The 116,475-nt window shown below is 37.0% G+C and overlaps 1 protein-coding gene across 2 annotated transcripts; it reads left to right on the forward strand.

Annotated features, from left to right (window-relative positions):
- The first annotated feature begins 3,892 nt into the window (after positions 1-3,892).
- On the forward strand, positions 3,893-115,163 carry LOC131694612 (bumetanide-sensitive sodium-(potassium)-chloride cotransporter-like). Of its 2 annotated transcripts, XM_058983089.1 has the most exons (9): positions 3,893-4,413; positions 12,591-12,705; positions 67,204-67,828; positions 67,885-68,579; positions 68,640-69,444; positions 87,465-87,515; positions 97,781-97,875; positions 112,801-113,218; positions 113,287-115,163. In XM_058983089.1, the coding sequence occupies exons 1-9, from the start codon at positions 4,055-4,057 to the stop codon at positions 113,529-113,531; spliced, it is 3,408 nt and encodes a 1,135-aa protein (XP_058839072.1). In that variant the 5' UTR covers positions 3,893-4,054; the 3' UTR covers positions 113,532-115,163. The 2 variants fall into 2 exon arrangements, with proteins under 2 accessions (XP_058839072.1, XP_058839073.1); XM_058983090.1 differs by lacking the exon at positions 87,465-87,515.
- The last annotated feature ends 1,312 nt before the right edge of the window (positions 115,164-116,475 follow it).

Here is a 116,475-nt window from a genome sequence, read left to right on the forward strand (position 1 = left end):
ACTGTATGGCCAGTTGAGTAGGCTAGATCCACCGCCGGGGACTAGTTCGAGTAGATCGGGACGACGCGGAGAGCTAAATGGCTCATAAAAACGAACATCGGAATCAGTAGAAATCAACCGCTCGGTTGCAGGAGAACAGGCTAGATCCATTGTTGGGAACTAGACCGAGTAGTTCGCGAACCGGTGAGGGCGGGAGCTGAATGGCTCATCGGAAAAGTAGAGCGAAACGGAACGAGAGGAAGCCAAAGGGCTCAAGAAATTGTGGTGCTGGGACCAAAGAAGAATTGGTATCGGGAGAGCTTCCTTTGCCGGGGAACTCTCCGTCGGCGTAAGCTAGATTCACCGTCGGGGACTAGACTGAGTAGACCGCGACGAGATACCACCAGTCGCAGGTCGTCGGGGCATAAGCGAACCGGACGCCCTGCTCCACCGAAATCGCCGAACTGACCTCGACACCTGGTTGGTTGGCTCGGTTTCGGGAGAACTTCTCTCGCCGGGGAATTCTCCGTCAGAGTAGGCTAGGTCCATCGTCGGGGACTAGACCGAGTAGTTCGCGAACAAGTCTGGTGCTCAGCGAGCATACGGCGCTGAATGGTGCGAGAAGGGAGATGCGGTGCTAACTGGTACAAGGGAGCCGAAGGGCTCGGTGAATTAGACAGTCTGAAGTTTGCCGCCCAGATTGTCTTCGTAAGGGAGGAGCACTAAGTCTCGACTCACAGCCAGCTTTCCGACTGCCATGCAGGAATTGCCAGTCTGTGTGAATGGTGGAGAATTAGTGGTGTGTCGAGGAGTGGGGCTGTAACCCTGCGGAAGAAACGAACTAGTAAGTAGTTGAATTTGAGTGTGTGCTATGCACATAAAAACCCCTCCCCGAAGTAATGCCGTAAGGTAGTGCCGGGGAGGAATCAGGTTCTTGGCAAGAGCAGTGGTTTTTTAGCGGGTCGGGTGATGGCAGCCCAAACCCGTTCCCTGAGACATTGGGGTTTTTGTACATTTTTCCTCGCTCAGGGTTTTCCTGAAAATTTTTTTACTGCTCTCCAAAAACACACATACACACACACACACATACAGACTTTTTCCGATCTCGACGAACTGAGTCGAATGGGATATGAAACTCGGCCCTCCGGGCCGGGATTAGGTTGACGATTTTCAGAGTGATTGCATAACCTTTCTATATGAGAAAGGTAACTTGAGCCTTAAATGACGCTATTCGATTCTCTGTGCCATAAACGAAACGATACGAACAAGTAAACAACTTATGTTAGCATGGTTCAATTGTGTTTACCCTTGTTTGTTGTCGAAAATAAAAAACCCTTACAGCAGGTGGTTCGTAGAATCCTCACATGTTTTTGTATGCTCCTATCTATTCCATCTAGCTTGACTCAACTATTTCCGCGAATGTAGAAAGTCAAGTGCAACAAGCTCCACCCTGCCCCCCGCCCCCACCGCTCATCCTGTGTTCGTTTGATGTGTTTGGTTTTCCTATCATACAATATTAGGTTGTGCAACAAATAAAAGGATGTGGGAGAGAAAAAAATAGATATTGTCAGCTGTTTGGTATAAACATATCACCATATCTGTGACAAATCTATCTAGTATACTGCCCATGAAAACATAATTGCCCATATGGATTTTTGTCGAAAATGAGTTATCTGTTGGATTGTATTCTGCATCACCACTTAATCACAACATTAAACAGCACACATTCTGATAACAAAACATTGGCCTTATATTCGCCTAGAACTAGTCATGGAGAATTAATTATTTTAGGGGCGGGAATAGCGTAATTGATAAATCGATTGACTTACACGCAGCTCACCTGGGTACAATTCCCAACCCCGCACATAAGGTTAGAGATTTTTGTAAAGAGATTTCTCTAACCCGAAAAAGAGGCGAAAGACTCTAAGGTTAAAACCTCTATAATCAAAATTTTTAAAAAATTTACGCAAATTTAGTTCGAGACTAAATCGACACAGATTTTTCATTAGGGCCTAAGTCGCAATGTACTCAAATGGAGAGAAATCAGTTTCAATATTCGGCGATGCTTTTCTAAATGTAGTTTTTATTATAGGTATAAATTACTTTATGGCCATGTTTTTCCTAAAGCATCTTTGGTTGAACCTTATGACAATATAACAAAGAATTTAATTCCTATGTGCTTTTAGTGGGTAGAAACTAAAAAAAAATGCTTACGCCCAATTTGCATTCCAGTCGTGATTTCGCCCTTCAGCAACCACCATTTGCGAAAGGGCTAAACCGCAAACTTAATTTTCAGAAGGGCGCGGTAAATGGGCTAAACTGACTCTGTCTTGCTGGGTAGGGCTGGATAAATGGGCGAGCTTGACAGTATACTTTTTAATAGGGCTCAGCAAATGGGCGTATAGAAACCCAATGTAAATGAAAGGGCGCGTGCATCTTTTCTTCAAATTTCATGAAAATATCGAAATATTCGAATGTTTATGTGCAACAACTATCGAGTAGACATGATCATAGTAGATATTGCTTATCATCTATATAATAGAACAGCCGTTTCAAGAATCATTTTGAGAATAATAACCGTACGCCCCGGTTCTGTCTAAAAATGTAAGTTTAGCCTTTATATTCCATATGAGAAGAAGGGCCTAAGTCGAAATCTCGAAGAAAATGCATGTTTCGCCGTTTTGTTTTCTTTAATTATAAATCGAACTAAACACCATTTTAACTAATTTTCACCTCAATCTTGTAGTATTATTGTCGCATAATGTCATAATAGCGAAAATGCAGTTTGTTTACATTTGCGATTTTAGCCCTAATGAAAGATCTATGTCGAAATGTCTTCAGTTAAGTTTTCGAGAGTGTTCTTCTGATATTACTGTATACGATAAATCTCTTCTGTCGATTATAAACAATATTATTCACATTGTGTTGAAGGCACGAGTTCATGAATTTAAAATACAATTTTGAAGAAGGAAATTTTGTAAATATCGTTTTATAACTCAAATGACATTCTCAACAACTTTTCTAAACATATATTGTCTCTTACTTTTTTTCCTCCATAATAATTTCTAGGTGAATGCATTACCAAAATTTATGTATCAGAACACGCGATGTTTTATGTTAGACTCCATGGAGTTTTTAAACATTTTGTGATAACCGTTTCGAAATTATGTCATTTTTACTGTAGGAAAATTTTTCGAATATAATTTTAAGTTAAAATTGCATTTTCTTTAACTTTCATAACTTATTTAAAAAGAATGTTAGCTATGGAGGTTTGAAAGCTGTTCTATATTGATTCTTCTTTTTTGTAAATTATTTTATCAAAGTTATATAAGTTCTAGCATTTTCAAAAAAATCGATTTTCGTCAAAAACCCCACCAAACCGAATTTCTGGCTAAGCCACTGGTACTGAAGAAGGCTGTAGAAGAAGGCGATACGAAAAGCTAAACACAATTAATGTCAGTAACTAATACCAATTCAAGTAAATGAAACCAGATTCTATCTAGTATCTGTATGCTAGTATGCAAGAGGAATGCAAAATAAAGTCGTAAATAATTTCCGTTGCCTCTGCTATGATCCTATGTTAGTAACAAATTTCTTTCAAACTCAATCATCTCCGACACCTACAAGTAATTTGAGCGAGATTGCTATGAGGCTCATTCCACTAATAAGATTTCGTGCCAACTCAGTTCGGAGACTGCTACATAGATTTGATTTGGGACAACGTAAAACTACCTGGGCGTGATTTAGAATTGATAGTTTACCTGATAGTTTACTACTGACAAGAAATGCTTCCCCATAAGCCACAAGCAAAACCATGCGACACATTGAATGCAGTCTGGTAATGACTTCTGTAATCAACGTATCAATTTACGTACCAATTTGAAACGCTTATCTTCTCTCGTTTCAGCTTTCCCGATGCTCGTGTCATCCTAACAATCACGAACCCCAGACGTGAGCAATCCCAACCAGCAAAGCCGACAAATAAATCACCTCGTCTCCCATTCACCTGCTTTTGAAGCTGTTTTTCCAAGGGTAGTCTCCAAACATTGGCACAACCCCACCACGTGCTTGAATTATGGCCAAATCGAATCCCAAGGAGGTGGAAATGAACACGATGCACCGATCCGGGTCGGCCAACCGATTCCAGGTTAATCTGGTCAACCATGACGAGCGAACTGGGGGAGGAGGAGGAGGAGAAACGGGAGGCGGACTAAACGGGAACGCCGACGTTCCCACCGACGAGGATACCTTCCCGGAAGTGCCGGTCCAGCGGCGAACCTCGAGGCTGCAATCGCTCAGGCCCAGTTTTCGGGATAAGGAGAGGAAAAACTCGCAAACCACACGCTTCAAGATGGACGAAAACAACGGGTCTGATTCGAATGACGATGAGGAAGATAATTTGATTGACGACAACAAATATGCCAGGAGTTTCAGGTGAGTTGAATCGTAGGCTGATTCCGTCAGGGATCGGGACTGGAGTAAGGGGCAATTAGCACGTTAATTAGAGCCTTTTTAGTCGATTTTTGAAATGGGATACCCGATGTTGGGTGCATTTTTGGGGTTCCGAATCAATCAATTATGTCAAGAAGACAAAGGATTCCAATTAAGAGACATAATGTCGTTAATTACCCGGCCTACTACCAATCAAATAATCACGCTTTAATTAATTTTCGTCAACCATACTAGGAATCGGTGCAAAGACACGCTCTTGGCTCGCTGGCATAATGAGAAAAAAAGTTCAACCTTAATGAACGATCACTTCGTTAATCTCCTGGGAACTCTATTAAATATATAAGTTGAAGGAGCCGTCAAAATTGGACAAATAGCTAGATAGACAAATACTGATTTCTTCAGAGTACATTATTTGCCCGTCTATCACTCTTTAGAGTGTCTCTATGAGGGTTTTAGATTGTAAGATTTATTGGCCTTTAACCGGAAAACTTTTGCTACGCCGCTTTACCTTGACTTTGCCCTCTGCAGGAGTTGACTTTTACATTCTAATATAGAGGGTGTTACGCTCAAAAATTTGTCAAATAAGAATGTGTAAAAAACCGGGCAAGCTTTATAATAAAAATCAAATTATATTTCTTTTACAAGTTCAGTCTATACAGAATAAAGAAAGAAAAGTAATCACTTAAGCTTGCTATCTAGCGAACACGAATTGTCGGGCATTTCATTTAACTCCTTTCACCAAATTTGACGCCGCCTCCTTGGTCACTTTTCTCACCGCAGAACGCCAGTTTGTCTTGAACTGTATCTCGCTCACAATTATTTTTTACGTCTTTTTGAGGTGCCAAATATTTTTTACCCATCAGTTATAAAAAAACCTGTTTTAATCCACCTAGCGGTGCAAGTGCGCCTTTCTCATTTCTCTAAACTATTGCTCGGCGGCTGGTTATGTTCAACATAATTCTGGAAATGTTCATTACATTCTTAGTACATTTTGCAGTTATACACAATGGCTTGCCAGCCACGAACTTGATGAGCTACGTGTCGACGGTGAAACACTTGAAACAAAAAAATATCATACTTAATTAGCCTAATCAGCATTTGTTCAATGTTATCTGCTTGCTAACTCATTCTGTCATGCGGGGGTGGGTGTGTGAGGAGGGCGAAAATCCCACGAACAAACTACTCCCCAACTTAATTTGGTATGCTTTGTGATATAGTGGTGCTATAAAGATGATGAGGTTGAGAGGGGGGGGGGAGAGATATGAGGGCTGGATGGGGTGGTGGTCTGAGGGGTGATTTAAAGGGGATTTTAAAGGGAGGGTAGTGATCAGAAGAGGGGGAGGGAGGGGGTAACCCATCTCCGTATACCCTCAACTACGCCCCTGTTAAAATCTAGAAACCTTTTGCCAGCCGGGATTGGGTTGACGGTTTTCAGAGTGATTGCATAACCTTTCTATATGAGAAAGGCAAAAAGTTGTAAATTTATATCAGTGCATTCCAGTACTATTTATACACAGATATAAAAATTCATGTAAAATTATGCTAACTATACTGCACATAAAGGGAACGCGGTAAATAGTGTAAAAATATGCGCCTGATTAATTTTACATTGGCCACAAATCGTTCTATAAGTAAGTTACGTATGTGTTGGTGACCATACCGACATTAAAAAAAATTCCCATTAAATAATATACCAAGGCTTGAACTGACAATCATTGACTCACCAAAAACACCACCTTACTGGCTGAGCTGAAGCAACACATAACAAACGTGACTGCAGTGGCCATATAAGTTGCGCTTGAGCGTGAACGATCCAAAAGCATTGAGTTGTGGCTCGTGCATGTAGGTATGTGTATAAAGCAGTTAGTTTTACTCTCTGCACAACACCGTTTCGCATGAAATCATGTAAAAATTAGATATTTTGGCTGAAAGTTTAATGAATAACGAGCAAATCTCGAACAGACTAATGAAAATTTGCATAGAAACATACAGATTTGCATGGTTTTAAGGGTTCCTTTTATGTGCATGATGTAAAGCGTAAATTTATTCGTGAAACATAATTACACGAATGGTTTTTCTGCAATATTATGAATTACGCTTAAGTTAATTTTCATATTTTTTGCTGCGTACCGTAGCTCATTATTCTGTCGCACTATATATGAAAAATCTACTAAATAGTTAACTTTTTGCTAAATTTATATCTCTGCTCCATCGGGGGTAAAATGCTCTCTTCTTTGATTTTGCTGATTTTTTAATAGAAAAAAGAAAAATAGTTCTGAAAACCATTTAATTGCATAACCTAAGGCTATTTAATGGCATACTTTTGTGAAATCCCGTCAGAAAACAAAACTATTTACTTGTTCACCGAGCATTCTGCCCCGTTTGTTGCGGTGCATCCGTTGTTGTGGTGCATTTTACCCCGCACAGGTGCATTTTACCCCGCGTATTTTTCAAAAGGTAATTTTGAATGATTTTAAAGAATTGATTATTTTTCATGTTTTTGAATATTTTGCAAGGTGTTATGATTGTGATTACTGAGGAAAATGTTGGCTAAACGATATCATTAATCATTAATTCCACCCTAGAACGTTGCACTGGGGTACAAATGTACCCCACGCGTTTGATCGCTATTTTCACAGGTAAAAAGCCAACAAAAGAAATGTATACTATATAATTTTCTTCGTTTTTTAATTGCAAAAACAGCTGTGTGGGTGAAAGTACGAAAATCAATGATGCATAAATTGGATTGAACAAAAAATTGCAAAAAATGGTGGTTTTGACTTGTTTCACAAAATTTACTATAACTTTGCGAATTTGCAACCGATTTGAAAAAAACAAATGATTCTAAAAGTTGAAAAAATGGTCTAGAACCGATGTAAAATGGACTTTCGAATTTTTTGAAAAAGTGCAATTATTTGGAAGCGTGAAAGTTTAAAAATCGAGTTTTGGAAAATCCCACGAAATGGGGTGGAAATTGAAATGAAAAAAATATTTCTGATCAGTAATACAATGGTAACACGCAACGATACTGTTACTGTGCGCAAATTACACTTGCGAGTCAATATTTTGAAAAACTATCAAAAATAAATAATAAAACAATAAAAATCAGCAAAACAGAAAACGATTTTTTTCTACTTCAAAATTAAATTAAATTAATGGAATAAATGATTAAAAACGATTATATAAAACTAATTGTTACTTACGTAGTAAAACAACCAGTATTTAAACTGCTATTGTCACAAATCACATTTCCACTGACAGCACAAAACCTGACGAAACACTAACAGCAGAAACACTGGGGTATGAATGTACCTCACGCCAACTTTGACACCTGCTTCCATGAAGGCTATAAGCAAACTGGTTATACACTGAAACCTCCATTTACGAACCAAACCGGGGGTTCGTAAACTGAATTAGTTCGTAAAAAAAGTGTTCGTTATTTGGGATTTAGTTCGTAAAAAAAGTTTGCTTCATATTCTTATTAATATTCGTTGGTTGAGCAATATTCTAGATAACCCTAACAATATGGGTATTTTTGGAACTGGCTCGACAAGTAGATGCTGAAAATGGACAATTGAAACCGTTTTGAAATCCAAGATGGCGACTTCCGGTTGAGCAATATTTTTGATAACGCTAACAATATGGGTATTTTTGGAACTGGCTTGACAAGTAGATGCTGAAAATAGACAATTGAAACCGTTTTGAAATCCAAGATGGCGACTTCCGGTTGAGCAATAATCTCGATATCCCGTTAACCGTTTTGAAATCCAAGATGGCGACTTCCGGTTGAGCAATATTCTAGATAACCCTAACAATATGGGTATTTTTGGTACGGGCTTGACAAGTAGATGCTGAAAATGGACAATTGAAACCGTTTTGAAATCCAAGATAACGACTTCCGGTTGAGCAATATTCTTGATAACGCTAACAATATGGGTATTTTTGGAACTGGCTTGACAAGTAGATGCTGAAAATGGACAATTGAAACCGTTTTGAAATCCAAGATGGCGACTTCCGGTTGAGCAATATTCTTGATAACGCTAACAATATGGGTATTTTTGGAACTGGCTTGACAAGTAGATGCTGAAAATGGACAATTGAAACCGTTTTGAAATCCAAGATGGCGACTTCCGGTTGAGCAATATTCTTGATAACGCTAACAATATGGGTATTTTTGGAACTGGCTTGACAAGTAGATGCTGAAAATGGACAATTGAAACCGCTTTGAAATCCAAGATGGCGACTTCCGGTTGAGCAATATTCTTGATAACGAACAATATGGGTTCTATTTAGACCATGTACTCGTCAACCTTATCCCGAAAATACCCATATTGTTGGTGTTATAGAAAAATTATCTAAACCCGAAGTCGCCATTTTGGATTCCAAAATGGCTCAAGACATCGATTTCCGTCATGCACTCGTCAACCCCATTCCGAAAATATCCATATTGTTGAGGTTATAGAAAATTTATCTAAACCGGAAGTCGCCATCTTGGATTACAAAATGGCTCAAGACATCGATTTCCGTCATGCACTCGTCAACCCCATTCCGAAAATACCCATATTGTTGTAGTTATAGAGAATTTATCTAAACCGGAAATCGCCATCTTGAATTCCAAAATGGCTCAAGACATCGATTTCCGTCATGCACTCGTCAACCCCATTCCGAAAATACCCATATTGTTGTAGTTATAGAGAATTTATCTAAACCGGAAATCGCCATCTTGGATTCCAAAATGGCTCAAGACATCGATTTCCGTCATGCACTAAGCAACTCCATTCCGAAAATACCCATATTGTTGAGGTTATAGAAAATTTATATAAACCGGAAGTCGCCATATTGGACTCCAAAACGGCTCAAGACATCGATTTACGTCATGCACTCGTCAACCCCATTCCGAAAATACCCAACTTATATTAGTAACATTAACATACATAAGTATATAACTTCATGCTGTAATGTACGAACTCAAACTTTCCAAAAAGAGTTCGTTATTTCGAATTTAGTTCGTAAAAAAAGTTACGTAAATTAAATATTACGTAAAAAAAGAGTTCGTAAATGGAGGTTTCAGTGTATCACATTTTCCAACCCTTACAAGTCTAAATTGAATTATGATTAGGGTCCCAGGTCAGTAAATGCTGAATTCTCGTCTTCACACGGCTCCAATGAAGACGTGGGGTACATTTGTACTCCAGTGCAACGTTCTAGGGTTAATGTTCTATAGCTGAGTTATGATCATATTTCCTTAGGAGGTGCGTTTTACCCCATCTTCCCCTATTTTGGGCGGAGCTTTGACGTGTTGATAGGGTTTATGTCCTTGGGCATCATCTGGATGGATTTTTTCATAATCATCTGAATGGTTTCAATTCATAATGTATAGAAAACGACTATATAGAGGTAAGACTACATGATCTATCGCCGCGTACTCCTCCTGAGCTAATAGCAAATTGCATGTTGCAATACAAAGAACTACAATCCGTCACTGATGCTTTGAGAAGCTTTTTCTCGGGTTTTCCAATCGATGTTCTTGTGGTGAGGATGTGAGTCGAAAGACCTATTTCCTCCTACTTGACTATAAAACTCAAAACTCACGGAACTACTATTAATCAAACTACGCTATGCACACACGAGGGGCAACTCCTATGTGCAAGTCTTGTAATCAGACTTCGCACCAGTCTAAAATAGAGTTTTCAATACCAATATCTGAACCACAAATGGCGACCAAGCATACGAGAAACAAAACCCTAATGTACAATCACGAAATCTTGCATGTGCAATTTTTTTTCTTGCTGGTAATCCGCGAACATGTTTCCAGTTCATAAAGAAAATAACTGAGACAACAGTAACTATCATGGAATAACTTAATTGAGCACTGTCTCGAGTTGGTTATTATAGTACCACTTCAGAGACTGACCTGCCATGTCAAACATTCTACATAATAGTACTATGGAGCGTCGCGCTCAAACTGATATTGCTTATACCCACCTATCTGCCGCTTTTGATACAGTGAACCACGATATGACAATTACTAATATGGAGAAGTTTGGAAATACACCGAAGACCCGTTTTTATCAGCCCCTTTGGTTTATTTTTGGTTGATAAAATGGGGGCAACGACCACACATATTTATTTATTTTCTTTAATAAACCGAAGCTGATGAAATATTCAACATTATTCCCTAGTCTTATAACCTTGGCTGGCTGATAAAATCGGGTCGAAAAGCTGAGAAAATTGAGGGCTGACGGGTTTTCACTGTAATGGTAGTTTTTGTTTCGATTTTAGCTCACAGATTAAGAGGTAATGGTTTTCATTGGAAACTACCAGGTATTTACTTTTATGCTCAGGGAGGCTACTTGGAACCGTTGATGTCTCTTCTTTACTTCAAAGACGAGTATTTAGTGCTAAAGACGGTAAATAATTTAAAAATGTTTCATTTCATCCGCTCGCTCAATTGAGAATTGCAAATTTCTCCAACATTAGCTTGAAATCTTCGCTGATTGTGGTGTAGCGAAAATCACGTGTGCTTAAATCCGAAGAAGTGATCGGGTTGCGAATTCTCACGAAAGACCATTCTGGCAGAGTATCGCCAAACACGTTCGAGCAGGAAGTAATGGAGTGGAGTCAGGAGGTTAGATTGTCCTGGGTTTTTACACGCCTGATATGATCACCCTACTTTTATTGAACTTTTCCAGGAAAGTAGTCGAATTTAAATAGCTAACAACAAAACACTCTGATTTTGTTTTTTAAAATATTGGACAAATATATTTACGGTTTCTAAAGAACTGATCGGTACATTTGAAGGTGATTGATTTCATAAATATGCATGGGATTGTTGGACCACATTGAAACGACGCAGAAGAGTTGTGTCATTTTCAATTTAAATTTGTGTTCATAAAAGATCCGTTAAATGACGAAACAATCGTTGTCGATGGATGCTGAACATGTTTTGAATATGGTTTGATTTCACGTTTTGATGATTTTGTTAGAGGGAATCATCTTTTACAAGGTTACTGAACAAAGTCTTATTAGATCAAAGATAACTGAAAACTAGATTTCATTAGCAAATGATAAGCAACAAAACCATCACCTCTAAAAAAGAAAATGAAATATGCAAGACAACCCTGGAAAATTTTGAGAGTGTATTTTGTTAGTAGGACGAGATATGTTCAAATCATGGCCGCATCTGGTGATGGTGTTTTGCTGAGAATTCTTTCTGCCCAGTTTCGTGTGCAATACAAACCGCTGGAAATATCACTGTAAGGGAGAAATAAATAAGTTAAATTTTCCTCACATGTCACCGGTCACGTTCCGGTTGGAGTGGTGAAGCTAAAGTTCATACATCGTCGCTGTTGTGCTATCTTATGACAAACGCCATTTTGGGGTAAACTGAGTTAGATATGCCACATTACTTGTTTGAAAAATCTCTACAAAGTGGCGTTTTCAGAATTTTGAAATTCTACTTGGTTACTTAGATATAGCTAGAAACATGATAAGAAATTGTGAGTTTTTTGCTTCAAATCACTATATCTAGGGATTGGCTCAAGTTATATTGAAGTTTTAGACGGTTTTATGTGTGAAAATGTCTGAGGAACACAATGGCATAAACATTTTCGAAAGAAAATTATACGAGTTGTGAGAAAAACACAGTTTTAGTTTTGAACTGGAAATAAAATATATTTGGCAACACTGTAATCAAGAATAACTATTTTTTCTAGATTCCCTGACTCATTTCCTTTAAAATGCATTTCACCGAATGTTTATAGACCATATGAACCCAAAGATATGAATAAAAGTTAAAAAGTGATGATTTTTTTCTATGGAAAATTTTCCATGCACGATTATGACACGTCATACAAATTTTGTCATCAATACACGCCTATGACACGTGTGAGTGCGACTTTTGTTTACATTCATAGTAAAAACTCGCAACATAGTCAACCGATCTTCGTAATATTTGAGAGATTAATGCAGAACAGATAGAAGCATCAATTGTCTTCTTTGGATTGTTTATACCATTTATAAGTTTCAAGATATTCAATCTCAAACTTTAAAAATCGTTTTTCTCGAAATGTGCTAAATGGCGCTTGTCATAAGATAGCACAACAGCGACGACATGGTAACCATACTTAACAGATTTATTTTTTTATATTCCCTTACAGACATTTCACAAGGGAAGCACTGCCACGTGTGGATAACTACCGGAACATCCTCTCCTTCCAGGCCAACAATCGGCCAACGCTGGATGAGCTGCATCATGCATCCATCACCAACAAGGTAGGTTTTTTATCCCGTTGTGAACAGCCAGTTGCATGGTTACGAGAAACGGCAAGTCCACGAGCGCGGAACCTTTACGCTTCTTTTTTTTGTCCAGAAAAAAAAGTTTTCATGTTGCAAGAGATGTGTTAATATTACTGAGAATCATTTGGGGGTAAAATTAAAGGTATTTTTATTTATTTTAACATATTCTGTGTCGAAAATACTATAGCGAACATCGTATGCAGCTTTCTAAATTAAGACTGCTACATATATTTTTGCCAAACATGTATAATTTAAGGTGTATGATTAAAGCTGGATTAATAATCCGATCAGTGATATATTAAGAGATTTGGCTTAGCTAAGGTTTTAATTACAATTTTAAATTTAAAAAGCTTCAAATTTATATTCAAGGAAATGGTTTCAAAGGCAGACAAAATATCTATTCTAGATTAATTCTTCGGGTTAGCGAAGTGTTTCAGACCTATTAAGGGGTTACATATCTTTTTGCGAGAAAAAATTAACGGAAGTTTGATTTTTTTAAAAGTATGTGGCAATGATTTTATTACAACAAACCCAAGTAACCAATAAGCATTATAACGTAGCCTAATATCTGCTTTAGATCCACATATAAAGCTGTCTTAAAGAGCCGTGAAGCCCTAAATACTGATATAATGCTGATATTATGCCAGAAGAGGCGAAATATAGTGCTATTACTGTGCAGAGATTGACAGCTCGTTTCTGCAGTACTAATGCTATTATATAGCACCAGCGCACAAATGTCAATTTTGAAAGCCTTATATTGGCAATACTAATGCTATTAAAAAGTTTTAGTTGTCTGTCATTGTCCGCCATGGTTTTGAAACCATTTCTTATGTTTTATTTCGGTATGATGAGCAAAAAGGCAAAATTTTAAAATAAGATGTTCTGTTTGAAACTGTGATTGTCTCTCTTCTAATGCATTGTAATGAATATCCTTAATGGGTTTTCGTTCTCACATAATATAAATGTTTTACGAAAATTACCTTTGGTCAGTCTCAAACTGAGGTAGCTTGCCTCGTCCTTCACGGTAAGTGCGCTGCGTTTGCTCCCTAGACTATATAGCACATGTTTGATTGAAATGAAATATGCCGAATATAATCTTCAAGAAGAGTTGCATAACAAGTAAACCCACAGCATTACAATAGCATTATATTGGCTTTTTATTTGCTCTATAATGGCACTAAATGCACTTGTAAAGCTTACATGCTTTAAAGATCCTTGAAGCATGTACGCGTTATATCAGCTTTATATACGCATATAGAGCAAGCGATAATGCTATATGTCGGCTGTGTAGTTATGCATTATTGATGCTAATATAAGCGATAATGCTATATGTCGGCTGTGTAGTTATGCATTATTGATGCTAATATAGACCTTCATTGCATTATTAATGCTGTAATGGAGTTTCAATGCAACATTAGTTCAAATATTTAGCCAATATAGTGCAATGGCTTAATGCTTATGGTTACTTGGGAAGTTATTGTTTTCACTTTTCAGTGAAAAAACAAGTAACGAGTTTTTGAAAAAATATTGGAAATTAGTGGAGTTATGGTCTTTTTCTCGAGACCCTTTTTTATTTAAGAGGTTTGCAGCGATCACGATGTAAGTCCGGCAGATCAACTAACATCCTAAATGCCCAAAAATAACTATTAGTATAGGAGTATACCTCGTACCATCACACCAAAAAATAATGAAATTTAAACGACATGTAAATCAATACGAATGTAAACATACAACGATTGAATCAAAAAGTTGATTGAAAATTGCGTTTAAATCAATTGGAGCATCAAACAACATAAAATTTTACAATTTAATTCGTGTCATTTATTTTACAGCAGTAATCGAGTAAAAATACATTGAAGTGCAGTGGTTTTCCGTTTAAAGAAACTGTAATTTTCAATCCACGTGTAAAATTATAATAAAAATCGTTGAAGAAAGCACGACAAATCATGTGTTTTTGTGGTGGGACGTAATTTTACATTTATGTTCATGCTCCAAATATGTGCATGAAAATAAACTTAAAATTACAAAATATTTTTTTCTGTGCATAACGAATAGTTAGATAACTAATAATTTTTTCCAACATTCGGGAACGTTTTTCCCCAAAAAATGATGTTTTGAGCACTAGAAATTGCATTAAAAAATCATCTTATCTCCAAAATAAAAATGTATGCATAGATAACGAATCGTTAAACTACGAGAAAAATTTATTACGAGTAATTGAAATAAATTGAAGAAGATCGGTTGAGTAGTTTTTTGGCAACCTTGATAGCGGAAGTCATTTTTAGTAAAACAACATTTCGAGATAATCGAGCTTAAAGTTTCACGTTACCTCTGCTCTTGGTAGACGAGGTACGCTTCGAAGCGCTGCAACCTTCGATTTATTGTTCGGATCTCTATGAAAATTTTAAAAAATATTCTTTAAAACCTGTACTTGAGCAAACGATTTTTTTAAAATAAAAACGAGTTTAATCCATCCACACAGTGTGATGAGACATTTCTTATAACTTTTATCACTCTCTTCGGATATTTAATCGATTGAGAACATTTACAACATGATTTTTGCTACCGCATTTGGGCTTAAAAAAACATATGCAAGAGAAAAAATATTATGTTTTGCGATGTTGGTAATAACACATACTACAAGGGACAGTGTTAGGCCTCATAGAAACGCTCAAATCAAAATTTTGGGAGCATGGAACAACATCGTTACGAAAAATTTCGAAAGTCAAATCATATCAAAGGCAAAACGAGGAAAATGTCTTAAAATTGGCGGACAAACCACTTAATACTAATGCTTTGTGAATAAAATATTTAAGTTATTCATTCAATGCATTTAGTATGGAAAAACTGAATTTCCTTTTAGGGACCTCTCTATGTGCTGGCCCAAAAAAAATGAAATAAAATTCATTGCGTATATTTGAAGTATATCGACTTTTCTGAAATTGACCTCATAGTGAGCAACCTATGTCGACTCACAATAGAGTTGAACAAAGGATTTTAATTCGAACCATTATTACTAATCCTAGTGCCCAAAAATAAATTAGGACTCTCAATACTTGAACTGCCAATTAAAGCATAAAATATAGATTTTTGTCGAAAATGAGTTACCTGTTGAATTGTAATTTGTTTTCTGTATCACCACTGAATCACAATGCACAAATAAGATTACCAGGTTTGTTTAGATATAGAAAAAAAATATCAAAACATAGTTGTCCCATACACAAGGCTCAATGAAAATGTAAATCTTGAATAACGTTTTCCTCAGCTTGCTGTTTATCAATATGGGACTCTTATGCTTTATTGGGCAGTGAAATCCGTCGATATTATTGAACCATTTTTAAGAAATCCTTCATTAAACACTAATGAATGTTTAAAACAAACATTTGGTTTAGCTCCAAATTCACCAGTTGAGCGATTCACAAGACATAATTCTGTTCATTAATTTTTTTCATAAGTCTTTGATATTATTCAAACAAGTACTTTGTAATATTCACACTAGACCGGCAACAATTTTGACTTTTTTTCGGAACACTGTTAAATCAAACGGTAATTGTCTTCACATACCATTTGTGAAATATGAGCTTTTTCCGAAAACTCTAGTTCACTCACAAGAGTTTTCAAGTTTGTATGACAAAAACATGAAAAATAGGCTAACGAAACAATAAATTCAGTACAAAAAGTCAGTATAATCTTGTGCATTCCGTAATCTACAGATATATAGCTTTTTTCCATATTGTCCAGATCCTCAGGTAACAGTAAAAAATATAAAAGGGTTGCGTTTCATAAATTTCGATTTTTAAATGTATTTCCTTTTAAGGATTATCTGTACTGCTTACATTGCATGTTCACACGTTACGAAATTATCCATATTACTGCTAAATTTGACTACTAATACTAAAATATATAGACTGGTATTTTAGGTGGGATTAACATTAACAGTAGATACCACAGCATAGTAAATATCAGAAATTTGGTATCCTTCTTCAGATTATTGTCACTTGGTCAAGTCGCCCCAGCATTGGTTCTTACGTTCGATGTCGTGTAAATTTTAGTAATAATAATTCCAATGTTCCGATTAATGTAAAATCGTTTCACTATAAGGAATAAGATGTGATATAAGTACTTTGAATGTAATTATTAGTCGAGTGGATACTTATATACAAAATTTGAAAAAAAAAATTACATAATTTAACTTTAATTTATTTATTACGGAATATTTTCTATAAGGAAAGGATTTTTTATTCCAAACTTTTAAAATTGCCTTTTAAAATTACAAAGCATAGAATTTTTTTTTGAAAATTTTTTGGAACCTAATAGAATTCGTCATAGTTAATAATGGAATTCTGCGCTTGGTAAGTCTCCCATGTTCCCCTACCCACTTAACTCAGCTAGGAAATTTCCGGAACGAGTAAACAATTGATTTCGAAACGGCAAAGTAAATTTTGGTTGCTGAATTTCAGCGAAATAGTTTCAGCAACCATTGAGAACTCAATAAAAATACATTAAGTGTTGATTATTTTCGACCGTGTTCCTCATCAGCTTGCTGTGGAAAAGCTAAGGCGGACTAGACTACCGGACTGGCTGACTGATTGGATCTTCTCGTACCTTGCAAACCGTAGCGCCTTGGTGCAACTTGGAACTATACTCTCGGACCCTTTTCACATTTCATCTGGCGTTCCTCAAGGGAGTCATCTCGGACCTCTTCTGTTTGTGCTCATTGTGAACAACCTCTGCAGTGAATTATCGTCTTCTAAAGTCATGTATGCTGACGATCTGAAAATTTACCGTGTCATAACAACTATGATAGACTGTTGTGCATTGCAAATGGACGTCGATAGGATCATTGACTGTAGTGACAGAAACGAAATGAGTGGGAATATTCAAAAATGCAGCACAATCACTTTTACACAAGTTGAACTCATCAAACGCAACACTGTGCATTACACTGGTACGCAGTATTCTAGAATATGGCGTTATTGTTTGGGCTCCTTATCACACCATACATATTAATCGTATCGAACGGTTACAGAAGAACTTTATCAGGTTTGCACTTCGTCGGTTACCCTGGCAAAATCGTTTCCAGCTTCCTCCATATGAAGATCGCTGTACCCTCATCAATCTCCCTACGTTGCGAAACAGACGGATCTTTCTGCAACGACTTTTCATTTTCGACCTTCTGACAGACAACGTAGACTCTCCTGCGCTTCAAGTAAAACTTGACCTCAACGTTCCTGGAAGATCTTTCCGAAGAATTGATTTTTTCCTACGCTCCACACAATGCACGCAGTACGGCCAGAATAATCCTTTGGATGTTTGCTGTCAACTCTTCAACAGTGTCTATCATTTGTTTGATTTTAATATTAGTAAAGAATCGTTCAAATTAAAAATAGGTTTAAGTTAGTGTGCGATGTAACTTTTTTTTTTAATCGACGACAATACAATACAAGTGTTGAAGTTCGACAAAAAATACTATAAACTGAGATTGTTTCTTCGATTCCGCTTTTCTCGTTGTTTCAACTATTCGCTAAGTATTACTTTAAATTTTTAAGCATTAAAATTCAAAAACGCAAAAATTTTAAAACTTTGCAGATTTAAAAGTCTATAATTTTGAAAGTATAATGCTTTAAAATCAAATTTATGAATATTTAATTTTTTTGTTTTGAATTTATGAATATTTTTCTTATTGATTTTCGATTTATTAAATTTCAAAACTCTTGGATTCTCAAATTTTTATATTTCTGATTTTTAAATTTTGAGAAGAAATGGAACTTTAAAATCTTTGAATTTTAATATTTTTATTGTTTAATCCTTTAAACATTATGTTTTTAAACTTTTTGATTCCCAAATTTTGATATAATCTTTATATCACAAAATTTTCAATTAACAAATCTTCAAATTTTAAAATATATAAATTTTTAAATGTTTCACTTCTTGAATTCTCAAATATATTTACTTTTCAATTTAAATTTTTTCAACAATTATATTTTTGAATTTTTATGCATTTCAATTTTTAAAATCAAAAATTTCAAATTAAATGATTAGGCCTGTAAATTTTTAAATTTCCAGTTGAACCTGCAAAAAAATTAATATCTTAATTTTTTATTAGATTTTTGAATCTTCAATTTTTTAAATTTCTGGATTTCAAATTTTTAAATTTTTGAATCCTCAGATTTTAATATTTTTTTTTAAATTTTTATATCTTTCAATTTTCAATTTTTGATACCTTTAAACTTTTAAACTTTTGAATTTTGAAATGATTTTCTTTTTGAAGTTTTAAATAACTTTTTGTTAATTTCATAGTTTTTGGATTTTTAAAATATTTAATTTCTAAAATTTTAAATTATTAAGCTTGAAATTTTGAAGCGTTTTGATTTTTAAATTCGTGAGTTCCTGAGTTAGATTGTTTTTATTTCGATTATAGACGTTTTAGCCTTAGGGTCATTTGCCTCCTTTTTCAGGATAGAAAAATCTCTTTAGAAAACTCTCTAACTCTATGTGCGAGATTGATAATTGAATCCAAGTGAGCTGCGAACGAGGCAAACGATTTATTATCTACGCTATGCCCGCCCCTTTGAATTTGATTGACGCATCCTTAAATTGTTTTTTTTGCTTTTTGGTCATTTTTCAGTTAAGATTTTTTTTAATTTTTCGATGCTTTTATTTTTTAATCTTCATTGTTTTTTATTTTTGAAATTTATTAGGTTTTAATTGTGATTTTTCGATCATTTAATTTTCAATTTTTATATCCATGTTTTTTTTAAATGTTCCTTTTTGAAAATTTCTGGTGCGCAGAACTAAATATGCGTCTGGTCGAATGTCCGCAGCTCCTTTAGTTCATTGAGAAAGTAGATTTTCTCCCACATTCAGCGGCGAGTGTGGAAAAAGTTTTCAGTCAAACATTTGAAAATTGAAAAATAAAAGTTATTCATGCAAAACGATAATAAATTTGTAAAAAAGTTTAAAAAGCCCTTAATAGTGGGAAAAATTGGGCTTTTATTGCTTGCGGATTTTTGCGGATTTTTACGTCAGCCAGTGATATCAAATTTGCGGATTTTCCAAAATAAATAATGGCAACGCTGCTCTTATCCCATACGAGGAACATCGTCTCCGGGCGATGCAATAAGCGCTATCGATTTTCGGTAACGTTGGCATTTGCACACACTCGCACCTAAGTGACTAAACCATATACGGTTAGTTTATAAATAGAGGTGACGCGTACCCGTTTGAATCAGTTTTTGTTCTTATGTCGAACGGGTAAGATCATGGCTGCAGCGTCTGGGCACTACAATAAGCGGTAGACGCTATGCATTTTCGGCAGCGGTGGCCGTGTGCGGATTTTTCGGGTACCAGCACGGTGTCACAGAATGATTTGCAAAGTGGGTGGGCGGGGTGGTTTGGATTTAATTCAATACGGTGTGTGCTGCTTAAGAGTGTTGCGTTTGAAAAAAATATATTTATTTTTATGCATGCGTGTGCGTTGTAACTTGTTAATCCATGTTTACGGCGCTTTGTAGCTGCGTAGGGTAAAGAGTCTATTGGTTTTCATGTTTCATATTTCGGTTATATGTTTTTTATCAGTAAGGCATCTGACAACGTGCTTCTGTAGTTATTGCACTGTTCAGCAGCGTAGTATTTTATATAGGGGAGTACACTCAGGTTTTTTTACGCGGATTTTGAAATTTACGCGGTTTTCATTAACGCGTTTTTTTTTTAAATTTACGCGATTTTCATTTACACGGCCTGTATCCCCTGCGTGAAAGATCTGACTGTAATTGCATCGGAAACGATCACATTCCCAGCAGAACTTTTTATTTTCTAATTTCAAACACTTTTGTTTCGTACTGCACACAACGAAAAATTTTAAAACAGACCTTACCGTCCCAGCAGCAGTTTAAGCGGCTGTTCTTTTTCGATTCAAATTCAAGCCATGTCTTAAGCGTTACTGGACTTAAAATTGTTTTCCCAGTTTATCCAGTCAGAACATCTGTCCTACTCTATGTATTTAAAACACAGTTCTAATTGCGTTTTAAAGTATACAACAAATAGAACGGTTGGGTATACTAATTTAAATTTTAAAATAAATCTGTTTTAAATTATGAAACAAACCGCTGTACTGAAGATATAATTATGTCAGTCCTATTACCACATAAAACACCTATATAACATAAAACGCTGCAGAATTGGTTTAATAATACAATGTTTACACTACAGAGTTATAACACGTTTTAATAATTAGCAACAAGAAAAATGTCACCAAGATAGCATAAAAACCCGTTTTAACTGGTAGTGCGAACGTTGCATAACAATGTAATTTATCAAATAATTTCATTTTTTCCACCACTAATCGATCAAGAAATACTTAAACTTAAGATTGTTTAATTAAGTTCATTAGTACATTATTGAAAATTTAAATGGAAAATGAAATTTCATATTTCATGGAGAATCTGTATATTTCCGTTGGCGGGCGTGGGCTTCCTCATCACAGCTCTCAATATGGAACTTTTCTTTTGAATATATTTTCTGGACAGACCAGCCTATTTTTACTAGATGGATCAGCCAAATAATGCCAATCACCTAGTGAGATACTTGATTAATTAATAGATTACCGTTAAAAGACCTTCAATAAATTATGTTTTGATGGGGAGGGTATACAGCAAATTGTAACATATGAACACAGGCGAGTGAACAAGAACGTGAGTCGATATGTGTGATAGATAAAATTCATTTGCACGCTCTTGAAAAAAGCTACATTTTTAATGTCACCGTGGTCGTGTCCTGTACACAACCCTTTAATTTTTAGGATTCTAACAAACATTTTAACCATTTCTGTGGAGCTTTAGTATCAAAAATTCATGCCAGAAGTGCATAATTTCTAAAAGACCGCGAAAAAAGGGTACGGAAAATAAAACAGAAGGTAATTCTTTGATATTTGATTGATTTAAACCAGAACCACCATTTCCAGTAACGAATATTCCTTAACTCCGCCATTTCGTGAAGTTTTTCAAGGAAAATTTTTATTTTATATTTTCAAATGTGTGTACGAGTATATATAAATTTTCAAAAAGTTTCGTTCCCTTTCAAAAAATTACTTATTAGCAACTTGTTTGTCTCCTAATGCAACCCAGCCCCTTAGGTGTACCTATTAAGTTAGGACGCTTTTTTAACATAAATTACCCAAACAAATGAACGAATGGAAGAAGGTTCGCCATATTTTGAAAGAAACCGTTCAATTATTCTTTTGGCAAACTACCAAAAATGGTGTAGTTGGCGTAGCACAGTGGGACCAATCTAAAAAAGGTGGAACAAAGCCTATTTGAGGCCTTGGATGTCATTTCAGAGCCAACATTTCTTCGTAGGATATGTTCACAATATTATTCTGCAACTTTTTAAATAGAATATTTTATTGTTGGACTAAAGTAGAGTACCCGAGCAAAAATCAAAAAATTGTTTTAGATGGTCGATGTCTTGGACAAAGTTGTACAATATTATGTTTTGAATAACTTCTTCTAAGATACCACAGATATCAGACCTCAAATTTGAGGCAAAATTGTTGTTTTTTGAAAATATGATAAAAAATCAGTTTTTCGATATTTCCATGCTAAAAACCTTAATTGATTAATTCAATATGTTCTACAAACTTGCAGTTAACACTAAAATACAACTTTTTGTTGAAGAAACTAATAACCTAAAATCAATATTTTGGCTTCTAAAACTATTTTTCATATTTCATATTTTTACTCTATTTTCCTCAAAGATTTCTGTTTTTAGGTGCACTTTTGTGCAGCCAAACTTTGGCTATTCCGATACTATATTATTCGAAGAATAAAATTAATACTACATAGAAACAGGATATAGTTGGACACGTTGTTTGGGTGACCATTCATGTACGACGGTTTATAACATAAAATGTGTCTATATTATTTTTAATTCATATACATTATTAGCTATTAACAAAATCTTATATTTTGTACGCGCTTACAAGCATATAGAACATCTTGAGTTGATCAATTACGGTTGCAATACGAAAAACCGATTTAATCCACCTAGCAGTGAGATGGACATTTCTTACACATATCACTGTTGGATCATTCATTAGTTTGTAGAACTCATGCGAAGTAGGCACTCAACTAGAGGTTGGATTAAAACAGTTCCTAGTCCTGCACGAAAAAAATCTCGAATAAACTGAATAAATTATAGAAAATCAATAAAACGAACGAAATAAAAAATAAACTAAAAAATGAAAGAAAAGGTGTTCAAGTTCATAAAATTATAAAATACACGAATCAAATTAGATTAGCTCATTAAATGAAAATTTAAACTACATTTAGAAATAGTTATAAGAGGGTGTACCACATTAAGCATAAGTACGTTAAGCATACGGACGTTTGGCATACGTACGTTAGACATAATGGACGATTGGCATAAATTACCTTATTGAAGTATCACTCAACATAATTTAACAGAAGCTGATCAAACTCGATAATAATTTTTTTCTACTGTATACACTTGAAGAAATCATTGCTCAAATTAACGAAGCAAACCGAATGCTTGACATACTGATATACAGCCTGTGTATATTACTCGACGCACAACCGATAAATTGCACCTAACTAAAAAAGATTCAATCTGTTTGTTTAAATAAGGGGGTTTTATGCCTGTTGGAAAGAGATTTTGAATGAAACCTAACTCCAGGAGGCTTTTACCTGCTCCAAATAAATATATAAAACAAAATAATAAAATCAATCTCATTTGTGTTAAGGTATGATTAACGCACATTAACTTTGATTAATTCTTACATACATGCATGGTGCAATTGTCCAAGAAGAAAATTTATATCTTGAAGAACAGTTCATGAAAGAAAGAATGATGAATTTGTTGCTTCTATATTGATTATCTCCCATATTATTCAGTCCATTGATTATATTCTTGAGGCCGTCAAGGATAAAACTACGGAAACTGTCAGATACGAAGCAGAGTTTTTCCATGTACTGTGAAGAGATACCGAAACAATAAAGGTTTCGGTACAAATGTAACATCCGTACGCTAATGCTGATGCTGACCATAACACTGCAAGTATTCATAACATCATGGCTGTTCATTAATACTCTTTATTGTTCAATATTTGGATATAATAGTATTGATAATACATCGAACAAATTTGAAATGGGCTTGAATCAAAACTGGTCACTCAAATGTAGAAAGCATTCAGCTCATCCATGGACAAAATATTAAAACAAATTCTACACTTGTAAGCAATAAATATCTCGCTTCGTGTTTTTCATTTTGCAGTCTCTCGAAGGTATGCAATTTTATACATCAAAGCTTCTAACCCGCAAAATGAGCATATGGTTGAAATCTCTACAATAAAGAAAAACTTGCGATTATTTTTATATTTTTTGGGAATTATTCCAATCGTCCATTATACCTAACGTCCATTGTGCGTATCGTACTTATACCTAACGTATTTATGCCTAACGTCGCGCACCCGTTATAAGACTAATAGAATAAGTTGACTCAAACTAACAAATTGAATGAAATAAAAAAAGAATGTCTGAACATGAAATGAATAAAATTAAAGATAAAAACAAAATGAATTAAAAGAATCAAATGAATCAATTTGATTAAGTCCTATACAAACCAATGAATAATTTAATGAATCCAGTGAATATAATGAATCAAATAAATGACATGGATCAAATGAACAAGATGAATAAAATAAAAAATAAATTAAATGAATAAATAAAACAAACGAATCAAATAAACAAACTGAACTGAATTGATAAAATGAATAAAAAGAAGAAAATGAGCAGAATAAATTGCATTGATTAAAATGAAAAATTAAAGATGTTAAAAGGTTATACATTAATAGAAAAAAAAGTTGTGTCGAATAAATTATTTGGCCGAAATTAATAAAACTGAAAAAATAGTCAGATTATTAACATGAAGAAACTGAACAAAATGTATGAACTGGAAAAAAATGAATAGAATGCATAGAATGAAAACAGTGAATAAAATAATTTAAATGAATTATATGAGTAAAATGAACGAAAAGAATATACTGATCAGAGTGAATCCAAAGAATGAAACGAATAAAATAGATAAAATGAACGCAGATGAACAAAATGAATAAAAAATGCTAAATGAAATAATTATTTAAAATTCTATGATCATATATTTAAAGTTAAAAATTTGAGAACCATTGCATCAGAACGTTATGAAATGTTTTTGAAAATCCCAGCTTCTGTGAAAAGACTAATTAATACACAATGGACTTTCTATGGCTTTCAAGCCCCTTGAACAGAGAGTGACAGAGGGAGAATGCGATGAAAAAGACAGGTAGATATTTCAAAGTTTTCATTTACATTAAAATAAATAGTGTGAAGTGTCTAGGCTATGTCGATAGCATAAAGGCGTGCATTCAGTTGATTATTATGCAGTCTCTTTCCAGTAGGGGAGACTGAGGAGACTTGATCCCCTTTTTTATTTTTCAATCCTACTCCGTGGAATGATACAAAAACTATGTATTTTTTGTAGTTTTATATTGTTTCTAGGGTTGACTGATAATCATAAAAAAATTACATGGAAATATTATACTGAACATGAGCTATGAGCATTTTTGGAAAACAACAAAAAACTGGAAAATTCTTTTATTAGTGGAGACTCGATCCCTAATTTGGGGACACTTGATAATTTTTTGAAAACGTGTTTAAAAGAGCATATAGGGTAATAATCCTATTTTTACCCTTTTTCTATTATCATTCTACCCATCTTACGCCTTTGGTTAGAGCAGCGTCTGCCATATTTGCTCAACGCATTGGCTCAAATGGTGTTGCGATAAATGGGGTACTCGATTAGAGTATTTGCTGCGCTCAAACAGAAGATTTTCACCATTCTCAAGACAATGTTGTTATTATATTGGTTCTTAATAAGAGGCGAACGACCTTAAGGCTAAAACCTCTATAATCGAAATAAAAAATGGCTCCTAATAACAAAGCAAAGAAGCTGAAATAATAAAATTAATAATGAAATAATGTGGTACCCTCCCTAATAGGACAAAAATAGGTACCTAACCCTATTCAATGTTATAAATGTATTGTGGTATTGATTAAATTGTTGTTACTACATATTACGCATCTCTCACAAGATTTTTTTACGAATTCCCCAAATCTTTGGGCAATTATTTGAAAGCTGTCGTCATTATGGTTGAGGAACGTCAAATGTGGGATGCATGGTTGCTACGTATACTGTAGTAAACAATTACAGTTAAGTTTCTGTACGATGAAGCGTTCATTTTTGACAGTATTTTTTTTGTTATTTTATGGCAACAATCGTTTCAATTGTTCTGGTGTGAATTTGGTTATTTTCAGTGGTGTGTATGAAGCATGGCGAAGGGGATCAAATCTCCACGAATTTGAAGGGATCAAGTGAACCCATAGCATCTATTTCAGCAAACTTTAGTACAAGTATAGTTGAACAAAAAAAATCAGCTCAATCATAACGTATTCATATAATTGACATTCTCCTGTAATTCTGTATGCAAAAGTATAGTATGTAGTGGGTGATTTTATCAATTGTATAAAAGTTTGAAAATTTAGAAAATAAATCTTCTTCAGTTCTTCTGAGATGTTTTTCTTTGAATCGGTAAAAATTCGGAAATACATGTCCAATTTATTTTTTTGTGTTAAAGAAACTTATGTTTAGATAAAGCTGCGCAACTTTCTAGTATATTCGATTAATGTATTCTGATCCGCCTTTGAGTTACAATGATGGGATCAAGTCTCCCCGGGGATCAAGTCTCCTCAGTCTCCCCTAATCCTTATAGCTTGCATATTGTTTCGTTTGGAATTTTCGTTCAGGAAATAGATATAGGTAAGTCCTATACAAACACATACCATGAAAAAGAAATGGTTCAAACTATCAGGATGACAAAAAGAGCTAAATTTTCGCTAGAGTTTTGGGATTCAAAAATACGGTTGTTTTCGGTGATGCTACGAGTATAACTATATGAGAAATCTTTTATCTCACTACTAGGTGAATTACTTCATGATCTGTGTATTTATATGCCATCCGACATTTGTCTCACGATTGAACGCAACGCGTAATTCAAGGGATAAATACAAGAACTCTAGAAAAAATTTCAATATGAACACATTATTTTGTCTTTCAAGTGAGCATATTGATTTTTGAGAAATAGTTCATTCATTATAGAGGTAATTCACAAAATATTTTCAAAATCGAATTCCTCGAAGCACGTAGACGTATTTTCATACCCTGATATTCAAAATCGGTTTAGTTTTGCCCCTAAAATACCAGTAAAGCAATACTCTGTATGAAACGGTCTCCTTTTCAATTAATGAAAATTGCTAAGCGGGAAATAAAACTACAAAATGTTTAATATCTCCGTCGCTCGTGAACGGATTTTGGCAATCTATAGCTTGTTTGAAAGGTAGCTTTCCATTTATGTGCATGTTGCATGTTCGACATTGCTTTGTTCGAAAATTATTTACTAAAAACTTGCAGTATTTTGACGAAATCACCCATATCTCAAAAAGTAAACAACATATCGAAAATCAAAAATAATAGCACAGAGAACAGACGTCCACGATGGAACAAAAATATTTAAAAAACGTGTGTAAACATTTGAATTAATATACGATAAACACTAGCGCCGCCACACCAATCTAGCCCAACTATCCGTCAAATCCATTCCGGAACCGGTTCGAAATCCTGAATGGATTCAGTATGGAATCTTGCTCAAAGAAAACAACCGATTCCAACTCTATCGGTTGATGCATTTGAGCTGGCATTCATGCTGGAAGTCTGAACCGGTTCCGGACTAGTTTGACTGGGTAGAGGAATAACCGCTGTCAATTCTGTCGAACTCAGCCACAAAAAAATATGACAACAGTAGCGTACCTGGTTTGGATATCCCAACTACCTCCGAAACCGTTAGAGATTTTACACAAGTTGAATGCTGAAAATGGACGTCTGTTCTCTGTGATAATAGTGTCAAATGGCAATGTTAGGCCTTTCATTTGAAACTAGTTTCATTAAGATCAGTTCAGCCATTGCTGAGATAATTACATGATATTTTGTACATACATACATACACACATACACACACACATACAGACATTGTCTGAATTTGTCGAGCTGAGTCGATTGGTATATGAGACTCGGCCCTCCGGGCCTCGGAAAAATTTTTCAAAGTTTGAGTGAATCCTATACATTTCTTTTGTAAGAAATGTAAAAATGAAAAAATAATATAAATTTTGAATTTAAACTGCCAAAGAACAACGATTTCGGATCAAAAAATAAATAAATGGTCTTTTCAACAAAATTGTTCCAAATACAATATTTGACAACGTTGCTGAAGACCTCAACCATTTAAACAAAATTTGATTTTTTTAGTTCGGGATTTCTACTTTAGTTTAACCAATAAGATTAGTTCTACAAATTCATAAAAGTAGAACAATACCTATTTGAGGCCTTAGATATTATAGAACCTAAGTGTGTGGAAAAATATTCATAATATAATTGAATCATTTCTATTTTTTAGATGGTTGAGGACTTCAGCAAAGTTGTATAATATTCAATTTCGAAATTTTTTGTTAAAAATATCTTATACATACTGTAGATATATTTTATAATCCGAAATAGTTGTTCTTTGGCAGTTTAAATTCAAAATTTATATTATTTTTTCACTTTTCCATATTGTAACCGTAATTGATCAACTAATTATGCTCTACATGCTTGTAAGTGCGTGAAAAATATAAGATTTTGTTAATAGCTAATAATGTATATAAATTAAAAATAATATAAACACATTTTATGTTATAAACCGTCGTACATGAATGGTCACCCAAACAACGTGTCCAACTATATCCTGTTTCTATGTAGTATTAATTTTATTCTTCGAATAATAGAGTATCGGAATAGCTAAAGTTTGGCTGCACAAAAGTGCACCTAAAAACAGAAATCTTTGAGGAAAATAGAGTAAAAATATGAAATATGAAAAATAGTTTTAGAAGCCAAAATATTGATTTTAGGTTATTAGTTTCTTCAACAAAAAGTTGTATTTAAGTGTTACCTGCAAGTTTGTAGAACATATTGAATTAATCAATTAAGGTTTTTAGCATGGAAATATCGAAAAACTGATTTTTTATCACATTTTCAAAAAACAACAATTTTGCCTCAAATTTGAGGTCTGATATCTGTGATATCTTAGAAGAAGTTATTCAAAACATAATATTCTACAACTTTGTCCAAGACATCAACCATCTAAAACAATTTTTTGATTTTTGCTCGGGTACTCTACTTTAGTCCAACAATAAAATATTCTATTTAAAAAGTTGCAGAATAATATTGTGAACATATCCTACGAAGAAATGCTGGCTCTAAAATGACATCCAAGGCCTCAAATAGGTTTTGTCCCACCTTTTTTAGATTGGTCCCACTGTGCGTAGCTCGATGCAATAGAAAAAAGATATCTGCAAAAATCATCCTCAAGTAAACAGTATTCGAAGAAGTTTCTTGTGGACGAGTTTATAATGACCTCGTTTCCACTTACTTGAAGTTATTTATTTCGCTTCTCGTTTTCCGAGATATGTTCTAGATCGATCAAAGGGTCATAAGTTAGAAAATTAGCTGTCGGGCGCTACTGACAAATGAAAGATTGCACACAGTAAAATGATCGAGACACCATTAGACAACTTGAAGTTTTTTGGTGTTTATTTCTAGCGGTGGTAGAAAGAAAAAGAAGTACAAAATATGTCCTCATAACATCCTTTTCCGTTTTATCGCAATACACTTCGGCTGGTATATTAGAACTGATCATTACTATATTGAACAATATATAACATGCTATAACTTTTAAAGCATACAAGATGGACACTTGGTGTCTTCAGCAAAGTTGTTCGCAAGAGAAATAGCTATAAATTTTCAGAAGACATCATCTCAATATAATCACTTAAAATAAAATCAATGGTAATATCTCACTTATGGGGGGATTAATCTGTGAAAACACAATGTCAAAAGAAAGAGCATAGTAAATCCAATAAATCCTCCGAATATGCGTTTGACCTCAACTCAGCCGTTTTGGCGTTAATAGTCATTTTCATATTTTTGGTCTTATTTCTAGATACTGAGAAACGGTAATAATCCGTCACCAGTATTTAATGTAAAATATCTTTTTTGATAATAGTCTGATTTCAACAAACTATAGCTTGTTCGAAAGGTATTTGTATGAGCTATCTGAAGATATATGAAGCGTTTTTCTATGTTGTCAATTTCGACAGTATTGTTAAAAAAACTGCAAAAAGTGCCATTCAAACATCCATATCTTAGAAACTAAACATCAGAATCAAAAACAAAACGTTCAGTCTGGGTGGTAGGCCTTTCATTTGAAATTGGTTTGGACAAGATCGGTTCAGTCATTGCTGAGAAACACGCATGAGAGTTTGTCCGTTACATGCACACACACGCAGACACACACAGACATGGTCTCAAATCGTCGAGCTGATTCGATTGGTATACAAGACTCTGCCCTCCGAGCCTCGGGAAAATTGTGGAAAGTTTGAGCGAATTCTATACATTTCTTTTATAAGAAATGTAAAAGGTATGTACATATGTTTAACGGCTCAGCCGGCTCAAAAATAATAAAGCCGCTGAGGTTGACCAAATACCAAGCGAGCTACTAAAACACGGTGGCGAGCCACTGGCTAAAGCGCTGCACTGGGTGATTACCAAGATTTGGGAGGAGGAGATTCTACCGGAGGAGTGGATGGAAGGTGTCGTGTGTCCTATCTATAAAAAGGGCGACAAGCTGGATTGCTGTAATTACCGAGCAATCACCCTGCTGAACGCCGCCTACAAGGTACTCTCCCAAATACTATGCCGTCGACTATCACCAATTGCAAGAGAGTTCGTGGGGCAGTACCAGGCGGGTTTCATTAGCGAACGATCTACCACGGACCAGGTGTTCGCTCTTCGTCAAGTACTGCAGAAATGCCGCGAGTACAATGTGCCCACACATCATTTGTTCATCGACTTCAAAGCCGCATACGACACTATCGATCGAGATCAGCTATGGCAGATTATGCACGAGTACGGATTCCCGGACAAACTGACGCGATTAGTGAAGGCGACGATGGATCGGGTGATGTGCGTAGTACGTGTCTCAGGGACGCTCTCGTGTCCCTTCGAATCTCGCAGAGGGTTACGGCAAGGTGATGGTCTCTCGTGTCTGTTATTCAACATCGCGCTGGAAGGTGTAATAAGAAGAGCAGGGATCGACACGAGTGGTACGATTTTCACAAAGTCCGTTCAGCTACTTGGCTTCGCCGATGACGTTGATATTATTGCACGAAACTTTGAGAAGATGGAGGAAGCCTACATCAGACTGAAAAGAGAAGCCAAGCGCGTCGGACTTGCCATCAACACGTCGAAGACAAAGTACATGATAGGAAGAGGTTCACGAGAAGAGAATGAGAACCGCCCGCTTCGAGTTTGCATCGGTGGCGACGAAATCGAGGTGGTTGAAGAGTTCGTGTACTTGGGCTCACTGGTGACCGCCGACAATGATACCAGCAGAGAGATTCGTAGACGCATCGTGGCAGGAAATCGTGCTTACTTTGGCCTCCGCAAGACACTTCGGTCGAACAGAGTCCGCCGTCGTACGAAGTTGACCATCTACAAGACGCTGATTAGACCGGTAGTTCTCTACGGGCACGAGACCTGGACCATGCTCGTGGAGGACCAACGCGCACTTGGTGTCTTCGAACGGAAAGTGCTGCGTACCATCTACGGTGGAGTGCAGATGGAAGACGGCACATGGAGACGGCGAATGAACCATGAGTTGCATCAGCTGTTGGGGGAGCCGCCCATCTGTCATACCGCGAAAATCGGACGACTACGGTGGGCCGGGCACGTAGCCAGAATGTCGGACAATAGCCCGGTGAAAACGGTTCTCAATTGCAATCCGACTGGTACAAGAAGACGTGGCGCGCAGCGAGCACGATGGATCGACCAGGTGGAAGACGATTTGCGGACCCTTCGCAGACTGCGTGGCTGGCGACGCGCGGCCATGGACCGAGTGGAATGGAGGAATCTTTTGTTAACGGCTGTGGGTATTAGGGCACCGCAAATTTTTTTTTTTAATTCTTCAACATTTGAAGCTGGTGGATCCGAAATTATGTGACCTAACAATATTTGTCGAACAAAGTTATCGTTATCTATGAGGTTATGAAAAGTTTTCTTTATTATTTTTTTCTCATTTGTATAATGGAATGGTAACTGCTGAACTGTTTGTTTCTGAACTTTCAATATTTTATAAAATTTACATTATATTGAAGCATTTTCGAAAAATCAACAATTTTTGTCAAAACGTCTCGACGTTTCATGCATTTTAAAGACATTTGGCATCAAAAATGCAAATTCGATTTTGAAATTTTGCTTTACTCCCCTTTGAGGTTTTTTTCAGTTCCTGCTTATATGAAATCAAGAACCGTCGTAGGTGGCCAATTCTTTCGAAAATTTGACTAATAATGTAAAATAAATGTGATTGAAACCCGAGACCAATACCTCATCTTTTAATCTATAAATGAATACTTTCAAGTGACTTTCAACTTGGAATACTGTTTCATGTGGGATTCACCCGGCTCTGCGTCATGTCCTTACTCCTAACTCATTTTGATAGTGTCTTTCCATTGGATAGGTTTCGCTATTTTTGCATCAAACAGCTTTCCGTGGTAAACAGCAATGTATAAAATTTCAAATGCCTCGTATCCTTCTGACATCTCCCCAACACCAAATGCCAGCTATGCTACCACCAGTACAATCGAAATCGGCAGAAATATTACGTTTGTAATATTTTCATTCAAAAAAGTCATATATCAATTTAATCAGAGGCTCCAGCTAAAAAATAAATAAATCTATATGTCAATCTGAATTCGACATGTATACCAGTGTCATGGTTCCATTACTATAGGGATCGTTGGTTTGTTCATTACTTGAAGCTACATACATTTGTTTAATTGGGGAAAATTCCACAAACAAGCGTGAAATTCGGAGAGCATTCCATCATCACGTGTGGAATAAAATGTAGACAAAAGCAGTAGCTCTTTCGCATCGATTGAACTTAATTACGCAATGGTCGCCGATTTTGTCGAATTCCATTGAAAACGAAATTTAATTATCCAGTTGATTTACAATTGCTGTTTCAAAACTGAAAATATTGTAATTTGGATTTTATTTAATAAAGTTTGCTAATTTAGCACCAATTGCGGCGTTATTTATAACCAAACGAGAAAAAAAGCAATATATGAATAACGATTGCGTATATATGCACATCGCGTTCAAACATAACTCGAATCGAGACTGCACTCTAAATCGTTGTGTTGAATGAACAGAATCATCGTTCCGTGTACTGCCCAGCAACAAATGAAACTTTAAACTATCAAATAATACAGCTCCCAACTGCAAAGGCAGATAGTGCATTGAAGCCGGTTGCGTCATTTCAAAATAAACAAAAACTGCTGGCATCCGAAAACAAGATAAAATTCACCTATTAGTCACCTCTACTTCAAACAAGAAATGGAATCCCCCCAACATACCAATGTTATGAATGGACCAGCTTCACAGTTACAAGGGTGCACCTCATTTCACTTCAGAGGGAAAGAGAGAATGCACTATCCATCTTTAACACATTATTGACTTATTGGTAGGGTGTGCAACTGTGCCAATCATAAATAGGACACAGAAATTATTCCAGTTTGACACCATCCCATCAGCTAATGGCAATTAACCTCTCACATTGGCGAATTACTTCAATCACCAGCCCGGTGTCGACAGCGCTGTGGTATGGCGGAGGAATTCATTCAGCGCTGCTGCTAAGCCACCGTGAATGAAACACGTGTCGGGCGCGTGTGAGTTTGGATGAATGAGCCACGGCAATGAATGGTCGTGGTGAGGATCGTGGAGAAGCCGTTTAACACCAATTAACGAACAGAGCTCGAGGTCGACAGAAGGGTCAATAGCGGTCGGTGTGGGCGTAAAAATTAATTGATTTTGTAAGAGTTTTGCCGGACACATTTACAATAGGGTGTCCCAAAATGAAGTCGTGTTAAAAAAGTCATCGGGCTCACTTCTTAAATAAAAGGTTAGGGTATCAGGACCACTTTCTTCTTCGGAGTGAATTTGCTAAAACGTTCCCTACTGGTGGCGAATTTCGATTTTTCGAAAAATGGGCCGATTTTGGGTAAAATTTCAAATTCATGCTTGTTGAAGTGCTTCTGAACTGTCTTAGATTTGTTTCAGCTTTTTTTTATTTTTCTGGAGATCAAAATGGAGAAGTTTGGTTAGTTAGTTTGTACAAATTTTGAAGTATAAGAGCGGCTGAGCCATTAAATCTTAGTAAAAAGTGTAATTTTTGGTGTTTTTCATTAATTTTTCTTCAAAACTGGGTATCTACAAATTTTTTAAAGTATAGAGAACACTTCAAATATTTGAACCGAATAAAGGGGCGTAATTTTGTTGAAGAAAATGTATAGGCACGGTAAAAGGGGTATGAGTTATATAAGTTTTTGTTATGTAACCTTCGACATTTTTAGCAATTCATCAAAAATAATAATGTTCCAAAAAATAAAACAATTCAAATGTGCTTAGACCACATATTGTTTTTTGGAAAATAGAAGGAAAATCATTAAAACGGGGTTTTCTGTTTGTCTTTAGTTCGTCAGGATCGGGTTTAGTGAGAATTTGATGATTTTTTGTTCCATCAATTATACAAATAATGATAACTTTACTATTGCCATGCTAAGTCTCAAATTATTTTTAGAAAAGTTAATTCTCCATAACTACTTCTGGGAGGTTTATTCACCAAAATTATTGTACTAGAAGATGCGCTGCATTCTGTTGTAAAACTTTTTCGAAAATACAAAGCCTTCAAAATTGACTAGGGACCATTCATAAATTACGTAACGCAAAAATTGCCCAAAATTGACTCCCTCCTCCCCCCATGTAACAAATTGTCACAAATTTCTTCATCCCCCCCTCCCCTGTTACGTAACAAATTCCTAGTGTTTTCGCACATCAACGTCTGTAGAGCTGTCGGATTTTATGACGAGGGAAAACTGTTCGGTTCACGGTGCAGTAAGAACTCGCGGTCACTTAGATAAATTCCGTGGGTTTATTCAGTAGAACTAGGCACTTATTATAAGCCCAAACTGTTCAGTATAAAACGTGGCACTATTCTGTATGTAATTCATTTTCTTCTATATTGTGACCTTGTAGTATGATAAGGTTTGTTACAAGTTATTAGGAGTAACTATTGATACTGATTAACTATGAATAATGACTGACTGTTCTGATTGCAATTTTTACTATATATAGGTTGCTACAATTATTAGATGAACACAACTGTTCTGTTCAGGAAGTGAGAATCTTCTAGAAAACTGACTGCAGTATGAGTGTTGAACGCAACAAACTCTTCCGTAACGCCTATAGTAGTTGGTTCATTATGCGATACCTAACTGTCCTGTACTACAGTGAAGTCTCACTTCCTCGAACTTATGCAACCCTAAAGCTGGCGCAAACATACCGCCCGCCTTGAAAGATGGATCTTTCAATAGATCCTGAGATGTACTATTCTATCCTACACTAAGATATGATATGCTGCTAATGAATTCATTTCTTATATGCTAATATTGTTGATTATGTTAGGTCTGCTGCTGTTTACTATCTTCGCCCTTCAATGTTGCTGCTTAATCAATTGCTGTGCTGTTATCATTTGACCAATGCGTTGCGTATTGTAGTGGTCCGTATGCTTTTGCGTTGCTTGATGATCAGTGGTGTACCATGGGCGTCGAGGACGGGAGACTTGAGTTCGACTCCGTCAACTGCTATGCAGCCGGCGTCGATAAAACAAGACCCGAACGACTCCGCTGGTCCCACCACTCACGAATTGTTGCTGTTGTTGTCGCCACCATGTTGTTGATGTTGGTTATGCCACTTGCCTTGCGATATGGTGCTTGTTGGTAATTTAGTCGATAGGAGTGTCCACCCCTAGCTGATTCCTTCTGTTGACCACCTCTACCCCCGTAGTATCGATCCAAGTACTGAAGCAGTCGCGATGACGTAACTATGCCCTTTTGCCGTGGGTTGCGTATTTGTTGCCTTCTGTATCAGTGCCTGCATTGGAAAACGGATAAATTTCTGTTGCAATGGTAACTATTAAAATACTTAACTTTGGGTTAAGTTGGGATGGCAGTTCCAGTAACTTCAACCAGAACCGCGCCATCCCCACTTGCTTTGCTGCTGGCACCTCGAAGTCACTTCTAGTATGTGACTGTCTGCTGACGACTATGGTGTAGAAGATATGCTGATAAACAGCCTATGATCATCGATCGTGTATGGTGGAGGGGTAGGGTGGTGTTGCTTCGTTGCAGTTGATCTACCTTACGTGAAATATTAGTTGCTGATGTTGAGTTGATTCTACTCCTTGAGAATGCCTTTGGTAAAACTTCCGACGAATGGTCTGCGTAACCACATGAACTGCTACTTTCGGATTGCAATTTCGTCCATCTGAATGACTTGTAGATTGAACATTAGGTGAGTATCCTTGAAATTTCAGCGGTGTGCACCGCCGACTGGTTGTACTATGATGATTGCCTTGCGTTTTCGGTGGGATTCAGCAGGCCTTTGCTGCTGACTGGAGTGTATCTGCTGAATGTTGTTAGCTGCTGCGAGCCAACAGACTGCTAGCTTCATGACGAGAGTGTGCGCTGATTTGTTCCCGCTGTTGCGAAGAATTGTCTCCCAAAGATGGGCAGACAGACGAGCAATCTCTCCCGTGATCGTCCGGAAAGAGACTGTGCTTGCTACGTTACAAGCTCGAATGACCTACTGACGCGCACCGCAGTGAAGTCATTGCCATTCGGTTGAATGGACCTTAATGATGCCCCCGATTACCGCAGGGGTGCCTGACTGATTGTGAGCAGGCCTGGTTGTTGTCATGAAGCATTAACGAACGAAGACCGAATTCGTTTCTGAAGTTAAAGGGTCGCAACCCTTTTCCGGGTCACTCCAAAATCTGCTATCGACGTGACCTACAGTAGATCTGCAAGCAGCTCAAACCATCATAGTAATGTTGACTCAGACAGATGTGGAGAGCGGTAACGAAATCAAAACGAAGTTCGAAGAGGGTTTGATTACAGGTGCAGTGATCTATATCCAACTTCGGCTGAACATATACCCGTGCAACTCACCTGGCCGGAGTAAAAACTGGTTACTTCTTTCCTCGCTTCCAATGAGTGGGTGGATAGTAAACAGGGCTCAGTTGCAGAATATGAAATTATTCAAACAGAATTCATTGATTTATTAAAAAGGGCAAAAACTCAAAGAAAAAACAAATGACCTCAAGCCAATATAAGATAATTAAACCATTGTTTGTATGCAATTCGCTTTTGCACTAAGCCTTGTAGGCTGTGTGCAGTAGTGTGTGATATTTCTCTGCGCACCGAAGGCATCGGGAATCCTGCTGGCAGCTTTGAGTCCGGTGATCGGACCCATAACAGTTGACACACAGGCAGCTGTGTCGCACAAACTCAAGCTTCTTCATAGGTGTTAACTTCTTAAATTCGGTGCAACGAAAAAGAAAATGACGTTCTTCGCAGTAGTAACATCTCGGAAAAACTATTTTTGCAGCTTGTTGAGTTGAGGCATCCACCTTGGGTGCTGCCACTATCTTGAGAACGGTTTCCTCTGCTTGGCGTGTGTGATGTAATAGCTGTAGTAATATTTCCTCAAGTACCTCGTCGTGTACTGCACCGGGCCCACCCGAAACGCCAGTCACAGCTACACTTTGTGCCCACCACTTCCTTACCAACGATGATGTTGCCTTTAGCCAAGCCATCTCCTGATTGTTGACCGGACTGCACATTTGGCGAGCCATAGCCAACAATTGTTTCGCCATTGTCCTTTGTGAAGCAACTTTGTCTTTGTTTACGTTGCACTTGTCCATTGCGCACGAATAATGGAACCGGTTTAGCTGTTGTAAGGTCTTCCAAATGATTTTTACCCGCGCACTAGTAGTTAATCCGCGAATGAATCGGTTTTAATATAATCAACATTTTGTGTGAACTTGCGGGAAACAGACGAGCGCGAAAGTAGTTTGATGAGTGAACCACAACCATGACGTTTAGTTTCGCTCGTGTCATATTGACATTACTAAGCGCGGAGGAGATGGATTCTGGATAACGTTCTGATACCAAGACGGTTGTCGGTATTCGAAAGGTGGGCGCGTTTTATTTTACGCTGATTTCGGTGTGAACAATTATTGAAGTAAATTCATTCAGGTACGTACTGCACAGTTATTTAGCATATCTGACACTTGAACGATATAATAATGCGCAAAATGACGATGATTTCTAACTGTTGCGCACGGGCGGAACTGTGTTGGCACATGTTTTCTGGTAGCTACATTGTCGAATTCACTGTGCAGTACTGTTATGCACAAGAGAAGCTCTTTCGCCCGTTCTGTATAAGTAGTTTGGCACACACATATTGTGACACGAATCGTCACACTACCTGGCTTCTTTTCACCAGCCGATTATGATTTGTCATGGGTCTGTTTCGTTTTTATTGGTGCAAATACACTTTACCACTAGCACATGGTGACGCGCATCGTCACATAACCTGGTTTCTTTTCGCCAGCCGGTTGTTTGTTAGTACGGCATTTTTTCTGTTCTGTTTAGGACTGTGTAACTCACTTCACCGCGATACGACATTGTTCGATATTGTTCACTTTCGCGACCGAAAGAAACGGCTTGAAATCCGACAGTGGATAAATCCGGCTCGAAGGACCAAAATGTTTTCGCACATCAACGTCTGTAGAGCTGTCGGATTTTATGACGAGGGAAAACTGTTCGGTTCACGGTGCAGTAAGAACTCGCGGTCACTTAGATAAATTCCGTGGGTTTATTCAGTAGAACTAGGCACTTATTATAAGCCCAAACTGTTCAGTATAAAACGTGGCACTATTCTGTATGTAATTCATTTTCTTCTATATTGTGACCTTGTAGTATGATAAGGTTTGTTACAAGTTATTAGGAGTAACAATTGATACTGATTAACTATGAATAATGACTGACTGTTCTGATTGCAATTTTTACTATATATAGGTTGCTACAATTATTAGATGAACACAACTGTTCTGTTCAGGAAGTGAGAATCTTCTAGAAAACTGACTGCAGTATGAGTGTTGAATGCAACAAACTCTTCCGTAACGCCTATAGTAGTTGGTTCATTATGCGATACCTAACTGTCCTGTACTACAGTGAAGTCTCACTTCCTCGAACTTATGCAACCCTAAAGCTGGCGCAAACACCTAGAAAATGTTTTTTTTCTTCGGTGAAAACATGTTACGTAACGATCTAGCGGACTCCCCCTCCTCCCTATGTCACAACATGTCACAACTTGTTGTACCCCCTCCCCCTCCCTAAAAGCGTTACGTAATTTATGAATGGTCCCCTATTTCGGAATTGTGTGATCTAAAACGTAAAGATCAGTTTTTCAACATTCTCCCCACTCTGCTGCATTTTTCTTCTCTCTAAAGTACCTAACATGGGAATGGGACTTTATATACAAAATCTGAATACGTTTGTCGATTCGGCATACAAATATACGCCATAACTTTTCACTAACTCGACATATTTGTTTAATTTTCATGATTTTCAACCCCACTAGATGGTTATTAATACACTAAATAAGTTAAAAAAAATCGTCAAATGCTCATAAAAACCGATTCTGATGTAGTAGAGACAAGAAGAAAACACCATTTTTCATCATTTTCCTCCTATTTTACGAAAAACAAAATGCGGACTAAGCACACTGAAATTGTTTTATTTTGTAGAACAGTGTTATTTTTTATGAATAGCATAAAATGTCAAAAGGTTATCTAGCAAAAACTTAAATAACTCTTACTACACTAGCCGTAGATATACACTTTCTTCAGCAAAAATACGCCCCAATATTTGGCTCAACTACTCGAAGTGTTTCCTATGTTCAGTTCAGGAGCACTTCAACAAGCATGAATTTGAAATTTTACCCAAAATCGGCCCATTTTTCGAAAAATCAAAATTCGCCACCAGTAGGGAGCGTTTTAACAAATTCACTCCGAAGAAGAAAGTGGTCCTGATACCCTAACCTTTCATTTAAGAAGTGAGCCCGATGACTTTTTTAACATGATGTCATTTTGGGACACCCTAATTTACAATTATGGCGTTGTTCGAAATTATGGAAAACAAATACCGAACTGTGCTGATTATGATCGGTCGGTGAGATTCAGTGCAATTATTGATAAGCGGTTTAAATCGATGATATAAAAAATTAAAAAAAAATCGAATTACAATTATTGCTAATTAAATTATGAAAATTTGTGTGTGAGTGAGTACTTATAGTATACAGATTATTATTACTTAACCTTTTTAAAGTCTTAACCAGTTTTCAACGAATAAGATGTTAACGGGTTATATTGATCCGGATTGCATACTCGATTGTCAGAATTAAGGGGGCGTCCGGTGTAGTGAGTAAAAGAAAATCCACTGTTGGTATTGAAACTCTAGAATAGTATCCAGAGCCGTAGTAACCTAAGGGGCAAGAGGGGGCTTAGCCCCCCCCCCCCACGCGTTTTCCGTCACACCTCATACGTACATACTTTTTCACAAATAAATAGTAGAAAGGAAAGAAGGAAGGAATAAGGTAATAAATTAAGAAATTAATAAAAAAAAACAATAAAGTGATCTATTTGTATAGTTTATACTGTGCTAATTATAACGGCCCGAAATTTCACCGCAGAAAATAATTACAACACAACGTGATCCTGCGCATGTGTGTGTTTTCTAAAAGACCATGTTGCAACGCCAATTGTTGGTGCAAAATATTAGCAGCACTATTGTGACGCTAGGTGTAGGCTGAGTTAGCTAGTACGCAGCAGCCTGACATAATGAGTTCGATGGTCTCGTGGGGCAACTAAAACATCCGGAATATATCCTTGACGTCTTGGTGGCAAACATACCTCCTGCAATTCCTCGTCGGCATTATCCTGTGCTGGATGGCTATCATGTCAGACTTGATCACTAAAGTGAATTTACTTTGCTTCAGCCACAGGTTCGATGCAGCTTTGTCGATGTATGGCTGCTCACACTGCACTATGGTCCCAATGCTGTATTTAGGAAAACAAAACTGTTTGCGCCTAAACCGTTGGTTTTAGATATATAGTATCTTCGGCAAACTTTCTTAGAACTTTCTTACCGATTTTTTATATTAGTTGAATTAGGGTGGTCCTTGTGGTTAGGGTGTTCAAAGTATCAACTTCTTAGATATGTAAAATTCAGCTACATAATGTTCTACAAAGTTATAAATCAATCAAATTGAAGCAACTTTTTCGAAGAAACTATGTGGCTATCTCTAATGGTTCATGTGCTATGATTTTTGCAATATTTAAGGTAGGGTGGCTCTTTAAAAATTGGTTTTCTATTAATATCTTTTTATGTGTTAATTTCTCGCTAATACTTAGTTCTATAGGTTTTTAGAACTTTTGTAAATACACATTTTTGCCGAAGCAATAAAGTTTCTATCTCTTTTGTTTGCATAGTTACAGGCGATTTTCAAAACAAAAATGGTTTTTTTCAAAGCTATGTATCTTCCAACATTGCAAATGGATTTTCAATCTTTTAATTTCATTTGAAAAATCGAAACTTTGTAGTTTTTGGTGAAAAAACTGCGAGAGTGTTATTTCTGCAAAATAAATAATTAATTCTTGAAATTGGTGTATTTTTCAACCAAAATCGTTCATAACTTTTCAAATAGACGAGATAATAACTTTGTTACTTCAGCAAAAATCTTCGCCATGCAAAGTTCTAAAAGTACTGCAAACAAAGTATTTACGATAAATCAATGTATGAAGTGACAAATGAAAAATAGTGATTCTAAGAGGTCACGTTTTCATCGCTCAATCTCTTATGATAAAATCAACTGAGAAATAGTCATTGAGTGTGATAATACCGAATGGCATGGCAATTCTATTGGATTTGTAAACGTTTTTGAAAGAACAATCTACCGTACATCTAAATAGTACAGTGGATTTACAGTAGAGCTGCAAACTATCGTTAATCCTAAATCGGCCAACAAAAGTTATCTATGCTCACTTAAGTAAATCCTTTTTGGTTTGGACTAGTGCTCAAAACGAGTGTTAGAAAGAAAATGTTTTAGTTCACGGCTTGTTATCTTAAAATAAAATCTTGAAACGAGTTTGTTATTCATAGCAGCGGAAATTATTGTATGCTTTTCCAACATTTATGCAATGTTTGAAAGTATAAATTAATTATCGACTATAATGACGGCTGTGGGTAAGTTAAGGAAAGATTCTCAATTTTTTGTTACTTCAAAATAAATAAAAGTAAGAGGTCTGAAAATCGCTAACCGTGAACTGGTAAAATAACTCATAAAGCATAATTCCCTAGCATCTATATAATGCATGACGACGGTAGTTGCTTTATTGGCCCCGTAATAGATAACTTTTATTTAGAGTTTACTATAGTACGCTATTAACACTATTGTGAATTGTAAGTAGGGGTTTGCCCACTACTCGGGTTCTTGTTTGCCCGGCGAACCCTTCTTTTCAGGGCGGCCTAGGTGCTTCTACAGAATTTCGGATTTTCGTTTCACAAGAAAAAAAAGTAAACAAACAAATAAACTAAATTTACCAATTTTTATTCCACCGATCCCCTTCACTGCATACTACGCTGCTTCGTTTGAAACTGCTGGCGGACTGGCGGGCGGGTTTCTCCGTACGGCCGGGACAACAACGGCCTGGTCTGTCTACTGGTATCCCAGATGGCTGCTCCGGCAGCGGTCCTTGGCGTTTAGCTAGGGAGGTGAGCTTGGCTCCTTTGTTGGAACCTCCCTAGCGACGTTGGCGACGAATCGCCGGATCGTCTACTCGCCGTAAACGATCCCGGAAGTTACCGCAGTAAACTTCCCAGGGGGAACCTTTGTCCGCCCTGCTTCGTTCTCCTTGGCTATTAGCTATAGAGGAGAGCTTGGCTCGTTCGACTTATCCTCTATAGCGAGAACGGTCGATGTTCGGTTCCTTGTGAATTAGCCGGGGTAGCGAAAGAACTCCTTTGCTGTTAGCTTACCCCTGTTGGCGAACCGACACCGTAGTTTTCACTGTGCCCGAACCACAGGCCGGCAATCTCGACGGGTGATTTTACCGTCGCACTCGCGCACTTCGCTACACTTGCTATCGTGGCGGGAAACTGTCCCGAAAACAAAAAAACGTAATCTGGCAGACGTCTGTATATCGCCGTGGTTCGTCACTTTCTGTCTATCTCGATGGCCGCCTTTTTCACTCCACCAAACAACCACCAAAAAAACACACCGCCGCATAGCTGTCATTGCCATGGTACAGCATAGTTAGCAGTCACTTTTACAGCGAGAGGAGAGCGGAGACCTACCTAAACCCTATGTTACTAATTCACAAATATTTAACAAAAATTACTACACCTATCTGATCTAACAAAATCGTTCACAAACAAAAATATAAACAAAATTTAACGTAAAAAGCGAACGATCATATGGAACAGTGGTGAGCATAATTTTACGTAAACAATACACTCTACGGAGTGTATACGTAAAAACGCTTTTAATCCACCTAACAGTGTGATGAGACATTTCTTATAACTCTTATCACTCTCTTCGGATATTATATCGTTTGAGAACATTTAGAACTTGATGCTTCGCGATGTTTTTGATAACACATACTACATGGGAAAGTGGCAGGACTCAGAGAATCGCTCAAATTAGCATAGGACAACATCAGTGCTAGAAATCTCAAATCAAATCAATGGGAAGCGAAAAAATGGCCCATAAAATAGACATAGATACGAATTATTGTTAATGCTCTGTTAATAAAATATCTAAATTGTGGTGGGAAAACTGAATTTTCCTAAAGGGGTTATATATTGTACTGAGCCAAAAAAATCGCATTTTTTTTGAATCGATTTGAAGTTTATACTTTACTCTTTGGCGATTGTTTACTTTTTCGGTCCCACCTATCAGCATTGAAGTATCGTTCTTACGTTTTTTTACAATAACTACAGTTCTACACCACCGATTTCGTCCGGGTTTTTTTCAATAGCGATCATTGTTACTATTTACAGCTGATATCAGCTTGATAATCCTAAAAAAATACGAAAATGACAGTTTCGCTTCTAAACTACTAGCAAAACAAGTATCGCCCTGTTTGTTTGCATGGAGCGTGGAGGACGAAACTTTAAATAAACAAACAAAAATACAGTTTCGCCCGTTGTATTTTTTGCTGTAGTTTAAGAAAGCAATATCGTAGAATCAAAATTTTTAGGTTAATTGGTTGCGTTTCAAAGCCCTCATTCGCATGTATGAAAAAAGCCTTATGTTTACATTTGTTAGTATCGCCCTTTTCACAAAAAAGCGTTGAAATGAAATCGCAGCTCCTTATATCACGCTATCTCTGAAGTGCATGCGTGCATAGTTCCAAATTTTACTTCGACATCGACTTTTTCTAAAGGTGACTTCCCAGTAGTATCCTTGATTTGAATTATTATCGCTAATCCTAATGCCAAAGAACAAATAAAAACCTCTCGAAAACGAACCGTTTGGGAAAATCATCATCATTACTGGAATTTTCATTTTCACGAAACTTTTCGATATCCTTCCGTCACTTGCGTTAATGCACTGTGTGCACAGTGCACTGAAAATCTAGCGAAATCGTCTTAGGGCACCAGCGGGTCTAATTCAGAGCTATCTGCGCGGCGAGTAAAGTAAAGAATACTAAAAATTAATTTCTATTCCATAATTTTCAGTTCAGCAATTCGAGAGATCGTGCTCACCGCAAGCCATGAAAAATAGACTACGTTGTGAAGCGATGGTCACTATTTATTAAAAAATCACGGTTAAATAAAAAAAATTATACTATTAAAAAATTTCAAATAGTTTATAATTTTCACAAAACTTATTAAGAAAAATTGTTTAATAATCTTTCGTAATATTGTGTAAGAAAAAAGCTGAAAATTTCAGTATTTTCTCTATCTGCAACATATTAACCCTTAAGTATACCAATTAATTGGTATACGAATTGGAATAGGTTCGCCAAATTTTGGAAGAAGTCTATAAAAAACCCCTTGAAAATTACCTAAAAATTGTTGTAGTTCGATACAATAAAAAATCCCCAAAAATGAAATGTACCTATTAATGTGAAACACAGTGAATAATACATACAATAAAGACCCATTTTTATCAGTCTCATGGTGTATTTTAGGCTGACAAAATGGGGCCATTGACTAAATCGGGCAATTTTTTTTCTTTATAATAAACTGAAGCTGTTAAAATATTCTTCCCGTCCCTTGATGTAGTCTGATAACTATTTCTGATTATGATGAACTTTTTATTTTTGCATATTTCCATCTTCATGATAAGGAAAACATGCTCAAGAAAGGATTTACTCGAATTCAGTCTTGTTCGTCTGCTAGAGCCCATCAAACATATGTTCATATTTGGCTGATAAAATCAGGGTTTCAATGTATTATAATAGATATTCAGCATTCGAAGAAGTTTCTTGTGAACGAGTGTAGAACGACTTTGTTTCTACTTACTTGAAGTCAGCGGCGTAGCCAGAAATTCGGTTTGGTGGGGGTTTGGTGAAAATCGATCATACTGTCCAAACGGCATAATTCCGAAACCGTAATTTTTGAAGTTTTAAAATTATGCAGAATTAATTTTTCAGAAAATGGTAACAGAGTTCGTGTCTAGCGAATTTGTTGAGACTTTATTGTAGTCATGAATATTAACCTGAGAAAAATCACCATAAATACTTCTTGGACGATATACCGTCAAAATTATTTTATCAAATGATGCGCTGTTTAACGTTTGTAAAACTCATCGAAGATACTAAACCTCCGAAGTTGGTGGTTTCAAAATGATGCTATCTTGACCTTAAATTACTGTTTTTAAACATTTGACCTATACATATAATTGGTCATACAACAAAAATCAAATGCTCATCAAAATCGATCAGAACCTGCTAGAATCGAATGGAAATCGTTTATTTTCATAAATTTCTCTCTACATTCGGAAAGTGTTATCCTCGTTATTAATCATATTACGTTTTCGTCTCAACTCGACGCATTCCCAAAAAAACCTGTCTTAATCCACCTAGTGGTGCAATTGTGCTTGTCTCATTTGTCCAGACTACGATTCCATGGCTGGTTATGTTCAATACAATGGTGGAAATGAATATTACATGTTCAGTACGATTTGCACATACATACAATGGATCGACAGCCACGATCTTGAGATACTATGTGATACTGAAACGTCGCTTGAAACCAGGGGCGGATCATGGAGAAAGGTCCGGGAGCTCCAGATCCTGCCGAAAATTTTCAACTTGTTAAGAAATTTTAAACTAGTTTTAATTTTAAAGTAGCTACCCCTCACTGCATACTCCCTCCGGGCCGGTATGATTGACGATTTTTAGAGTGATTGCATAATCTTTCTATATGAGAAAGACAAAAATGTACCAAAGTCCAAAAAAAGTCAAAATACAAATTTGATTTTGAAAATTTTTCATTTCAGTTTATATGGGAATTTGCTGTGTGGTTGCACTCTTCAACTCGTAACTCCGGAACCGGAAGTCCAATCAATAAAAAATTCAATAGCAGCCGATGCGAAGGTTGTACCTTTCATTTGAGACTAACTTTGTGCAAATCGGTCCAGCCATCTCTGAGAAACAGAGGTCACATTTTTTCCACATACACACATACATACACACACAGACATTTTCCGATCTCGACGAACTCAGTCGATTGGCATATGACACTCGGCCTTCCGGGTCGGGATTAGATTGACGAATTTTAGAGTGAATGAGAAAGGCAAAAACATTTTTGGCAAATGCTGAAAGTTATGCATTTGTTTGGTGAGCAGTTCTATGTTTCATAGACATTAAATCAATTTTAACTTCTCTTCCTATTAAATAAAGACCCTTATTACAGTACATCTCTACAAAAACGAGATCAATTTGAAAATAAATCTGAGGACTATGATTGATTACAGAACTCTGTAATTTTCTATTGGAATGTTTTCAGGCAGGAATTTGATATTGATGCTATTAGACAACTGTGAAATGAAGACCAATAGATCAGGTACATATCAGGACCCCATTCCGACAATTTATCAAAAGTCCTCATGATGTTTACAACAACAGGTTATCAATCTACGGATCAGATAATTGTTATTGTAATATTGAATTAAATCAGTCTGCATCAATAAATTTTCAACTTCAATCCAATATTTTTTTGGGTGTGATGGGGGGGGGGGGGGGGGTTGTATGGTGTTAAACCCCAAAACCTTCTCTGGGCTACGCCATTGCTTGGAGTTATTTATTTGGCTTTTCATTTTCCGATATGTTTCAGATCGATCCGATGGTCATTAGTTAGAAAAATTGCAGTCAGAAGGTTCGCACAAAAGAACATTTTTGCACTGATAAGTTATCAAGTTCCTTCCAGACAACTCGGAGGTGTTCGGTGCGGTGATTATTTCTAGCGGTTGTAGATAGAAAAATGAAATACAAAATTCGATTTGTCGAAATAATGTTTGGCTTATTTCAATGGATTATTTCTATATTGAACAATAAATAGGCGACAAAGAGTAATCCACAAACAACAAGCCATAACTTTTAAAGTATTCAAAATAGATATTTGAAGTCTTCAGTAAAGTTATTTGCAAAAGTAAGAGCTACAAATTTGCTGAAGGCATCATTTCGATATAATCACTTCCAAGAAAATTTGTGAAAATATCTCACTCATAGGGGGATTAATCAGCAAAAGCACAATACCAAAAGAAAGGGCATATTTCCTCCATTAAATTCTCCGAAGATACTATTGACCTAAAATAAGCCGTTTTGGCGTTAATAATAGATTACATGTTTTTGGTCATATTTCTGGCAATGGGAAATGATAAAAATCTTTCGTCCGCATTTAATGTTAAATATCTCTTTTGATAATAGTCCGATTTCAACAATCTATAGCTTGTTCGAAAGGTATTCGTTAAAGCTGTCTAAAAACATATAAATTGTTAATCTATATTGTCAATTTCGGCAGATAATTCAAAAAAACTGCAAAAAACGCCATTTTTACGCATTCAAACATTCATATCTTGGAAACTAAACATCAGAATCAAAAACAAATTAATAGCGTTCATACTGTTTTTTAGTACTTTCATTTAAAATTGGTTTGGATAAGATCGGTTCAGCCATTGCTGAGAAACACGAATGAGAATTTGTCCGTTACATACACACACACACACAGACACACACACACACACAGACATTGTCCCAAATCGTCGAGCTGAGTCGATTGGTATATAAGACTCGGCCCTCCGGGCCTCGGAAAAAATCTTGAAAGTTTGAGCGAATTCTATACATTTCTTTTATAAGAAATGTAAAAAAGGTATATTTCCACCCAGTGCTAAATTGTTACCCTGACGGGTTACAGAATTCACGCTAACATGTAGTTTTACGGTAAATTGTTGTGTTTTCAAACAGTGTCACATATTCAATAGATTTTCATTATAACACACATTGACTATTTCTTAGTTGATTTTACCATAAGAGATTGAGCGATGAAAACGTGACCTCTTAAAATCACTATTTTTCATTTGTCACTTCATACATTGATTTATCGTAAATACTTTGTTTGCAGCACTTTTAGAAGTTTGCATGGCGAAGATTTTTGCTGAAGTAACAAAGTTATTATCTCGTCTATTTGAAAAGTTATGAACGATTTTTGTTGAACAATACACCAATTTCAAAAATTAATTATTTATTTTACAGAAATAACGCTCTCGCAGTTTTTTCACCAAAAACTACAAAAGTTTCAATCATTCAAATGAAACTAATAGATTGAAAATCCATTTGCAATGTTGGAAGATATATAGCTTTGAAAAAAACCATTTTTGTTTTGAAAATCGCCTGTAACTATGCAAACAAAAGAGATAGAAACTTTATTGCTTCGGCAAAAATGTGTATTTACAAAAGTTCTAAAAACCTATAGAACAAAGTATTAGCGAGAAATTAACACATAAAAAGATATTAATAGAAAACCAATTTTTAAAGAGCCACCCTACCTTAAATATTGCAAAAAATCATAGCACATGCACCATTAGAGATAGCCACATAGTTTCTTCGAAAAAGTTGCTTCAATTTGATTGATTTATAACTTTGTAGAACATTATGTAGCTGAATTTTACATATCTAAGAAGTAAGAAAGTTCTAAGAAAGTTTGCCGAAGATACTATATATCTAAAACCAACGGTTTAGGCGCAAACAGTTTTGTCTTCCTAAATACAGTTTTGGGACCATAGTGCACTGGTGGGGTGGGCACTAGACTGCCAAGTTTCAAATTTTTGAAAACTCAGTCGACCCATCCTGACGCGATTCCTAGTCCCATCAGGAGTCTTTTATCCAAATCGGACGAGTCTATCTACTAGACCAACATGTTAGAAGTTAGTATGTGATTTTTCGACAATATACATGGAAACAGCGTACTAAGTTACATTTTCACCGCTTGGTGGCACTTTATCACTGCAAGTGAAAATTTAAAAGATAATTTTTTTTTCTTACAACTTTATCGAACACTGCAAATCGGTTTAAATTCTTTAGAAGAAATTAATAAACATTAATGAAATGCTGTCTGAGTCAGTTTTGCATGCGGTCTAACAGCACAAGGTGGTGAATCATTAGTTGATTCCTTCGATTTTTATTTTTTGCGAAATAATAGTTGGGTTTAACTGAAACGTATGTTTGGAACTATTTTAGTACGTGATATGAGTCATCTTTTGACCACAAAAATTCAGTTGCATATTTCACCGCATAGACAGCGCCAACACTAAATGTTAAAAGAAGAGAGATATAATATGGACATGTTACCAAGAATTACAAAAAAATATTTGTTCTCCAGTTTTGTAGAAGACACCTAATTTCTATCTCTGTCCACTAAGTAGTTATCGTTGGCCACCCTCTTGGTGGTGAAATGTAGAACTAAAATTTGCTAGTTAAAATATGACGCATAGTATGTTCCTTGGTATGTTCTCATATTCTTTCAAATGTACTATTTAGCTAAATCCAACCAGTATTTCAGAAAGCAAAAGTTCGTGGAAATCGACTACTGATATCATGTGCTGTTAGGTCTCATGCAAAACTGATTCAGACATAACTTCATTAACTCCCAGTAGGACGAAGAACCGACAAGGGTGGCCCGAAGGGGTTTTTTCTTGTCACTCTAGTGGGCACCGTGCTTTCTGCTTCTACTGTGCAGTCTTCTCCTACGCAGTCTGCAGATTTCAGTTAAGGTTGTGGTTCGCTTACGCTAAGTGAAGTGCGCAGTAGTTGTTACTTGATATAGTCCATGTCGGTTGGCACTTTCCACAAAGTGTTCTCGCAGTTGTAGCACCTGCGCTACGCATAGTGCCTGGATGTCGACTATTCCGTGTCCCTTGGCAATGCGAATCTCTTCAGCGCCGACTGCGAATGACGTATTCTCGCTTGTCTAAACGCCTTCCTCAGTTTTCTCTCAAGATATTCCAGGTCAGTCCGGCTCCATTTTGATGACACCGAAACTGTAGGTCAATGCGGGGACAGCAACGTGTTGATTGCTCTCCTTATTCCCGCATCCAGGAAAGAACCATGTCCCGAATCATCACACCTTCGTCGATCTAGCAGCCTCCAGTGTCGACTAATCACGCTGGTAGTAGCTGAACAGATCGGAATTTCTCTAGGCCAAACGCCATGTCGACGTCGTCACTAATCTATTCGACTAGTTTGATGACTATGTGGAAGGTATGGGTATTCTCTTCCGGCGAGCTTTCTTCATACTTTATCTGATAGCCATGCCCGTTTCGATTGAGTATCCTACTGAACGTTTCAAACTGCAACACGTCTTTCCCACTTCGAAGCTGCAGAGTCTCCGTTTTCCTTTTCATCGCTTGCTGCAAAAACCTCACAGCTACAGGATTAGCTTTATACATCTCCAATACCTTGATGAGGAAAGCATACCGCGTATGCTATCTTGTAATCGATTTAGGCCATACTAAGGTTCCGTTGGTTACACACAACTTGTTCAACAATGATTGCAATGATGGCTTGATCTAATTGTAGTACCACGGGTGATTGAATCCGGCAATAAGCGTGGTTTGCGTAATGCCCTGTTGAAAGTGCAGCCATCGTGGGATGTACAACGGTCAGCTTCATGTACCAAAAGTCGGCATCTCGTCAATATCTTAACCTGCCCATTCCTCCTCGCGCCGTAGCCGCGGTTGCCTTTCGCGATGTTGTACGGGGTCTCCCAAATAGTGTCCCAAAAGTTAGTGACTTCGCCGATATCCGGTAGACCTTCGCTTCGGGCATCTCGTGCTTGATTTGGTCATACAAGTGTAACGCCTCGCACGCGAAGCTCAGTAACTGTAATGATCGTAGCCGCATGACGGTATAATTTTGCCGATCTTTTGCCGTCTTTGTACGTCAATAGCCTTTCAATAGCGGCACGCTTTTTTGAGATCCTACTCTCCCATGGAGGTACTTACCTTTCCCGATGATATCGAGGCGGGTCACTTCTACGTGTAAGTCAGTATCCTAATCATCTTCCGGACACCACTGCAGCATAGAATACTTTTAGCTGCAGCTCTTTCATGTTCTGCGCAAATTCCAGGTGTATCGGAAGAACGTCAGCATTCATAATCTGAACTTCACATGTCAACTTAATAGAATACTGCAGCTTTGGGATTCTGGGACGCGACATTGGGTCCATGTCGCGATACTGCGCAACCACTTCGTCGATATTGAAGACCAAATCGCGTAGTAGCTGCTGATCAAGGGTTGGATCTTCTGGTAATGATTCTCTTTCTTTTCCTTTTTATTTACGACTAAGAGTGAGTCAAATACTTCTTGTCTTCCAGTCCCTTGCTAATTAAATGTCATTGCAACATAAAAAGTTTAAATAAACGTTAAATTTAATGAAAAAAATTGCGCCCCCTCATGCAAAATAGGATTGCTACGGCTCTGATAGTCTCCCGAAATCTTGGTGGCCACGCTGAACTTCTTTTGTTTTAAACAGTCATGCGTTCCTCGCGCGGTAACTCAAAAACTATTTGACAGATTTGATTTCTTGTATGATAATGTATAACTGAAAAAAATATTTTTTTTCCCATTATTTTGAAGAAATACAATAAAATATGAGAGTTTTTGAATTCTATGATGCCATTTTCCGAAATTCAAACTTTTTTCTATTTGTTTTGGTTCATCGAGTAACTACATGTCTAAGGTTCATAAATCTTACTGAATTTCCTGTCTCAGACAATTTTATCAAGAGTTATCGTGTCCACTGTGGAGCCCCTCGACGTGGAAATGGATGGACGTCTACTGTTGAAACACTCGTATGTGTGGCTCTGTGTGACTTTTTTTGGTACATAGTGAATGTATAAATAAATCTTTACATTACTCAAGAGATCCCTTGTTTCCTTGCCTTCAAAATCGTAAAACAAAATAACTTTCAATTTGAGCACCTTACACCAGACGCCACATTAAGGCAAATTTAAATATTTTTGAACCCAACTTGTTTGGTAGAGATTCAGTTTTCAGTTTCCTGTAAATATTAAGGTTCTACTGAGAAAGCGTCGGAAAGCGGCCATATTTGAAAACGAAAAAAAGCAATTTATTGCACTTCGTCGGCAAAATTTTCATGAAAATCAATCAATAGCATTCCAACGATGCCCCGAATACGTTGATTAATTTTCTTGAATACTGTTTAAAGGATAACGAAAAAACTGCTTTTTTCGTTTTCAAAGATGAGCGCTTTTTTAGGCTTTATCGGTTGAACCTTAACAATTTTGACCCAAGTTTTCTTTATTCATATAGTTGACACGACTACGGTAGTTTGACGGAGCCGTAGATCTATCAATATGTTTACAATATGCAAACATATAAATAAAAACAAATATTATTGATTATCCATTGGATAATGGGCATTGGGGCAAAAAAATTTTTTTTTTGAATTCTCAAAGACCCCCCTCTCATATTGTGACAAATGTCAAAGTAAGCGCAGATGCCAAATTTCACATCATTTGGACAATTCTAGACCCCCGTCCACCTCGCTTGAAATTTTTGAAATTGATGCTATGGGAAAATGTGGAGGAAAAATATATTAAATGCTATAACTTTTGAAATAACAATCAGAAAATTACAATTTATACCTCTTTTTTAAAGGAAATAACCTTAGTGTTAATATGGAGATATTCCTGTTTCTATAAACATACGGGAAAGTGGGGTACTGGGTCATTTTGACCCCAAAATCCCCTATTTTTTTGAATTTTTCTGCTCCGTTGTGCAAACCATACATATTTTGCAGTTTTTTTAATGTGAAAAAATCTCAGAAATCGAACGAAACCTTTTAGACCTTTTTCCGAATACGAGAAGTTGGGGTTATAGGGCCTTTTGTCATTTATATTAAATTTTATCATTTTCTCGTGCATATATCTCTATTATTCTTCATTCAATTTTCATAAATTGTACCTTGTTCAACGTGGAATCCTTAGGAACAAAATAAAAATAGATTCGTTACCGGTAAAATTCAGAAACATCAAATTATCTTCAATTTTTTTTTCTGCAATGCCCTAATGGGCATGCTACTGACTATTGCGCGCGGAGGCTTTTTTTCGTGGCGGAGAAACATTTGTCTGCTCGGCTACTACATCATATGGACCTATTAATTCTTTCTTGTCGTTCAGATCAAGGTTATCATAATTAAAGTTGGTTTGGTGCCTGATATTAAATGCTTTTCCATGCTTCTTGCACTTACGGGTGACCAGCGAAAACCCTTCGTCATTTTTATTAATTCCCTCGCCGATGTTGCTTACAGCTGCCAGATGCTACTTTTGTAGTTGTCATTATGGCCTGAGCGGCTGCCGCGAATTTGGCAACCGTTTGTGGTTCATGTTTTAGCCTACACTGCAAAGCATTGCAAATCCAAATGTTTTGCACTTGTATCAGTTTGCCAAGTCTCACTACGAATTGAAGCCATTTAGTATTGATTTACTAGTGATTTACGATTCGCACGAAAGTGATCTGTCTTTGAAAATTATTCAATGAAAACTACCTTCAAAATAAATCTTCCATCTGTTTCATTAGCACTACTGCCCATATCTATTGGATTTGAAAGCTTTAACCTTTGTATAAAAATGTAAAAAAAACTCATGAACATAAAAGATGGACACTTGAAGCAAAAGTTGTTTAAGGGGGGTAAGGGTTTCAGCGTAAAAAAACTTTTTTTTGCGAATTTTTTAGAACGTTGCGTTAAGCGAATTGATCAAAATTTTTGTACATTATAGTGTATCATTTCAATAACAAGCATTATTTTTTCTATGCAAAAATATCGTTAAACGACTCAGTGACGAAGCTTTTTGTAGAACGTTTCTGGAAAAAACATGATTTGCGGTGTTACCTGCCAATACAAAAACTACTTAACCGATTTCTTTCAAATTTTACATACACATTCTATATAAAAATACCTAACCCCTACGTTTTTTAAATATTTATGGCATTTTCTAAAACAATTGGTTAGATCCAAATAATGCATTGTAATTTTAAGGTTATTCAATGTATAATCCACTGGAGAAGTCATTTTTGAAAAAAAAACTCAAATGGCCCTGTTATGATTCAATGGGTAGTATTAGTATTTAGAACTCTGTTTTTGGATTGGTGCTTTTTGTATGTTTCGGGTGACTCAGGTATAGCCGTCTTCGGTCTTTATTTCTTCCTTCGATATGTCAACTATTGGGTTAGAAATACCGTGGAATATTTTTTGTCCAACTTTTTTTTTCGACAGGCTGTACAGTAGACCTCTCCACATTTTGAAAAAGTTTTGAAATATACATGGGTCAGATCAAATTTTTGTTTTAGATGTGAATGTAACAACTTTCGCCAAAAATGGCTTCATTTGGACATGATTTAGAGGTGTCTCCAATCAAAAATCGTGTTTTTTCTATATTTCCACAGGAAGATCAGTTACACTCTGATTTAATAGTCCCTACATGCCCACATATCATCAAAGGTTGTTCCTTAGACATATCTTAACATGTTTTAACAGGTGAACATAGCTCTACTCGCAATAGAAAATTTGTTAACTGGTTTTTTATATAGAAAAGAATACAAAAACCAAGAAAAAATTCTACTAATTTTCCTTGGTTTTGATATACTTTTCTATATGAAAATCCAGTTAACAAATATTCTATTGCGATTAGAGCTATGTTCACCTGTTAAAACATGTTAAGATATGTCTAAGGAACAACCTTTGATGATATGTGGGCATGTAAGGACTATTAAATCAGAGTGTAAGTGATCTTCCTGTGGAAATATAGAAAAAAACACGATTTTTGATTGGAGACACCTCTAAATCATGTCCAAATGAAGCCATTTTTGAGGAAAGTTCTTAAATTCACACCTAGAACAAAAATTTGAGCTGACCCATGTATATTTCAATTTTTTTTCAAAATGTGGAGAGGTCTACTGTACACCATAGACAGCCGATATTGAAGTAGAGATGGTTCGGGTTTTTGGACCCGAACCCGACAGGTTTCGGGTCGGGTTCTGTAAATTTAAACGTTTCGGGTTCGGTTCGTGCTCCGGGTTTTCAAATTTGAAATTTTTGGGCTCGGGTCGACTTCGGATTTTTGAAATTTTAAACTTTCGGGCTGGGGTTGGGTTCGGGTTTTTCAAATTTGAAAATTTCGGGTTTGGGTCGGATTTTGAACAAATCAAAACCATACCTTTCTTGACGCTGTTTTCACAACACTCAGTCTCTTTTTGTAGTGATTAGCTTTACTTTGTGACACGAATAGATGATAGTCGCAAACATTCAAAAAGTTCTCATGAGTGTGCTCTGAATAGTAGTATTTTTTAATAACATTGAATTAAAATTGTACTTTGAAATTTAACTATGTATATTGTTAACAGCAACATGAATTCAAATGATAATTTAATTTAAATGCAGCACGACTTGTTTATTCTTAGCGTAGTTGCGATCCTCGAGATGCTTTTAAACCATTAACTACAAAGGCAATGGCTGCCCGGAGAGAATTCCCATATATTGAACTCTCAAATTTGGTGGTACTTTCTTAGCATCGTGGCAGCTCAAATTAAGTAACAGGCACTTATTTATTTTTTTAAAGAAGATAATTCAAGCAGTGTTGTTCCAAAATTTATTTTGTCTTTGTTCAAGACTTAAATTTAACTTGTACTTGGTTACCTAGGGTTACCAAGTAGGCTGAGTGCAAATGAAGGACACTTTAGATCTCCACCGAGATAAATTTGAAGCATTATGGTACCCGAAGCACTGACGGCGTTCATAACATACCGTAAACCGGGGTGACTTTGATCACTCGAAATTTTTTTCGTAGATCGCTTATTAAACCAGAATAGTCTACCGAATCATTTTCATTTGAAATGATTTTTTCTCTAAACTTATAAAATACTGATTTGTTATACTTTTTAAGTATATTCTTCGGTTTTTGGGTACAAAAACTACAAAAAAACCGAAATTTGACTTTACCTTATTTTTACGAAACTTCGTAAAGTATCTATTTTTTATAAAACAAATAAATCTCAGATTTGAGCAAGAGTAATAAATTACAAGCAGTTTTTATTTTCCTTTAGATTGGGATGTGCCAAATTTAATTTTAAGAGTGTGTTTATTTTATATGCATTTTTTGTGAAACTAGTTGGCAATTATTTCAAATTATTTTAAGCTAAAATTCGCAACATTTTTTTTTATTGTTCAATATTCCAACGTGTTAAAATGGATGAAACTTTTTGTACATTGATAAAGCAATGAAATAAACCAATTTTAGCAATTTTAAAGGTTTTCAGAATTATTTATTCTAGTTGGACTAAAATTATACGAATTTTGGTTGCTCGAATTTTACAGTACATTGCAATACTTTGTACAATACCAATTAACATCTATTTAACAATGAGTATCTGTCCAAAATTAGCTTAAACAAATATTTGAATGAAAAACATTGACATAAAAAACTTAATGTGGGTGAACATGCAGGAATACGAAAACGGACTTCAACTTGAAATCATTATTGGAAAAATAGCTGTAAGCGGACAATTTTATGTAAAACCATCCAATCTTGTTCTCCATACATCAGTACAGGTATACCTCGATAGTACGTACCCTCGATAGTACGTACATTTTGCCTCGATAGTACGTACACCTGCCATCATTTTTTTTTCCTTTGATTTTGTAAGCTTCAACGAAGTAGGACAACTTTTATGGAAATTCAATGGGTTTATACATACTTTAGAGAAGTTGTGTTCTACTTACAGTAGTTCTATAAAGGCCAGTAAAGTATTTCAAACTTTAAGTAAGTCATAAATTCATTGCAAGAATCAAACAAGTATAAACAAATCTGCAAGCTTTAGGGACGCCCTACAAGTTCCAGGAATGTCTTATATTTTGGGAGACTGCTGACTTACAATGAGATCTTTAATTCTTCAGATAATTTGTACGACACTCATTAGTTATAGTTTGGTTTTGTCAAAATTCAGAGTATCTCAATGAACTTTAAGGATGATCTTCGAAGGTCATATGGAGTTTTAAGTAATACTTCAAACTTTCTATACTAACAATTTCTATAGAAAACAGAGTGTTCACGATTTTCACACATATTTTACCAATTTCGGGAAATTCTGCGACCTGAACATTTAGAAATATTACAGTTTCAGTAGGTTTTGTTAACGGCTATCGGTGATTCAGTCAAGCTGCTTCAAGGAAATCCTACGATATTAAGTAGAACCTTAAGAAGCTCTGGAAAGAAAGAATATTCTAAGGATTTATGAAGAATCTTTTAAACATCAGGGGGTGTCTGCAAATTTTATAAAATACTATCAAACTTAAAAAAATGCCAAGTGCATTTCATGAAACTCACAATTAATTTCAACGAAGTATTTCGAGAAAACTTACAAAATTAGAAAAGTGACGAATATCAATAAGCCTCTTCAAGCTTTAGGTACTGCATGTCTCAAGTCTTACTAACTTTAAGGAAAATTGCAAAAAATCGAGACATTTTTCGAATATCAAAGAAGATTTAGGCAATTTTGAGGGTTAATATCTAGAGCGATGATAAAACGATTTTTGATGAACGATCTGCTGAGTCCCATACATTCCAGGAGATACAATGTTTAGAATGGAATGGGCGAGATTCGCAAGACTAGCGACTTCGATGGAGGCTGCTGGTAGTACTTAAGTATTTTCTCAACACTTCGTTTGGGGATCTTGTGAGCGTGATTAAAAAAATGTATCCACCATATTGGCGAAGTTCAAGAAATATTTCCTAATTCAGTAAAACCTATCTTATGTAGTCAAAAACTGTGGTTATTATACCTTTTAGTTTATATGCCGACATTGTTTTAATGTAAAATCATATCTTGTTTGCAAATATATTTAAATATTCATTTTCGGGGTTTTTAAAGTTCATTAACGACCAAAAACTGGAAGAAATAAAAACCAATCTGAAATCCTGTATGTATCTGAGAAGAATTGTTATCGCGCCCACAAAACGGGAACTTCTGTTTTTTAACCCACCACATGTCGGTTCGTTCCCACAGTTTGAAAAATTGTACTGTTAATATTACACGAATTAAATATACAAAAAACAATTCCTTCTGCTTCAGGCAGATCAAAAAATTAAGAAAATCTTCAGTGAATTTATCTATGAATTTCAAGCAAGTCTTACGAATTTCAGAGATTTAGAATAATTCTAGAATTTTGAAGAAGTGTTAAATAAAATTCTACAAAATTCCTAATAAATGTGCCGAAATGCTCAAGACAATGCTACCAATTTCAAAGGAACTTATCATGGAAATGTTTTTACATTCCATTTTCAATCATTCTGGTTGATGGAAACCCTAACATTAAAGATTAAGTACTTGGTGATAGGACAGTTTATCACTAATAGGGTGATGAATTTAATGATTTTTGTGAAGTTTCGTTAAATATTAAACATAAAAAGTATTATGTTGAATTTTATTTTTGTGATTCGATACTACGTACGTTTCGATAGTACGTACGCTAAACGAAGCGAAGGTGTACGTACTATCGAGGTATACCTGTACATGGTTTAAAAATATTAAACTTGAAAAAAATTGTTGCGTCTAAAAATATATAATGATTACTTTGAAAAGTGATCAATGTCACCTCGGTTTATGGTACATAACAAAATATGCTTTTTACCTGAAACTTCTACAAATCCGCTAATGGCTTAAACAGAACACACAGTGTTTTTGCAATCAATTCCTTGAGATAGTGAAAATTCATTTATTTTCATGAAGGAATCTGGATCATTCAACGGCCCAGCCCTGGAAAAATCTGACAGAATCTGTTATACTAGCACCACCATCAAATCAGTGGTACAAATATGAAACAAGTACTTTCCGTCAGATTGTCCCAGGACTGAGCCGTTGCATGATCCGGATTCCTTCGTGAAAATATATACAAATATTCATCATCTTAAGAAATTGATCGCAAAAATATTGTGTTCTTTTTTTCTTGTTTATTTGACACGGCTCAAAGCGTTAGCATAACTGAGCCGTGGGTCTTTTAAAATTTTTACAATATGTAGAAATTAAAATAAACTCTCAACTATCTATAGGATCTTGTTGGCGCAGTTTGCTGCTGCGTGTTGAGATCCTCTTCCTTGGTGGTGAAAATTTAGGTGCGTTGTCTGCCGCACCTTGAGGGTCATTCGGTCCGTCTTCTCTCGCGTTTTCGTTCATGTCCATGTCGTCATCGGTACTGCATTCATGATGCTCATAGTCGGATGTTCTTGTTTGTTTCTGGTACTTCCGGGTCGCTGCTGTAAATCCATCTTCATCGGTGTTTGATTCATTATTGGTGCTGTTGGTTGTTGGTTTGGAGACATTTACAGTAATCATTGTTACTTCGATGTTGGTAATGGCAGTTGGTTTAGTGGCACTGGACCCGATCGTTGTTGAGCTGGTGTTTGTTACTGCCCGGTCCGCAGTCGTTGGTTTACCAACCGGTTGTGGTTTAGCATACGACGACTGTTTACCGGCTTTGGTTGTCGCAGGGGGAATTTCCTTAGCAGCCTCTGCGCAAGGTTTTCCGTGGTGTAGCGGCTGATCGCAATGTTGGCACGTAGGAATCTGCCCTAAGTACGTGACTAGTGTTCGTTGAGAATGTACAATACCTTTAGGGCATCTGCAAGATAGACAAGTAGGAGGGAATATGTTTTGTCGGCCGCATTCTCACTACACGAACGCCGTTGCCAAGTCCTGGGAAGAAATTCCTCCAAGTATCTTCTTTAACACTATCCACCTCTCCGTATTTTGATATGAGTTTTTTGATAGCGGAACTAGTACGTGGTGCCAGGTCATGTAGCTTTATTTCAATACTGTCATTATCAATATACGTTGCGATGTTGTATAAAGTGTCATTACATTCGACGGCGTGTTTCAAGTTGTTCTGCGAAGCGAATGATTCTGCTTGACTAATGTTTTTGAACGTAATCAGTACCGCATGACGTAAATGATGGAATTGCACGCCGCTAATTTCTGCTATGTTGAGCTTCATGTTCACCTTCAACAATTGCTCCACTTCACGAATCGATGGTCTTACCGGACATTTCGAGAAGTCAACAGCAACACAGTTTATCCGCAACGGGACATACTCTTCCTTTGCATTATCACTCATTGTTTGTTCATGTTTCACACACTAGGTAGAAGGAATCAATTTTTGCTTTTGCAAATAGACAAAGCGGCAGCGCACGGGTAAATTTGATCACTTGGCCTGCTATAGCAGCGGAGCGATTTATAGCTTCTGAACTGAGCAAGATGAGAAACCGAACTGATTGTGTGTTCTGTTCAAGCCATTAGCGGATTTGTAGAAGTTTGGAGTCGTTTCGAGAACTCCATCGGAGATGTTGAAGTATCTTTACTGGCGCGCATACCGTACTATCTGAAGCATAAAAGAAATTATATATCCCATCATAGACGATCGTCCTAACGCTTCATTAAGAGCGCGTCAGAAAATCTTGATTGATACCCTTCGACACAAGTTTGATCGTATCAACCAGTAATGCGAGTGACGTCGTGGAAACTGTCGAATACGAATTGCCAATTACTAAAACTTAATTTAATAAATTATACAACACTATTCTTGCAAGCATGGTATTAGGTCCATCCATAAATGACGTAGCATTATACATAGGAGGAAGGTGTTTTGTATTTTGTAATGGTGTCGACAGAGGGGTAGAGGGTCATGTCATGCTGCGTAACTTTTCAAAGGGGAATAGGAGTTTACATGATGTCACGACAATCTTACCCGTTTCATTTAACATCGTTTCTTATTTTTTTTATTTTTTACGGTGACAAAGGAGAGGGGGAGAGTTACCGTCAAGCTACGTAATTACCAGGGGGGGGGGTCTTTGGAGGTTTGTGACGAAATGCTACGATGGGGGAGGGGGGTATTAAAATCACTCAAAAAATGCTACGTCATTTATGGATGTAGCTTCGATAAAAAGTTTCAAAATTTGGTTAAGGGCTACGGGCAAGGTTGTTTAAACCTGTCACCATTAAAATTTATATTTCCCCATGAGTTAGTCGCCGATTTATCTTACTTTCCGGTTAAGATATCGACGATTTATAAGTTTCTCAGAACATTACAAATTCGACGTTCAATAATAGTAAATATAAATGCGAATTCCACTCACCAGTAATTCGTTTTACCATTGACAATTCGAGTAATTTGAAATTTTTAGATGAGCTTAGGATCCAGCTCGGGCGCCTAAAATTAAAAATCGTCGCGATCTTTGATTGATTCTCTGTATTAAAGGTGTTTTTTTTTTGTTGGACACATAACTGTTAACAAAGCGAGCTCGGATCGAGCTTCTCAAATTTTAAATTTTCTGGTTCGGGTTTTCAAATTTTTTTGGTTTTTCAATTAAAAATGTTCGGGCTCGGTTCGGGTTCAAGCTTTTTAAATTTTATAATTTCGGGGTCGGGTCGGGTTCGGGTTTTTCAATTTTCAAGCTCTCAGGTTTGGATCAGGTTCGGATTCGAAAAAATTTAAACTCGACCATCTCTATATTGAAGGCTGTTTGATGGTATTGGTTGTAGTGGATGAATTTTCTTTAGTTATCGTAGTGTGCCGTCTGGTAACAGAAGTGGCACGTAGGCGACTGTCCAGGGTATGTGCATAAAGTTCTTTGCATGTAACTAACACAATAAGATGATCTGCCCTCGAAAGGCAAGTAAGACGGTAAGTTGGTTCAGCTGCATTCGCACCACCCGAACACCGTTGAAAATGTAAGGGAACATGTGTTATTTGTGACGGATTCCACTTCGCCATACTTCGACAAGAATCATTTTATATAATCCGTACTAGTACGAAGTGGCACCCCGAATAGAAATGTACAGTAGCAAAACCATGATTTTCAATGTGAGGGTACAGTAATTTTACAATAATTTACAGTAAATTCTAGTGTTATGCTACAATACAAGAACAATACACTTTAACGTTTCTACAGTAACTTTAAATGTAAAATCGACTTTTACAGTTAAAAAGGGTTATGTATCCTAAAATTTAAAAAAAATCGATTTTTTTTTATCAAACTAGTTTTTTCTCAAAAATAGTAAAACTTAATAAGAATTTACTGCATCAGTTTTTTGCTGAACAATAAAATTGATTATTACATGAAATTTTATTGTAAATCTACTGCAAAAACTCTGCGTCGAACGATTTCGAAACAGTAAGAACTACAATATTTAAAGTTTTATGGTTGTTTGTAGGGTAAATACTTCTGTAAAATTCTTTCCGGGAAAACATGTAAGCGAATTTCCGTTAGATCAAGGTCCATATATACGATCTTTCTGCCTCAGCCAAGGAGTTGAACGTTGTTTATACTACTTGTCTCGTATGATGTAGCTGTATGTGTGAAACTGCTGTAAGAACAAGTTCCATTTCCACCTTGATCAACTGTTCACACACGCATACTACAGGTCTGAGACGGGTCTGCGAATAGTCAATCGCCTTTGGTTTCTCCCGTAATGTGCGAAATTTATTTTGTGGCTCACTAATTTTTCTCGCAGTTGCTTTGTCTATATGTTACACGTACACGTTAGAGCGTTGCGACGCGAGCTGTATTTTTGTGTGTATGCTGGTCGCACACGGTGTGGTTTCTTCATTTCTGATCTGTACGAGACTGGAAAACATAATTTGTTTAGAGTTTTATAGTAAACTAGAAGGGAATAGGTCTTTCGATCCACATTCTCACCATAATAACACCGTTAGGAACACCCGAAAAGAAGTTTCTTCAAGTATGTGACGGATTTTTCTTTTCCGTATTGCAACATGCATTTTGCAATTAGCTCAGGAGGAATATGCAGTGATACGTCGTGTAGCTTTATCTCTATATAGTCATTTTATATACACACACAGAAATCTTAATTCCAACACTGTCACTTTCAATCACGTGTTTTAAGTTGTACAAAATGAATCATTCTTTATTACAATCGTTAAAGAATATATTGAATCACAACCAAAATGACATTGATATTTTGACATAGATATTAACTCTGGACGCTACATCCGAATCTTCCGGAAGATCCGAAACATTCGTAAACTTAGTGCTCTCACCCTATCTCTAACAAATTAACACCGTTACTCTCCATGATAGTGGTGGTTTTTATATGCAGTTGCTAATAGTTAATGTTTGAATAATTCTTGAGTACTTTTTCAAATGGATGAAAGTCGCAAAATGTAAACAAAGCGGGTTTTTATTGCATGTGATTTCAAATATCTCAAAAATCCTACCAATTTAAGATAAATATGATATTGTATTATTTAAAGTGCTTTAAATTATTTTTACAAAACGACAAAACTTCCTAATTCACACTTTTTACAATTTTGGTGCATAAACCACATTGAAAACGAAGCGACGCATCTGTCAATTGAACGAGTTGTACGGAACGGAAGTTATACGCTTTTGTTTTGCTTTCTCAGTTCTGTGTTCGTAAGAGTATAATATAACGTGGACTTTCGATGCAGTTGCTTTCTCGAAGTATCCTAGAGGACAGGTGACACGGTCACCCTGCTTTTACTGACAGTCGCGAACATCGTGAAATATCAGCACTTTGTTCATAAGCTGACCTACTGTTCGCGAACCGTGCCGGAAAATCAAGTGGATATCTTCGGACTGAAGCATAAGATTAACTTGTACGAGAAAGAGACGGGTGGGACCCAACTCAATATTACGGAAACCGATTTGAGTTCGCCGAGGAATATATAATAGGTGAGCAAACTACTGCCGAGAATTTATTTTATCGATGATTTGAAAGTTTTTGTACGTGATCGGAACAGGTTAGTTGGCCGTAAAAATTTCGGATGCGTTGAAAAAGCGATTTTAAAGGCCTTGCATGGCCCTCCAAAAGAGGAACTCAAACATTTCAACGCAATCGAAGAACACATGAGACATTCCATCTTCAAGGATAAGTTGTAATACTGAGCCCGGAAGTAAATGATATTGAGCGCCGTCAGCTACTCCGGTTTCCTCCACAGCGGTGTTTAAGTTTCAAAGTATTGTAAAAACCGAACGACGTAACCGTTTTCAAAATTTAGAAACATTCTAATCCGACTGACGTATTATATAACATACATATCAAAACGACGAATCTAACGGTGTATGATACAGGTAAGAAATCAAAATGGTGTATCATGAGTTTTTCTCAATTTCAACATAATAAATGCATCAAAAGGTTAAAACGATTACGTCACATAAAATTGTGTGAAAATGAATTGTGGGTGTGAAATCGATGTTGGAACTTTATCAGTAATTTTTAAATAGGACAAAAATTTCCGCATGAAAGTAATGTTTTCCGTTTCTCTCGGTTTCTACCAAAAGTCACATATCGTCGCTGTTGTGCTATCTTATGACAAGCGCCATTTTGCACATTTCGAGAAAAACGATTTTTAAAGTTTGAGATTGAATATCATAAAACTTATAAATGGTAGAAACATTTCAGAAAAGACAATTGATGCTTCTACCTATTCTGTACTAATCTCTCAAATATTACGAAGATCGGTTGACTATGTTGCGAGTTTTCACTAAAAATGTAAACAAAAGTCGCACTCACACGTGTCATAGGTGTGTATTAATGAAAAAAATTGTATGACGTGTCATAATCGTGCATGGAAAATTTTCCATAGAAAAAAATCACCAATTATGAACTTTTATTCATATCTTTGGCTTCATTTAGTCTATAAACAAGCGGTTAGATGCATTTTGAAGGAAATGAGTCATTAAATCTAGAAAAAATAGTTATTTTTAGTTACAGTGTTGCCAAATAGGCAATATTTGCAGTTTAAAGCTAAAACTGCGTTTTTCTCCCAATACATGTATTTTTCTTTTGAAAATTATTATGTCATTGTGTTCTTACGACATTTTTACACATAAAAGCAACTAAAACTTTATTAGAACTTGAGCCAATCCCAAGATATAATAATTTGAAGCAAAAAACTGACAATTTCTAATCACTTTTCTCGCTATATTTCAGCAACTCAGCAAAATTTCAAAATTCTGGAAACGCCATCTTGTAGAGATTCGTTAGACGAGTAATGTGGCATATCTAACTCAGTTTACCCCAAAATGGCGTTTGTCATAAGATAGCACAACAGCGACGATATGTCCATTTGAAAAAGTAATCAAAAATTGTTTATTTTTAGTAGTATGTTCAAATTTAATAGTTGTAACTCTCAAAGAAACAGTCTAATCTGGCTTGACGTATCTAACATCATAAATTTCAAGACGACGAGAGATGACGGTGTATGTCAGAGTCAAGAAATCGAATAGACGTATCAAACTCTTTTCTCAGTTTTAACATGATACACGCATCAATCGTGTAGAAATGTTACGTTACATAACAATGTGTGGAAATCAATGTTATATATAAAAGCGATCATGGAATTTCTACAGTATTTTTTAAATAGGATTTAAAAATTTCCACTAAAATCTTCAAACCCGTTTCTCTCGGTTTCTACCAAATGATACATACGTCTATTTGAAAAAGTACTTGTATATATTCCAAAGAATGATCCTTGACTAAACACAGGAGGTGAGATCTAGTTCCGGTCACAAAATTTAAGCAATTTCGACTTTAAAAATGAACATGTTTAGAATCTAGTTTGTTTTCTTTTGTTTCTATGATTTTGTTAGAGGGTTACTTTTCTGAAAAAAGTCTTTTTTGATCAAACTTACCCCGAAGATCAATGAAACCCCTTTTTACGGTAATCAGAACTCCTTTGATAGCTGGAGTTTAAGCAGGTCTACTGCTTTGCTCAGAAACACAACTAGTTTTTTTTTCATTCTTAGAGCTAGCGTCAATTTGGCGCCAATTTAGTTTTGTCACTAAGTTAGTGTCGGATTTTGATGAGATAAAGTAAAAACGCAAATTTCATAAATAGTACACCATCCCCACTCGTCTCAGCGGTGATTCGACGTGTCCTTAATTCGCTCTCAGTCCATTTGGCAACATTATGTTATAGCATGTTAAAAATAGTTGAAATTTAACCCATTCATCCCCATGTTGTTTGTGGACAACAACGTTTTAAAACAGCAATAACTTTTGATTGATGCAAGATTTACTCACAAAAATAAGTAAGGCTAATAAATGTGACTATAGTCCCTCATTTGAGTACTAACAGTTACAAGGATCAGCTCTAGCACTGAAGTTATTGCAGTTAGTCTGATTGGTTTCCAATGGAGCAGTGCTGCCAGCGACAGTTTAAGTTGACGACGAAAAATGAATTTTTAATGCATCTTCGTTAAGTTACTTTTCGTGTTTCTTGACACCACCGTTTTCAAGGATAAATAATTTTGAAATCCTACATGCACTAGAAAAAAGTTGGACATGAAAGGGTTAATGTGATTTTCTGAACAGATGTTTTGGGAGGGAGATGAGATGAGGACGAAATATAGTACATCTATCCTATCTGGTACCACAACAATTGGCTCCCTAGTCGAAATAAAATATAAAATATGCTTACTTTTGGATGGGAATTTGAATGAATCACCTTTCCGTGTGTATTCAAGCAAATAAGGTAAACACAAGTTCAAAATTTTGTTCGTCCGCTTGCATTCCTTTGTAGTAAACATGGTTAACACATTTCTCCACAAAAGCACTGCAACGAAACGCGCTGTTGGTCGCGAAAACAATGCATGTCTGCAACTGAAGGTCCTCCTTTCAGATCAAAAGATTGCCGGCTTCGTAATCATTGAAATTCCACGAATTAAATTTCATTTTCACTTTCCCTCTAGGAAACTTTGCGCCGCGGGACGGTTTTGGTGGACATTGCTGAGCTGGAAGGTTCCATAAAGTTTGGCTGGATCAAAGGCGTTCTGATGCGATGCCTACTGAACATATGGGGTGTGATGCTATTCCTGCGCTTGAGCTGGGTCGTCGGGCAGGCGGGCATTGTGCAGGGCGTAGTGCTGATTTTGATAACTACCGTGGTGACGACGACTACCGCCCTGTCGATGTCGGCTATCAGCACGAACGGGGTAATCAAGGGTGGCGGGACGTACTTTATGATATCACGCTCGCTGGGACCGGAATTTGGAGGATCCATCGGGTTGATTTTCTCGCTGGCCAATGCGGTTGCCTGTGCTATGTATGTGGTCGGTTTCTGTGAATCGATGACAGATCTACTGGCAACCTTTGGGCTGCAGATTATCGACGGGGAAGTGCAAGATATCCGGATCATCGGGTGTATCACAATTGTGATACTGCTTGGGATAGTCGTAATCGGAATGGAGTGGGAGGCTAAGGCGCAGATTGTGCTGCTCATTATATTGCTGGTTGCCATTGTGGATTTCATCGTGGGGACGCTTATTGGCCCAAAGTCAGACTTGGATGTGGCAAGGGGTTTTGTAGGTTACAATGGTGAGTAAGGCTGGATATTCTCAATGCAATAACTACTAACTTTAAACTATTTGCAGCGTCGCTTTTCGTAGAGAATCTGAGCTCAGATTATCGACCGGTGAAGAATGTCGTCCATGACTTCTTTTCGGTGTTTGCCATATTTTTCCCGGCCGCTACTGGGATTCTGGCAGGTGCTAATATTAGCGGTGATCTAAAGGATCCGTCAAAAGCCATTCCAAAGGGTACGATTTTGGCCATTGTATTAACAACCATTTCCTATGTTTTAATGGCCATACTGGCTGGTGCAACCGTGCTTCGAGATGCGACTGGAAACGTAGCGGATATGGCCAATGGATCGTGGGCCTTTGCCGAGTGTGCCCCTGAGGAGTGTAAATATGGACTGCACAATTCATTCCAAGTGATGGAACTGGTGTCCGCTTTCGGACCAATCATCTACGCAGGGTGCTTCGCTGCGACCCTATCGTCTGCACTGGCTAGTTTGGTGTCAGCACCAAAAGTATTTCAAGCTTTGTGCAAAGACAAGCTATACCCCAAAATAGGGTGGTTCGGAAAGGGATTTGGCAAGAATAACGAACCCGTTCGAGGCTACATTTTAACTTTTATTATTTCGGTGGCCGTTATTCTCATTGGAGATCTGAATCTGATTGCGCCACTTATTTCCAACTTTTTCCTGGCAGCGTATTGTTTGGTGAACTTCAGCACATTCCACGCCAGTTTGGCGAAACCGGTCGGCTGGCGGCCAACATTTAGGGTGCGCACTCATGTATTCCACTTTCCTAATAATATCTAAACACATTGTCTACTTTTTCAGTTCTATAACATGTGGCTCAGTCTGATCGGTGCTATTCTGTGCATAGCTGTTATGTTCTTGATCTCATGGCCAACAGCTCTCATTACATTCGCAGTCGTGCTTGCGCTGTATCTCTTCGTCTCGTACCGCAAACCGGACGTCAATTGGGGTTCTACGACGCAAGCACAAACCTACAAAAATGCCCTCATGTCGGTTCAGCAGCTCAACAACGTGGAAGATCATGTCAAAAACTACCGTCCACAGATCCTGGTCATGTCTGGTCATCCCAGCACCAGACCGTTACTGGTTAATTTCGCTTATTTGCTCACCAAGAACCTATCGCTGATGGTTTGCGGTCATGTGAACAAAACACAAACCTCCCAGAAGTACAGGAACTATCTGCAGAGAAAAGCCACGGACTGGTTCCGGCGGCAAAAGGTGAAAGGCTTCTACGCATACGTCGACGATAACGACTTTGAAACGGGAGCACGAGCTGCGATGCAAGCCAGCGGTATCGGGAAGCTGAAACCCAATGTGCTGCTGTTGGGCTACAAGAGCGATTGGAGCAAGTGCGATCCGGTTGAGCTGGAACAGTACTTCAACGTGGTGCACAAGGCACTGGATATGTACTTATCCGTGGCGATTTTAAGGGTGGCCAAGGGTTTAGATTATTCGCAGGTACTCGGGGAGGAAACGACGGTGAAACGTATCGCTGATGCTCCCCGATCACTCGTTCACAATGACAGTACCAACGATTTGGAGTTGCAGAACAAAATAAGCTCCCTACATGGAAGCTGTGACTCGTTGAGTCGTAATCTTTCGCAAGGTAAGAGTTGATTTTTTTTATTTTTCTTTGATCATGTTGTAAATACTTCATTTCATAACATGTTTAGACTTCTAGCAGCGTATTTATTGAATTTGATTATATAAACTACAATGTGAGTAGAATTTGTTCATGTGCATGGTCTCAGAGCACTGTTCTAAATAAACACGTTGAATGTAAGGCATGCGGTAGGATTGCAGAGGCACGACTTTCTGCAACTTTTATTTTCATCTGTGAAAACGATTTGGCATCTGCTCGTAATTCTTGCTCTTCTATTTATACCTTCCGAGGCAGTAGTCATCTCCCTGTAATCCTTTCTTGGACCTAGAATATCCCTGAAATGTTAATGAAATACATCTGCGTCAACATCTACATGTTTATGCCGGCCAAGGTTCGTGTGCGGCAATAGGCTACCGGACTTTAGTTGACTACACAAACAGTAAAAAATTCTTATTCGCACATCTAGCATCGTTATCATATGTCGCTAGTGATATGTTATTTGAACTCATCGAGAATCTCTCACCGTACCCCACCCATTTCATCAGGGTCAACACCGTTCGAACTATCACCGTATTGCGGCATCAAATAAAGTGAACACAACACTGGTACAAAATCTGAAGGAAAGCGAAAGTCATTTTCTGTCACAGTATGATACAACCCTTTTGAAATCATCAGAAGGCGTATCAGTGTACCATCCTCTCCGGAAAATATGCCGAACAGTTGTATTTCTTGTCTATATTATCAACCGACAGTGCAACCCACGACAGTTGGAACCGGAGCCTATATCAATATTTAGCGGATGGCTTTTGCGCCACTCCCGAAGGAGATCATTCGCTTTGTTCGGTTTTCCCAGCTATTTTGCAAAATTCTTCAATGAGTGGATTTGGTTTTACTCTTTGCGTAGATATACAGAGATAGTCTCGGTCTCTGGCAAAGCGAGTATCGAACTAACATTCCTTCCTTTCCCCGGTAGAACAGCGTCGTTTATGACCGGCGTCATTCTATCTTACTTGATCCATGAAATGGCTGGACTTTTGAGCCATTTATCTCCCGACTCTTTTCTTGCTTTTCTTCATTCTCTGCATTTATTACGCCGTTGACATCCTCTACGTATTTCAACCATCTACGAGGACAATCTGGGTGGCAAACTCCAGATTGTCTAATTTACTGAGCTTTTTTGTTCCTTTGTGTCACTTAGCACCACAATACGGTTCCCTTGTGTCATTCAGCATCAGAACTTCTTGAGCCCTTTGATTTCCTGTCCAGTGCTATTCGATGCAATTTCCTTTAGCCCATTGGCTTACTTCTCGTGCCATTTAGCACCTCTTCCTGGCTGAGCCCTTTAACTCGCAACCTGTTCGCAAACTACTTGGTCTAGTCCTCCACTACGCACTTAGCCTATTCCGACGGAGAATTCCTCAGCGTGAGAAGTCCTCCCGAAACCGAGAAAACCACCCAGAAACCGAGGTCGGTCCAGTGGTTCTGATGGAGAAAGAAGTATGGTTCGAGACATCACCAGTCGACGACCCGCGACTGGTGATGTCTCGTTGCCATCTAGTCCCAGGCAGAGTGAAGCGTGACGTCCAGTTCGCCAGCGCCCCGATGAGCCATACCCGGTGCTCTGTCACAGTTTACTCGACTAGTGCCCTGCAATGGATCTACCCTATTCCGTCGGAGAGTTTCCCGGCGGTGCTTGCTCTCTTGAAACCGTTGCTCGTTGGTCATCACGCCATTTCCGCTGTAAGGCGGTCATGATCTGCGTCACCACTCTATTGACCGCGTTCTGTGTACGTCACTTGTCATTCTATAGATGACATGATCCGGTCCTTCCGTTTCAAGTCCCTGCATGTCGCTTCGAACCTCGGACATTCGAAGGCCACATGCTCCGGTGCCTCCTTGGCGTTCTCACACTCCGGCACAATGATGACGTTGCGAGCCCGAATCGATGAAAATATTTCATAAAGCAAGCGTGTGCCGACAGGAGCTATGTCACTTTAAAAGTACACCTCTCCATGCTTTCTATTGATCCACGTTGACAGGTTTTGGATGAGCCGGTACGACCACCTTCCTTTCTTCGTATTGTACCATTCTTGTTACTATCGCGCCATCAAATTGATTCTCACCGCCTTCCTCACATTTCTGGTGTTTTTCAGATTTTACCACTCGATGTCTACCACCAGGCTGATGCAGATGGAGATCATCCCGTTCATCCTACTTTCGATCGCGTCTATTGTCTCCGTCACTGGCAGCTCCACTTCCTCAAGTGTTACGCCCCTCACCTTTAGTGACGCCTCGTCCGCGATACTCACGATTTCCTGGGTAGCCGCAGTGTCAAGACTCGTTCCAGAGAGTTGGATCGATATTGGAGCCCTGAGGAACGCCAGCTGTGGCTCTCATTGACTTCTACCCTTCGCTCGTCACGTACAGCAGCACACTGCACTAGACGTAGCCATTCAGGATCTGGCATAGATAGTCGGGGACCTTCATTCTGTGCAACGCTGCGGTGATGACTTCCCTGACGCTGTTAACATTCTTTATATCTATCGTGACCACAGCGCAGTTTCGATCTCCTCTTCGCTTCTGTTTAGATGCTTTCTCGGCACTCTCGAGCACTCTATAATTGCCTCTACTGTCGATGCACCTTTGTGGAGTCCGAACTACATCTTGGACAATCCGCACTCGCCCTCCTTGCATTTCGTCAGCCTATCAAGCATGATTCTTTCCAGGAGTTTTCGGAGTGTATCCAGCAGACATATATGGCTAAATGAGACTGGATCACCTGGTGACCTAGCTTTGGAGCAACACCAACTTCTGTATCTTTCACATTTCGAGGAAGTTCCCTTCACCTAAACACTTTTGCAACACCATTCTGAACATATCCGGATATGCCAGGATCGCAGCTTTCCATGGTATTCCATCCGGACCGGCAGCTTTCTTTGATTTCAGTCGCATCAGCGCTTCTACGAGCTCGTCGTTAGTCACTTGCCGTTCCGTGTTTACTTGTTCTTCGCCGTATGGTGTTGGTGGCTAGGTAATAGGATCTTCAGGATCTTCAGTTTACCCAGACACAGTTCAGCTGGCATCGACGGGCACTTCATGTTCGCCATCATGACACGGTACCCGTCCCCCAGGTTTTAGCGTCTACTTCTCAGCACAGCTCCTTGTGGCAACTTTTCCAGCTTGATCTCCCCCTTTTAAGTGGCCCTAGCTTCCTGAAACGCCGCTTTGCGCTTCTCTCTATCTGTCTCCGTTAATGATCTCTGAGCCCGCCTTCTAGATCTTGCGGCGGGCAGCGCGTAAGCGTTTCATTCCACCAGTAAGCTAGACATAGTCTTACGCGTGGCTCCCGTTTTCGCTGCATTGTGTCATCACAGGCCGTCACCATCCCTCTTGTTAGATCAACCGCGTCAACGTTCTCAGTTTTGCTATCCGACCGAAATGCCTCCACGAAGAGATCTTTTTTCAAGACTTTCGTCTTCCACTTTCGCTCTCCGGTCATCCTTCTCCATTCTGCAGCAAGGTTGGCCAATACGGTGGCAAATGGCCTGGTGGTCGCTATGAGCATACTTCTCGCATGCTTTCCAATCCATGTTTGCCAGCAGTGAAGGACTACAGAATGTGATGGCGATGATAGATTTCCTCTCGTCTACAAAATTAGCTAACAGAATCTCCATTGCACAAACGTACATCTAACTTCGCTAGAGCTTCTTGAAGGATACACCCTCTTGTGTTGGTTAGTCCACTGGCCAACTCCCCAGCCCAGACATTGAAGACACCACCAATAACTACCGGTTTTCTGCCAATCGGCTGCGGTTAATTACTCCAGCATTAGGTTTAGCTGCTCCACTATTCACCTTGAAGATGTGCAATACCTGCACTCAAAGACGCTATTGATTAGCCTTCGTACGAACTCTCTACCACTTCTTAAAAGGAGAATCTGCCCAAATCTTGTATCGCAGCCGTTACCAATCTATCCGCCACCCACTTACCGTTATCAGAGGACTTGATTCGGCTCTACAATCAAAGCAACGTCACACATAGTTTCTGTCATAGACTGCCACAACAGTTCCGGTGTCACGGTGCCGATTCAGATTTATCTGGGTTATCTCCATTACCGTTGGCCAGCAGTTGCCAACGTGGGCAGGGCATTTGAAGCCATCCATCTCATAGTCGTAGTCATAGTCCGCTGGAGTGCAAAGCATACACTTCGGTCTCTGCGTGCAGTCTCTCGCAAGATGGCCTGTCTCCCGCATTTCCGGCACATCCTGGATCTATCCGGGCTTTTGCAAGCCTCTGCCAAATGTCCAAAATCCAAACACATGAAGCCTTTCTCCGCTTGTTTATTCACTCGAGGGGTGGCTCTCAATGGGCATCTCGTCCATCCAATGGAGCTTTGTCTACCTCCAGCGCTTTGCCAGCAGCGGTTACCTGTAAACGAATTATCGCTGAGTTCCTCCATACTCTTCTTATACCGGATTTGTATTTGCTACCACTAACATTTTTAACGCATGCTAGGACCTTGTTTTGAGCGACTTCGGTACACTTCTCCGCTTAGAACAATAACAATTGCTAATGTCGTTTTCGATTGAGAACCTAGACACTAACCCAGGTTAGTTGCTTCAAACAAACGTTTTTGATGGAACTGAGTTGGGTTCTCGCAAAACAGCGGTGGTGTGAGCGAACCCGAAGTATATTTCAGGTTGGAACCCAACTCGGTTTTCAGTTCAGTGGCGCATAACCTAGGTTCAAAACTGGCGTCAAACAAACGGGTTGACAGCAGTTAGGTCCGAAACTGAGTTAGTTTCTACCTCAAGCAAAAACGACATAAGCTACGGTCATGTAAACGATTGAAGCATGTCATAACGTAAATATTAAGCGGGCCTTACACGTCCCCTCCCACGGGCGTGTACTATTAGTTTCTGAGATCTAACTGAATTCAAACACATTGATAGTCCATGAACAGTAGAGTGACAAGAAAAAAATCACCCCTATCGGCCCACCCCTGATTCGATTCCTTGTGCCACCAGGAGTACTTGCTCCAAATTTGAAGCAAATCGGACAAGTCTAGCTACCGGACCAACGTGCCTGAAGTTTGTATCGGATTTTCAACAATTTATATGAAGAAACCCCACTAGCTCGCAATTTTGCCGCTAGGTGACACTGTATGCATCGTTTTATCACTATAAGTGAAAATAAGAAAGATAATTTAATTCTCTACAATTTTTACGAAGACTGCTAGAGAATTCAGCTTTTTAAAAAAAGTTTTTAAACTATTAGTGAAGTGATGTCTGAGTCAGTTTAGCATGGGGCCTAGCAGTGCATGGTTGTGTATCAGTACGCGATTCGAGCAAACCAAACATTTTTGTGAAATAACCGTGAGATTTAGCTCTATAGTATCTTCAGAAGAATTGTAGTAAATAATACGAGCCATGTTTTGGTTAGAACATGTTAGTTCCACATTTTACCACATAGAGGGCGCCAACACTAACTTTTCAACAGAAAGAGATAGAAATTAGGTATCTTCCACAAAGTTGTAGAACAGGTATTTTGCCACAATTCTTCCGAACATCTTTATATTCTATCTCTCTTCGATGAAAAGTTAGTGTTGGCGCCCTCTATGCGGTAACATGTAGAACCAAAATGTTCTAGCCAAAACATGACTCATATTATTTACTATAATCCTTCTGAACATGCTATCGAGCTGAATATAACCATTGTTTCACAAACATGTTTAGTTCATGCGAATCGAGTACTGATACACTACCATGCACTGCACAGTGGGCAAAAAGCGACCCCAGAGGCACTTAATTAGTCGCCGCGGGATTCCTATCATAATTTATATATGAAAAGTTGCGGAATTTGATAAGAAATCAAACGCACCTAGCTTGGTCCACTGCACGCATCTTTGGCCAGAGCTAGGGGGGTTTGGGTACCCGGAGAACTCCCGGTATTAGGCAAAAAGTGATTTCCAGAGGCACTAAATTAGTTGCCGCGGGATTTCTATAATAATTTATACATAAAAAGTTGCGGAATTTAATAAGAAATCAAATGCAACTGTTTTGGTCCACTGCACGCATCTGTGGCCAGAGTCACGGGGGTTTGAGTACCCGGAGTATTCCGGTATTAGACAAAAATGATTCCCACAGGCACTTAACTGATCGCCGCAGGTTTCGTATCATAATTTATATATGAAAAGTTGCGGAATTTGATAAGAAATCAAACGCAACTGGCTTGGTCCACTGCACGCATCTGTGGCCAGAGTCACGGGGGTTTGAGTACCCGGAGTATTCCGGTATTAGACAAAAATGATTCTCAGAGGCACTTAACTGATCGCCGCAGGTTTCCTATCATAATTTATATATGAAAAGTTGCGGAATTTGATAAGAAATCTAACGCAACTGATCCACTGCACGCATCTGTGATCAGAGTCATAGGGGTTTTAGTATCTGAAGAATTCCTGGTATTAGGGTAAAGTAGTAAAACTGCCAAAATATTCGACTTTATTCGTTTTCATTTTAGTTTTGGGGATGTTATTTATGGAATTTAGGGGAGTGTGGTAATAGGAGAGTGTAGTGTATTTGGGTATCTTCGTGAGGAATGAACTAAATTTGGAGTAAGTTGATTTCTTTTCCGATAGAATTCAATAAAAAAGTATTTTTTCGCTGCTATTTTCCATGAGGGCAGTAGTAATGTTTTTACACATAAAGGTGTCTCAGAAAAATTTTTTTGGCTATTTTTTTCTGAAAATGAAGCCATATTATATTATAGACATCACGCTTCGGTAATTATAATAACGTGACATTGATCGTCGGGGTGATTTTGATCACTCGAAAGTTTTTCGGAGATTACATATTTAGCTAGAATAGTCTACCTAATCATTCAAATTTGTAATGAGTTTTACTATAAAGTAGTGATTTATTATACTTTTTGAGCACATTATTCGATTTATTAGTACAAAGTATGCAAAAATCTTAACTTTTACTTTATCTTATTTTGACGAAGCTTCTAAAAGCATCTATTTTTTATACAACAAATAAATCTTAGATTTTAGTTAGAATAGTAAATTCCAAACGAGTTTTTATTTTTCTTTGGTATCGGATGTGCCAAATCGATTTTTGAGAGCTTGCTTAATTTTAGAAAAATGTTTTGTAAAACTAGTTAGCAACTATTTCAAATTATTTCAAGCTAAAATTCTCAAACTTTTTTATGTGCAATACTCCAATATTTTAAAATGGATGAAAATCTTTGTTAATTGATAAACCGCTGAAATAAAACAAATTTAGCAGTTAAAAAAGTTTTTAGATACTTTTATTCTAGTTAGACCCGATTTACACGAATTTTGGTCATTTGAATTTTACAGTATAGTGAAATGCTGTATACAATGCCAATTAACATCTATTTAACAATGGGTATCGATTTAAAATTAGTTTAAACAAACATTTGAATGAAAAACATTGACATCAAGAACTTAATGTGGGTGAATATACAGGTTATCAAAGCCACCCCGGAATATGAAAACGGAAATGTTAAGGTTTTTTGAAAAAATAGTAGTAAGCAGAGCATTTCAGGTGAAACCATCCAATCATGTACTTCGTACATAAGTACATGGTTTAAAAATATTAAACTTGAAAAAATGTATATGTAATGATTACTTCGAAAAGTGATCATTGTCACCCCGGTTTACGGTACTGTCGGAAAAGAAATTAAATTTCTCAAAATTTAGATTGTTTTTCACCAAGATTGTTAACACCTAGAAACTGAAATAAAAACGAACAAAGTCGTATATTTTGGCAGTTTTACTACTTTACTCTAATACCAGAAATTCTTCGGATACTAAAATTCCCGTGACTCTGGCCACAGATGTGTGCAGTGGACCAAACCAGTTGCGTTAGATTTCTTATCAAATTCCGCAACTTTTCATATATAAATCATGATATAAATCCCGCGGCGACTAATTGAGTGCCTCTAGGAATCACTTTTGGTCTAATACCGGAATACTCTGATTAAAAAATCCCCGTGACTCTGGTCGCAGATGCGTGCAGTGGACCAAACTAGTTGCGTTTGATTTTTTATCAAATTCCGCAACTTTTCATTTATAAATTAATATAGGAATTCCGCGGCGACTAATTGAGTGCCTCTGGGAATCACTTTTTGTCTAATACCGGAATACTCCGGGTACTCAAACCCCCCTGACTCTGGCCACAGATGCAAGCAGTAGACCAAACCAGTTGCGTTTGATTTCTTATCAAATTCCGCAACTTTTCATATATAAATTACGATAGGAAACCTGCGGCGATCAGTTAAGTGCCTCTGGGAATCACTTTTTGCCTAATACCAGAATACTCCGGGTATTCAAACACCCGTGACTCTGGCCACAGATGCGTGCAGCGGACTAAACCATTTGCATTTGATTTCTTATTAAATTCCGCAACTTTTCATATATAAATTATTATAGAAATCCCGCGCAACTAATTTAGTGCCTCTGGAAATCACTTTTTGCCTAATACCGGGAGTTCTCCGGGTACTCAAACCCCCCTAGCTCTGGCCAAAGATACGTGCAGTGGACCAAACTAGGTGCGTTTGATTTCTTATCAAATTCCGCAACTTTTCATATATAAATTACGATAGGAAACCTGCGGCGATCAGTTAAGTGCCTCTGGGAATCACTTTTTGCCTAATACCGGAATACTCCGGGTACTCAAATCCCCGTGACTCTGGCCACAGATGCGTGCAGTGGACCAAACCAGTTGCATTTGATTTCTTATTAAATTCCGCAACTTTTTATGTATAAATTATTATAGAAATCCCGCGGCAACTAATTTAGTGCCTCTGGAAATCACTTTTTGCCTAATACCGGGAGTTCTCCGGGTACTCAAACCCCCCTAGCTCTGGCCACAGATGCGTGCAGTGGACCAAGCTAGGTACGTTTGATTTCTTATCAAATTCCGCAACTTTTCATATATAAATTATGATAGGAATCCCGCGGCGCCTAATTAAGTGCCTCTGGGGTCGCTTTTTGCCCACTGTGCACTGCTAGGCCCCATGCAAAACTGACTCGGACATCACTTAGTTAAAAGTTTAATAACTGCTTTTAACAAAGGCGGAATCTCTAGCAGTCTTCAACAAAGTTGTAGATAATTAAATTATCTGTCTTATTTTCACTTATAGTGATAATAAGTGATACATACAGTGCCACCTAGCGGCAAAAATGCGAGTTAGTGGGTTCTTCATGTAAATTGTCGAAAAATCCCATACAAACTTCAGGCACGTTGGTCCGGTAGCTAGACTTGTCCGATTTGCTTCAAATTTGAAGCAAGTACTCCTGGTGGGACTATGAATGGAATCAGGGGTGGGCCGATAGTTTTCAAAAAAAAATATTTTTCTGGGCAGTCTAATGAACAGCCTAAGAACATTTGCTAGGAAATCAGTATACAAAAGGCCTCAGACCAATGTAACAAATTAGCTCTAGCGCATTTTATCATCACGGGCAAAGATATTCCCAAAAACTAGGAATCCTGTCGCGGCCCCTTCAGGAAAGGCGAAGTCGAGAGAAAAATAATGTCAACTCTACGCGCAACAAACTGAAACTGATCGTAAAACTCTTTACACCAGAAAATAACAATTAGTTTATTGTAAAAAAAACTGTTATTCACTTCAAACCATACACACAAAGGTTTTTTACACCGTTTTTATGCACGTTTTTTATACGGCTTTTTACACGGTTATCGCAATTTACACTTTTTTCGCAAAAATAGTTAAGTCCTTTTAAAGATAAAAGACGAGTAGACGCCAAATGTCCAATATTTTATTTTAAAACCATGGTGGCAATTTCCGGTTCAGTGGAATTCTCTAAAATCCCTTCAACATGAATTATGTTTTATTTTTTGTGTTTCGAATTCATCTCGTCAGTAACTAGCACCATCTGGGTGTCTAGTTGGACGATGTATCTAAACTTGTACCCAAATTAGCACTAGTTAGGTACAACAAAAAATCGAAACAGTTCACACTACACATGTGAACGTTCCAAAGTAATTGATTCGTCCCGAATGGTGTCCCGGGTAGCAAATACAGAAGCTCAGGTTTGCTGACGAGAAAGCGAAAACGAACTCTTCTCTTTTGGCTAGGAAGCCAAACGCCTGACATTATGCAATCTTCAATTCCCATAAGGGAAAAATGAACTGAACCACTATGGGTATTTTGGAACAGGAATGACGATATCGATACCTGAGGCTATTTTGAAAAACAAGATGGCGACCTCAGGTTCAGTGGAATTCTCTAAAACCCTATCAATATGGGTATTTATTTTTTTATATTTATATTTATGTTTATTACCTTCACCAACAGACCCCTTGGCCCCAATGGAGGTGAATAAAAAAAAACATTTCAGAATAGTCTATATTTTTGCTTTCATTGTTTTCCTCATCCGGTTAAAATCAAAGGCCACACTGTTGAAAATTCGGTAACAGCGCTCTTGGGACCATAGATGGTTAACGCGGGCTTGAAGATCCAGACGTCCGAGGATTATGGGGCAATCCACCCTAGCAGACAATAAGTCCGAGACGAACAGGGCTCGAGAGCAGGCCCTCCGGATGCCTAGAGTGTCGAGCTGTATTAACTAACAGCGGTTTTCCTAACTCGGCAGCTGAAATCTGCTGTGCCATAGGAGATGTCGGAGTGCAAAGCATGTGAACCGACGTTGGACGGCCTCGATTCTGTCAACGCCGTTCTGGTAGTACGGATTCCAAACAGCAGAACAATATTCTAATGTCGAGCGAACCAGTGCACAATAGAGTGATTTTAAACAGCATACGTCTCTACGTTTTTCGCTATTCGGAAAATGGATTAATGCCGAATCCATGATGAATCCGAAATCGTTGACGTCAGTGGTTTGGAATGCTCTAGCCGAAGAAATGGTAGTTAAACTGAATCGGACGGCGTTTCCGCGTAAACGTAACGATTGAGTATTTACTCGGCTTTAAAAAACCATTCTGTTTAGTGCACACCACGTACTAAAGCTCTCCAGTTCACTCTGAAGAGATTCGGCATCGATTTTATCCCGTATTTGTCGAAAAAATTTCATGTCGTCAGCAAATGAAAGGCGTGGTCCTTGTAATCTGATATTGACGTCTTTAAAGTAAAGGAGGAATATTACTGGACCGAGATGGCTTCCTTGTGGGATGCCGGATGTAGCGACGAATGGTGCAGATAGACAGTCCTTAATGCTGATTTGGAGTTGCCTTCCGTCGAGGTATGAGCGAAACCAGCGCAGAAGTTGTTCATGAATACTGAGTTTGTCCAGCTTCGCTATTGCGATATCATGTTTGATTTTGTCGAAGGCCGCACATAAATCCGTGTAAATAGCATCCGTTTGCAATCTGTCGGCGGATCCATCGAGTACATATCATGTGAACGAGAGCAAGTTGGTCGTTGTCGATCGTTTAAGTATAAAACCGTGTTGGTCGGCTGCAATGTAGTGCTTGCAGTAAATGAAAATAGGATCTAAAACAACCAGCTCAAATAGTTTCGATACGGAACTTAAACAGGCTATTCCCCGGTAAATGTCAATGTTCGATTTGTTTTCTTTTTTATGAACTGGAAACATGTGCGCTGCTTTCCAGCAGGAAGAAAATGTTCCAGTAATAAATGATGGCATGAAGATTCGCCGAAGTGGTTCAAGAAGCCCGCTGATGCTCTTTTTGACAAAAATCGAGGGAACACCATTTGGGCCGGGGAACTAGATGCGTTCAGCTTGAAATTTGCTGCAAGAATGGCAGCATTATCGACACAAATTCGGTTGATGGTTCGTCCTAGAGAAGGAGTTAAATTGGCAGCGGCAGTGACTTGTTGTAGTGGAAGGCTTTCGTCGGGAAAAAACGCTTGAAAATTTGTCGGAGAACAGTTGGCAAATATCCTTCGTGTTGGAACCTAAAACTCCATTCAACGATATAAAAAGATGGTAAACCGGACTCTTCACGCCGCTCATTCACATACTTCCAGAACGACTTGGGCTTAGATTTCAGTTGACGCTCGACGTTTCGTTGATATCTAAAAAAGCGCGTCGGCTTTGCTGTTTGTATTCGTGGTTGAGTTGAAAGTAGTGGTTTCCTAATGCAAGTGTCTTATGTTTCGAGAATTTTTAAAATACAGCTCGTTTGGCAGTTTTTAAACGTCTAAGGACAGTCTAAGGATTTCCAGGGAGGATGTTGATTGGTACTAATTTTTCGTTTTAGCACATGGTGGTCGATTGGGAAGTTAAGAATATTAACGTCATCGCTGCTTCGTTCGTGTCGTCATTGTTAAGATTTTCGTCCCACTTTATATCTAACAGCCCAAGTAGCATTTTTAGTTTTATAGCACACTACAAGAGCATTCTAAGTTTTAAGAAGGGCTTCAAGAGTGCCATAAAACCGTAATTGTTACTAGGGCGTGCTAACGATGCTGTCGTAGTCAGCGTTTTTATAATTGTAGACGATAGAGCTTAAGACGTCTTCAAAATCCACTCCTAGGTTACCAGCGAGTACAAGATGTAGTGGGGGATGATCACGTACATGCTGGACTTAATGAGTCGGGGTAGTGCGGCAGTACGGAGCGTCGTCCCGGGCACTTACAAAGCAGAGGTTAATTTGCCGAAGAGTTGCGCCGCTGTAGCAGTCCAGAATACAACTGGCATTGTTGATCAGCGAAGATTTTTCGAAATCCAATCGTAGAAATCCATTACTTGCCTGGCACCACGTCAAACCAGGTAAGTTGAAGTCGCCCAACATAACAATATCATTAGACGGGGCGGCGATCGAGGTGATGAAAGAAACGGTGGAAAGATGTACATCGATCAGGTTGGAATCACGAATTCTGTCAGGTGGAAAATACACAACACACAGGAACAGATTGCGATCGGCAAGTTTCACTGATACTCACACTTGCTCGAAGCTCGCCCGCCGGTCATCATTGATCACTCGGGCTTTTATACCATGGCGAACGGCGATAAGCACACCACCACCTGATGTCTTTTGGCTGTTAAGGGCGTTACGGTTGCGGTAGACATAGAATGTTGAACCAAACACCTGGCGAGACAAAGTGCGGTTATCGAACCACGTCTCGGTCAAGGCGATGACATCATAACAGCAGCCCGTGGTCGCGAGCAAATAGTTGTCCATTGATGAATTTAAGCCACCAACATTCTGGTAGTAAACCTCGATGTTGTTGGAGGACGGATCGGGTTCAGCATAGAGCAAAGCCATGTTGCCGTTTTGAGTGCGTTGGAAGGTTCTTTCATCAATCCCACAAACAGCACCGGAGCGGCTGAGGGTCGCTTGGTCGACCGTGGTGAGAGATTCGAGGCATCCCGAATCAACTGCGTCGCGACCCAGAAAACGACGATCGTCGTTAGCAAGATACATGGTTGGCATCTGGTCATAAGATGTCGGAGCAAAAGGCAAATTGCTGGAAGCGAACAATGCATCAGCGCTTGAAGTGTTCGGATCACATGAATACTTGCCATTTATGGCTGGTTGGAAGACCCTTTCACCCATACCACACACAGGACCGGGACGACTGATGATCGCTGGCTGCAATTGCTCAATTGTGGGGGGGGGGGGGATCGAAAGCTACCATAGTGCCAACTGTAGTGCGTCCCAGTATGCATTGAACCCCGATGGCGCGATGCAGAGAGCAGGAACGGGACGGTAGTAGCTTACGGCGAGAATCAGACGGTGAGCTAGAAGCGTGAATCGGTTCAACCGTTGTATCGTTACAATTTGTATGATACTTGCCGAGAAAGGCGCCTTGGAAGACCCCTTCTCCACCCACACATACAGGACCGGGACGACTGCTGGACGCTGGCGGCACGGGCTCGACTGTAGTGGGGGGATCGAGGGCTTCCATAGTATCAACTACATTGCGTCCCAGTATGCGATCAGTATCGACACTCCTTCACAATGTCGGTGTAGCTTGGTATAGTGGCATTTCCGAGCAAATACTCATGGGTTCAAACACTACATAGCCCCTTGAAAAGACCTTAAACATGGTCCGTGCCAAAATTCACAACCATCAAGACACCATAAAATGGTCTCAGAAAACCATAAATATATCAACATATGATATTTTATATGGGATCTACCGGACCATAGTGATGGTGTTTTCATGGGTTGAACCCATTTCAAAGACCCATGTCAAACCCCATGAGCATGCCGGTATTATGGGCTTTTCGTTTGCTCGGGTTGCCAATCGTTGCGGAGTCCTATGCAGGACCATTGATGGGCCGGGTTGCATTAGAGAAGGACATGCTTCTTCTGAAGGCGGAAGAAAATCAGTCAGCGGGCTCCAAATGTTCTGGGTACGGTTATCATCAAATTCCCTGAACAGTATGCCTTGCGGACATGTGCCTGGTTAAAAGCTGCATCACGGTACTTTGGGTAAACTCCAACTTTGAAGGATATGAAGTTCAAAGTACTGACGTTTATGCCTTTTTTAATAAGATTAATAACCATTAATTCCTCGTTACAATTTAGTCCTTCTTTGGACAGTCTCCTTGCTAACGGTGGGAGAGCGGAAGTCGCCATCTTGGTATTCCAAATTGCCTCAGACATCGGTACTTGGCGTCTACTCGTCAAGCCCGTTGCAAAAATGCCCATATTGACGGGTTTTAGGGAGTTCCACTGGACTGAAAGTCGCTATCTTAGTTTTGAAAATGTTCTCAATTATCGATATCTGGCATCTACTCGTCAAGCCTGTTCCAAAAATGCCCATTTTGATGGAGTTTTTGAAAATTCCATTGAACCGGAAGTCGTCATCTTGGTTTTCAAATGGCTTCAGACATCGATATATGGCTTCATATTGATGAAGTTTTTGAGAATTCCACTGAACCGGAAGTCGCCATCATAGTTTTTAAATGGCTTCAGACATCGGTCTCTTGCGTATATTGATTGGGTTTTAGGGGATTCCACCGAACCAAAGTTGCCATCTTGGTTTTCAAAATGGCATCAGACATTAATGTCTGGCGTCTACTCATCGAATCTGTTCCAAGAATATCTATATTAATTGGGTTTTAGAGAACTCCACCGAACCGGAGGTTGCCATTTTGGTATCCAAAATGGCCTCAGTCTTCGATATTTGGCGTCTACTTGTCAAGCCCGTTCCATACTCATATTGATTGGGTTTTACAGAATTCCGCAAACATCGATTTGTGGCGACTACTCGTTAATACTGTTCCGACGTTTCCACTTTTCCAAAAATCTTCAAGGTAATAAGAATAAAAGCAGGTATCGTGCATAATCCACGCAAAAAAACTTTTTCCGAAATCGTCTAGATCTTTTGCCTTCAAAAGAAGACTTAGAACATTTTTGATAAAACTCAGAAATCACCCTTTTTCCTAAAATCGTCTAAGTCTTTTGTATTGAATTTAACGCTGTTTTTGTTTGCACGGTTTTCGGAATTAACGCGGTTTCTTTTTGCACGGTTTTCGAAATTAACGCGGGTTTCGATCCCGGGCTTTTTGAGCTTGCCAAAAAAAGTCTGTCACTTAGCTCACTGAACCGGACATTCCGGGTTTCAAACAAATGGATCATGATTTTCCCGGTCGTTTGCTGGCAGAGCCTGACCTGATGAAGGTCACTATTTTACATTTCCCACGTGGTTTAAAATGAATGTCGGTGCCCAGCCAAATAGACAATACTTCTTACTTAGCGTGAGTGTGATCCACCGGATCATCCACCGGGATCTTTGTAGCTAGATGGCCGGGCCAGAAGCGGTTTATGATGGATGATCGGTGTGACGTGATTTTGTAGCTTCGAACCTGCACATAAAACACGAATCCAACGACGAGTTGGAATTAGAGCACGCACTGCGCTGTCCATCATTTGCACCTTAATTCGGGAATACCGACTCTCTATACTACTGCCACGATATCCAGGAAGCCACTTAATTTTTATGAGCTAAAAATGGAAAACTAATTGATATAGGGAATCTCACGATTTGATTATTTTACCTATGAAATCACACCGAGGTGGAAAAAAGTGAAAGATCAGATTTTTCGAGTCCTCGGTTTAAAGCAATCACCCATTTGATCGATTCGATTGTCACAATTCTACGAGAAAATGCCATCAGCACTACCCGAAAAGAATTCAGGAGCAGTCGTCAGTGCTGACTCCGTACAGCTTGGAAAGTGTGTCAAAGGGACACTGGAATAGTACATCTTCGTCAGATGAGTATTCACCATTAGCAGTTAAAATTGAACTGACATGAAAGTCTTTCGATTTCAAAAGTAACCTATTTATTCTACTAGTCTCGTTGAGACTTGAGATATCTGTGCAAAAGTGTTTCCACCCACTTCACTCAGAGGATCGAAGAGCTTTTCTGTATGCTTTGCGAGCAAACTTAAATGCTTCCGACCCGTTATTGCGTCTGCGATTCCAAGCTCTTCTACATGACTTTTGAGTCGAACAAGTTCGGTATTCCACTAAGATGTTCCGTATAACTCGAAGCGGACTACCCTGTTAATATTCTGCTACTATGAGTGCGTTTGTTTTATCCACGGCCACTTGTAGATTCGACCGTCGGAAGATACCCATGAAACCTAGTCTCCAAGTCCTCTTCGTAGAGGTCTCACTTCGTAGATTTGGGATTACGATATGTGACTATATCTAGTGAGACGTTTAAATTATCATAGAAAATGTATTTATGATCAGATAACGACGGTTCGAGCTCGGTACGCTAGGAGCTTGGTACAAGGCCAGTTTGCCAACTCATGCGCAATACCGTCAGAGCAGAGAATTACATCTAATACTGCTTCTCTGTCAGCTCGTGCAAATTTTGGGCGGTTTCCTACAGTAGTACAGATTTGTACTACTTACGTATTCCATCAATTCGGTGCCTCTCAGATTGATATCTGAGTTGCCCCAAATTATGTGGTGGGCATTTGCATCATCGCCGATTATGAGGAGAAAGCCATTTCTGCCGTAGTAGCAACCCTTTTCAAATCATCAGAAGATGTTGGTTCATTATGAGTTAATATGCCGAACAATAGACGTATTTCTTGTATAGCACAAATATCGCGAGTTGTGAGGTCGGATATAAGACATGCGTCAGTAACACTATTCGCAAGTATACATGCGCAAGGCATTTCACGCATGCTGAAAATAAATTTGTTCTATTCTAATCATGCTCGAGCACAGCAGACATTTCATCGCAACTAGAAGATACAAAACACGTTGGCTTAAAATTACCTATAGCGAACCCCGAAATGGGTATTGGAGACATGACTATTATTTGAATCCCTCGATTTGCGCAAAAACAAGCGTCCCCTGTTTCAGAAATTTGCGTAACACAGCAAGGGTAACACTCCTGCAGAAAAAGGAACACCTCAACTTGAAGACTTCTGCTTTCAGTTACCTCTTACGACATGGGAGCGGGAACCCAGCAGGTCAATTCTTGGTTGAGAGACTTCAACCCGCGGGATACCACACGGCCTCTAGGCTGTTATTACCCTCCCAGTGAACCACAGCCACATTGGAAACATTTTAGTGATGTAGTAAAAAAAGTTGTCTCATAATTTGCACTATTTGTTAAGTGTTGGGTATAATCATATTTTTCCACAAACGCCGTATCATTCAAATGAGAAAGGAAGCGACTATTCTGTACGACTCTAAAACAATACCATATTATTATATCCAAATCACAATTTTTAAAATAGCTGCTTTACACCAGAGACCATTTATCAGTCATCATTATCATCTACTGTCATTCAGATACTGAATTTTTAATCATGAAATATTTTTCTCAATTAATATTCATTCCTTGACTGAAAACGAAATATAAAATGCATTGCATGGCATTGTTCGATCGAAATCCTGCACCCTCCTTCTATTGACGGCACAAATAACTACTGATCCTGCTCGGCCTGTACCGAAACCGCACACGCACGAACGCTTGCACGTTTGGGAATCGTGTTGTTGGCGAAAAATGAAAATTCCACCTCACGCCTCCCGTGGAACGCCACATCAAACACCAAACCCCCATTAACCGCACAGCATCCGCGGAGCAGAACAATGTGCGCGAAAAGAACGAGAAGAATCTCAAAGGTAGGTGGTCCGAATGCATTTTATGTCCTATATGTATATGTACACACTATTTGGCTGCATGGTTGAGCGCCTGATTAAATAGCTACAGTTCGCTGCGGTTCGCCGCACACACACACACAGATTCACAGGGAGTAGCTGTAATGAGAATACAAATCGCATACAACGAGTTGGTCGAAAGGTCGCACTAATTGAAGCATGCTGTTATCGTTTAGAGAATCTGGATTAATTTTTCAATAGAACGTGAGTAACAATGAGACATTCTCTTTGATTTCTATCTCTTTCGTTAATGGACCATTCATAAATTGTCACGAAAAATTGTCTAGGTCCCTCCCTGATAAGTACGTAACGATATAAGTTGTAAGTTTTTCCATCGGTAACAATAAGTTAGGTCACGTTTCAGAAAAAGTTCCCCTTTCCAATATGCCATAAAATATCCCTTTCATCTTACTACCTCCAAATCGCGTCATGAATAATTCGATATATTAGTGGCCCTAATAATATGGTCGCTTTTACATTCAATCTTTAACCCTTAGCGAATAACTTTCGACCTATTCTGTAAAATTATCTTAGATTACTTTCTCTTGCATAAGGGGCCTTAAATTAAGGTACATAAACATTACACCCGACCCGCTAATTGCTACAATTGTTATAAGCGTTTCTTCTCGTAAGTATACTACACCCGCTCAAACTCCTCCCATCCCATAATAAATCGGTCATTTTCATATCTATCCTTTAAGGGACCATTACGCAAAAATTGCCTAAAATTTACTCTTTCCCATGTAACAAATTGTCACAAATTTTATACTCCCATCCCATATTACGTAACAAATTTTTCAAAATTAGTGAAAGCATGTTACCGTAAACCGGGGTGACTATGATCATCGGGGTGACTTTGATCACTCGAAGCTTTTTTCGTAGATCGCTTATTAAACCAGAATAGTCTACCGAATCATTATAATTTGAAATGATTTTTACTCTAAACTTATAAAATACTGATTTGTTATACTTTTTGACTATATTGTTCGGTTTTAGGGTACAAAAACTACAAAAAACCGCAATTTGACTTTACCTTATTTTTACGAAGTTTGTAAAGTGTCTATTTTTTAGTAAACAAATAAATCTCAGATTTGAGCAAGAGTAATAAATTATAAGCGAGTTTTTTCCTTTAGAGTGGGATGTGCCAAATTTACTTTTAAGAGTTTGTTTATTATAAATATAATTTTTTTGTGTAACTAGTACTAAAATAAACAAATTTAGCAGTTTTAAAGGTTTTCAGAATCATTTATTCTAGTTGGACACAAATTATACGAATTTTGGTTACACGAATTTTACAGTACATTGGTATACTTTATATAATACCAATTAACATCTATTTAACAATGAGTATCTTTCCAGAATTATTTTAAACAAACATTTGAATAAAAAACATTGACATTAATAACTTAATGTGGGTTTTCAAAGTCGGGGGTGACCTAAAATATTCGGGGGTGAATACGAAAACGGACTTCAACTTGAAATCATTTTTGGAAAAATAGCGGTAAACGGACAATTTTAGGTAAAACTATCCAATCTTGTTCTCCATATATCAGTACATGGTTTAAAATACTAAACTTGAAAAAAATGTGTTGCGTCTAAAAATATGTAATGATTACTTCGAAAAGTGATCAATGTCACCCCGGTTTACGGTACGTAATATTCAAGTTTACTCTCACTCCCTCATGTGTCACACAACACGTCACATTTTGTTGAACCCCCTTCTCCTGCTAAAAGCGTTACGTAATTTATGAATGGTCTCTTAACTTTCGCATGATATGCCCCCCGAAAACTGTTGCTTTTCGATCTGTTCTGGAAAATTAGTGGAACATTTTATTTTGGTGCAGTAATAATCGAACGAGAAAGAAAACAATATGAGAGGCTCTCAACGTTACTTACGACCAATTGAAAAACATTTTTCAGAATTTATTCTTTGATCTTTTCATTTCGCGCCAACCAACCGCGACGTAGGATAATGCGAAAATTCTACACATCATTCAAAGCTCTACTCAGCACTGATTAGATCGGAGTTTTTCGGAAAATGATAAACATAAAGTTGTTATTGCACTTGCCTAACATCGAGCTCTATTTGGTAGAACATTTAATATCTAATTAACATTCTAGGCAATTACCCGAATAGAAATGTACAGTAACAAAACCACAATTTTCAGTGTTACAGTATGGTAATTTTAAAATAATTTACATTTTATGTCATGCTACAAAACAATAACAATAAACTTCAACTTTTCTACAGTTAATTTCAATATAAAATCGATTTTTGCAGAAAAAAATCGAATCGAATACATGTTTTTCTCAGAAACAATAACATTTAATATAAAATTACTGTGTCATTATTGCGCTGAACTAAAAAAACTTTCTAAATATAGATTAGTTGAATAATCGGTTATTGGAAGAATAGATTATTTGAGGAATCGACTATTTTAAGAATCGATTATTTGAAGAATCCATTATTCCAAGAATCTATTATTTTATCAATCGATCATTTAAAGAATCTATTATACTAAAAATCGATTATTTTTGGAATCCGTCATTCGAATAATAGACTGTTTTCGTAATCGAAGATTTGAATAATCGATTAGTTTAAAAATCGATAATTTTAGTAAACGATTATATGAAAAATCGATTATTCGAAAAACCGATTAATTGGAAATGATACAATTATTTGAAGAATCGATTAGTTTAAGAATCAATCACTTGAAGAATCTATTGTTTGAAAAATCGATTTCTCGAAAAATCAATTGTTTTAAGAATCGATAGTTGGAACAATCGATTGAATTGAAGAATTGACTATTTGAAGTATTGATTTTTAAAAAAAATCGATTATTTGAAGAATTTATTGTATGAAGAATCGATAATTTTTAGAATCGATTACTTCAAAAATCGATTACATTTAGAACCGTTTGCTCAAAGAATCGATTACTTTTAAAAACGATTATTTGAAGAATCGATCATTCGAAGAATCTGTTATTTTAAGGGGTTACACACCTTTTAATTTTTTTAAAAATCGAGATTTTTAATGACTATCTAAAAGTAGAACTGTTGGAGAATCTTTTCTCAATTTTTTTATAGAGATTTGAGAAATAGGTTGAAACTCGCAGCGCTTCGAAGCGCGCTTCGTCTGCCAATAACAATGGCAACTTGAATTTTCTTTTTAGTCGATATCTCGAAATGTCGTTTTTTTCAAAAATGGCTTTTCAGTGACCACGATAGCAAAAATACCACTTTTTTCAATTGATCCTAATTTATTTTTTTCGAACCTTAACGATTTCTTTTTTATGCATAAATTTTTGTTTTATAGATAGGGTAAGGTGGGGCAAATCCGACCTAGTAAATGGTTTTGGCTGTAAAATGCTCATTTTAGATCGGATCAAGTCATTTTATATACCAAATTAAAGGTTAGACTCCTGGGCAACTTTCTGTATATAGCATTTTATTTGTATCTTCGGAATATTTTGAGATACAAGCGTTTTACAAAAATGTTCATTTTTGCTGTTTTCAAAAATGGTGGGGTAAATCCGACCCCCTTATGTTTTTGGTGGATTTAGTGCAGATATTACTCAAATTTTATGGTTTTTCAATGATAAATCAATGAATGTTGTGTTATTGAATTGTAACATGAAGAAAATGGAGTTCAATATCAATCTTGGAATGCTAAAATCACGAGCAGTAGTACGTAATGATATTCTCATTTGCATCGGAGGAATTGCTCGACGAATACTATAATCATCACGTTTTTGTGTCTTTCGTTTGTAATTATGAACCATTTTGCATAAAAATAATAAATAATAACAATAAAAATATATTTCAATTTGATAAATAAAAATTTTCTTAGCAAAAAAGCGGTCGGATTTACCCCACTATTTTGAGGTCGGAGTTGCCCCACCGTGCCATTTTTCATTACGATGCAATTAAAAAATATATGAAAAAGGTTAAACTAAATTCATCTATGCACTTTGTAGGATTTAATTCAAAGAATTTAAATCCACTTATATTTATTATGTAATCACTTTAAGAATCAGAAATATCCTGTAGTCAATAATGTACAAAAGTAAAATCAAAAACTGTAAAAACACACGTTTTGTCGTATGAGCATCTTAAAGTAGACTAATAAAATGCTGTCATACCACAATTATTCGCGTAGTGCTTCTGATTTTCGGTAACAGAGGGGGGTCGGGTTTACCCAACGGTCGGATTTGCCCCACCTTACCCTAATAATTTTTAAATAAATTTTTTTGACCTACGACAGCGATTTTTTAGGAAAAACGTTCCTGAATGCAGAAAAAATTAATATTTGTTCAACTAATGGTTAAGGTGCGAGAAATACTCCCAAACTAATGGATTATTTTTTTGGGTTTTGGGATTTTAGTTGATCTATGTCAATATATTTTGATAAACTAATGCCTGTTTTTTTACGGAAAATGTACTACCAAAATACTGCAACTTTGATGTTATAAAATCATAGATTCATGCCGTACGAAAATGTAAAGTTTCTTAATTCTATTTATCGTAAAAATGTTGTAACCTCTTAAAAAATGATTATTAAACAATGGTTTGCAGAATCGATTATTTGAATAAACGATTCTTTCATATAATCGATTGGAGGAAAATATATTTGGATGATGGATTATTTGCGGAATCAATTATTTGGTCAGCTAATCGCAACATCGACTATTTTAAGAATCGATTATGACAAATCGATTATTTGAAGAATCAAAAACTTGAAGAATAGATAATTTGAAGAATAGATAACTTGAAGAATCGTCAATTTAAAGGATCGATTATTTTAAGATTTTTTTTAAAATATTTGGAGAATGGATTGTTTTAGAGATCCGTTTTGTACATAATCGATCATTTCAAGAATCAGTTATTTTAAGAATTGGCTACTTTTGAAAAATCAATTTTTTGAAGAATCCATCATTATAAAATCGATTATATATTATATAAGGATCGATAATTTTAAGAATCGATTATTATAAAACTCGATTATTTGAGGAATCGATTTTGCCAATAATCAAATATTTGAAAAATCGATTTTTTGAAGAATCAATTCTTCGAAGCATTGAGAATTAAATATTTGATGACTCGATTGTTTTAGGAATCGTATCATTATTTTACGAATCGATAATTTGAAATATCGTTTACTCGAAGTGCCGATTATTTCAAGAAATTTTTTTTCGAGGAATCGATTATTTGAATAATCGATTATTTGGAGAATCGAATATTTTAGAAATTGGTTGTTTTACTAACCAATTTTCCGAAGAATCCATTATTTAAGGAATCGATTTTTCGAAGAATCGATTATTATAGATCGATCGAAAAAATCTATTATTTGCGGAATCGATTCAAAAAATCCGTTTTTTTTAAATCGATTTTATGAAGAATATATTATTTCAAGAATTGACTGAAGCATCGATTATTGTAAGAATAGATTATTCGAAGAATCGATTGTTTCAAGATGCGATTATTTGAAGAATAAATTGTTTGAAAAAACGATTGCTCGAAGAATCGATTATTTCAAAATTTCATTATTTTGTTTAAGACTTTAGGAGTTTAAGAAACAATTATTTAAGTAATCAATTTCTTCGAGAATAGTTTTTTTGGAATCAATTTTCGAAGAACCGGTTGTTTGAAGAATCTATTTTTATTTAAGAATCTTTATTTATTTATTTATAGAATTATTGAAAGTATCGTTTATTAGCAGCATCAATTCTTTGAATAATCAATTATTTGAAGAATCGATTATGCGAAGAACCCATTATTTTAAAAAAAAATCGCTTTTGACAAATGCGTGATTATTCGATCATTTGAATAATCGATTATTTAAAGAATCGGTTTTTGACGAACCAATTATATAAACAGTCGATTATTCAGAAGAATCGATTATAGAAAGAATCGATTATTTGAAGAATCGATTATTTAAAGAATCGATTATTTGCAGAACAGATTATTTGTACAATCGACTATTTGTTTAATTTAAGAATTATTGATTTTTAAAGAATCGAGTATTTTAAAAATCGGTTATCTGAAGAATCAATTAATTCAAGAATCAATTATTTCATGAATCGGTTATTCAAAGAATCGATTATTTGAATAATCGATGGTTTTAGTAATCGATTTTTCAAAGAAAGTATTATTATAAGAATTGATCGTTTTTAAAGAATAGGTTGTTTTAATATTTGATTATTTATGAAATTGATTATTTGAAGAATCGTTCATTTCAAGAGTAGATTATTTGAAAAAAATGTTTATTTGAATAATATTATTTTAACGATCGGTTATTTGGAGTACCGTAAAACGGGGTATCTTTGGTCACCGGGGTTGATCAAATAAGACTTTTCAGAAACGTTCGATAAGACGATAAGATAAATTGCTCTAACAAAATCATCGAAACAGGGGAGGGGTATAGCGTAGTTGGTAAATCGATTGCCTTGTGTGCAGCTCACCTGGGTTCGATTCCGAACCTCCGCGCATAGGCTTAGAGATTTTTCCAAAAGAGATTTCTCCAACCCGAAAAGAGGCGTATGACCATAAGGTTAAAACCTCTGTAATCAAAATTAAAAAAATTATTAAAAGAGTATACCGTAAAACGGGGTAACATTGGTCAATTTTTCTACAGTTTTTCGAATAACTTTCTTCAAATCGAGTAGACGTAACTGATGGCATTTTTAAAACAAGTACTGGTGCCCATAGATTAAAAATTTTCAATTTGTTTGGTAACTTATTTCGTTTTACTATAAAAATAAAATAAATTTATTGTAAATTTTCATTCGTTGTTTTCGGGGTAATTTTGATCAGCAAAATACGTGTATCGAAATATCGCTCCAAATGTTGGGTAAAATGCATATCTGCAGGCGATTTTATGGTCCGATATTGTGTTGTCTCGTAAGAAAACAAAATTGCCTGGAAGGATATGGCCGACTTTTATCGAACTTTTTCGAAAAAATAATCGAAATTAAATGGTCAGCAATAAAAATGTCTGATTTTTTGAATAAATTATTTGACAAAAATATTTACGGCTCCTAAATAAGCGATCAGTTCAGTTGAAGTTGGTTGCTTTAATTAAAATACAAGAAATTGTTTGAACAGATTGAAACGATGCATGAAAGTTGTATCATTTTCAATTTTAATTTGTGTTCATAAAAGGTACATTAAATGACGAAATAATAATTAATCAATTTCAACTGAACTAATCTCTTTTTTAGAAACTGTATGTGGGTAATCGACCACGTAGGGCCAATATATAAAAAACCCTATTTTTGTGTCAATTGAATCACCCCTCGGGCCATGGGAGCACCCCGTTTTGACAAATTGCCAAAACCCAATCAAACCGCAAGGTGGTTTTTGAAGAAAATTGTTCAAGGAGTCTAGAAAAAATATTAATTCTTAGTGGTAGTAATGCCAACTAATCGATTTTTTCAGTTAAATATTAAAAGTTAATTTTTCTCTCAATACATATGTTTTTATTTTGAAAAATCTATTGCCATCGTGTTCTTTAGACATTTTTACATAAAAAGCTTTTATAACCTTAATATAATCATGAAATACTCTGTTTTGTTTGCAATTTCCCATATAAAATCCCAAGCGCACAACAATAAAAGCCAATTTGGGTATTTTGAGTTCACACATAATTTATTGTAAAGTTTTATTTGCTTCTAGCAAATCAGGGTCGATTTTTATGACCGTTTGAAGAATTTCTGAATTTTGGCCAATAAAAATGGATTTTTATTTGAGAAACTGCGAGTTTTTCTCTTCAAAACGGTGTATATCAGAATGCCCTCAATTTATATTGAAATTATAATTTTTTTTATTTCGATTATAGAGGTTTTAACCTTAAGGTCATTCGCCTCTTCGGGTTAGAAAAATCTTTTATGAAAAATTTCCAACCCTATGTGCGGGGTCGGGACTCGAACTCAGGTGCGCTGCGTACAAGGCAATCGATTTACCAATACGCTACGCCCACCCCCTGAAATTAAAAATGTTTTATATGTAAAAATGGCTGAAGAACACGATGGCATTAGAATCTTTAAAATTAAAATACATGCATTGAGAGAAAAAAAATAACTTTTAATATTTAACTGAAAAAAATCAAATAGTTGGCAGCACTGCCGCCAAAAATAATATATTTTCTAGACTCTTTCAACAATTTTCTTCAAAAGCCGTCTTGCGGTTTGATTCTAAAGTAAATGATAAGATCAAAAGAAAACCAAGGGTTTTGGAAATTTGTCAAAACAGGTGGTGCTTCCATGGTGCGTGGGATAAGTCAATTGGCACAAAAATTTGGGTTGAACAACCCCTCCAAATTTGGTTAAAATCCGTGAAGATCGATTTCTTTTTTCACAAAATCGATTATTTAAAAAAATGATGACTTCAATAATCGATTGTACGAATAATCGATTATTTGAAGAATCGATTATTTGAGTAATCAAAAATTTGAAGATTTGATTATTTGAAGAATTGATTATTTTGAGAATTGTTTGAAGATCGCATGATTGTTTGAGGAACCAATTTTTTCAAGAATCGATTATTTGAAGAATCGATAATTTTATAGATCTATCATTTGAAAAATCGATTACTTGACGAAACAATTATTTTAAGAATCGAATACTTGAAGTTTTATTACAAATGTACCCCGAACAATGTTGAAACAGTAATAACCTTAATATCTTTTTTTAATTTTTATAGAGATTTTAACCTTAGGATCATTCGCCTCTTTTTGGGTTAGGAAACTCTCAAGAAAAATCTCCAACCCTATCCCGATCAGAATGAAATAACAAGGTTGTAACAAAATGCAATTTTCGTAACAAATTGTGTTATAAATTTGGTCTCGTTAGTAGTTAAAATAACAGAAAATTATAACAAGTAACAACGAGAGATATAGTTTTGAAATATTCTTGTTATGTGTTTCTGATCGGGATGTGTGGGGTTGGGAATCGAGCCTAGGTGAACTACGTACGAGGCAATCGATTTACCAACTACGCTATTCCCGTCCTCTACCTTAATATCGATTGTCTTATGATTGTTTGTAGGGTAAATGCTACTGTAAATTTCTATTCGGGTACGTCACAATAAGAATCGTAAGATGGTCGTATGACAATTTCTGAGAGTATAGGTGTAGACGAAGCTAAATATACCTTATTGAGTAGACCAATCGAATGAAGTAAATGAGTGTCACCCGATCAGAATGAAATTACAAAATTATAACAGAATACAGTTTTCGTTTTAAACTGTTATAAATTTGGTCTCGTTAATAGTTAAAATAATAGAGAACTATAACAAGTTTAAACGAGGTATATTACTTTGACAGAATTTTGTTACGAGCTTACTCATGCGCTTTATGTAAAGGAGATAAGTATTGTACATTCATCAAAAGGAATACCTAAATTTTTGGTAGAATTTATTCAAGTCGTGATTGCAAGGGGCATTCTATTTACTAATGACAACTAACGGAGCTTCACTAATAATTCATCTATTTGATTTGAAATGCACATCAATACCATACGTTTTAAAAAATATAATTTGAATCATTCAAAGCAGCACTACCAGCGGAAGCGGTTGTCAAAATGATAGCGTTGAAATCATAATAAAGGGATAATTGTTGTTTTCATTGATTTTCACTATTCGTCTTTCTCCCTGTACTCTCTGGTGAATTTGCACATTGACATACGATCAATTTTAAGCTTTCAATATTGGGCAGATGTCGCACAAACCTTGGTATTACAATTTCACGTTTTCAAATAACTTCGCGTTACTCAAAGGTTGAGTAGAATTTCTCGATTGCGTAAATTTATTTCTGTGCGTTGTAATGCGAACTCATAATACATAATACTTAATACATCATAAATAAGGTTAAGTTTCCTTTTAAGAAACTTAACAGACCATTTTTAATGAGAAAGCAAATTTAATTAATTTTAGATAATTTTTAAGCAGCTTCATAACACATTGCTATATTTTGAAAGCTTTGATTCTATTCTAGAAAATTTGGGTATTCAATCATGGCTGCAGTTCAAGCGAATTCGCTTGCTTTCCTCAAGCATTAAACATGTCTGAACTCCCAAATTCCGAGCATTCCAAATTAAAATTAAAGTCCGGCGCTCCCATCTATGCTCGGGTAATATTTTGTCGATCCCTGATTGTTCCCTAGCTGGATTTAATTAAAAACTGCCAAACCGCGTGGAATAACCGATATGTATTTTTTGTTTTGTTTCGCACAGCCAGCAGCACCAGTGATTTAACCGTTGGAACGCCCCGAAACCAGACCGTATCCGGCATGCCGGATCCGTTGGATATCAATGCCAAACTGCTTAACGTAAGTATTTCGCAGTGCTATGTACATGTACATGATTGAATTACTCGACTCTAGGCGCTGTCCGCACACAATCTGGACAGCGTAGAGTCTGTACCGACACACACGCCCTACAACCAGTTAGAATGTATTCCAGTGCACAGTGGTCCAGATCGCTAATTTAGGAGGAATTTTTACTTTCTGACAAACCTGTATAATTTAGCCGTATCATGTCTTAGGATGAATTTGTGTACTTTAGAAGATGCTTCTTTTTATTGGAATAGTTAGTAGGGTGGTTCTAATTTATCTAAAATACGAAAATAAACTTTTTACTGATGAAAGATAGAGCTCCACAGTCTTCCACAAAGTTGTAAAGTAACTTATTTTGAATAAATTTGTTGAACATATTAAAGCTCTATCTCTTTTAGTTTTTGTTATACAAGAAATTTAAAAAAAAAGATTAGGGTGTTCCTGAAAAAAACGTTTTTTTAGTATAACTTTCGTATCTTTTACTTTTTGTTAACACAACCTTTGAACAGCTTATTGAAAACTTCAAGCCGAGTATTTTTCTCCAAGACACCGAAGGTCTAACTTTTTTCTTTAAAAAGTTATGGACACTTTTCGTTAAAAAATAGCCTATTTCAAGGCTCAATATCGCTGATGCGGGCACCTAAAATTGAATTCTGTTTCCACCACATGAAAGACCATACTTATTAGTATATTTGAGCAAAAATTGGCGAATACGATATTTTTTTAAAATTTGCAATTTAGATTTAAAGTTTGTAGTTTTGCAGGTTCAACGCATTAAAGCATTTACACACATATCGTTGTATTATGAAAAAAGCCACTTTCAAATATCATTCTCTCATCGCAGCAAGCTTTGCATAAGTGAAACGACTGTCAAAAAAGGTTTCTGATTTTATTCGTTTTAAATAAAACTAGTAAATATGGATATTAGTCGAAGAGAGTTGGCGAATTTGCTTATTGCTGGTAAAAAGACAGATGAACTGCTTAAGTTCATTACAAGTAGTAATCCAAATGTAAAATTGAGACTTGTTAGTGCTCGGAAGAAAATAAAAATCTTCATGTTGGAATTTAGAAGGTTGTGGATTCGGAGTAAGCGCACGCAAATTCGGTTTGAGCTGGAAAATTTTGTGTGGCTTGAAGGAAAGCTAAGATTCGAAGTCGAAGGTAAAGGTAAAGGCCGAAAGAGGAAACCATTTTCCGAAATATGTCGCAGAGCCAAAATAAAAAGATTAGGAAAGTTGCGCGATAAGTATTCCACGGAAGAACTTGGTTTAGCGTCAGCCGTCAACGCTAATTCTACTGGTTTCCGTTTAGTTGGCAGACAAATCGAACGATTGTCGAAAAGTCCCGTCAGATCTACCGTAGAGAATTTAGGATCTATGGCTGTCCCGATTGCAGAAGCGTTTACTGCGGAGGAGGCACTTAGATTTATTTGTGAAAATGATTTTTCTAAGGCGCAGTACCAAAACATACGGAGCTCAGTTATGCAGAAGGGTTTGGACATTTATCCCGCGTATAATAAAATAGTAGAAGAAAAGAAACTATGCTATCCGATCGGTATGTACTATTCTCAAAGATTCGTCCCTGAATCAACAATTTTTTTCAGGAATTTCTGTTCAGCCTTCTTGTGCGTATGTTCCCCTTCAAGCTCTTGTTAACCATACCATGGAACGACTCATCTCGTTTCTGAATATTGGAGTTCTACCACTGCATCCTGAGGATAATACGTTTGTTATCTTTAAGTGGGGCTGCGATGGAAGCAGCAACCATTCCCGGTAGGCAACATTATTTTTCTTCTAAACTTTGACTGACAGTCTCTTTTCCACTTGAACATAGATACAAGCAAATGTGCGTTGACGAAGATGAAAATGGAGAACTATTCGAGTATAACGATTCGCATATATTTGCTCTATCTATAGTACCTTTACGTGTAGTTAGTCGCCGGAAAGATGAGTCAAGAGATTGCATTCTTTGGAATAATGATTTTCCATCTTCAGTATCCCTGTGCCGACCAGTAAAATTAATTTTCAAGAAGGAAAATCCTGAACTAACAAAGGATGAAGTTGCCGCGATGAACAAGCAAATCGATGAATTAGTCCCGACTATAGTAAATGTTAATATGCGCAAGATTCCGATTAGTTCAAGCTTCATATTTTCCATGGTTGATACGAAGGTAGTGAATGACGTAACAGGCACACCGTCTCAAGCGTGTTATATATGCAAACGCTCCGGAAAGCGATTGAATGATCCTTTACTGGAAGCCAGCGATCCACCGGATAGTTTATATGTTTTTTCACCTTTACATGCATTAATACGAGCAATGGAGTTACTATTGAATATTGCTTACCGTTTAGCTCTAGCAAAACCGCGTTGGCGCGTAGGCAAAAATACCAGCGAGCTTAAGGAACGACAAATAAAAATTCGACAAGCGTTACGTGACCGTTTAGGTCTTCGTATTAGCGAACCTTTGCCAGGTGGCGGAAATTCTAACGATGGTAACACAGCTCGAAAATTTTTCAGAAACCGAGATGTCGTTGCAGAAGAAACCGGGTTGGACGAAATGTTGCTAGAACGTATGTATGTGCTATTAACAATCATCAACAGCAAATTGGGAATTAACGCGGATGCTTACCGGAGTTACGCCGAAGATACACGATTGCTTTATGTACGCCTGTATGGTTGGTACGCTCTCTCACCAACCGTGCATAAACTCCTGGTCCATGGAGGAAGCATTATTCAACATAACATGCTGCCAGTAGGTATGTGGAGTGAAGAAGTTCAAGAAACCAGGAATAAAAGTATTCGCAGATTCCGAGAATTCCACGCACGCAAATTCGATCGACTCGTCAATCTTGATGACGTTTTCAAGAGACTTCTTGTTTCATCAGATCCTATAATTTCTCTTAAATGTAAACGTCGAATTCAACGAGCACCGCTGGATATACCTGAAAATGCAATGCATCTACTTTTGAATTAATTGGCATTGAATAAATTCTCCTTATATAAATCATAAATTATTGTCATAGCCAAATTATTTTTAATGAACACATTCTGTATTGTTGATATGTAAGCAAAACAGAAAAGGAAATACAAAGGCTTTAGGCAATTTCTTTTATGTCGCTATGCGATAAAATTTAAAACTTTGGTTAGTAAATTTAAAATTACATGCTTAAAAAAAATAATATTTTCCAATTTTTGCTCAAATATACTTAAAAGTATGTTCTTTTCTATGGTTCAATCCGAACTTACTTTTATTTGCCCCAATCAGAGATAATGACATTTGAAAAAGGGCTATTTATGAGCGAAAAGTTTCCATAACTTTTGAAAGTATAAAGTTAGACTTTCAGAGTTATGAAAAAACGTGGATTGAAGTTTTCTAAAAGCTGTTCAAAGGTTGTTTTAACAAAATATAAAATTTCTTTCGAACATTAACAAGTCTCAATTTTACATTTGGATTACTACTTGTAATGAACTTAAGCAGTTCATCTGTCTTTTTACCAGCAATAAGCAAATTCGCCAACTCTCTTCGACTAATATCCATATTTACTAGTTTTATTTAAAACGAATAAAATCAGAAACCTTTTTTGACAGTCGTTTCACTTATGCAAAGCTTGCTGCGATGAGAGAATGATATTTGAAAGTGGCTTTTTTCATAATACAACGATATGTGTGTAAATGCTTTAATGCGTTGAACCTGCAAAGCTACAAACTTTAAATCTAAATTGCAAATTTTAAAAAAATATCGTATTCGCCAATTTTTGCTCAAATATACTAATAAGTATGGTCTTTCATGTGGTGGAAACAGAATTCAATTTTAGGTGCCCGCATCAGCGATATTGAGCCTTGAAATAGGCTATTTTTTAACGAAAAGTGTCCATAACTTTTTAAAGAAAAAAGTTAGACCTTCGGTGTCTTGGAGAAAAATACTCGGCTTGAAGTTTTCAATAAGCTGTTCAAAGGTTGTGTTAACAAAAAGTAAAAGATACGAAAGTTATACTAAAAAAACGTTTTTTTTCAGGAACACCCTAATCTTTTTTTTTAAATTTCTTGTATAACAAAAACTAAAAGAGATAGAGCTTTAATATGTTCAACAAATTTATTCAAAATAAGTTACTTTACAACTTTGTGGAAGACTGTGGAGCTCTATCTTTCATCAGTAAAAAGTTTATTTTCGTATTTTAGATAAATTAGAACCACCCTACTAACTATTCCAATAAAAAGAAGCATCTTCTAAAGTAAACAAATTCATCCTAAGACATGATACGGCTAAATTATACAGGTTTGTCAGAAAGTAAAAATTCCTCCTAAATTAGCGATCTGGACCACTGTGCAGTGTAGTGATCGAGCGAATCTGCACTACTGGAGATTGTAGATTTTTGTTTGGATCTGATATACAAGAGTGATTTTATTACTTACCCAAAGGTAATCAAGCATCTGAACAACCTTCTTTCTCCAACCGAAAACGGTATATGTACAACGAAAGGAATGCAATTTCTCCCAAAATTAATGAAATTTACCTCAAACACGATGAAATTAATTTAGGGCAAAGCAAAATAGTAATATTTCTCTATCGTTTGTGTTAGATGGTAGAAGAATGTACGGTTAGCATTTGAGTTGTTTCAGCACTTACTTCTTACTCCCAGATACACCGGAACAAACAGGAGCAGAACATAGTCGCTCCTGTTTACTCCGGTTTAGTACAAAAGAAAACAAAAAAAACGAGAACCGAAGGAGTAACTTTTTCCCAGTTTGCTCCGGATAACTTCTAGCTTTTCCCGATAGTGGTAGACAGACAAACAGTGTTTGTGCGAGGCAGAGGAAACTGGTGCATGCTGGTGTATTTCAATTTTCTCGTCTAATAGCGATCAAACCACGCTGCAATTTTTTGGCTATATCAAACAGTCGTTCCGAAAATTTCAGCGCGCTGCGTGAGTTTGAAGACCAGCATATTTTTACATTTGATTTTTAGGTTTTATTAAGTGTACGTTTGAGGGACGAACAGCTCAGCATCAGCGAAACTTCGACGCTCTCAACAAGTTGAGTTACAAATATTTGTAGGTCATTGAATGAATGAAAATTCATCATATTCTCTTGCCGACATCATATCAGAAGCTTAGTCATGATTTTCAGGCTTACTGATGATTTTTTACACGGACAAACGAGACTGTATGATCTAGATCATGTAAATGTAACCGATCGGTGGTAGCTTATGATTTTCACGAATATAAATTGCAACTCCATAAAGTATTTTTTTTGCGCTCGGGGCAATTTTCGTTTTCTTTCGCGAAATTTCACTATGAAAACAGTACCATGAACAAAAATCATGTATTTTATAATGATGTGCAATTACCCTAGACTAACGTCTGCATAATGCTTTTATCAGCGGAGATATTTGTATTTGTTTTGTGAACTTCAGTCAGGTTTCCGCCATAGTACCAAATCGATTTTCTGTACGGAACTAGTTCACAACGTTATGATTACATTATCCACAAAACCAAAGGTTGACTCGCGATTTTATCCACAAACTTAGGAACATTATTAAGAATCCGACTATACGGCGGACTAATTCATGATTTATTATAATTTGATCATTATCTGGTTTTCATTGGGTGTGAACTATTTTACGAAACTCGGAACATTATTCATGAATCCTTTGAGTTGTAGTGATTTCTAATCTATTAGTCACGATTCAATATCCGTGCTTGCCTAATCGTAAAATATTTTTCATGGATTCGTGATTTGGTTCCTGATGATTACATGAACCACGATCTATTGCGTGGTTCTGATATTCGGCATATGTCTTTAATTATTAACAATTTCATGCAACTCTGCATAATGGTCATGAAATTCTCACTAGAACTATTTCACAAAATTAGTCGTCCTCAATAAAATCACAAAGTTACAAATTACAAATATAATTCGTTGGATCATACATCATACACTTTCATGAAATATCATATAATTAAGTCCAGCTGCTAACAACCAGTATTAGATACGAATAGTTGGTATACGAAAACTATTGGGACTTCAAACATCGTTATTCATTTTTTCCTTTTTTTATTTCGACTATGTTAGTAACATTTTCTTTTTTACATTTTAACGACATTCAATTAGCTAGAGATTACTGGGTAAGGAAAGTTATGAAAATTAGAGCCATAGTACTCAAGTGAGAGCAAGGATGTGAAGTAAACAGATCGGAAAACTAGAAGTGACAGGGTCATTAGAACAGGCTTAATATCGTACGGGCTTAATCTTTGTCTTCTGCTAATGAAGGTCGAGCTTAGGCAGCATAACTACGAATCACCCGAGTTCACTAGCATGTGTCTTGATAAAGGTAGACGTGTCTATCTTTACCGTGACAACGGTTGTCACGGTAAAGATAGACACGTCTACGGTAGCTGAAAATGGATGTAAGGCCATTGGTTTTTGGTCCATGAGTTGATGGGTTGATATCTAGTTACTAACAAATATCCTCCTCCCATAATACTTGTGGAGTGCGCAATAGTATATACATACACCTCTAGCAAAAGCAAATTTCGGACGAACGTTCCTTCTGCAATCTACGTTCGGGCCTGACCGATGTCGGTTTTGACCAATAAACACTTTTGGATTACCAGGAGTTGCACATTGAAAGATGTTTCCCTAATCCAAAGCATAATTGCCTTCTGATTCCCTGTGCAACTTCAGCTAGTCCAGATCGATAACGGAGTGGCAGCCAGGAGTGGTCGCACAAGGTCAAGCTCGATGGTTAAAGTCATTTTAAAATCAGAGATGAGGGCAACATGGATGCCATTTAAAAGGAATTGAGGCCATTTTGAAATCAAAGATGACGGCCTTTGGTTACCAAGAAACAGTGAAAACAACTATCAATATGGGTATCATTTAAAGTAGTCATGAAACACCAGAATTTATTAATTTAGGCCATCATGAAAACAAAGATGGCGGTTTCCGGTAACCACTAAAGCGAAAACCATAATCAATATATACACCCAAAATTCGGCCGTAATACCTTTACGGTAATAAGAAAAAAATGCTCTAATAGTAAGACGTTTCATGCTAAAACGGTCACGGTGTCTTTGTCGAACAACTTTATTCAAAAAAATTCGGCATCCGTGAAACTTCGGGATATGAAAGAATGGACTTTTCCCTTTCAATTGAAAGTAAAATTAAAATATTCTGTCGGGGGGTCTAGAACAACTTTTTATTTTAAAGTTTTTTGATTGAAAACTTAAGTTTTTTAATGAAATTAATTCGCAGTTTTGCTACTAATTGGTACTATAGACATTAAAAAATACTAAAAGTGAGAATCTGATGAACAATTTCATTGTCTACAACTTCGTAGAATGCTATAAATCGATGTAAAATCACCCGAGAAAGTTATTAAAATTTTATCAGTTTTTAGATGTGTGCGGGGCCTATGGGTTAAGAAGTCGATTAACAAGGACTTACAAAAAATGTTGGGTTTAAATGAACAGTAAATTTAGATAAATTTCAATATATACAAATTCCCATTCTCAGCAGAAAAAATATATTTTCAGATTCCTCCGGGTCTTGGGCGAAAATGACATATTATAAACAAGGAGGTGTGGAAAGGTGTTGTCCAAATTTATTCGATAACCTTATACCTTTTCAAGATTTTGATTAATGTCACGGATTTTATCATGCCTTTTTCATTTCTTTTCTCGCTCTAGGAGATAGCTAATGTAAACTAGAATGACCCTTCTTCCTGCTCCTATCCTGCCTGGTAAAATTCAATTAGCTTACATTCAAAGCTTTATATTTGAATGAACTAGAGTCAACAGTTCAAGTCAATGTAATAAACGGATTTTATTGCAATTTTGGGTTGAGAATCCTAAGAATCTATTTGTCCTTATCAACATTAAAAGAAAGATGATCGAAAGAGAAAAAAGGTCTTCGAGTTTTGGATCTATGTTTGTTTTCTTTTTCATTTCATCAGAATTTATAGATGTAGAGTTTTACTTGTCCTCTTATTTTATTTCCAAATCGAACACGCTTCACACAATCTTAGAAAAAAGAACAAAACTAAATTTCATAATTTCCTTTAAGAAGAAATTCCGGAGTCATTAAACGTTGAACACGGATCACAAAAAAACGAACAAGAAAATATCAGGCTGGACCATACATTTAGTAAATTCTCAAAGTAATACAAGTCTGTTTATTGAAGATTTTCCTCATAATATGGGATAAGAACAAAGACAACATATCAAGAAGACAGAGTTGCCAGTTCAGTTCTGAATCTGCAAACATAACGTCACACGATACGTCTTTCGGGTAAAGGTGATACTTTCTATATCTACATTTATATTGAGATCGCTATCTTCGTACAATAGACAAAATATTTATTTCTCATTTACTATTGCGATTTCTGTTCAATGTACAGCGATTCCCAAAAGTTAACAAACTTGAACATAAATCTCATCGAATTATTTTTCTATCATTCATGAAACTGTCAATCAGGATTCTCAATCGAAATCAAATCAAATGACTGAGCACCTAATCGAATTTGATCAAATATAAAGTTAAAATTTAGGCCAAATATATCTCACAAGATGCTAACGAGCAAAAAGGTTGATTCAAGATTACATCAAGCATACTCCAGAATGAGTGAAGAAAAAAAGAAGAAACAAATATATCTGTGACAGAAAAAACGGTTTCATTTTGCTGCATTACCCAGCATCTTTCAAAAGTGTCTTAATTTCGTTCAAATTTTATCTACTCTTCTCGATATCTCTTTGCTCCTAAAATATCATTGGTGCGCATAAAACGGTGGAATCTGGAATTATATTTTTCCCGCTTAAAGGTGGGACTTTGCTATCATTCAGGTTCTTCTGAGCACACTGTTAAAATAAGACAATCCATTCTTTTACAAATGAAAATGTTTTTGGAATAAAGCTTCTTTATCAATACGCCCCGTCCGAATCTAGAAACTTTGATAAAAATTTAATAGCTTTCTCTGGCCATTTTAGATCGGGATGTAGTTTTCTACAAAGTTGTACAACATTAAATTGTCCATCAGATTCTCACTTTTGGTAATATTTGAATGTCAAAAGTACTACCTAGGGGTAAAAATGTGAAACAGTTTCATTGAAAAACCAAACAAAAAAACTTTAAAATAAAAAGTTGTTCTGGAGCCTCCGACAGAATATTTTAATTTTACTTTCAAATGAAAGAGAAAAGCCGATTCTATCATATGCTTGAAGTTTTAGCGATGCCGATTTTTTTCGAATAAAATTGTTCTACCAAACACACCGTGCGGTCCCAACAAAAAATTCCCCAAACGGCAATACCAACACATTCAAATCTATCTCTGCGTCGCACTCATGTTTCATCAATTCTTATTCAATAAATATTAACGCGTCGGATTGTTGTACACACCGTCGCTTGTCATCCATTGTATTGCGCATCAAGCGAAGTGAATACAATGGAGATAAAGACGAGGTTCGATTTTTCTACACGACACATTCCGTATTTGAAAATCGGTTCACGGCTAGCTTCAAAACACAGTCAGAAAAAACGACACGGAATAGTGGTATTAAACTCATATTACGGCAAAGGTAGTAAACGGTGGAATGACGATGTAGGATAATTCTGTCGATTTCTATAATAGTATTAGTATCGAGTCAAACCAGCCGGAGTTCTGGCTGATTTCTACCCAAATTCAGGCCGGAATCTGCACCAATTTTGGTAGAAATAGACGGAATTACGGATTTTTTATAGAGTAACTTGGATAGTGAAAGAAAAATCCGGCAAAGGCAGTTTTCGGATCCGACCTAGTTTCCGGATCCGACACAGCTCCTGATCTGGACCAGTTCCCAAATTTAGACCTTTCAGTTTCAGTTTCCGGATGTGGACTAGTTCCCGATCCGGACCAGTTTCCGGATCCGGACAAGTTCCCGAATTTGGATCCCATCCGTTTTTCCCCTTACGAGGTCAGGACTTGGACCAGGCCCGTATTTGGTGCTCTCGGATCGGATACCTGGATCCAAACTATATGTCTTGCTTTCCGTACATGACGGGAAGGACTGATAATGTTTTGTGCAGCCGCTACCTTGCTGTTGACGTTCATGATGGAAAATAAATTCAATTTAACTACGACCGAAATACCCCACCACTATTCCGAGTCGGCTTTTTTTCTGACTGTGCTTTGAAGCTGTGAGCCGATGGGTATCTTCGGCGACCAACATTCTTTCAGGCTTAGTGGAGGTCGATTTGAATATTTCTCCGATGGCAAAAATAATACCAATAAGTCTCATTTCCGATACAAATTATATCTAATGCAACCGGCCCCCGGATGGTCTACTTCCGGACCAAAGACAAGCCATTTAACGTCATCGATAAATCGCGTGATCTAACTAAACAACACTCGACCGTGTACGAAAAAGCATTTTGTCCGCCCGGAAAGTAGAGATTGATGGTGTAGTCTCCGAGAAGGGCCATGATTGCGAAATAGGGGGTGGCTCCTAAATTCTGGGATGCAATGTAACCCGTCAGAGTAACAATTTAGCACTGGGTGGAAATATACCTATTTGTGCGTACTCTCTCCGTAGAGTGTATTGTTATTGCAACATAACTCACCGCTGTTCATTATGCTCGTTCATGTTTTTGATGTAAATTTCGTTTAAATAATAGTCCATGAACGTTGTTATTAGTCCAGATAGGTGTAGTAATTTTTGTTGTGTATTTGTAAATAAATAGCATAGGGTTTAGTTAGGTTACCGCTCTCCTTTCGCTGCAAAAGTGGTCTGACTATGCTTCAAATTTTCTCTGTGTCGCACTCATGTTTCTTCAATTCTTATTCAATAAATATTAACGCGTCGGATTGCCTGGAAGTGTGTGCAACATCGCTTATCATTGTATTGCGCATCAAGCGAAGTGAATACAATGGAGATAAAGACGAGAATCGATTTTTTCTACACGACACATTCCGTATTTGAAGATCGGCTCACACTTGGCTAGCTTCAAAGCACAGTCAGAAAAAAAAACGACTCGGGATAGTGGTGGGGTACTTCGGCCGGTGTTAAATTGAAATTTCTTTTCTATCATGGACGTTAACAGCAAGATAGCGACTGCACAAAACATGAACAGTCCTTCCCGTCATTTACGGGAAGCAAGACCTATGGTTTGGATCCACGTGTCCGAATCGAGGGTCCGGATCCAGACACTTGTCTGGATCTAAGCACCAAGTCTGGGCCTGGTTCAGGTCCGGACTTTGACAGGGGAAAAGGGGATGGGCTAGATCTGGGTACTGGTCCGGATTCGGGAGGTCTGGATTTGGGAACTGATCCGGATCCGAGAACTGGTCCGGATCGGGAACTGTGCCGGATCAGGTAACTAAGCCGAATCCGGAAACTTCCTAAAATTTTTATTTCGCTATCCAACCCACCCAGTAAGAAATCCGTAATTCCGGCTGGTTTTTGCCAATATTGGATCCTATACATTTCTTTTGTAAGAAATGTAAAACATGTTGAATTTCATCAATAAGAACGACGCCAACGACGAAAAAATCGTTCTACGCAAAACATCTAATCAGGAATCCATCCCATCTCTACCAGTACAGAGTTGTTGAATATTTGAAAAACTGCAAATGATGTATGATTTACAGCATATAGCAGAAATGTTATTAGAAATAGGGGATTTTAGGAACAAAATGCCCCAAAACCCTAACTTCGATTTTTTCAACAAACGGATGTATTCTTATTCAAATGCTGAGATTGCTTCCTTAAGAAATGTATGAGCTGTAATTTTCTAATGGCTAGATTAAAAGTTCAAGCATTTTATGCATTTTATGTATTTTTTCTAATATTTTTCCATAATGCCAATGGCAAAAACTTCAATTATAGTTTGCAGGGGTCAAAAATTGTTCCACAATTTGGAATTTGGGCTAACTTTCACACTTGTCACAATATCAAGGGAGGCTTGGAGAAAAACAAAAAATCGCAATACCTTACACCAACTTTGAAAGCTTTACTTCCAAAAAGTTAAAAAATACTGCTAACTGAAAAATATTAATTTGGTAGAAAATATTCCCAGTTTTACGAATAATGGACGTACGCGAAGCAAAGTTATGTAGAATACTTTTTGAGATAGAGTCTTATAAAACGGACAGCAGAAAAATTCATTTCAAATTTACACAGAAATCAAAAGAGATAGAAATGCGATATTGAAGAACAAATGATAAGGAAATCAGCCTAATTTGGACTTCTCCTTATTTTGGACGCTTTTCATACATTTGTCTCCTTTACTGCCAATTCCTCCAAATTCGTTTGTTTTGATGATGATAATTACATTCTTTGGGTTGTTTTTATATCTCAGTATTATTAGTTCATCTTTAAGTTCTCCAAATTAATCAAAATTCACAGTTGAGAAAATGTCATCGAAAACGATTCATAATTCCACGATTGCCAAGAGGAATCGGGAGAAATTATGCATTTTTTAATTGAATTTGACAGTACAATTAAATTGTTTTTCCACGATTGGATTTCGCGTTTTATGTATTTGAAAAGGTTCGTTTGTAAATTTTTACTTTTACTTATAAAATAGTAGTGTGCAAAATGTGTCGCAAAAATAATGGCGCCAAATTATATTGGACACAGCTTATAAATTTTATTTCTTAGTAACAGTATGTTTTATCATATTAGAATAACCAAAATGTAAAAAATCAAGTAGCGATAGGACGCATACAGATTATATTCGAATTTCTGTTCAAATCTTTGTCAAGTCTATGGAAATTAGAACAATTAAATGTTTGTTATGTTTCTCTATTGTAGGGTAATAAGTAAAACTCAAACGTTCTGGCAGAGGGATTTTCATTATAATGTCATTGCTAATCATTAGTTAAGAAAATAAATTTAGCTGCGTCTGTCTCAAATGGTAAAAGTCATAGTTTTAACTCACTTTTTAATGCAGACTGCAGACTTTATCAATTATTTTTTGAAGTGCGGTTGCGGTAAAACCGCGCGGTAAAAGCTCATTTCCCGCACCGCAACCGCGGGAAAACGTGTCTCACCACACCGCAGTTTTTGCGGTATGGGTGCGGTAAATACCGCACCGCAACCGCGACGAACCCTAAATGGAACAAAATTGTACGCATAAATAATATTTGTGTAATAGATAATAGAAAAATTAGCAACACCATGGTTTAAGTTATTTGAAATGTACAATATCATGAAAGTGAAACTTATGAGAGATATCTTCTAAGAACGTGATTATCATATGTACTATAACGCAAGAACTAGTTCAGGCAACAAAACGGATTCATGAATAATGTTTACAGTTCGGGGAAGTTTTTCACATAAAAATACAAAGAACATGCACAAAATTGCATACTATATACTATATGAAATCTATTTCATTGTTATCTGAAATGACCAATATATTATGAATGAAAAGGCAGGAATGGGTCTGTTTCCGCACATCAACGTCTGTAGAGCTGTCGGATTTTATGACGAGGGAAAACTGTTCGGTTCACGGTGCAGTAAGAACTCGCGGTCACTTAGATAAATTCCGTGGGTTTATTCAGTAGAACTAGGCACTTATTATAAGCCCAAACTGTTCAGTATAAAACGTGGCACTATTCTATATGTAATTCATCTTCTTCTATATTGGGACCTTGTAGTATGATAAGGTTTGTTACAAGTTATTAGGAGTAACTATTGATACTGATTAACTATGAATAATGACTGACTGTTCTGATTGCAATTTGTACTATATATAGGTTGCTACAATTATTAGATGAACACAACTGTTCTGTTCAGGAAGTGAGAATCTTCTAGAAAAACTGACTGCAGTATGTGTGTTGAACGCAACAAACTCTTCCGTAACGCCTATAGTAGTTGGTTCATTATGCGATACCAAACTGTCCTGTACTATAGTGAAGTCTCACTTCCTCGAACTTATGCAACCCTAATCTGAATTTTATGAGCTCATTAAAGATTAAGTATCCATTTTTTGGTATCGTGAAGTAAATAATTCACAACCACGACAACTAGACAGGGGCGGCGAAAAACTTTACGCTCGAGTGGGTAGAAAGCATAGGGTGAGCGGTCCATTAGTAACGATTTTTCCCTTTTCGCAATGCACACGCTTACATTACATTCACATTAAATCACGTTCGTTTATGCAAATGAAATTGTGGTACATCGATGTTTGCAAATGTGTGTAGTGCGAGATACATGCGTTGCGCATCTAAGTTTTCTAAAATGGTTCAAAATTTCGAGTGGGTAATTACCCACTCGGTTATTTTCGGTATGGGCAGTACTACCCATACTACCCACGCTTTCCGCCGGCCCTGCAACTAGATCATAATCAAGGTTTCAGGAACATTTTTCACAAAAACAAAAATTAATGTTAAAAAATATATAGCGAGAAACCAATTTTGTGTCAATAATACCTAAAAATGAAAGAAATATTTCGAATGTAATTGCGTACAAAAGTTTCTCTTACGATATCCTTCAACATGTCTTGCATAAATTGCATACAAATTTTATCATTTAATTTAAATTTGATCATTTTTTTTTAATTTAACGAATCGTCCTGGCTTAGAATAAATAAATAAATACATTCGCTTATTGTAATTTAAAACACAATAGAAGATACAACTTATTAGTTGGAACCGTTTGCTATTTCGTCAATTATCACTTGATATCTTTAAGCAATCGTTTTGATAGCCTTGATAAATGGTACATGGTTTAGATAGTTTTGATAAATGATATATTCTTGACCGACCCAACTTGAGTTTATCTTCGATTTGGCTATGTAAGCCACTAAGCTGAGGGTTAAGTGAACGAATGCTTGTCAATCAGGGCTAATAACAATGACAACGACAAAACCCTACTGCAACATCTTTGACTTTGTTTGTTTTTCCAATAGAACTCAATAACGATCAATCTGCCAATATTTCAGGAAACGAATCAACGTTCACTGAAGCGCACGCACAACGATCCCGCACTTCTCTACCGAGGTCCTGGAGGTGTTGAACTACCGAAAGAGATTCTGGACGAGTTGAGTTTGTTTACCAGCAAGAAGAAAAACGGTATCATTGACGTATGGTGGCTCTACGACGATGGCGGTCTTACGCTACTTCTTCCATACATCATCAGCACCAGGAGAAACTGGAGCGACTGCAAGCTTCGTGTATTTGCGCTGGCCAATCGAAAAGCCGAGCTGGAGTTTGAGCAACGAAATATGGCCAGTTTGTTGGCCAAGTTCCGCATCGATTACTCGGACTTGAAACTGCTTCCGGATGTGACGAAAAAACCGGAACAGAGTACGGTAAACTTCTTCAAGGGATTGATTAAAGATTTCACGGGTGATGAACCAGGTAAAGATAATCAATTGTTCGTATGAAGGCAACATAGTAAATGAGACTCTTATTTCGTTTTGACACAGGTCAAATCTCCGAAGCCGAACTGCTGGCGGTTCAGGACAAAACCAACCGTCACCTCAATCTGCGAGAGTATCTTCTGGAGCAATCCACCAAATCGGATCTGGTTGTCATGACTCTTCCCATGCCTCGGAAAGGCGTCGTTTCCGCACCGCTCTACATCGCCTGGCTGGAAACGCTGAGCCAGGGACTGCCACCATTCTTGTTTGTGCGAGGCAACCAGACCAGTGTTCTGACATTCTACTCCTAGGCTGGAGAGTGGCAATTGATGCAGTGTGGCCAACAGGTGTTACGAACAGAAAACTGTGCAGTTTACATTATCTGTTTGGAATGTTTTAACTGTTGATAACTCATGATACGTTTCATTTATTTTCACTAGTGTGGTTTCCAAACTTAGTTTTATCCAGCAAAGTACCTACATTCTAGTAATTTATTCCATGTTTTCATCATTAGGAACAATGTTGCATATTCCTAACGGAAGTGTGTTTGTTGCACTTTGTCGGTTGCTGCTTAGCTACCGATTATCCGAGAAAGAGAGGCGGGGTAAGGCGATTTGCAAAACATCAACATATCAGTTACATAATACATGTGCCTGAAAACGAACTAACGATGCCCGCTATATCTCACTATTCCCGGACCTATAATTGGTGGAAGTGGAAGGGAGATTTCCGTCAAACGATAAACACACAGATTCATTTTAGTACCGTCTAAGTACATTTATCTACGAGCTAGTGAGTAGGAAAAGTTTTTCACCCCCCGAAAGTCAGTATTGCATTTCACATAGCAAAGTATAATTTACCGCACAATTGTTAAAGTTTAGCTTTTTGTTATGCATAGAAATAATTACAATCACGAGCCAGCTAAATAGTGCAAAAGTTGACGGCGCGCAAATTAGAGTGGAAACCACAATGAATAGAGTAATGAAATCCGATTCGGCACACTCCCACGAAGCGTGATATAAAACACTCGAGAGGATGCTCTTAAATCATAGTTGTTTGCATATAATTTCCCAGGGTGATGATGTTTTCCAGTGTGGATACTGTCAATGGCACTGTGAGGATCAGAAAAGATTTTTTTGTTTGTACCTATATTCTCGATTCCTCCTCCACCAAACAAACATTTATGTTTTCGTTCGGAGCAGAGCCACGAAATATCCAATCGTTACCCGAAGCTTTCATATATCTGAGCATCCAATTTCCGCTATGTTCTTAAACCAATTTTACGAAAAGTCAATAAAACAATTGACTCAAAGCAATTGAGACAAATTTAGTAAAAAGATTCTTCATTCTTTTTTACGGCTTTTCACTGACACAAACACAATATATGTATAGCATAAGGTTCGCCAATTTTTGTCAGGCTGTTTAAAGCACGAGCAGAGGTTGTGCTTAAAGCAGCACATGTTTAGAATTTTTTTTTGTAAATATTCCTACTCAAACATTCGAATTCCTTTAGGCTGATCATTCAAGAATACGTCGATATGCTGTTCATATTTTTGAATTTAAAAATAGTCCTTCCACCGCATTACTCCCTATTGGAAAAGTTTATTGGTGGTCCGTTTTTTTTAATTAACGCTCCTTGATTTAGGATAGGCAAGCATATGCAGTATCCATTTATGTGTGATGAAGACAAAAGATTAACCAATAAAAAAGATATAATAAAAACCAATTGACAACCAATCGGTACCAATTTCATATTCACTTAACTGGAATGGTTTTTGTAAATTTTTCGTCTCTGTGCAACGGAGTCTCATGTGCCTTAAATGCATTTCTTGTGGGGAGAAACTAGACGTCCTGCTTGAATGGTCTCATTTTTGTAATCAGCGTTCGATCGATAGTTAGAAGAGTAAGATATACATTTCTGAAATGCATATAGGTGCTTTGAATGCAGGCAGAATACTTACTGCTATAGAATAAAAAGAAAGCCTCACGCAGTGGCAATGTTATTTCTGCAAAAAATCTGACTTCTATGAGTATAGTGGCAGTGTTGCCAAATATTTTAACTATCTAATTTTGACATCACAGTGTTCAAGAACATTCACAAACACAACCATATTTTCTTCGGAAAAGTGAACAGTTTACAGGAGAAAGACATGCATGATTTTTTGGGGTAAAAACTTGAATAATTCAAAATTAGGAACAAATTTTTCCGTATATCAACCCAGATAATATGAAAACATTAGCGCCTAGTATCAGCGGCCATCGAGATGGTATGGCCCACCCGGAACATTAGCACATTATTTGAATCTTGTGAGAAGCAAAAGCAAACAGAAAAGCCAATCCACGTTAAATGACGATTGCGTCTAGTGGAAATACCAATATGTTCAATATGTATTCAATCACGAGAACACAGCAGGGCTTTCCACGAACCAGGGAAGTTGCCTCAAGTGCGAAAAAAGATTTGCTACAGCACACAAGCAAGCAAGGAATGATTTGGTTCCGCTCGAACCGATAAAACCTGCTGCTGGTGACAACCGAATGCGTTGTTGGAAAGAAAAATTCAATGAAAACTTCACATCACAAAAGAAATAGACAAATCCGGTACCAGCTTCAAGGTTACTTGTCATGTAATGCTGCACCATCGGAAGCTTTTCTTTCGGTTTTTGCATGGAAAAACGGTTTGATTCACTCCTACAAACGTGACTATAAGTTACGATATATGGGCTTTAGACGCTAACGTTTTGCACTTGGAAAGGTTGAAATCAAATAGCAAAAATTCCTGTTTATTTTTCGCATTTGCGTTAGCACTTTTGTTCATATCATACTGAATGATGCAGAAACTGAACAATCAAATGACTGCATAAAATGAATTGGAATTTAAACGAAAGCAATTTTGTAATATTAGAATTCTATAAAAAAAAACCTAGGTTGTTGCTTTAGTTCTGAAATGTACTCGAAACTCGGGACTTCCGGAATTATCTATAGAGGACAATATATTCCAAAAATCATTGATTCGTATTCAGTTATCTAAGCCTGCGAATCGAAGTAATTTGATGTCCATTTCAAAAGATGAGGTATTACCGGTTTATATGAGAAATTTCCTTGCAATCGCAATAACCAACCTGCAACTCCGGAACCAAAAGTCAGAAGAGAAAGGCAAAAAGAACCAAACGAAACAAATTTTTAATACATTGACAATAAGTTGAGAGATGGGAACGGATAGTGAGCAATCGAACCGGATGCAGATTCACGAACAGT

Source organism: Topomyia yanbarensis, unplaced genomic scaffold (assembly GCF_030247195.1).
Source record: "Topomyia yanbarensis strain Yona2022 unplaced genomic scaffold, ASM3024719v1 HiC_scaffold_11, whole genome shotgun sequence".
Lineage (NCBI taxonomy): Eukaryota > Metazoa > Arthropoda > Insecta > Diptera > Culicidae > Topomyia > Topomyia yanbarensis.

What these genes read in the sequence shown, in the direction of transcription:
- LOC131694612 (XM_058983089.1), top strand. Translation starts at nt 4,055, where the DNA reads ATGGCCAAATCGAATCCCAAGGAGGTGGAAATGAACACGATGCACCGA. An exon ending in GCTGGCGGCCAACATTTAGG is followed by an intron (nt 68,580 to 68,639) that starts GTGCGCACTCAT and finishes CTACTTTTTCAG; the next exon opens with TTCTATAACATGTGGCTCAG. An exon ending in GAGTCGTAATCTTTCGCAAG is followed by an intron (nt 69,445 to 87,464) that starts GTAAGAGTTGAT and finishes TTAACCGCACAG; the next exon opens with CATCCGCGGAGCAGAACAAT.